General features: G+C 53.1%; 6 protein-coding genes and 1 non-coding gene across 19 annotated transcripts; 6 read left to right on the top strand and 1 right to left on the bottom strand.

Moving 5' to 3' along the window:
• Positions 1-5,476: 5,476 nt before the first annotated feature.
• On the bottom strand, positions 5,477-14,939 carry FGR (FGR proto-oncogene, Src family tyrosine kinase). Of its 3 annotated transcripts, none has more exons than XM_030964707.1 (13): positions 14,791-14,939; positions 11,107-11,167; positions 10,605-10,857; positions 10,410-10,512; positions 10,041-10,139; positions 9,781-9,884; positions 9,561-9,710; positions 8,964-9,128; positions 7,855-8,034; positions 7,693-7,769; positions 7,465-7,618; positions 6,776-6,907; positions 5,477-6,540 (listed from the first exon to the last, which is right to left on the bottom strand). In XM_030964707.1, exons 3-13 carry the CDS (start codon positions 10,843-10,845, stop codon positions 6,332-6,334), a joined length of 1,614 nt encoding a protein of 537 aa, XP_030820567.1. In that variant the 5' UTR covers positions 10,846-10,857; positions 11,107-11,167; positions 14,791-14,939; the 3' UTR covers positions 5,477-6,331. The 3 variants fall into 3 exon arrangements, with proteins under 3 accessions (XP_030820567.1, XP_030820570.1, XP_030820569.1); XM_030964710.1 differs by lacking the exon at positions 8,964-9,128 and adding an exon at positions 8,447-8,602; XM_030964709.1 differs by having other exon boundaries at positions 10,605-11,167.
• A 1,470-nt stretch (positions 14,940-16,409) lies between these two features.
• On the top strand, positions 16,410-21,908 carry LOC115912903 (digestive cysteine proteinase 1-like). Its single transcript, XM_030964695.1, has 11 exons — positions 16,410-16,476; positions 17,526-17,585; positions 17,854-17,946; positions 18,023-18,195; positions 18,897-19,140; positions 19,212-19,404; positions 19,487-19,680; positions 20,305-20,396; positions 20,480-20,641; positions 21,217-21,406; positions 21,721-21,908. Exons 1-11 carry the CDS (start codon positions 16,425-16,427, stop codon positions 21,906-21,908), a joined length of 1,641 nt encoding a protein of 546 aa, XP_030820555.1. The 5' UTR covers positions 16,410-16,424.
• A 5,655-nt stretch (positions 21,909-27,563) lies between these two features.
• FAM76A (family with sequence similarity 76 member A) lies at positions 27,564-41,900 on the top strand. Of its 2 annotated transcripts, XM_030964743.1 has the most exons (10): positions 27,564-27,681; positions 28,703-28,767; positions 29,565-29,619; positions 30,287-30,439; positions 31,296-31,453; positions 31,853-31,939; positions 32,746-32,877; positions 38,011-38,146; positions 38,602-38,703; positions 40,030-41,900. In XM_030964743.1, the coding sequence occupies exons 1-10, from the start codon at positions 27,601-27,603 to the stop codon at positions 40,114-40,116; spliced, it is 1,056 nt and encodes a 351-aa protein (XP_030820603.1). In that variant the 5' UTR covers positions 27,564-27,600; the 3' UTR covers positions 40,117-41,900. The 2 variants fall into 2 exon arrangements, with proteins under 2 accessions (XP_030820603.1, XP_030820604.1); XM_030964744.1 differs by lacking the exon at positions 32,746-32,877.
• Positions 41,901-45,028: 3,128 nt separating this feature from the next.
• Positions 45,029-51,417, top strand: SESN2 (sestrin 2). The gene is made up of 10 exons (XM_030964616.1): positions 45,029-45,155; positions 45,789-45,854; positions 46,634-46,828; positions 47,176-47,358; positions 47,619-47,828; positions 48,560-48,710; positions 48,875-48,990; positions 49,328-49,542; positions 50,220-50,364; positions 50,451-51,417. The coding sequence occupies exons 1-10, from the start codon at positions 45,078-45,080 to the stop codon at positions 50,535-50,537; spliced, it is 1,446 nt and encodes a 481-aa protein (XP_030820476.1). The 5' UTR covers positions 45,029-45,077; the 3' UTR covers positions 50,538-51,417.
• A 1,883-nt stretch (positions 51,418-53,300) lies between these two features.
• PHACTR4 (phosphatase and actin regulator 4) lies at positions 53,301-101,728 on the top strand. 5 transcript variants are annotated; one of them, XM_030964611.1, is made up of 14 exons: positions 53,442-53,553; positions 70,585-70,631; positions 89,356-89,532; positions 89,957-90,037; positions 91,620-91,784; positions 91,913-92,272; positions 95,142-95,724; positions 96,322-96,545; positions 96,989-97,139; positions 97,735-97,790; positions 98,635-98,696; positions 99,437-99,574; positions 100,474-100,550; positions 101,113-101,728. In XM_030964611.1, the coding sequence occupies exons 2-14, from the start codon at positions 70,616-70,618 to the stop codon at positions 101,126-101,128; spliced, it is 2,106 nt and encodes a 701-aa protein (XP_030820471.1). In that variant the 5' UTR covers positions 53,442-53,553; positions 70,585-70,615; the 3' UTR covers positions 101,129-101,728. The 5 variants fall into 5 exon arrangements, with proteins under 5 accessions (XP_030820475.1, XP_030820471.1, XP_030820472.1 ...); XM_030964615.1 differs by lacking the exon at positions 70,585-70,631 and having other exon boundaries at positions 53,301-53,553; XM_030964612.1 differs by lacking the exons at positions 53,442-53,553; positions 70,585-70,631 and adding an exon at positions 72,789-72,872.
• A 955-nt stretch (positions 101,729-102,683) lies between these two features.
• On the top strand, positions 102,684-113,222 carry RCC1 (regulator of chromosome condensation 1). Of its 6 annotated transcripts, XM_030964631.1 has the most exons (14): positions 102,684-102,708; positions 102,929-102,975; positions 103,366-103,407; positions 103,718-103,766; positions 106,200-106,277; positions 106,461-106,538; positions 106,641-106,828; positions 107,682-107,861; positions 107,945-108,041; positions 108,931-109,053; positions 109,246-109,401; positions 109,777-109,896; positions 110,300-110,452; positions 110,972-113,219. In XM_030964631.1, exons 5-14 carry the CDS (start codon positions 106,205-106,207, stop codon positions 111,145-111,147), a joined length of 1,344 nt encoding a protein of 447 aa, XP_030820491.1. In that variant the 5' UTR covers positions 102,684-102,708; positions 102,929-102,975; positions 103,366-103,407; positions 103,718-103,766; positions 106,200-106,204; the 3' UTR covers positions 111,148-113,219. The 6 variants fall into 6 exon arrangements, with proteins under 6 accessions (XP_030820491.1, XP_030820493.1, XP_030820492.1 ...); XM_030964633.1 differs by having other exon boundaries at positions 102,691-102,975; XM_030964632.1 differs by lacking the exons at positions 102,684-102,708; positions 102,929-102,975; positions 103,366-103,407; positions 103,718-103,766 and adding an exon at positions 104,683-105,268 and having other exon boundaries at positions 110,972-113,220.
• LOC115912956 lies at positions 103,058-103,262 on the top strand. The gene has a single exon (XR_004061358.1). It is a non-coding gene; the product is annotated as a small nucleolar RNA SNORA73 family (small nucleolar RNA).
• Positions 113,223-123,146: the final 9,924 nt, after the last annotated feature.

Raw genomic sequence — 123,146 nt, 5'->3', positions numbered from 1 at the left:
TGCCCACGGAGCCCAGTGTGCCAGTGGAGCTGAGTGTGCCCATGGAACCCAGTGTGCCCACGGAGCCCAGTGTGGCCGTGGAGCCCAGTGTGCACAGTGTGCCCACGGAGCTGAGTGTGCCCGTGGAACCCAGTGTGCTCAGTGTGCCCATGCTGCCCAGTGTGCCCATGGAGCCAACCACATCTGTTTTTCCTTTTCACCCCCACCCCCCAAATTTTGACTCTTTTTTTTTTTTTTTTTTAATCAAAAGCTCTCTCTGCGTCCTGGCAATATCCCTGCTGTTTGCTAAGACCCTGCTCCTCCAATTTTTTTGTGTGCCCTCTTGGCCATGTGATAAAGGGAGTGCCAGGTGGAAAGGTGGTGAACAAGGCCCCTCGGGACAGGGGTGGCAGAGCAGGGAGCTGCCTCCCAACTTCCTGAGCATCTCATAACCTCCCTCCCCCCAGCTCCACGGAGCATCTCCCCAGCACCAAGTCGCCGTCGCTGTTAATGTTTCCGGAGCTGGGTAGATACAATATAATTAAAGTAGATAATACCAGTGATGTTTGTTATGACATCGTGGTTTTGTGAGTGACGAGTGAAGGGTTAACTCCAGGGAATTGGGAATATTGCTTGGCTGCTAATAACACGTGAGTCATCGATGGAATAACACATGGGTGCAGGGAGAGACACAGCACCTGGCTTTACAGCAGCCCTTTGCCTCGCCTGTGTGGGGCATGTTGGGATTTCAAGCGTGTTTTTGGATCAACAGGCAGCGAGGAAGGAATCTGAGCTCCAGACACACTGCTCACCCCAGCTTCACTGCTAAACTGGGATGAACTGGCGAGCTTGAGAGCTGTCCTCCAGCTGGGACCTACTGCAAAGGTGCAGCTCCATCCCCTCCGTGCGCCCCAGCAGGATCAGCGGGGCCGGGTTTGGGGCTGGCTGGGCTCTGCACACCCTGGGCAGCGATGGGGAGCAGGCTGCACTGCTCCTGGGAGCCGAGCAGAGTGCAGGCCTGGGCTCCAGCCCGGTCAGCAGAGGAATCTGCACACGCAGACAGGATCGCTGCAATTGCTGGTGGCTGAGTGAGCAACTTTGCAGGCTTCCTCGTCCCCTCGCCCTGAATGTCAGCTTTGAATTTTCTTGCTATTTTTAGGGATGGTTCAAAAAGGAAAAAAAAACCACCGAGGAGTATCCCCTCCCTTCTGGCTTTGCAGGGCTCTGTGCCCCATGAATATTGCAAGGCTGTGGATTACTGTACCTGTGCAAGGACGGGGGGAGAGGGACAGAGGGACAGGGCAGGGAAGAGAGAGAGGTCGTGCAAAACCCATGACATTGCAAGCAGAATGGGTTAGAATGTAAAAGATTTATTAATTTAATCCAAAGCATTAAAAGGTCATGTATTAATCAAAGAGATGCTTAAAACTGTCAAAGTCCTTTGTCAGGTTTGAAGTGCATCTCTATAGTTATCATAAAATATATATATCAGTCTGGCATGGAGCCCCAGGCGGGGCTGGAGGAGGATGAGGAGTTGAGTGAGGGGCTTTGCAGTGGGAGGGACCCCCCCACCCGGCCCTGCCAGACTCCCGTGGGTGCCCAGCACCCCACACTGAGCTGGGTGCCTCATCCTGCTCGTGCCCAGGCCTGGCTTTGATCCCTCCCGTGTCAGGCTCGTGCCCTGAGTTTGGGGAGGAGGTGCGGTTGGGAGGGGGTCCCCCCCTCGTCCCCGTGGGCACAGGCGGCTCCAGCCGCGGCAGTGGGCACCGGGGCAGGGGAGCTGTGCCCGTGCCACTCGTGCCACCGCTCCGCGAGGGCTCAGCCCTGCCAGGATTTCACTTTAGCCGGGGAGGGGGTGGCGCAGGCGGGTCCCCGGGGCCGCCCGGGTCACCGGGCGCTCTCCCAGCCAAGTGCTGTGTCAGCAGCGTTGGCGTGGGCTAACGCTACCATCTAGCGGCTGCTCTGCCGCCGCTGTCCCGGCCCGGGCCGTGTCCCCGCCAGCCGGCCCCGAGCAGCCCCCCCGGGCCGGGTTCGGCCCCGCAGGGCTGAGCCAGGCCGGGCTGGAGGGGGCAGCTGGCAGCCCCAGAGCCACCAGCCCGGGGTGGGAGCAGGGGCAGGAGGCTCGAGGGTGCTGTGGGGAGATCACGGGGACAGAAGGCCAGGAGACAGAGGAAGGGCTTGATGCTGCGCTGGGATACAGCATTGCCCTTGTGGGGAGCACAGTCCAGAGACCCTGATGGGGTCTGGGGGGGGTCCTGACCTTCCAAGGTCTGTGGAGAGTTGTGGCCAGTCCATAAAGGTAACTGCGGCAGAAAAGCCCAATTCATGCCCGAATTCCAGCACCAGGCTGCCCTGGAGCAGCAGCAAAACCATTCCCAGTTTCTCCCAATAAAACCATTTCCGAGCAGCCCCGTGGCCAGCAGAGCAAGGCTCCCGCTGTGCCCCTCCCCATCTCCTGTGTTGGCTCTGTCACCCGACCATTCCCACGCCCAGAAAACCTCCCCAAATCCGGCTGCTCCCCCACAGACTGCCGTCACAGATGCTGCTGTTGTCAGTGCACAGCTCTTCCCAATTATCTGTTGTTTTTCCGTGGAAAAAGGTGTCCCCTCACAGTGACTGCTGCTGAGCTGCTGGGTGATTGCAGATAAATCCATCTGTGCCTCAGTTTCCCCTCTGAGGGGACAGTGCCTGCAGGCCTGGACCGGCAGGCTCAAGCCTGGTCAAGCCTAAACCCACATTTTTGGCCATTTTCCACTGTTGTCTGGCCACTGCTGCCGCGGAGACGTGGCTCTGCTCCATGACCCAGGGCTCTGCGGGCTCTGCCAGTCCCTGGGGGCCGGGGCAAGGGGCACAGGGCCGAGCCCCCGCCCTGCTGTGGGTGGGGATGGCTCCTTGGGGGTCCCGAGGGTCCCCAGCAGCACCTGGGGGCGGGGGGCAGGGGGAGGGTGGCACTGCTGCCCGTGCCAGGCTCTGCAGCGCCGGCCATCTGCAGCATCCCCACACTGTGCCCTGCCTCCGGGGGGCTCGCTGCCTCCAGAGCCCCCCGGGCTGGCAGAGCAGCCAGGCACAGCCGGGCCACCTGGGCCGGGCAGGTGTGCGGGCAGGAACGGGGCAAGGGGGCTCGGCACCGCGGGGAGGAGGGTCCCGCAGCATCGGGGGGACCTGGGGGCGCTGGAGGGACCCTCGGGCGCAGGGCAGGGCCGGGGAGGGGGGCTGGACCGCACTCTCTGCCCTCTGGAGCTGCTGCAGGGACCAGCCGGCCGGGAGGGGAAGGGGCCAGAGCGCAGCCCCAGCTCTGAGCTGCGCTCCTCCCCTCGAGCCCCCAGCAAGCTCTGAAGCAAAACCGAGCCTGCAGCACCTTAGGAGGGGTCCTAACCTCCTTGCCCACCTCCCCATCGCTGCTGGCCGCAGGGTGGGCCCTGCTGGGAGCTGCAGGAGCTCTGTGAAGGGTGACCCCGGGCTGTGCCCACCCACGGCTGCCCCTCCGCCCTGATCAATACTGCTCAGCATTAACATAAAATCGATGCCCCTCCCTGCCCAGCCTGTGGTCACCCCGCAGCAAAATCCGCTGAGCCCCTCATCCTCCTGCTGGGGGAGGAGGAGGAGGATGAGAGGATGGGGACCAGGACGGGTTCCCCCCTTCAGCCCCCTCACACAGGCACCGGCAATCTGGGGCCCCACATCCCCAGGGGCTTTCACAGCAAGGACAGCAAAATGGGGACACACTCTGGTGACACGGCTGTGGTGGCACAGGGGTTACTGTGGCAAATCCACTCGGGTCCTGACCCATTCCTGCCACTGGCACTGCTGGGGACAAGGGGCCTTGGCTGGGGACATGGGAGGGTGGCATCGCTTCAAGTTGGGGCTGGACAGAGAATGGTGGGATCAGCCCCTCTGAGGGCATGAGCAGGCAGGAATGGGCAGGAACAGGGATGGAGCTGGGGCTGGCATGGCTGCAGCTCGCACACCAGGGCCCATCCACAAGCACCTCTCAGCCCATTGCTCCCTGGATGGGGTTGGGGTCCCCATAGCCCCCCAGGCCAGCCCTGGCCTCTGAAACCTCCAGCTGTGGTTAAATAGGGACTTTAATTACTGGGGATGAATCAAATGGACCCTGCCCAGCACCAGTGGGTGCAGACTGGAGACTCCAACCCTGCCTTGTCCCAGTGTTGTGCCAGGGTTTGGACTGGGGTGCTCCCCTTGTCTGAAGGCTTTTGTCCCCCCCGGTGGTGGAGGGGGACAGCACACGTCCCCGTGGTTGTGGGGACAAGGGACGCGTTGGGTTGGTGAGACGTGTGCGCCCACCCAGAGGGAGAGGGGCTTTGGGGCTCTGGGTGGGTGCCAGAGCCTGTGTGTGCCACATAGCAGGGGATGGCAGTGCCAGGGCCGTGGCCATGGGGTGCCCTGGCTGTGTCCCCCAGGGCCAGCCCCACCCAGAGCCCTTGGCCACAACCAGGCACCAGGGCTGTGCCTGGGGCTCCTGGTGCCAGCCCCTGTCTCTCCTGTCCCTGCGGCACCATCTGGCCTGTCCCCCAGCCCCGGGCAGCCTGCCGCCCTCCTGGCCGGGGCCTGGCCCTTCCCCAGGGTGGGGCGGCAGGGGCGCTCCAGCCCTGCTCCACTCCACCACCATGCAGATCAAACGCCCTTGTAGGAGGTGTGAAGATGCCTGGTGGTACCCAGGGATGGTGGCATGTTCCCAAGCCCCTGCTATGTCCCCAAACCCCCCAGCATATCCCCACAGCCCCTGGTATGTCCCCAAACCCTGCCCCTCTCCCCATTTGCCCAGCATTTTCCCCATAGCCTGAGCCCCCCCAGCTGGGGTGGGGGCCAATCCCTCCTTCCCATCAGTGCTGAGGAATTCATTACCGGCACAGCTGGGCCCTGCTGGGGAGGCCAAGCTGCAAGGAAAATTAACCCCTTGCTCCCCAGCCTGCCGGCACAGGAGCCCTCCCTGTCACAGCTGGCAGGAGGGACAGTCCCCTCGTGGGGGGTGCTGGGGGGCTGCAGGGTACCCTGCATGGGGGCAGCTTTGCAAACCCAAATTCTTCCTAACCCAGCGTTTCCAGGCTTTTATTCACAAGGGAAGTTGGTGTGGCCTCTCCCTACATGGCCTTGGGGTCAGGGGGATTTCTCTGCTCCCCCCTTGGAGGAGCCCCCCAAACCTGTGCCCTGGGGCTGGAGGGGGTGAGGGGACATCCCTCAGTCCTGGCTTGGCTGAGCCTGGGAGCCCCCCTGCCCCTCGGGATGGGTGTTCCCACCCCAAATCCCAAACCCTGTAATTCAGGGCTGCCCCCCAGCTCTGAGCACCCCCAGTGCTTTTGCCCACCTGGGGCAGCTCGTCTCTCTTGGGGCAGGGCAGGGGCAGAAGGACCCGGGCTGCCCCCAGTTTGTTAGAAAGGTTTTATTTCTCTGTATTTACAGACTTCATTTAAAAAAATAAACAAATCCCTGCCCTGCCCTTCCCTCCCGCCCACGGCACTGCCCACCCACAGCCCTGCCCTGGGGGTGCGGGGGCGCTACTGGCCATGGGGAACAGGACTGAGACCCCACCCAGAACGGGGGTGCCTGGAGGGGCAGCAGGCAGGGGGGCGCCCTCCATTCACATTGACATCCCCCAGACCCCCCTTGATTCCTGCTGCAGAGGGCTGAGCCAAGCCGGGGCTGCCCCCATCCCGTACCCTCGTCCTGCCCCGCGGGGCAGGAGGGAACAGCCCCTGGGGCAGAGCTGCCCCAGCCTGCCTGGGGGCCCCCCAGCACTCCCTGTGTCCCCCCTGGCCCCCAGGGCAAGCACGGTGGGTGTTTGGCTTTCAGGACTTGGCTCTACCATAAAGCAGAGGAGATAAGGGGGGGGACAAGGGGATCCCCCGAGTACTGGGATCCCTTGGGAGGGTCGATGGCTGCTTGGGGGAGGCATACAAAATCTTATAAATTAAAGGAGACAACAGGGGAGGGAGGGTTGAGATGACCTCCCACAGGTCAGTGCCAAGACTTTGGGGGGCTGAACCCCCCCAGCTGTGCTCCCAGAAGAAATGGGGTGGGGGCTGGCATGGGGAGCTCCCCCCTTGCCCTCTGCTACTCTGTGGGTCTGGGGGTGTCCGGGGGGTTCACAGCGCTCCCCACAGTCCCCCCTGCAGCCAAAGCCCTTCTCAGGTTCAAAGCTGGGTGTGAAGGCAATAAAGGGACTGGGGGAATGGGGGGCTGGGGCACATAGTTGTCTTCTCTCTGAGTCCAGCATCCTTGTGCAAAGCCCTGTGCCCGCCCTGAGCACAGACAAAGGAAGCAACCCCCTCTAACGAAAAAAGAGATTCACCCCGAAGCCGCCCCAGAGCCTCCTGGCAGTGCCAGCCCTGGGTCACTGGTTGTCCCCGGGCTGGTACTGGGGCTCGGTGGCGGTGAAATAGTCCTCGAGGAAGGACTGGAGGTACTCGAAGGTGGGGCGCTCCTCGGGCTCCCTCTTCCAGCACTGCACCATCAGCTCGTGCAGGGAAGGGGGGCAGCTCCCCGGGCACTGCATGCGGTACCCCCGCTCCACCTGCTCCAGCACCTCGCGGTTGTTCATCCCTGCGGGACAAGGACCCTCCTGCTCAGTGACAGCACCCCTGGCACCAGCCAGAACTGAGTGGGGACACTGAGGCACAGAGTGGCACTGCCCTGGGGTTTGGGTAGGAGCCCAGTTCAGCACTGGTCCCTCTGAGGGGGAAACTGAGGCATGGGACAAGCCTTGCCAAGGAGGTCAGCCCCTGTCCGTGCCCTGCCCAGCCCACGCCAGGGGTGCACCTGCCCCAGTGGGCCATACCTGGGTAGGGCACGCGGCCTTTGGTCACCAGCTCTGTCAGGAGGATGCCAAAGGACCAGACATCTGACTTGATGGTGAACCTCCCAAAAAGCGCAGCCTCCGGAGCCGTCCACTTGATGGGGAACTTGGCACCTGCAGTGGGACACAGGTGAGCCATGGCTGAGCTGCACCTGAACCCAGCGCACCCTGCACCTGGTGTACCCACCTCTGGGGACAGCCCACACCTGGAACATCCAGTACCAGAGGCACCACCACCTGAACTGCCCTGCTGAGGCTGTCCTGCCCCCGGGGTACCCTGAACAGGGGGCACTGGGGGCACCCACCACCCGTGACACCCTCTGCCTGGGGCAGCTCACACATGGGACACCCAGCACCCAAGGCACTGGGGATACGCTGCCCTTGGGGGTACCCATCACTTGGGACATCCAGCAACCAAAATATCCATGCCCTGGGCACCTGTCCCTGGGGGCACCCATTCCCTGGGGCACCCATCCTCAGAGACACCCATTCCCTGGGTGATCCAAGGCATCCATCACCTCAAATACCCATAAATTTGGGGTGTCCATCCCCCAGGACACCCACTTCCTGGCACACCATAACTTGGGGCATCCAAGCCCAGGTCACCCAGCCCCGTGATGGCCATTTCCAGGCTAGGGAAGGCAGCAGGGGGACACTGTGGGCGCTCCCACCCTGCCGTGCCGTGTACTCATCATCCTCGATGAGGCGCGCGAGGCCGAAGTCAGCGATCTTGCAGACGAGGTTGTCTCCCACTAGGATGTTGGCAGCGCGCAGGTCCCGGTGGATGTAGTTCATGCGCTCGATGTACGCCATGCCTGCCGCAATCTGAGGGGGACGGAGCACTGGAGACCCCCAGCACAGCCCCGGGGTGCCCCCCACCCCGCACCAGCCCCCCGTACCTGGGCAGCCATGTCCACCAGCTGGGGCAGCTTCAGGTAGCGCCCATCCCCGTCCTTCAGGAAATCCAACAAGCTGCCTGCAGGCAGAAGGAGTCACCGTCAAAGACCACAAACCCCACGGGTGCCCTCCCTGTGAGCCCTCCAGGCAGTGCCCCTGCTCACCCTGGCTCATGAACTCGGTGACGATATAGATGGGCTCCTCCGACACCACGGCGTAGAGCTGCACCAGCTTGTCGTGCCGCAGCCGCTTCATGATCTGGGCCTCCTCCAGGAAGGCCTCGGGGGACATGGTCCCTGGCTTCAGTGTCTTCACTGCCACCTTTGTGGTGCCATTCCATGTCCCTGCATTGGGGACGCAGAGTCACCATGAGCCCAGGGGACAGCCAGCCCAGGACAGAGGGCTGTGTGATGGAGAGGTGTGTGCGTGCATGCTTGTGTGGATGGGTGGATGGGTGGATGGATGGATGGATGGATGGATGGATGGATGGATGGATGGATGGATGGATGGATGGATGAGGAATCAGGGCAGGGCAAGGAAGGGATCCCTGGGCAGGGACTGTGATCCCACTGCATCCCACCCAGGACAAGGAGTTCTCCTCACCCCATTCCCAAACCCTTTGTGGATTCTGTGCCAAGTTTCAATCTCCCCCACACAAGTGGGTAGCTCCTGGCACCCTGTGGTGCTCCCTGCCAGGACAGGAGGAACCTCTGCCTGCTGTGCTCCCCCAGCCCTGGCCGGCCAGGACAGCCTTACCCATCCACACGTCTCCGAAACATCCCATGCCAAGTTTCCTGTCCAGGGTGACGGATTCCCGAGCTATCTCCCAGGCGTCCTTAGCTAATCCCAGGGTCTGGGGCTTCACAGCAGGGCACGGGTGGGTGAGCAGATGGCACAACCCGTCATTGTACTCTGCAGGGGATGGGGGGCAGGCAGGGAAGAGGAGGGAGGGGATGTGATGGGATGAAGGCAGCATGCATGCGTGGAGGAAGCAGGTGATGCCAGAGGAAGAGGATGACAAAGGTGGGACCCCCTGACCTGGTGCTGTGGTCCCATCTGCAGTGGGGGTCTGCTTGCCCATGCAGAGGTGACATGGGGCATCCTGGGGGACCCATGTGAACCCAGAGCAGGACATGGGATAATTCCTCATGCCAGCAAATCGGTGTCTCTCAGCCTGTCCTGGCAGGCACGAGCTTTTCCCAGTGGGGCACCAGGCCTGGGGGTACCCCCATGTCCCCCCTGCCTCTTGCCTGGCTTGCCCACCAGGCCCTACCCATCCAGACTTCCCCGAACTGCCCATTCCCCAGCTTCTTGAGGAGCTGGAGGGACTCGCGGGGGATCTCCCACACGTCTTTGGTTTTGACTGAGAGGTCGGCCAGTTTGGGGGTTCCCTTGTGGCACGGCACAGCCAGGCGGCAGCACAGCCCAGCCGCCCGCTCTGCAGCACGGGAGCAGGGAGGGGACAGGAGTCAATGTGGGCATGGAGCCCCCAGCCCTCTGCTCCCCTCCCAGCCCTCCCCCTCCCCTCCACCGCCCCAGCATCACCAAGGCTCCTGGATCACCCATCACCCCCAGCACAGACATGCACCCCCTCCACCTGCCCCAGGGACAGCCCCACAGCCCCTCGGCTGGGCTGGAGCCCCAGGCCCCCCAGCTGCACCCGGGGTCATGCCCACCCACAGGAGACAACGGGACCTCCCTGCCCCCTGGGCATGGAAAAGGGGAGACTCAGGGAGCCCCCTAATGCCACCAACAGAACAGCCCCCTCCTTCCCCAGCTCAACCCCCCCAGCCCAGTCTCTTACCAAAGGGTCTCCTGAGCTTTCCCTACCCCTCCTATTGCCCCCCTTGCACCCCTCACCCCACCCTACCTATATAGTGCTGGACCAGCTGCTGGACAGTGCTGAACTGGGCACGGGTGGTGATGTAGTACCCCCCACTATCCAGTTTCCGAATCTTATAGTGCTTCACGTGGTCTCCCTTGGCCTCATCCCAGTCCCGGATGGACAGGGAGTAGGCACCTACATGGGGACACAGGTCAGGGAGGGAGGTGGGGCAGAGCCCCTGGTGTCCCCAGCCCTGTGCCTGTACCTTTGGTGGTCTCACTCTCCCGAATGAGGAAGGTGCCCCTGGAGTTACTGTGGCACAGGAGCTGCCGCTCCGCGTCCTTGCGCCCGATCTTCCCAAAGTACCACCTGCCACGGCGAGGGGCTCAGCGCCAGGATGGCGCAGGAGGGGACCATGGAACCCCCGTGCCAGCACTGCGGCACTGCCGGGGCTCACAAGGACACCTGGGCCCGAGGCAGGTGGGGTTGGGATGCGTCTCCACCCCCTTTTTTCCTGCTACTCACTCTTCTGCCTGGATGGAGTCCACAGGGGCCACGTAGTTGCTGGGGATGTAGCCCGTGGCTCCCGAGCTCAGTGACCTGGCCTCCCACCAGTCCCCCTCCCTGGGCAGAGAAACAGAGAACGTGGAGGAGGAGGGACAGACAGACAGATCCGCCACCCCACCTGCAGGCAGCACCCCGGACCCCGCTCTCTCCCACCCATCTCTGCTGAGAGCACTCAGCTCACGACCCTGGCCCTGGTACTGAGTGATGGAGCCCAGACGGAGCTTGGGTCCCCAGCGTGGCGCCTGCGGGGGCTACCCAAGGCACCAAGGCACCTGCCCGGGGTGGCATGGGGGTGCTGGGGGTGGCAGGAGGTCCGGGGGGGCTCACGTGTTGTTGATGATGTGGAATTTCTCCCCTTTCTGGAATGTCAAGTCATCCTCCGTCCTGGCCTCGTAGTCGTAGAGGGCGATGAAGAGTGTCACCCCCCCGCCTGTGGCACACGGAAAGGACCCCGGTGACCCCGGGGTGGCAGCCCAGGGGTGCGGCAGGACGCCCCTCCCCAGCACCGAGCCGCCCGCTGACCTGAGATGGCCCCGCTCCGCGTCTGCAGCACGCCGGAGGCGAAGCCCCCGGGCTCCGCAAAGGACGGGGCCGAGGGCAGCGCTGGCCCCTGGAAGTTGTTGAAGTCGGGGATGCGGGTGAAGATGGCCCCTGGCTGCGTGGGGTCGGGGTCGTACTGGGAGGCAGGGGGCTGCAGGGAGCCCCCCTCGCCCCCTGCCTGCCCCTTGCCAGCCCCCCTCTCTTTGCAGGGCACGCAGCCCATCCCGGGCACCGCCTGTGGGACAGAGGGTCCGTGAGCCCGCGCCCCGCTGGCAGGGGGCACACACGGGCGCCAGTGCACGCATGGGGAGAGGCCCTGCGGGCAGGCACCCTGCCACCCCCCAGCTCACACACTGGACAGCAGCGGGACACGGGGGTGCCCGTGGGCACGGCCAGTGGCACTGCTGCGGGAGGGCTGTGCTGCCCGGGGGACCCCACAATGTCCCCCTGGCACCCGTGGGTGCTCCACGGCAGCCCCACTCACTGCGACGGCTCCTCAGGTCACTCCAGCTGCTCCATGTCCCTCCAGGGAGGAGAAGAGTCGCCTGTGGACACCAGGGAGGGCGTCAGGTGGGGGGCAGCGCCCTTGCATGGGTTCAAACACCCTTGCCATGGGCTGTAACACCCCTTCATGGGATAAAATACCCCTGTACAGGCTGCAACACCTCTGCATGGACTGCAGCACCTCTTCCAGGGCTGCTGCGCCCCTGCACGTGCTGAAACACTTCTACCAAGGGCTAAAACACCCTGAATAGATTGAAACATCCCATGACAGGATGCAACACCCCTGCTATGGGCTACAACACCTCTACACAGGCTGCAACACCCACGACACGGGCTGCAACACCACTTGCATGGGCTGTAACACCCCTGCCTGAGTTACCACGCCCCTGCACAGACCAAAGCACCATGCACAGGCTGTGATACCCCTGCACGAGCCACAACACCCCTGCATGGGCTACAACATCCCTTCAAAGGCTGCAACCCCCCTGCATGAGCTAAAATGATCTGCATGATCTGCAACACCCCCACAAAGCTGCAGCATTCCTCCGAGGGCTGCAACACCCTGGTGTGGGCTGAAACCACATCCTCAAGTGAGTTTTTCTCTCACTGCGTCCTCACCACACTGCTCATGTGCTTTCAGGCCATGTGTGTCCCCGAGGGGAGCCAGACCCCAAAGCGTCCCCATCCCCACAGCCTCTGCTTGGTGGGGATGGGTGTTTTGGGGAGCGAGGTCCCCGCTCACATCGCTGTGGTCAGCACAGGCTCTTCCGGCCACATGTGCTGAGAGAGAAGGTGTCACAGAGGAGGAGGAGGAGAAAATCGGACCTCTCTTGTCATGGCTGTATGGACATGTCCATCCCCAGCCCTGTTATTGCCCTAGCTGCTGGACAACCACCCACACCAGTCTGCAGCATGGCTCTGTCTCCAGCGGAGAGCAGAGGGAAGGAGCAGGAAGGAGCAGGAGGAGACAAAGGTTTGGGGTGGATGAGATGTTTCAGGCAGGTTTTCCCAGTCACGGTTATTGATTCCCTTTCCTCTCTCTCAGTAGGGGTGGAAAGAGCCCAGCTCTCCCCTTCCATCTCTGCTTTCCACACTGGTGGTGTGGCAAGGCCGCAGCCGTTGCCAACAGGGCAGCATTGCCAAATCTGAGGGAACTCGGCTGGTTGGGGGCTTTATTCCTGATAATTAGTGGCTATTTAAACTGATGAACAACGCTGGCTCTCACAAACCTTGTCCCCCCTGGGTGGGAATCACCCCCCCACCACATTCAGAAACTTCCCATTTTGCTGAATTTCAGCGCTGACCAAGCAGTGGAGTTGCCACAGGTGCCAGCAGGGACAGGGATGGCAAGGAGCATCTTCCAGGCAAGAGGAACCCCCCTGCGCCACATCGAGGGTTCAGATGGTGTGCAGCAGCATGGCACCCAGGCTTCCCCTTCCCTGCACACCCGAGAGCCCCCTGAGCTCACCCCAGGGTGGCTCCATCCCCTCGCTGCCCACGGGAAGCGGACGCAGCTGGTGCCGTGTCCGATGGCTGCACGGGGGTGTCTGGCTCCAGCTCTCCCCAAAAGGAGCTGTTGGAGCCGGGGAGCAGATGGCAGCTGAGCCCTTCCCGTGCTGCCAGGTCCCGCCCGCGCTGAGCCCCGGCCAATTCATCACCCCTGTCCCGCCGGGCAGGGCTGGGCACGGAGCAGCCACATCCCCGGCTGCCCCTCCATCTGTTCCCCAGGCCCCTGGGACACGGGGCAGCTCAGCCCCGTCCCCAGCTGCTAGACAGGGCACAATATCCCTTGCACACCAATTGTCACCCCACATGTCACCTACAGTGCTGAGGTACCCCTGCCCTGCATCATGGGCTAAGTCAGGCTCTGGGGGATGCAGCCACATGGAGCCATGTGGGGTGCTGGGAATGTCACACCCCGTGCTGTGGGGACAAGCCATGGTGGCATTTGCCAGGCTGAGGGGGCCACGACGCCCTGGGCTGCCAGAGGAACTCACACAGAGCTAGGCAGTGGGAAGAGGAAGCAGCAGGAGCACGGTGTGGGCTGGGGGGGAGGAAGAGGATGGTGCTGTGGCCATCAAGGGGCCACAGGACTGGCCGGACCTCATGCCTGGGGATGGTGACAGCTGGGAGGGTCAGGCAGGGATGACGGCAGGGCTGCAGCCCCCTGGCTATCCTGGATCCCTCCATGCCTTGTCCCACACTGTCATCCTGCATTTCTCTGTGCAGACCCAGCTCCTGCTCCCTGGGAAGAGGAACTGAGAGGGCTGCACAGCCCAGCCTGGTGCCACCGAGGTTCCTCTGTCCCACTGTGGCTCTGGAGCTCCCTGGGCCCAGCAGGAAAACTTGGGCATGAGGCAGCTGCAGCGCAGAAGGGGAAGGTGGCTCATTAGGACACAGGACATGGAGCTGTGTCACCGTCCCATGCTCAGGACCCCACAGACCTGAGGAGGGGACAAGAGCCCACATCTGCTCCTTGTTCCAGCTCTGCGGCAGGTGGTGGCGTGTCCCTGCCCCTTCCCCACTGCCCCCAGCCCCAAGGCCACCCCGATGATACCTGGAGTGGAGCCTGCTGCAGCTCCAGCCCTCCCAGTTCACCCAGTGCCTGGTGAGTCCCCTGTTGCGCCCAGTGGGAGCAGCCTCCTCCAGAACAAGGGGTGCAAGGAGGGATGGCCCCCCATCCCCTGCATGCCCACAAGCAGGGCTATTCCCTGGGGTGAAATTTGAAGGACTTGACACCCCCCAAAATTGATCTTTGCAAGGCCACCTGTCAGCCACAGGACCCACGACAGAGGGGTCCCCTGCCCCTCTCCCTGGCACAAGGTGCTCAGTGGAGAGGGAGCCCCCCTTCCCCGGCCTTCCAGCCCCATCGCTGGCTGGGAAAGCAGGATTTCCACTGGAAGAAGAGCAATTCCCGGATCCAAGGGGCTGCAGGGGCGGAGGGAGGGGGCCGGCCAGGGCTCCAAATACAATGTCCCGGGAGGAGCGGGGTGGGGAGGGAATTGTGCAGGGCAGGAAGCAGCGAGTTCCTGTCCCTCCTTGGGACACACCAAGGATCAGGGACGAAGCAGAGCTGCAGGGACCGGGGGGGAGCATCCGCCCCGGCCAGGGCCTGAGCCCCTGCAGCTCCCCCAGCCTCAGCCACGGAGAGCTCAGCCTGCAACATCGCCCGGTGCGCTGGCTGGGCTGGGAGCCCCCGGGCACCTGCAGGGATTGAGGGCACAGGTGTGTGTATCCCAGGGTGTCCCGTCCCCTCCGCAGCCTGCGGGTCCCGCACGGTGAGGGCTTCATGTGCTCCGCAGGCTCCTCGACGTGGTGTTAATCCCATTTAGTGCCGGGATGGTGAGCTGGAGCTGGTGGGTGCCCCAGACCTTCACACACACCCTGCTGACCTGCTGCCCCCCGGGATGGCGAGGACGGGGGTCTCCTCCCACCCTCGGGCACTCCCAGGGCAGCAGTGAGGGCACAGTGGCAGCAGCCCCCAGCAGTCCCCGCCAGTGTCGCGGGACTCTCTGTCCCCCAGCGCAGTGGCCGCCTCCCGCGGGACCCGGAGCCACCCCGCACACAGAGGGGCCATCTCCCAGCAGCAGGGCAAGGGGATTGAGACCCCCCCACTGTCACAGGGCTGAGCCCGCACACCGTGCCCCTCGCAGCGCACACGTACCTGCTGCCGTCAGCGCTCCTGTCCGGCTGCCATGGACCCCCTCGCACGGGGCTCCCTCCGGGACCACCGGGCAGCCCCGCTCCGGCCCGCGCCGGGGCTGCGGGGGCGGCGGCCGTGGGAGAGCGGGAGCGCCCGGCCGTGAGCTTCCCCTGTCTCTGCTCGGCTCTGGCAGCCGAGCAAGAGCTTCCCCTCCCCTCGCCCCCCCTTCCTCCCCGCGCTCGCAGCAATGGTTCATTGTACCAGCCGGCCCCGCCGCTGCCGGATCGCCCTCCGGGTCACCCCCGGGCCACCGCGGGGACCGCAGCCTGCCCGCGGGGCTGCCACGGCGGGAACGGCGGCAGGGGCTCTCCGGTCCCCAGCAGCACCGGGAGACACCGGCCTGGATTGCCAGGCTCTGCCTGCGGGGATTCACGGGGGATGTGCGGGTCCAGCCCGTGCCGCGGCGGGGCTGCCCGCGCCCGTCCCCAGAGCCTGGCACGGCCCCCCCGAGACCCCCGCCTGTCCCCAGAGCCTGGCACAGCCCCCCCGAGACCCCCGCCTGTCCCCAGAGCCTGGCACAGCCTCCCCGAGACCCCTGCCCGTCCCCAGAGCCTGGCACAGCCTCCCCGAGACCCCCGAGGGAGCGACCCCGGCAGGGCACAACAAAGGGACATCAAACTGAGCACCGAGCGCTGTGGCCCAGCAAGGACAGGAGCAAGGGGCCTGTCTGGCGCCAGGACACGCACAGCAGCCACCTGTCCAGCTGGCGCAGGCTCCTGGGGGCAGTGAACAGCCCACCATGCCTGGGGAATGGCAGGTAGCTCTGAGTTGTGTTTCAGGGGTGTCCCACACGTCCCCGCAAGATGGGCTGCAGCTCCTATGTGGCTCAAGCCAGTCCTGTGTCCATGGATTGCCCACTAGATATCAAACCCCTTATTTACCCCTTGTCCTGATAAAGTTGCTGGTGGGATAACCCCAAGATTTGGCATCAGTCACACCAAGCCACAGACTTCAGTGAGTTCTGGGATTGGGGTAAACCATGCAGACCCCTGAGTGCCCCTGCACCCCCCCTGAGCCCCCTGCACCCTGTGTGATCCCCTTGGACCCTGTCAGATCCTCGCCAGCCCTATCTGAGCCCCCCACATCCTCTCCGAGCCCCCTGGAGCTGGTCCCGGTTCTGCCACACTGTCCTCCCACACAGCTGCGCTGGAGCGGGATCCTTCCATCTCTCCAGAGCCTTCCTCCTCCTCCTGCTCCTGGTCCTGTAGTTAGCCCTCAACTTGTCACCTCCTGACTCATCCTGAGATGGAAGGAAGCCGAGCTGACCCCGGCTTGGGGGTGCCCCACAGATCCCTCCCTGCACCCCCCCGAATGCGGCTCGGGGCGTTCTGGGGCTCATCCCGCACCCCCCGCGCCCGCAGGGCCCGCGTTGCTCCATCCCCGTCCGCGGGGCCCTGCCGGGACACGCCGAGCCCGGGGTGCCCGTCCCCCGCCAGGCACCACCCGGTGCCGGCTCCTTCCCTCCCCGGGGAGGGCCCGGCCGCCGCATTGGCTCCGCTGGGTTTCGCTTAAAGCCGCCGGGGAGCCGGGGAGCCGGGGCCGGGATGGGAGCGCTCCGCTGGATCGGGGTCTCTGCCGGACGAGCCGGGGCCGGGATGGGAGCGCTCCGCTGGCTCCTGCTCTCTGCTCTCTGCATCGCCGTCCGGGGTGAGTGCGACCCCCAGCCCGGCGCTGGGGACACCCCGGGCAGGGGAGGGAGGCAGGGGCACCCCACCAGATCTGCTCTGGAGTCTGGGGAAGTGGTTTTACTGCTCGTTGGGCCCCAAAATTTGCAGTTCCTCCAAGACACAGCTGAGATGGGCGGCAAAGAGGGCAGGTGCCTTGAGGGTTTGGTGGGGCTGGGGGAGGGAAAATAAAACTAAATTGAGGCTTTAACCCACGGGGTTTAACCCAAGCAGGCAGGACAGCCAGGTGTGAGGGGACAGGGGTGGCAGGGTGGCCGTGTCCCCGTGGGAGCCCCCCTTTCTGGGTGCTGATAAAGCCCAGCAGGGCTGGGAGGTGGCTGCAGCCGTTGCTGCCTGTTGGTGCCCCGGGATGGCGTGTGGTGGGCACCGTGGCACAGCCGGGACTGCAGCCGGGGGTCTGTCCATCCTCGCCTCCCCAGGGCCGGGGGCAGGGCTGCTCCCGGCCCTCCCGGGCGGGGCAGGCGCTGTCTGGGTCCGGGCAGGTGCTGCCTCGCTCCCGGCGAGGAGGGAGGGAGATGCTGAGGGAGGGAAGGGCTCGTTCCCAGCAGTTGTGTTGGCGTGGGGTTGCACAAGCCGGGAGCCTGGGGGGAGGCTAGGGAGCTCACTGGAAGATGCCAGGCAGAACCGGTAAGGTCCCTGGCACCCCTCAAACATGCCCTGTGTGTGGGGACAGCTTGGCCGGGTCCCACCTTGGAAATATGCCAGGCCAGGGCCACCAGTGCTGGGGGTGACACTGGGGCATCACCCCAATAGTCACCCAGGAGCAGGGGTTCCCTGGGGGTGCAAATGCAGGGCTTGCTGCAGTGTCATGGCAGGTTGTGTCATGGTGCTGACCCTGGAGGGCGTCAGTGCCTCAATGTCCCTTGGATGTGCCTTTGGATGAGCTCAGGAAGCTCTCTTGGCCAAGGAGGGAAGCCCCAGGCTGCAGAGGAGGGGGGCACTGGCTTCTCCCATCCCCATCTCAGCTGGGGGGACACACAGCGCCCTCACCCTGCCCTCTCTGCCTTTCAGGACAGGACTATGGGCTCTCCCGCCCACCCCCTCAGTTCGGCTCCATCTACCATGTCCGAGGTAAGGGGACCCCATTACCTCCCCATAAGGTGGGAAACCCCAGCACCCTGTGGGGGGGAGCAGAGGATGCTCAGCACGGGTCAGACCAGGCTGTCCCAGTGCCAAACTGGGGCAGGCTTCCACAGCTGGGCGCCCTTCCTGACCCATCACCCCTGGGGCACTGTCTTGGTCAGCTGTGGGTCTGCAGATGCTGTGGGGCTCAGGGAGGGATGCCGGGGTGCTGAGGCTTGGGGCTGAGCTGTGTCCTGTGCCGGGGGCTCCTGTGCAGGGGTCATTAAGCTGCCCTACGCCGAGATCGAGGAGCCCTTTGAAGCCTGGTACAACCTGACAGGGAACAAGAGCCGGATCCAGTACTACGGAGGTAAGAGGTGGCACCCAGCTGCGCCCACCCTGCACCAGCAGGACTCTGTGCCTCAGCTTCCCCTTCCCTGGCACAGGGCAGGTGATAACCTACCAGCTGGCAGCGGTGAAGCCCTATGGGATGAGGTACAAGATCACACCAGAGACGACTGAGAAGGAGGTGAACACCAGGAAGTGCTTCCAACTGCCCGGCTCCAAGGAGGACGTGGTCACGGCTCAGAGCGTCTTCCCCAGCATGAGGGGCTTTAAGGTGGGAATCCTCAGAGCCCAGACCTGCCCTGCCTCCCAAAGCATCTCTGGGCTGTGGGAGGAGGTGCTGGGAGACGCTCCTCTCTGTCCGAGGGCTGCAGGGTCCTGGGGCTGGCCAGGACTTGTCCCCACAGCCCAGGGTGCAGGGAGGGTCACTTCCCCACCCAGATCGGGGCCAGACTCCTGGCTCCTTTCCCAGCCCCAGCAGCCGTGTTGGGACGTGTCACATCCCACACAAACGCTGGCATTTCAGCATGGTTTGGGCAAGCCTCTGCACGGCAGCTCAGCTCCTGCCAGCCCCAGCCTGCGTCAGGGCTGGGCACAGCACGTGAGCAGTGGGGACAGCAGCTTGTCACTGAGCTGGACACATGCCTGCATGGCGAGAGCTTGGAAACATGCAGGAAAAACCTGAAATCTCTTCAGGGTTTTGGAGAAATGGTGCAGCCAGACTCCCTGCTATGGGTGCATAGATTGCTGTGCACAGTGGAGTGTCCCCAGGGCACCGCTGAGCCAGACACGGAGGTCTGCCCTGTGTTGCACCCCATATCCTCGCCCCAGTTTCCATCCCACGCATGGCTGTGTGCCAATGGCCATGGAGCCACTGGATCCAGCCGGAGATCACTGGGTTGTGCAAAGGGCTGGCTGGGCAGCAGGTGCCCTGGGGGATGTTGGGGTCCCCTCGCTGAGGCCATGTCCCCCCAGTTCCTGCGGGAGGAGTACTATGAGGGCCGGTACTGTGCCGTGTGGCAGAACGTCACCCGCTGGGCGCAGAAGAAGAACGTCTACACCCTGTGGGTGACCAACTCCAGCTGCGGGGTGGCCCCCGTGCACTATGAGATGCGGGGGTACAACAGCCTGCTGGGCTCCCACTACGACAAGTATGAAATCGCCTACACCGACTTCGACAACAGCTACCCGCCCTCCGTCTTCGACCTCCCCGTCAATGGTGAGCCAGGGAGGGGCCCCCCGTCCCGTCTGTGGGGCTCGGGCTGACAGGGCCCTCTCCTTGGTCCCCAGAGACCAAGTGTGGGGTGCTGCCGGGGACGGTGGCGGAGCACCGCGTGCTGGCAAACCCCATGGAGGACCTGGTGGGCCAGCACCAGCCCTGGGCTCACCGCGTGTTCCATGAGTACCGCCGGCAGCTGGGGCGGCGCTACGGCTCTGCGCGGGAGCTGGAGCACCGGCAGAGCATCTTTGTGCACAACATGAGGTACAGCTTGGGGGATGAGGGGCGCTGTCACTGCCAGGGGGCGGCGGCAGGCCCAGCTGGCGCTGTCCCCACCTCGGTGCAGGTTTGTGCACTCGCGGAACCGCGCCGCGCTCTCCTACACGCTGTCCCTGAACCACCTGGCCGACCGCACGCCGCAGGAGCTGGCAGCGCTGCGGGGCCGCCGCCGCAGCGGGACCCCCAACCACGGGCTGCCCTTCCCCACCGAGCTCTACGCCGGCATCATCCTGCCTGAGAGCCTGGACTGGCGCATGTACGGTACGTGTGGGTCAGGGGAACACCAAGGCGCTTCGGGAGCGAGTTCTCCTCAGCCAGGCCTGCGCTGAGTGCCACTGAGCCCCCTGCTCCCCATCACTGCACTGAGGAGCCTGTGGGACTGTGCCGTCCCTTGGGGTGCACCCTGTGAGGTTGGTGAGGCACTGGAACAGGCTGTATGGAGAAACCAGGGCTGTCCAAGGCCAGGGTGCACGGGGCTTGGAGCAGCCTGGAGCAGTGGAAGGTGTCCCTGCCCATGGCAGGGGTGGAACCAGATGGTGTTTGAGGTCCCTTCCAACCGAAACCATTCTGTGTTTCTATGACTAAAGGCAGCTGGGTCAGCACTTGGCCCTGAATTCACTCTGGTGCCCCAGGGACAGATGTGCCATCTGAAGCAACATCTGGCTTCACCCATGTCCCCACCAGCTGGGAGTGACACCCCCAGAGCTTGCCCCTAGCCAAGGTGTGGGGGTCCCAGGTTTGCTAGTGCATTTCCCCCCTTCTCAGTTAGCACTGAGATCTAGCTGTGCTGCCTCTGGACCTCAACTCCTGCCTCAGTTTCCCTTCCACCTGCCTCCATCCCTTGGTGTCAACCCAGTTTCTCCTGCCCTGGCCTGTTGTCCCCAGGCGCTGTCACCCCTGTGAAGGATCAGGCTGTCTGTGGGTCGTGCTGGAGCTTTGCCACAACGGGAGCCATGGAAGGTGCCCTCTTCCTCAAGGTGGGAGCAGGGCTGAGCCCCACGGTGTGGATGGGAGCCTGCAGGGTGCCTGTCCCCATCCCTGGGCTGTGTCCCCCCCACAGACCGGCGTGCTGACCCCCCTGTCCCAGCAAGTCCTCATTGACTGCTCCTGGGGCTTTGGGAACTTCGCCTGCGACGGGGGCGAGGAGTGGCGAGCCTACGAGTGGATCAAGAAGCACGGGGGCATTGCCAGCACCGAGTCCTACGGGACCTACAAGGGCCAGGTGAGGAGGCCCTTGTCCCTGGTGGCCTTCCCAGCATCTTGGGGCTTTAAAGCCATGGTGGGACCCATCTGCATGTGAGTCAGAGGCACTCACAGGCTCTTGAGATGAGGATGTCACCTCGTCCCCGAGGCACCAGGCTTCTGTGGTTCACAGTACTGTCAAAGCCAAGCCCCAGGGCTCATCCAGGCTGTTTTGTCACCGTGTTCCTCAGTTTCTCTTCTTGCAAAACAGGGACAAGGCTCCTCCACCTGTGCATGGTGCCATGAGTCACTCCATGCCCTGGGGTACCAGGGACGGAGCAAAGCTGCCTGGGGATGGAGATGTGGCAGCAAGATGCAGGCAACAGCTCTCCAGGGCTTTGGGTGCAGAGCCAGCTCCCCACCTTGTGTCCTTGAGCAACTGGGAAAACACCCCCAGCACCCTGGGCTTGGGAGGACAGCGGGGTCAGAGCCAGGGTGTTCTCACAGCCCAAATTCCAGACCACTGCCTGCATCCGCAGGGCCAGGCCAGGGGACAGGGTCCCAGCGAGGGATCCTGGGGGTCCTGGTCACACTGTGTGTCCCCTGGGTGTGCAGAATGGCCTGTGCCACTACAACCAGTCTGAGATGCTGGCCAAGATCACGGGTTACGTCAACGTCACCTCGGGCAACATCACAGCAGTCAAAGCTGCCATCTACAAGCACGGCCCCGTGGCCGTCAGCATCGACGCCTCGCACAAGAGCTTCTCCTTCTACTCCAACGGCATCTACTACGAGCCCAAGTGCGGTGAGACAGGCAGCACTCCGGGCATGGCAGGCCCTGGGTGCCCAGGGAGATGCCAGAGCACCTGGGAACCAGCTTTTTGGTCAAGGGAGGGGTGGAGGGGATGAGCCCTGAAGTCCTCTGTAGTGCTGGGGGTAGCCCTGATGCTGTCTGGACTGGGATATCCTCTGGGCAGAGATCTTCTCCGGGCAGGGATGGTCTCCAGAAAGGAGTGGTCTCTGTAAAGGGAGTCTCTCTGGACAAGGATGCTCCCCAGACAGACAGTCCCCAGACAGGGGTGCTCTTCAGTGAGCCCTGTCCTGTGTCCTTCCCTGCAGACAACACCCCAGGATCTCTGGACCACGCCGTGCTGGCCGTGGGCTACGGGGTCCTGCAGGGAGAGACCTACTGGCTCATCAAGAACTCCTGGTCCACATACTGGGGCAACGACGGCTACATCCTCATGGCCATGAAGGACAACAACTGCGGGGTGGCCACTGAGGCCACCTACCCCATCCTGGCCTGAGCCACCCCGGCATTCTCAGCACTCAGCCCTGGACCAGGCCCCTCAGTGGAACCATCAGGAAGGTGGGACACAGTGGGACAGCCCCATTCAGTGCTGGACACAGGGCAGGATGGGCACTCAGCACTGGGCTTGCCAATAAAGACGCTGGAAAAATACTGGATGGCTTCTACAGGGGGGATTCAATTGCTGCCCACAGCTGTGCCCCCTGTGCCCCAGGGACACAGATCCCTGTCCCCAGCCTGGTTTTCTTGGTCCTGTGGGACCCCAGGGGCCTCCTGGGGGGGGACAATCCCACCTGGCAGAGCCAGCTGGTTCTCACAGCCAGTCCCAGACACCCGGGGCGAGGGGAGCGGCTCTTCCAGCTCTGAGGTGGAGCACAAACAACCCCAGGGATTTCTGCTGAGATGGGGAATTCCTGGCGTGGGGGAAGGCCTCCACCCTGTGCCCCACTGCCTGAGTGCCTGCTGTGGCTGCGGGTGGGATCTTTGCCACCGGGGTTTGCCAGTGCCACCAGCCAGGCCCCTTCACTCCCGGGGCTGCTCCCCTTTGCACCCTGGCTGTGGCTCAGCTGGGCTCTTATTCTGGGCTCCAGCCATCCTGGAGAGCGGGATCAGAGCACAGGGATACTAAAACAGGCCGGGAAGTTCTCCCTGCCCTCATCCTGGTAGTCTCCCACCCTTTTTTGTGGGGTGCACAGGGGGTTTTGGGGTGTGGAGGGGTAGAATGTAAGAAAATAAAGATAGTGCAGAAGGTAATCTCGCCCCTGAGGACTTGCAGCTATCCTAACTACCAAAGATTAGGAGCAGGCCTGCCCTTGATAGGCCACAGCTCTGACTAGTAAGGATGAGTGCTATAAAAGAGTGGGTTAGCTGGTCCAGAGAGCTGGAGTTTGTTGGCTGTGCTGTGAAGAAGAAGAAGTCAGTGCTGCAAGGAGTTGCCCACGAGAAATCACCAAGAAGGTATGAGAGCTTTTGAAACATGATGGCAGCACTGGGGTGCTCCTGAGCTGGTCACACTCCTTCCATCTTTTCTTGCTCTACCCCAAAACCTCACAGCCATGGGGAAGCCTCACCCCAAGCCAAGGGTCTGGTGCTGTTCTTGGGGTGTCCAGGCCACAGGTCAGCACAGTTCTGACATTTTGGGGGTTCTGGCGCCATTCTGGTGATGTCCACCCTGGGCATGGAGCGGGGTTGGCAGCTGCAGTGGGCAGCCCAGTGAGAGCTGCTGGCACTGCCAGGCTCTGCTCCCCAATTCAAGAGCCCAGGTAGCAGCAGGCAGCTGGGAAGGGAACCTTGAAGAAGGAAAATGCCATCCCTGACTTGTAGCAGCATCTGCACAGGCTCTACCATCCCCCAAATGGGGTTTTGATAGTTGAAAAGTGACATCCCCCATGGCTACACCCCAATTTTGTACAGCAAACCACGGGCAGCACCCAGGGAGCTGCACTTCTCTCCAGGTGATACGACTGCTCTTATCACTGGTGGCAGGTCACCATATTCCCTTGTTTTCTTTCACTTGCTCACCTGCTTATTTGACAATTTGCTGATTGTTGAAGGGGTCTTTAATCATTCCCAGCAGGGAGGCTGGCTGGAATTCATGTCAGGGAGAGGAATGATCACTGCACAGGAATAATGTGGTTTATGCCGTGGGAGTCCAGGTCTCCAGATCTTTTTGATTCTCTTGACTGCAGTCAATAAAACATGCTTTGACTTTCAGGGAACTGTGACTTTCAGGCTCCCCTTGGATAGGTGGTGTCCTGAATTTGCTGCTGAACACAGAGCTGCAAGTTTTGTATCCCCAGGAAGCACTCACTGAAATTCTGCATTCATGGCATTAGGCGTATCACAGTCCTGAGCATGGGTAGTTCAGATGGCTGGGAACTTAGAAAACTATCTATTTATTATATTTGAAAAAGGAAAAAAATAAGAAAGGATATACCTGAAGGAAGGTTTGCTGTTTGCAGAGCCAGATGTAGGTTCTGGCTCCCAGCCCAGCTGAGCTGTGGCTTCCAGACTTCCCTGGACACCCAAACCTCAGAGTGGCTCCAAGTTTTGCAGAGTACAGTAAAGCACAGGCACTCTGAACCCTGATATTTATTGGAAGCAAAGCTCTGCATTTAAGGTTTCCTTTGGAAGAGGCACCTTGCAGGAAACTCCCCAGATCTGATAAATTGGTGGGGAAATATTAGCTGAGGTTGGTGTTTAATGGAGTGAGCACTGTTCAGAGTGGGAGCTGAGAGGATTTGGGACCCACCTTGAGAACCCCATCTCCTCCTTAGTCTGTGGGATGGTTTGGGAGCTGCTGAGATGAGCTGGCACAGGGATGCCAGCCCTGCAGATCCTCCTCCTGCCCTGCATCAACCCAACCCCGGGACGGGGACGGCAGCCTGGGGGTGATCTCAGCTCCATGCTGGGTCCAACCCAGGCCAGGCAGGACATGGGGAGTGAGGCAAGACAGAGGTCACCACCACAAGCAGCTCCTGGGAGGAGCTCTGTTTCCAGTGAAACAGCTCCTCTGTGAGTGAGAGCATCCAGATCTGTGGGATCAATCTGTCCACACATCCAGAAACCCAGGGTGGGCTGAGTTGGCCAAGCTGAATTATTCTCTGAGGAAGGGCGGCTGGGATTTCATCTGGGTTTGGTTTCTCGCCCTGCCCTCGGCTGTCCTGGATACAGCATTTCCCTCCGGAGGCAGCTGCAGACCTCTGTGCAGCAATGCCAGGTGGCCAGAAAATGTGCTCCAGCCCAAAATCTGGCTGCCTTTCCCTGCTGGATGAATTATCTGTGAAAACCTCTCACGGCTCGCACAAAACAAGGTAATTATTCAGCAGGCGGGGGATACACAGAGCCAGAGGATGAAATTATTATCTGTTAGTGATTTACAGAGAGCCACAGACGGTGTCAAGGAACAGCAGCTGAACCAAACTTGCTTTGGCAACCTCGTGGCTCCCAAATGCTCCAGGCAACCCAGAGGGGCTGATGGAGAGCTCACACAGTACTCAGCTCACACAGGGGAAGGGGTCCTGGGGGTCTCTGTCTGCCCAGGCGCTCCATAAAGGGGAAGGATGTGCTTTACGTAAAACCCTGACATCTCGGGATCACAAAGACCATGATTCAGGGGAGACTTTTGCTGTATCACACAATAATCAGAGATTTTTGGGGCACAAATAGATGTCCCTGCCCATGGCAGGGCATTAGAGAGAGATAATCTTTACAATTCCTTCCAGCCCAAACCATTCCATGGTGAAAGGGCGCATCCGATAGATCGGAGCTGCCTTCAAAACTCTGAAGGCTTGGAACTGCTTTGCTGCCAGTGTGGCTCTGCTGGAAAATCACCGAGGCAGAGCCTTTCCAAGCGTTTCTTCTCACACTTCCTTCAGTAGCAGCTTTACAAACTCTCTTCCTCAGCCAAATGCTTCTCCCTTGGCACCCGTGGCTGCTCTGGCAGGTTTGTTGTTCACATTCTCAAACCATTCCTTCTCCTTCAGCCCCAGCTATTCACCACTCCATACCCCCGCACCTGATCTTTAGGTTTTAATTGACAGGACAAGGGGGAATGGATTCAAACTAAAATGGGGAGGGTTAGATTTTATGTTAGGAAAAAATTGTTTGCTGTGAGGGTGGGCAGGCCCTGGCACAGGGTGCCCAGAGCAGCTGTGGCTGCCCCTGGATCCCTGGCAGTGCCCAAGGCCAGGCTGGATGGAGCTTGGAGCAGCCTGGGACAGTGGGAGCTGTCCCTGCCATGGCAGGGGTGGCACTGGGTGCTCTTTAAGGTCCCTTCCAACCCAAACCATTTCAGGACTCCGTGATTTACTGTAACAGAGCGCAGGCGGCGCTGCCCCTCTCCCGGTGCGCTGTCGAAGCCCCAAATCTGAGCATCCCCAGCCCTCCTCCTCCTCCTCCTCGCCCCGCAGAGCCCGCCCCCGGAGCAGCCCCGAGCAGCGAGGAGGGATTGTTCCCTGCATCCACAGCTCTGCCTCCCGCTTCCCACCGACGGACATTTCCCAATCACAGCTCGGCATCCAGCACAATGCAACTCCTGTCATGAAATTAAGTATTTCTCCTACACACAGCACATTTGCCCGGTGATTAAAACGAGTCCCCGAGGTAGCCAAGCACAGCAGAATTCCGGTTCATTATGCACACCCACGCAGCCAAGCTAAAAACCCAAGGCACTCCCCCAGTCCTTCTTGGGAAAGCCTGAGCAGCTCAGATTTCAGCTTCACCGCTTGCACCAGCCAGGACCGGGAATGCTCTGTCATCTGGTGTAGGAAAAAAGGTAAGGACCGAAGTTTCCCAAAGGTTTAAGGTATCCCTTAAGGTCTGAGAAAGAGGGAAGGCTGTAGGAGCACAGGAACATCCAGCAAATGGAGCAGATCGCACAACTGTGAGCAGTTGCTGCCTTTTGCTCATTCCATCTTGGGTTTAGAATGAACTTTTAACATCAAAATGCTTTAATTTCCCCCATTTCTCAAAGCACCTGTTCTGTGTCACGTTGTACAAAATGACAACTACTTGATTAAAAAAACCCCAGTTATTTCACATGTGCAGTGTATGATCTGTCCTTGCTGCAGCAGCTTGAGTCCAGCTTCATTCCCAGAATGAAACGGGGCCAAATCTCCTCCCTGTTCCCACCTGGAGCTCTCCCGAGCTGCGGGGCGAGCACAGGGAGCTGCAGCTTGCTCTGCCCTGCTGCCCACGAGGGCAGGTGCCGCTGTGGAGTCAGCCAGGCTGTGCCGAGGGTGAGCAGCTGCAGCTGCTGGAGGCACAGCACAGAGGAAGCACGTTCTCATGGAGGTTTTCCTTCCCTGCAGACACAACCTCCAGCCACAGTATTCCCACCGCCCCTGCCCTGCTGGTGTCTCCAGCCCTCCCTGGAGTGGTGCCTCTGCTCCTTTCACCTCCATCTCAAGACGCCTTCTCCTCCTCCTCCCCACATTCCTGGGCTCCCTTCCTTCCTTCCCGCAGTGCTGACCCTCCTTACCCACCTCGAGCCCTCCCTCCCTGCAGCAGCTCCTCTGCCCAGCCCAGCCTAAGCCAGCTCCCACGCTGCTCCCCAGCCCTAACCCAGCCATGGATCTCCCTTTCACCTCGTTCTGCTTTAGCCCTGCCAGCACCCCCTCACCCTGCCCTCAGCTCTTTCCTCAGCCCAGCCCGGCTCAGCCCCTTCTCAGCACTGTCCAGGCTCAGCTCGGTCCCACTGGACCCTGGCCTGGCCCAGCCCAGCTCAGCCTCTTTTCCCAGCCTTGGCCCACTTCAGCCTAGCCCAGCCCAGCCTGTTCCCCGGCCCTGTCCATCCCAGCCCAGTCCGGCCATGTCCACCGCAGGCTCTCTGTCCATGTCCACCCCTGTCCATCCCAGGCTCTCTGGCCCTGTCCATGTCCAGCCCGGTCCATCCCACCCAGTCCCCGCCCCTTCTCCCAGTCCCCGCCCCTTTTCCACTCGCGATCTCGCGCGACCTCCCCCGCGCATCGCGTCACGCGGGGCCGAGAGTCTGCGTCACGGCGCTCCCCGTGACGTTAACGCTTCCTCGGCGCGCCCCGCCCCGCGGCTGTGAGTGACGGCACGCTCACCAATGAGAAGCGGCTGAGGCGTGAATGATGCGGCGCGCGGCCAATGGGCGGCGGCCAGGGGCGGTGCCGCGCGACCGGGCGGGAGGGCGGGCGGGCCGCGCCTGTCAGCGGGGCGGCGGGATGGCGGCGCTGTACGCCTGCACCAAGTGCCACCAGCGCTTCCCCTTCGAGGCGCTCAGCCAGGGCCAGCAGCTCTGCAAGGTCCAGGAGAGGGGCTGGGGGCGGGCTGCGAGGGGGCTTATGGGGGCTAATGTGGGAGGAGGCTGATGGGAGAGGAGTCTGAGGAGGGCTCTGAGGGAAGTGGGGGGTGATCTGTGAGAGGCTTTGGGGGGGGTCTGAGGGGTAAAGGGCCTCCTGGAGCATTGTTTGTGAGGGATAGCAGCAAGGGAGTGTTTTTAAGGGTCCTGGAGGCTCTTAGAGGAACTGAGGATAACTGGGGGGCTGTTTGTGGGGAGATCCTGGGAGTATTTATGAAGAGTGAGGCCTTGAGGTGTCTGTTTGGGGTCTGTGGGGGAGCAGTGGGAGGTGTGGATGAGGGCCGGGGAGCTTTGGGGAGGTTTTGGGGGGCTGGAGCGTGGGGCTAAAGCCCTGAGGCTGTTAGGAGGATATGCTGAAGGGCTCTTTAGGGGAGCTGATTGTCAGGGGGGCCTGGGGGCACCGAAGGCAGTTTGGAGGTGCTGCAGTGGAAGTCATGGGGCTGTTGTGGGGAATAGAGGGGAGGTGGGAGCTGCTCCTGAGCAAAGGCCTGAGAGGATCTGGGACCTCTCTAGGAGGTCTGATGGTGTCCTGAAGGGAGTAAGGTGGGTTTTGGAGACAGCCTGACGGGGTGGAGAAGAACAAGATCGGGTGAAATAGTGAACACGAGGCAGGAACTGGAGTAGCCTGGGATCACTGAGGCTGGGACAAGGCAAGTGAACGTGGGGGAAGCTGGGGTGAGAGGAGAGCACGGCCAGATGTACAGGGAACTGGTGAATACCTGAGGCAGAGCTGTGTTCCTGCCCTGGGAGCTGGGCTGCCCCGTGACACCCTGCTCTGTGGGTGTGAGGCACTCCTGGCTCACCTGTGACACATGGCATTCTCAGCACCCTTCCTCTTCTCTCAGCATGACTGTACAGGGAGGGAATGCTTGCAAGTGTGTGGATGTGGTGGGAGTGGAGGGCAGCAGGAGATCTGGGGTTTGGGGAGCAGCACTGCACCTCATGAAACACCTCTGTTGTTGCAGGAGTGCCGGATTGCTCATCCCATTGTTAAATGCACTTACTGCAGGACTGAATTCCAGCAGGAAAGGTAAATGCTTGCTGAACTGGGGAGATCCAGGTTTCAGGTAGAATGATCACACCTCGGGAGCTGTAATGCTTCCGCACCTTCAGTGACTGAGCCTTAACCTGTAGATTGTTGCTGTGGAGGACTTGGGAGACCTTTGGCCACCTCCAAAGATCTGCTGGGCGAGTTGCAGTGTCTGTAGTGCACTTGGATCACACCTTTTGCTTGGGTTTTTTTTCAGTCAAAGCTCAGATGCATCTTCCCATGAGTTTTCCTCTTGCCTGATGTCTGGTATCCAACATTTGTTTCCTGCTGTGTGTCCTCTAGCTGGGCTCATGTCTTTTTGCATTTTGACAAGTTGTGTAGCTGTCAGAGGGAGGATTGGTAAACCCAGGGCTGTGTGTGGCCGTTGTGTGAGGTGTTCCTTCCTGTGTTTGTTGGACAAATATACCTCTGCCCTCTCCTGCCATGACCTCCAGAGTGGAGCCTGCCCTGATGCTGAATCACCCATGCTGCCAATTAGTCAGTGATCAAATCCCGTGTTTGTATGGACAAAAAATGGGTGTCATCTGGGGATGCCTTAATTAAAAGACACATCCTTTGTAGTTTTTGGCCATTTATCCTCAGCCAGATGGGGATGGGAAAAGCATTTTGGTATCTGAGTCGCGAGAGAGGTTGAATCCAGCCTCATCACCACAGGCAGAGCTGAGGGGAGGCTGGGAGCCTAAGCAGGGATCCTGGGATCTGAGCCAGGCATCCTAAACACAGAGGTTTCATTTCTGTTGGAATGTGTTAATAGAATGATCTGTCCTTCTTCACAGCAAAACCAACACGATATGCAAGAAGTGTGCTCAGAACGTGAAGCTCTATGGCACAGTAAGTGAGGGGGCTCAGCCTCCCCAGCCTCTCTTCCTTTCATCTCTCTTGTCTTTATCCTGCTGAAATCTCAGAGCAGTTTATGGACTGGCTCAGCTGTAAGAGCATGACTGATCAATAATATGGGTCACTCAAACATAAAGCTTTTACTTTTTCTATTCTTTTAGCACAAAAAAGAGCTTTGCATCGTTTGAGGCCAGGAAATTATCTGTTTGATACCCAGTAGAAACAAGACTGTGCTTACACAGACTGAGATTACTGCAGGAAGCAGTGATAAATCTTTATTTCCTGCTTGTCTGAAATCTGCAATAGAGATTTTGATTGGTTCTATTTTGTTGTTTTTTTCTAAAGATTTCACAGCACTTGATAAATGGTCTGAGTGCCATGGCTAAATACACTTAGCTGGAGGCCAGGGATCCAAATGGAGTGTTGTCTCCTGGATCAGCATTATACTCTATGTAGAATAAGGAAAGAAAAGTTTGAAATTTTTGAATTCGCCTCTCTAGGCCATCTCCTGCCAGAAGGTACCCCACCCCACTAATCCCAGCCCTCATCCTAATCGAAACAACAAGCCTACTCATCCGCCCATTAGCACTAGGGGAGAATAGGAATGAGCAGTGTACTATTGTAGCTAGAAGGCTACAGCAGTTGTTCTTATTTTTTAAAGCCAAAACCCTGCCAGTACTGCAACATCATAGCAGCATTTATTGGAAACAAGTGCCAGCGTTGCACCAACTCAGAGAAGAAGTATGGCCCTCCTCACTCATGTGAGCAGTGCAAACAGCAGTGCGCCTTCGACCGGAAGGATGACAGGAAGAAGGTCAGTATTTGTGTTAAAGAAGACTGAAAAGGTAAAAGGGCTGATCACACTGATCCTCTCTCCATCTTCTTTACATCTTGTGCAGCATTTCTGACAGGACATGGGGAAAGGCTTCCCACTGCCAGATGGCAGGGTTAGATGGAATACTGGGCGGAAATTCCTCCCTGTGAGGGTGGTGAGGGCCTGGCACAGGGTGCCCAGAGCAGCTGTGGCTGCCCCTGGATCCCTGGCAGTGCCCAAGGTCAGGTTGGACAGGGATTGGAGCAGCCTGGGACAGTGGAAGGTGTCCCTGCCATGGCAGGGGGTGGGACTGGGTGGGGTTTAAGGTTGCTTTCAACCCAAACCATTCCATGATCCATATCTCTTGATTATAAAGTGTTTTCTAGAGTTGAACTTTGCTCTGGTTTAGAGCTGTTTAATCTTTGAACCCCTGTGTGCCTCTGCCACATCTTCTAAGAAAGATCTCTTGAATTTGGCCCAAGAGCTGGCAGAGGAGCAGAGACCTCTGAATGAAGTGTGAGGTGCTATCTAGGGAGAGGGATGGAGAATGATATTTGTTCCATAGCCTGAGGAGCTACAAGTGTCATACCTCCACCAGGAAACCCCTTCCATGGGTTCTGTACACCCTGAGTGCTGTGTAGGAAGTGTGTCTTCTCGAGGCAAACTGTAAACATCTGTTGTTTGGAATGCTGCAGCCATAATCAGTGCCCTGCTGAGCCTCCTGGAGCAGACACCCTTGCTGTTTTGGTCTCCAGTGACTGCCATAACCCTAAGCTTGAAAGTGCTTCTTGTCTTTCCTGTATTTGCTTTGTGGGCAGGAAAAGAGACCAAAGCTTCTTTCTGTCTCCCGTTCCAGGTGGATGGAAAGCTGCTGTGCTGGTTGTGCACACTGTCCTATAAACGAGTCCTGCAGAAGACCAAAGAGCAGTGCAAACACCTGAGCAGTTCTTCCCGAGGCAGCCTGCAGGAGAAGGAGCAGTTCAGTAGGCTCAGCAGTGGCAGCCACTATAACAGGTAACCTTAGGAGGGGTTTGGGCATGGTCTGAGCTCATGACAGTCTGGCTAAGTCACGCTTTGCTTGTTTGCAAACCTCACTGTGCTGGTACAACCTTGTGCTTCTCAGTGATCCAACTTACTGAACTTGTACACTGTGAAAGCAAAGTTGCATTTGTAAAATTTAATGATTAAAATGCAGATTTTAAGCAGGAGTTCTTCACCTACATGCTGCTCTGACTCATTGTTTTCTGTTTATTTTTAGTCTCCAGTTACTCTTTGAGGAATGATTTTTTTATCATTTTAGCACTGGGAAATACTGTTTTAATAGGATCAAAGTGGGTGGGAATATTTATCTGCCTCTCTGTCTTAGACTGAAAGTCATTCAGGTTCTGACATACAATTTCCTCCTTTTTCTAGCCAGAAAACCTTATCCACGTCTTCCATTCAGAATGAAATCCCAAAGAAGAAAGCCAAGTTTGATGCCATATCTGCCAATGGTGACAGGTGAGCCTGTTACATGGGGAAATTGTGGGCAGGGAGTTTGTTTGCTGGGTTTATATAAGACAGAGCTGTGCGTGAATAACAGGAAGCTCTTACGCTAGAGCAGGGGCCTTGGGCTTTGAGACCTTGAGGGGCTGTCCTAGAACCTGGCAGGGTAGTGCTACCTGGAATCTAGACGTAGATTTGAAGAGGAAGAGAATACTGAGCACCTGTACCTGCTTGGATGGAGCAGGATCGAGGTGGTGTTGGCTGAGCTCCCCAACAGTCAGGAAAACTGCAGCCAAAGCAACTTTATCATCTCTCCTGCAGCCACAGGGAGAGAGGGGCTGGTGAGGTCTGCAGGTTTTGTGCTTTGAGGTCTGTCAGACTGATCTGCAAGGAGAGCCTCAGAGGACAGGAGAAGATCCAGACCCACTTCCCATTTCCCCTCCTGCTTTTGGGGGAGAGACAAGCAATCAAACAGCTTTGCTTGAAAGGTTGTGTACTCCCCATCCTGGAGGTGTTCCAGGCCAGGTTGGATGGGTCATGGAGCAGCTTGGTCTAGTGGAAGATGTCCCTTCCCATAGCAAGGGGATGGAACAAGATGCTCTTTAAGATTTGTTCCAGCCCAAACCATTCCATGGTTCACTGATTCTAGGAAAGCATTGACCCCATTCTGTTGTCACACTTGATGCTGGATCATGTTGATGCCAGCCACCTGTGCAGCAGAATGGGCGTCACTAGCAGAAACAGGAGATTGAGATGGGTTTGTATTTTTATGGTCTTGTGCATGCATATTTTCATTCCTGCCTTTCCTCTCTGATTCTCAGCGTTCCTTCCTCTCCCGAGATGCTTTGCCCCCTTATCCAGAGGGCCCCGTCCACGTTGGCGCAGTGGGCTGCTTCCCAACAGACTCTCGGGGCCCACCATTGTCCTGTTGCTCAAGGCATTGACATCCTGAAGTGAGATCACCTATTGTTTTCTCCCCTCCCTCCCTGGGAACTGCCTCCTACATGGGAACTGTCCCTCTCAACAGATCTCTTTCTAAACAGCAGGGATTTGGGAGCATGGACCAGAGCACAGTTAGTGCCAAAGGGTTTGTTATAGACACTGATAATTAATTAATCACTACCTGCCTTCAGTGTCTCTGAGATCACAGATCTCTCCTGTAGATACCGTTGACACCTTGTTACTGTAAAATGCTCCCATGGGAAATGCCCGTCCTGGAAGTGTTCATGGCCAGATTGGATGGGGCTTAGGGCAGCCTCATCTAGTGGAAGGTGACACTGCCCATGGCAGGGGGCAGAACGAGATGAGCTTTAAGGTCCCTTTGACCCAAACCATTCTGGGATTCTATGATTCTGTGAAATAGAACTTTAATAATTTTATAGGGCAGTGGCACCCACAGAGAGGTCTGAAAGACCTTTTATCATCTGAACAGCATTTTCAGTTAAAAGCTGGAAAAATTTAAGGACTAATTGTGACTTAGGAGCCGTGGCTGAGTGTGGAGGGGTTAGAATTCCATTGCCTTCAGTGCTGGTGGAGCCAGAGAAGAGAATGGAAACAGGGCCCTGGTAGAACTGGTGCAGCCCGTCAGAGAGGCTGCTGCTCTGGGCTGTAGGACAGCACCAGCTGTTTTTATCTCCTCATTAAATCCTGAGCTGAGATCTCACAACTCATTGTAACAGCCCTGCTGGCTTGAAAATACCCAAAAAGCAAAATGACCTGTGCTCTGGGTTGATCAGTGGTGTGTGTTTGGAAAGCAGGAGCATGTATTGAAGGAATCAACAGCCTTCCTTTTGCTCTCATGTCAGATATTGTCAGTCTGGCTCCTGCCAAGGCTGTAGGCCTTGCCACAGGCTTTTTTTGATGAGTTCCAGTAACAAACCAAGTGTAAATTTAGCAACTAAAGAGCTTCAGTGACATGCAGCAGAAAAGGCAAGCTTCAGCTGCCTTAAATAGACAAATGGCTGCACGTCTTGAGAGGAGTAATAATGGGGGTTCCTTAAGTGTGGGTTTGGAGTGGCTGAGGGTTCTTTTATGAGAGTGAGCCCCCAAGTCCCTCCCCTTTATAGAACTACCAGATTGTCCTTCCCAGAGTCACGCTGGTGTCTGGGGCACAGCCTGAGCATGGAGTTAAGGTCTGCTGCAGCACAAGGGTGTTTGCAGCAGCAGAGTCTGGAGTAAACTGACTCAACCAGCACCTCCTCCGTGCTGAGATCAGCCTCAGCATCCTGTACCCCAGCTCCAGGCAAACCTCTGGTGTAGCCCTCAACTGGGCAAAATTTGGGCATGTTTGAGCTCAGTTGACTTTGGCAACACCTTCAGTCGGGGTCCAGCTTCTCTGAAATTACTGCTTCTTCTTGGATATGGTAGAAATTCTTTTACTGTGTCGTACTGAATTCCCTCTGTTTACATATTTCAGGGTGGTTGTTGCTCACAATGGCTATGATATGTGGACAGGGTGATTTCCAGCAGTCATTTAAAAGGTATTGAATGGTTTGTTCTGGGTGAGTTCTGGGAGGAGCAAACAGCTCTGTTGCTGCTGCACTGGGAGTAGTTTTCTCTCCCAGTGACTTGCAGCACATCTTGCAGCAGACCTGGCCTTACTAATCCTTCTGTGCTGCCAGTGCCCCATGGTCTTGTGCTGCCCAGCACACCGGCTTCACCTCCAGCCCCTGCAGCTCTGCTGGTCCTAACTGGGGCAGTCTTGGTGTCCCCATCATCTTGTGCCAATGCTGGCAAAGTGTTTTTATGCTGCAGACTCTGCAGATGAGCACACTGCAGTCCCTTCTCCTGTCACTGCAGACAAGGTGCTAACTTGTGCTTGTAACACCAGGCAGTGACAGCACTGCTGGCAGGGGGAGGGCAGCAGTGCCTCAGGATGCTCAGCAGTGAAGTTCATTTGTAAAAGATTCTTATTTGCATAGGAAAGTCCTGGCATAGTTTAAAGCTCTGTGACTTGGGCTGTACTGCACTGAGCAGAGGATGTTTTTTCATAGAATCCCAGAATGGTTTGGGTTGGAAGGGACCTTAAAGCTCATCTCTATCTACCCCTTTCCATGGGCATCTTCCACCATCTCAGGTTGCTCCAAGGTCCCTCCAACCTGGCCTTGGACCCTTGCAGGGATCCAGGGGCAGCTACAGCTGCTCTGGGTAAATTCTGCCAGAGCTTCACTACCCTCACAGGGAAGAATTCCTTCCCAAGGAATCTATCCCTCCCTTCTGGCTGTGGGAAGCCATTCCCCCTTGTCCTGGCACTTCAGGCCCTTGTCCCCAGTCCCTCTCCAGCTCTCCTAGAGCCCCTTTAGGCTCTGGAATGGGCTCTCTAAGGTTTCCCCAGAGCTTTCTCTTCTCCAGGCTGAACACCTTCAGCTCTCCCAGCCTGGGTTCAGAGCAGGGGGGTTCCAGCTCTTGGAACATCTCTATGGCCTCCTCTGGGCTTTTTCCAGCAGCTCCACATCCTTTTGATGTTGGGGGCTCAGAGCTGGAGGCAGCTATGCAGGTAGTTTTTGTCTAAGGTGAAATCTGGATGCTGGTTTAGTGCCTGGTGTCTGCCTCTTCATGCCAGCCTGACTTGAATAGCAAAATCTTTAGTCTTGGTATTTGCCTTGCCTAATTTCTGCCATTTAACAGGTGTGGAGTTTAAGGCAGTCGATTTGGTTTCTGTTCCAATCAATAGAGAGAGGCAGGTGCCTTGGGAACAGCTCCATTTTTGTCTTCTGTCTCTGCTGAAAACAACAGGAGCTCATAATTTCCCTTTAATTAGTGGTGTGCCTTTTAGGCTGTTCAGACATGGAGAGCTCGTGTCCCCCTGACCTATCCCACGGGGCTGGATCTTGAGTTTATTTGTAGAGGAAATGGCTTTTTGTTTTTGGTTGGTTGTTTTAATTCTTGATCTGTTTGTTAAAGGAAAGGACTGACTTGTGTTTGGCAGTTTTCCTTCAAATTTTGGAGTCTCAGGCTGCTTCTGTAACATGGGGTTTAAGACAGAGGAACCTTTCATTACTATCTTGTCAGTCTTTAAAAAAATACAAAGGAAGAGGAAAAAAAAATCTTCTTCTTTATTTAACACCTTAACACATTTGAAGGGGCATTTTGCAGCAGCTGGACAGGAAAATACCAGTCTGGTATTTTATACCCATCCAGGAGGAGGTCTCAGGATGGCTCAAGTTCCCCTCTGGTGGATACAGAACCCTCGGAGCCCCAGGGATGGGTGCTCTGTGCAAGGCTGGTGGCCCTCCCGTCCCTTCCTTCTCCCCACTGGGTGGCAGGGCTGGCTCTCACCTTCCTGGCTTTGCTGAGCAGCAGCAGTTGCTGGGCAGGGAATTTTTCATGCTGGAGCTGCTCAGGGAATTGTGGGCATCCCCTGGCACTCTTTATCACCCCAGGGCATGGCAGGAGGGAAGCATGCCTGGGCAAAGGAATGGTGTGTCTAGGGATTGTTTTCAGCCAGAGGGAATTAGTGAGGAAGCCTTTCTTTTCTCTGTGCTGTTGGTTACTGTTGTTGTTGTTTTTTTAAATTTATTTCTCTCCTCCCCAGCATATTTGCCGTGAGTGGGAAATTAAAGATGCTGTTAATAATGTGCTTGCACACAGAAAGGTGCTGGAGCACACAGCATCATCTTGCATAGCCTCCACTTGGGAAAGCTATTGGGAAAGCTTTAAATTGGAGTTGTTCTGTGCTAGTGTGTGGGTATGAACTTCTCTGCCTAGCCCAGAGCTGGATCCAGTGTGCCCAGAGAGCTGTCACATCATAAGTGTGGACTCTGCTGTCAGCATGTTTTAGCCATGCAGGGCTCCTCTGCTCCGGGCTGTCTCCTGCAGACCCTCAGTTTTGAGTTTTCCTCTGCCAGGTTTTCTCTCCCAGTGCCTCAGGGCCATCCTCTGCCTCTGCTTTGTTTCCCTCTGTAGATCCCCAGCACAGTGGGGAGCGAGCCTTTTCCCCTGCCACATCCTTACTAACGAGTCCTGTCAAAGCAGACTGTAGTGCTTTTAATTAGAAAATGGATAATTTCCAGGTGCTAGAGGAGACCCCGTGTGATGTGAGCAGCAAGTACTCTCTGCCTTAGGATACAGGTTGGGGACTGGAAGCTCAGAGGTAGAAACATCCTGGAGAGAGGCAGAATTTTGGATTGAGACCATGCTTTCCCGACTCTGCTGCACCTTCCAACTTTAAAGCTGAGTGATGACCTACTCTGGAGACTTTTTAAAAAAAGTCAGGCTTTGGGTGACCCTGGTGACTTATTTCTATTTAGCTGATAACAGCCAGACTTGAAGTAATCTTCTAGGTGAAGCTTTGTTGTCTTATTACTGTTCAATTTTTATATAGCAGTTTTAGGTGCAAGCGGCTGGGAGTGTGCTGCCCACTTAGCATGAGGAGATAAAAATCAGCTTTAGGGATGGAACAGAACGCAGGGAAAAATCAGGTGGGCTCCCTGGGCCTTGTGGCTGCAGCTTGTTGTATCTTATGGTCCGGCATATTCCCATAGCACAGGACTGCATGTGCCTGCCTGGATCACTGGTGTCTCCTAGGAGGGTTTGTGATTTACCATTGCAGCAGTGACTCATGCACAGATAGCTCTGCTGATGGTTGCTTAGATTTAGAGTACCTGGTAGTGTACAGGTGATGTGCTCAGCTATTTCTCTGTTTTCCTGGAGAGTTTTTCCTACTCTGGAATAACGAATCTTTTCCCTAAATTGCTTTATCATGGCAGAATCATATTACAAGGTCCAGTATGCTTTTTACCCCTTTTCCTTGCTCAGAAAAATTTAGCTGTTTCCTTTTGCTCTGTTTGTTGAACTTGGAGGTTATTTGTTTCTCTTTCATGTCCCCTCCTTGCCAGAATGTTTGTTTATATTCAGTGGGAAGTTTTGCAGTGCATCCAAGGACTGCTTGTGAGCAAAGAGATTTCCAAAGGGATGCATAAAGTTTAATTACCTCTCTGATTGCTGTCTTCAGCTCTCTGGTTTGAAAAAGGATCACGAATGATCATGAAATGGTTCCCACTCTCCTTTGAGAGCATCCGTGGGAGTTTCCCTGCCTAGCGAAGAGGAGGGATTTGTTGAGGGCCTCTCTTTGTTCTTTGCTGCAGTTTTTCTCCGGACCTCGCCCTGGACTCCCCTGGCACTGACCACTTTGTCATCATTGCCCAGCTGAAGGAGGAAGTGGCTACTTTAAAAAAGATGCTTCACCAGAAGGATCAAATGATTTTGGAGAAGGAGAAGAAGGTACAGTCCTTGGCTTGCTTCTCCCCAGCAGGCTGACATGTTCTCACCGATCACACTCTGACACAGCCTGGCTTTTTATCTTGGAATTAACATGTCTGGCTGTTTCCAGGCTTCCTCCTTTCCAAAGCCAAAGAGGCCCTCTGGACCCACCCAGGGGATCTCATTTCATAAAGGGTCGTTTCCTGACCGCTTTCTTGGAGGCCTCTGTGTGTGGGCAAGACTGGGAATAAACATGCTGCTGCTTGGAGAAATGCAGTGCTGGCCCTTGCTGTTGCTCTGTGCTCTCAGTGACACAGTTCTGGTCTCATTGCAGTCCCTCAGCACCGCCAGCATGTCTGTGACCTGAGCCAGTCCCACACACCTTCTGTAGAGACACTTTCCATGGAAGGGGGGTCTGTGGGGAGGGCAGTTGTTGCCTCTTCCAGCTCACTTGCTCCTTCCTGGTTTCTGCACAGATCACAGAGCTGAAAGCCGACCTGCAGTACCAGGAATCACAGATGAGGGCAAAGATGAACCAAATGGAGAAGACACACAAGGAGGTCATGGAGCAGTTACAGGTGACAGCGTTGTCAGTTTAACTGCTGAGCTGTGTTGTATCCAGGAGTGACTGAGGACATTCCTGAGCTGTGTCCGGGAGGGACTGAGGACACTCCTGATCAGGACACCCTGTGAGCTACTGCACACAGAGCTCTGCTAATGTTTCTCAACCCTGTCCTACAGCCTCTGTGCTGCCAGGCAAGCCCCTCCTCAGCTCTGCATTGCATCCCAACCACCATTTACACCTACCTTGCTGCTCTCTACTCAGGCTCACACTTACTGTGTTTAAAGTGCTGTGTTGTGTCCCTTATGGACTAGACAGGAGCCATCAGACTCATTTTACTTATTGCCAAAATCAGGTTTGAACCTGTTTCTCCAGTCTGCAGAACCTTTGTCAGCTCCCTGAGCCTCTAAATCACCTCCCTGTGATTTGTGTGAGCAGTAACCAGAGAGAACAAAGGAACAATTGGCAGTTCTTTTCACCTTGTATCTCTAGTCCAAATAAAGAAGTCCCTGAGCTGATGGAAGCAGGGAGAGCAGGATTCTTGTCATGGCTGTGGAAACACAGCAGACTATCAGCATGAATAGCTTGAGCCACTGAAGGGATCGGGTCAAAGGGGAAGAAATCAGACACAGAAATGAACTTTGCACCGTTTAATTACTTTGGGTATACAAAGATCTAAAGCCCCAGCAATGAGAGCTGGGAGGGGATGAGACAAAAGGCTTCTGTTGCCCCTGAGGAAACAGCCCCTCCTCCATCCACACCCACTCTGGGGAAGTATCCCAGTGGAAGGCAGGCTGGAGGCCTCCAGCTGCTGTCAGAGTGCTGGTGCCTGCCAGAATCCCTTCACAGGGCATGTGGAATGCTGGGATGTGGTGTGGAGAGGGCTGGGTGTGCTGTTTCTGAAGGTGAAGGAGCATCAGATCCAGGAGCAGGTGTGCCCCAGCCACCTCCCACTCTTGGGGCTTTCCATGTCTGTGCTCAGCTCAGGCTGGGACTGCCCTGAACTCTCTGGTGTCCAGATGTTTTATTTCTGCTGCTATTGGTTGAGTCTCTGGAAATCTTTTTCAATGGCTGCAAAATCAAAGTTCAGATCCTCTCAGTGTATTGTAGGTACTTTGAACTGTTCATATGATTAATTTTTGAACGGTCTTGTGGGTTCCATCATTTTGTAGTTGTCTTTTCCTGTGGGGCTGGGATGGGAGAGCCCTCTCTAGGAGGTTAGAGGTGAGCTCAACATCTGCGCCCCTTTCCAGCTGTGTGCAGGATATCAGCAGTTTCTGCACAGGGATCCCAAGAGCTAATGATGATCCATGCCACTAAATACGCATTTCCCCATTTCCAGGCCAAGAACAGAGAACTCCTGAAGCAAGCAGCTGCCCTGTCAAAAGGCAAAAAGCCTGAGAAGTCAGGAGCAATAACCTCTCCTTAAAGCCAAGCCCCCAGCCTGGGAACTTTCCCCAGCACTAGCCGAGGAGTGTGGGAGGCCTGCAGGATCGCTGGAAGCCCAAACCTCTGTCTTGTGGACTCCATGGGTTTCCTGGTGCGTGTTACCTTCTGACAGCATGCTTGAGTGTGGCCAGTTTCAGTCCATGGGGAGAGGTCCCAGCCTTCCTAAATCCCCCCTGAAGTACCGTTTTCTGGAAGAAATCTTTTCCTAACCAGTTGCTACCACTGCCAGCCCTTTCCATGAGCAAACAGGAACCTGCTGCATTAGTGGCTCCTTGCTGGTTCCCAGCCTGCTGCTGTGAGGGAATTGCCATGGCCAGTTGTTCTGCAGATAAAATGGGAGCTGCATGTGGTGGGAGCTGGATTTTTTTTTCCCTTGAACTGTTCCTTCTTCAAAAGAGAGCTGAGAACTCACTAGCGCAACAGGTGTTCTTAGAAGGTTGTGCCACTGCTGACAACAGTTGATCCAGCTTTTTGAAGATGCTTCCAAAATGGGGGCCATGTATTTATCTTGGAAGATTTTTGTGGTTTGTTTTGGTTTTTTTCTTATTTTCTCTGTCAACTTGGCAACCAAACTGCCTGGTTTTGTGTTTCCTTGTTTTTCTGATCAGAGCTTTTGGGTTGGGAGCCAAAGTAGAATGATACAGCCCCCAACCCACCCAGAATTCCCCCCACCCCCCAGTGCCCTGGTTATGTGGTGACCTCTGGGATTTTGAGGATTTCTGCAGCTTGGTGCGATCAAGTGTCTCTTACTCCATTTCTTTACACAGAGAGTTCAAGGCTTGGATATTCCCTCTCTTCCCCCTTTCCCTGCCCCTTCCAGATGCAGGGGCCAGGTTGGCTCCAGGAAAGCACTTACTCAGGCAGCAACCCGAGCCAGGGAGTGTTTTTTGGGGCACTCCAGGGATTTTTCTCACTGCTGATTCCAAACCAGCAGGATCAAAGGGCTATGAGAGTTCCCTGTACCAGGGATGTGCTGCCCCAAAACAGCACGGCTGCCACTGACCCTTACAGCCAGACCAGCTGGGCTGGGTCCCCCCCCAGGCACCTCTTTTGGGGTGATGGTGGTGGATAAAAAGCACTTGGAGGGGGAGCACCACACAACTCCGGGCTGGCAGGAGCTCCTCGACGTCCCGACCGCCAGTCAGGGAGTGGAGAAACATCTCAGGGCTTGGAGACCCCCGGCAGGGGCTGGAGGTAGGTAAGAGAACTCATGCTTTTGCTGCAGGGCGGCTGCTCCGTCAGGGCTTTGATGAAGCTTTTAACTAGAGCTTGTGATTACTTTTTTTCATCCTTTTGTTTCTTATTTGTTACTAAAGTTGATTTTACTCGAAGGCACTTTTTTGGGATGATGTTAGCTTCTGGCATGGAAGGAGCACATTTCATCGGACACTGCCATGGGTTTGTTTTTGGTTTTTATAAGAGACTTTTGATGTGAAAACAAGCAAAACCAGAAATTGTTACACTTTGCCTGAGTGTGGCAAAAACTCACCCAGTTTTATACTTTTAGAAAATGAAGTGCATTGGTGGGAGTTTTTTAACTGTGGGCTTTGCTTTTTTCCTTCCCTCAACATAAAGAAATAAAAAAGAGGGAGAAAGGCCCTGTAAATACTGTTCAGTAGGGTTTTTAATCGTGGTAAATTGCTCCTGCCGTTGCATAGCTGATTTGTAGCACCAACATTGTTTCTTTGTATGTTTGTAATGATGAGATTTTCAAGGGATGCTTTGATTTGTACAAATGACACCTGTAAAAGTGGTTTAAAAAAATCCTCATCTGTGACTGATACTTTGTTTGCTTTGAAAAGGGAAAAAACCAAAACAACCAGAGTACCTCTCCCTGCCTGGAGCTGATTTATCTCTTCCTCGAGGGTTGGGAGTTTGGGGAATGAGACAATATTTTCCCATTGTTTGCTTTGCTCCTACTTTTTTTTCTATCTTTAAATCCTCCTATCAAGCCTGTTGCTAGGATCCTGGTTGCTTGGTTACATCCAGCTTCCCAGGGCCCATCCGGCTGTATCTGATGAGATGTATTCCTGATCTTGGCAAGGGGATACAACTGGCACAGGCAGAGGGACCTGCTTCTTTGCCACGGAGGTTTTCCCTTTTCCCATGAGATTTCCATGAAGAAAATTTGGCTGCCTCTCATCTTTTTCCAAGAAATTTCCAGAGGTCTGGGAGTCTGAAGGGGTTTTAGCTTTGACTGTTTTCCTTATTCATATCCAGTCTCCTGGAGCACATGGAGCATGCTGATCTTCGAGCAGAGCATGTAAGGAAAGGAGACACTGAAACAATCTTCCATGTCTTACCTGCCCCAGGTGTTCCCTCAGTGTCCCTGTATGGTCTCTGCTGCTTCCCTTCCTCCTCAGAATCTGGGCTGCCCAAAACCACCAGCTGCTGAAAAAAGCAGGAGTTGTCCCCAGCCAACCTCCCTCCAAGGTAATGCACCTTGAGCAATTGGCCTTCCCTTGCTGTTCAGCTTTCCTGGAGCACCAGCTTTGTCCAGTCAGCAGGATGGTAACCAGAGCACTGTCAGTCCCAAAATAATTACCCACGGTTTGTTGTTTTTATGTCCCTGGAGAGATTTAAAAGCCATGCAAATCTGGCACTTGAGGACATGGGTTAGTGGTGGCCTTGGCCATCCTGAGGTAATAGTTAAACTCTATGATCTTAGAGGGCTTTCTGAACAGAACAATTCCATGGTTCTATGGGGTGCTGAAGCTGTTTTGCACTGGCCAGCATGGCCTGCTCATGGCTCCCAGCCTGGGAGGCTGTGAGCTGCTCCCTGCAGCAGGCTGCTGTGGCAGGAGGGAGATGCTGCTGACAGCCCGAGCCAGCTGCTGTGTGAGCAGGAGCAGCGGGAGCCCCCTGGGGAAAGTGCTGCAGGTAACCTAGTGCTTGCCAGGTGGGCTGACCAGGGGTGAGGAACAGATGGGGGATCCCGTGCTGCCACAAAACCTAGAGCTCTGTGCCCACCCAGCAGTGCTTGGCCCCTCCTAGCCCTGCTTGACATGCAGGAGTTGTCTGTGCGACAAATGTCCTCCTGGCACAGCCCTTCGTGTCTTCTGATGGGATATTTTTATATTAAATATTTGGCAGCATCTCCAGCCCATCTCTCCAACTGGATCATTGCCTGATGCACACCCACAGCCCTGTCCCTCTAATATCCAGAGCTTTTTGGGGAGCAGAAAGGGGAGAACAGAGGCGGCCTCCCCATCTCTGCCACCCCCACTTTGCTTGCTCTGTGTTGCCTTTGCTGATGCAAAGGAAGAGATGTGTTTTCCCCTCCAGGCTGATGTGTTCAGCCAGAGCAAACACAGAGCTCATGGCCTCAGGTGGAACTCCAGAGTCATCATGGAGTGGTTTGGGTTAGAAGAGGCCTTAAAGCTCATCTTGTTCCACCCCCTGCCATGGGCAGGGACAGCTCCGACTGTCCCAGATTGCTCCAAGCCCTGTCCAGCCTGGCCTTGGGCACTTGCAGGCACAGCTTCTTTGGGCAGCCCCAGGGCTGGCTGGTGACCAGCAGCACCTCTGCTTGTGCCCTGTCCTGCAGCTCTGTGGGGTGTGACAGTGCTGAAGGAGCAGGTGACAGAGCTGGACTGGGGTGACAGAGGCTAAACCAGCACCTCTGACCCTGGTCAGTGAGGGGCCACGTTCCCTTGGATCATATGAAATGAATCCCCCAAATCGTGCCTCTGAAATTACACAAATGGAAATAGAGAAGTGGAAACCTTGAGGTGGCCAGAGGCACCCAGACTCCACAGCCTCAGCACAGAGCCATGTTTGCAAAACACCCTAAAAATAGCCCCAGGAGGGGACAAGGACAAGGAGCAATGCCCAGGGACGTTTCTAAGTGGCAGTGCCCTCCTGCATGCAGAGGCTGGGCCTGTGGGCTGTGCTGAGGGTGGCTGTTCCAGCCGTGGGCTGTGCGGCTGGCACTGCAGTGCCGAGCAGCTCTGCTGGCAGGAGCTCAGCCCGGAGCCAGAGGAGGCTGTTGCCAGGAGAATCCTGAGTTGCTTGTGCAGTGACTCCTGTTTGCTGGGCTGTCAGGCAGCACCAGTGCTGTGTCTGGGACAGCCCATGGTTGTGAGGGTGGGTTTTTATTCCTTCTTTTCACGTGTTTTTTTTCTTCTGTCCCTTTGGAGAAACACCAAACCCAGTAAAAGAGTCAGAGAATCCCAGACCATTTTGATTGGAAGAGATCTTAAAGCTCATCTCATTCTGCCCCCCTCTGATGGGCAAGGACACCTTCCACCATCCCAGGTTGCTCCAAGTCCTGTCCAGCCTGGCCTTGGACACTTCCAGGGATCCAGGGGCAGCCACAGCTGCTCTGGGCGCCCTGTGCCAGGGCCTGCCACCCTCACAGGGAAGGATTCCTTCCCAATATCCCATCTATCCCTCCCTTCTGGCTGTGGGAAGCCATTCCCCCTTGTCCTGGCACTTCAGGCCCTTTTCCAAGTCCCTCTCCAGCTCTCCTGGAGCCCTTTTAGGCTCTGGAATGGGCTCTAAGGTTTCCCCAGAGCCTTCTCCAGGCTGAACACTTTCAGCTCTCCCCGTCTTTCTCCAGCAGAGGGTCTCCAGCCCTCTTTGGAGCATTTTGGCCTCCTCTGGGCTCACTGCAGCAGTTCCGTATCCCTGTGATGCCCGTGCCCGGAGCTGGGGTGTTTGGCTCAGGCCGGTTTCTCTCTGGCACCGGGTGCGCGCTCGGGGAAGCGCGGCCGGCCCTGGGTAGACCTGATGGCTGCGTGTTGGCCACGCCCCGTGTTGTTATTGGTCTGATTTTTGCTGAGTGGTCACGCCCGCAAGCTCCCATTGGTCGAGACTGGCGGGGGCGTGTCCCAGCCCCGTGCTATGTAAGCGTGGCGGGCGCGGGGTCCCGGGGTCGCTGCGGGGACCGGGGGGGAACCGGGCTGTCCCGGGCTGTCCCCACCGCCCAGCCCCAACGGGATGCTGGTCGCCGGCTCGCCGTGCAGCCCCGCGGGGCCGGAGGAGCACCGGGGCTGCGGGGCCCGGCGGGGCGGCCAGGTAAGGGCTCCCGGGCTGTACCACCCCGTCCCCGGGCGCACACGGTGCAGCCCGCACGGGCGTCCCTCGGAGAGGCGCCGGGGCTGTGCCCCACTGCCCGCCCCGCCCGGCGGCAGGGAGGGGAGGAGCCGGGACATGTCCAGAAAGCGGCCGGGACAGGAGCAGCCCTTTGGCCGCGCACGGGCGCTCCAGCCCTGAGGAGTGTGGGGCAGAAAGGACCCGAACCCCGTGCTTGGAGCAGGGGCAGCCCCGAGAGTGTGCGGGGAAATCGTGATGTTCAGTGGCATTTTGTGCTCAGGGAGGGTTCGTGGGACCCCGGAGGAGGCCGCAGGCACGGTGCCGTGGCTGTGCGGCTCCCCATCCCCAGTGCCGTCCTGTGCCCCGTTTCTCGCTGCTGTCCCATGGCGGTGGTGCCCCACGCCCGGGAGCGGTGTCACAGCTGGCTGTCCCGCCGTGTCATACAGTGCAGCAACATCGCAGCCCGGTTTCATCAGGCGCGGCCAGCCTGACGCAGAGGGTGTGAGGACACGGCCCCGCGGCCCGTGCCGGTGTCCGCCTGAGTCACCCCTTCCGGTGACGCCGACGGGGATGTTCCCGGGCTCCGCTGACTCCCGGCCCTGCCTTCCTTCCTAGGAAAGAGGAATTGAGGCTGCCCGGGAGCTGGCGAGGGGCCCCAGCGCCTTCATTCCCGTGGGAGAGGTAAAGCGATGAGGATTGGCTTGGGTGGGGGTCTCCTCCCTGCTGGGGTCTCCTTCACCCTTCCCTGCTGCGGGAAGGATTCCCAACCCTCCGATTCCTAGTGCCTGGTGGGGATGGGATGCTGAGGATGGGGTGGAGAGGGGTCACCCACTCCAGGAGGATCCTTGTGGCATTGTTGGGGGGTCGTTCTGGAGATTAGGGGAACAGCTGTATTTCACCCTGGTGTTTACTTGCCCTGCCTGTGCCTCAGTTTCCCCACTCAGCCAGACACATCTGTGTTTCCCCGGTGATGCAAAGACCCACACCCTTGCCCTGCCCGACCCCAACATTCTGCCCTGCCATCCCCAGGGCACCCGAGCCCTATCTCAGCGCCCAGATTCACTGCTCCAGATGTTCCTCCTCAGGCAGCGATAGTGCCGTGGTTTCGTCACTGCGCTGGGGGCTGACCCCGGTCTCCTCCTCCCCTGCACTGCAGGGCCCAAACAAACAACCCAACCCACAGGCTGAGCAGGACGGGCTGTGTGGGTTCTGTCATGGAGACCCCTGAGCCCCCTGTGCCCCCCGGGGCTGGCAGGGGGGACACGGGCAGCGGGGGCCCCCGGCGGTGTCCGTTCCGGAGGCAGGGCGCTTCCAGTGGGGTGAGGATCCTGCCTTGGTGCTCTTGGGCTCCTGGGTGCTGTTTGTTGGGGGGTGGGTCTCCATTTAGGTTGGGGGAGGCTGGGAAGAGTGGGGGCCCACAGCTTGCAGCCCTTCACTTTCCTCCTCTCCTCCTCCTGCAGATCCCGCAGGAAGGCGGGGAGAGCAGCCTGCACCAGCTCCTCGAGGCCTTCGTCTCAGCAGGCAGGGTGGACCACGTCGCCATGGTCATGGGGCTGCACCCCCAGTACCTCAGCAGCTTCTGGAAGACCCAGTACCTCCTGCTGCGCATGGACGGGCCCCTGCCCTACCACAAGCGCCACTACATCGCCATCATGGTGAGCAGTGGGACCCTGGGGGTGCTGTGGGGACACAGGGGCTGCTTGGGGTCCCAGCACTGCTGCTCAGGAGGCATTTGGGACCCCAGAGATGGGCCCCTCTCTGATCTGACATCCCAAACCCCTTTGGGGCTGGTGCCCACCCAGGGTACCCCAACACCGTCCCTCCAGGCCCCTTGGGGACTGGCACTGATAGTGAGGGGGGAAATCCCCCTGTCTGGAACTCACATCCCCGGGGAAAATCCTCCAGGAGTGACGTGGGCTCCCTGCCCTGGCTTCTTTGGGGGCTTGTAGCAGGGTGAGGGCCCCCAGGCGGGGCTGGGGCTGACTGCTGGCTCTCCCCGCAGGCAGCAGCCCGCCACCGGTGCTCCTACCTGGTGGGGTTGCACATGAGGGAGTTCCTGCAGGTGGGGGGCAGCCCTGCATGGCTGCAGGGGCTGCACTGTGCCCCCCAAAAACTCCGGAACCTCAACGAGATCAACAAGCTGCTGGCGCACCGGCCCTGGCTCGTCACCAAGGAGCACATCGAGGTGAGAGCTGATGCTGCCAGCACAGATCCCCCCCCAGAACACACAGATTGATCCCAGGGGTCACCTCCTGTGTGCACAGCCCCCAGGGTTTAACCCTTTCAGGGCTGAGGGAGGCAGTGGGATGGGAAGGGGTGACTTGCCCCTGACGGGTCTATGGGTGAGGCACTTCCCAAACACTCCTGTATCCCTGCACTTGGCGTGCCCCAGCACTGGGCTGTGGTGGGCTGGGGAGTCTCTCCAACCCCTGCTGTGTGTCACAGGCTCTGCTGAGGCCGGGGCAGGACAGCTGGTCACTGGCAGAGCTGGTGCAGGCGCTGGTGCTGCTCACCCACTACCACTCGCTGGCATCCTTTGTCTTCGGCTGCGGCATCAGACCCGAGGGGGAGCAGGACTTGGGCAGCAGCTGCTGGCCCCCCTCACCCCACAGCAACAGGAGCCCTGCCTCTGGGGACAGCATGGGGGGCTCTGGGGTAAGAGGGGCTTTGCCTTGCAGGGTGTGAATGTACCCTGGGGTGCTTTATGGGGCTGCCCCTGGGAATCACAGATTGGCTTGGATTGGAGGGACCTTAAAGGCTGCCTTGTTCCACCCCCTGCCATGGGCAGGGACACCTTCCACTGCCCCAGCCTGCTCCAAGCCCTGTCCAGCCTGGCCCTTAACACTTTCAGGGATGGGGCAGCCACAGTTTCTCTGGGCAAACTCTGCCAGGGCCTGCCACCCTCACAGGGAAGGATTCCTTCCCAATATCCCATCTATCCCTGCCTTCTGGCAGTGGGAAGCCATTCCCCCTTGTCCTGTCCCTCCAGGCTCTTGTCCCCAGTCCCTCTCCAGCTCTCCCAGAGCCCCTTTAGGCACAGGAAGGGGCTCTAGGGTCTCCCTGAAGCCCTCTCTTCTCCAGGCTGGACACCCCCAGCTCTCCCAGTCTTGTCTCCAGAGTAGAGGGGCTCAGCTCTCAGAGAATCTCTGTGGCCTTCATTGGGAACAGCTGATGCTTTAGAGCCATGCAGTACTTCCCACATCCTCCACAGGGCTTCCCCTCCTCCCTTTGGGGGCCTCGGCATGGGTCATGGGAGATGCTGGAATCTGGGCAGGACCAACCCAGAGGGAGATGCCCAGGGGTTCCCCCAAGTGCCAGCAGACCTGGGGTTGGGAGCCCCTCTGGTCGACCAGGGGCAGGACTGACCCTGCCCTGTGCTTCCCCAGGGCACAGATGCCATGCAGGAGGTGGAGGTGCTGATGGAGAGGATGAAGCTGCTGCAGGAAAACCAGCTGGAGGAGGAAGGAGTCACACAGGAGGAGATGGCAACACGCTTCGAGCTGGAGAAGACAGAGAGTTTGCTGGTCCCTTCCTCAGGTGAGGAGGTGCAGGGGGCAACTCTGGGGGCAGGAGGTCCCCGTGGGCCAGGGGAGCCCGAGGGGGGAAAGGAACCACAATCTGCCTGAGGGAGAGCGGCATCAGCTCCTCGGTGCAGCGCTGACTCCATCTGGGCTCATGGCCACTGTGTTGATGCCTTGTAGATATTTTGGATCCCTCCCTGCAGTCCAACATCCGCTGCTTCCTGGAGGACCCTGAATTCGGATACAAGGACTTCACACGGAGGGGGGAGCAGGCCCCCCCCACTTTCCGTGCACAGGTGGGTGCTCAGCAGTGGCTCAGGTCTGGGGGTGCCTCCTGTTTATGTCAGGGTTGTTCCCAGGATTGTGGAGAGTTCAGGTCACCTGTTCTGGCTGTGCTCCCTCCAATTGGCAGAGCCTGAAACAAGAGGAATAAAGTCCTTGACTCAGGATAAACCAAATTTAGCAAAAAATCCAGACCATCAGTGTGTTATCAACACCCTTCTCACTCCAAATCCAAAACACAGCACTGGAACACCGACTGAGAAGAAATTAACTCCACCTTTCCTGAAACCAGGGCAGAGGGACCCCACTTTTCCCCACCAAACCTCTACCCTAGCGTCCTTTCTCCACCAGGATTACACCTGGGAGGACCACGGCTACTCGCTGATCAACCGCCTGTACCCAGACGTGGGGCAGCTCCTGGATGAGAAGTTCCAGGTGGTTTACAACCTGACCTACAACACCATTGCCATGCACTGCGGCGTGGACACCTCCGTGCTGCTAGGCCGGCAGTCCATCTGGTTTTTCCAACCAACGGTGCACTGCGGCTTGCTCCTTGGGGGCATCCGGTCCTCGTCCCCAGAGGGGCTGGGCTCTCTGCTGCCTTGGGAAGGGCCAGGAGCAGGTCCTGGGTTAACCTGGCTGGGCTCTCTGCTCCCTTGGGAAGGGCCAGGAGCAGGTCCTGGGTTAACCTGGCTGGGCTCTCTGCTCCCTTGGGAAGGGCCAGGAGCAGGTCCTGGGTTAACCTGGCTGGGCTCTCTCTGCTCCCTTGGGAAGGGCCAGGAGCAGGTCCTGGGTTAACCTGGCTGGGCTCTCTGCTCCCTTGGGAAGGGCCAGGAGCAGGTCCTGGGTTAACCTGGCTGGGCTCTCTCTGCTCCCTTGGGAAGGGCCCAGGAGCAGGTCCAGTGACTTGGTCCTGGTTAGAGCACTGCTGCTTCCCTAAGGAAAAGTGGAGCTGGTGGCGGGCTTGGCTGAGGTTCAGAACAACCCTGGGAAAGGAGAATTTAGTACAAAGTTACAGTAAGGGTGGTGAGGCTCTGGTAGATTTTGCCCACAGAGGTGGTGGAATCCTGGAAGTGTCCCAGGCCAGGCTGGACAGGGCTTGGAGCACCCTGGGACAGTGGAAGGTGTTGCTGCCCATGGCAGGGGGTGGGTCTGGATGGGCTGCAAGGTCCCTTCCCACCCAAACCATTCTGGATTCTATGTGTGCACAAGTGTCTGCAATAACACATCCTCCTCTCTCCAGCTATGATGACTACGACTACGGGGAGGTGAACCAGCTCCTGGAGCGCAACTTAAAGGTCTACATCAAGACAGTGGCCTGCTACCCAGAGAGGACAACCAAGCAGATCTATGCACAGTTCTGGAGGCACTTCAAGCACTCGGAGAAGGTGCTGCCCCGTCTCTCCCCCCTGCAGGGTGCTCGGGGTGCTGACCCCCCGTGCCTGACCCCGTGCCTGACCCTTCTGTCCTGTAGGTGCACATCAACCTGCTCCTGCTGGAGGCACGCATGCAGGCAGCTCTGCTCTACGCCCTCAGGGCCGTCACCCGCTACATGACCTGAGCTGAGCTGCTCTGCTCCTGCTCCTCTTCCTGCTCCTGCTCCTCTTCCTGCCCTGGCTGTGCAGGAATGGCCAGGGGGCAGCTGGAGCCCTGGAAATTCCACTGGAGTATTGTCTCCCTGCTTCACGGGCCTAGAGCTGTGGAAGTGGGAGCTTCCCTGCACTTTCTCCTGGGAGAGGGGAGCCCCCAGGAAGCTGTCGGTGCGGGGAAGACCCCAAAGCGCTGCCCTGGGCTTGACAGAGCTGCAAGGGCCCTGCTGCTCCGTGCCTTTTTGGGGTTGGCCTGAGTGAAGCCAGACTGGGATGTCTGTGGCTGCAGTGCTGGTGTCACACCCCTGTGACGTGTCCTGGCACCAAGGCTGCGGCCAAAGAGGACTGTACCCCTGCCAGAGGATGTCATGGGCTTCACCCCTGCTTTTTGGGTCCTGCTGTGCTGGGAGACATAGCTGCTGGTAGGGGTGCTGCCCAGGCACCCCCTCCCCACCTTTCTGCCTCATCCCCTGCAGTTTGGGACGTGAAGTGCCTTTAACCTCAGTGCCAGGGCAGGAGCAGGGAAAGGGTAAGAATACCTGAGTGTGTTTTACACCTTTTTGCATTGTTTTTCAACCACTGGCACATCTCCACTGCCTCAGCCTCAGGGGCTGAGGTGGGGAGTTGTGCTGGGGCATGAGGCTCCCTCAGCCCCTCTCCTGCTGTGAGGGGGTGGCAGGGTGGCATGGGCTGGCCATGGCTTCATCCAGATCTGCTAGAGCATTCCCAGCAGCACACAGAGGTGCCTGCTGGTGAACAGGATCCAGGGCCAGCAGCATCGCCACCCTTGGTTTGGCTGTTGAATGATAGCTCCAGTTAAGTTATTTCTTTTTTTTTTTTGATGTACTAACTTCTGACTAGGCATGGAAATGCCTCTGTAACTTTGCTATTGATCTTGTTTGAAAAAATAAAACAATTATTTTTTAATTCTTTTTCCTGTTTCACTTTCCCCTTGCTCAGCCCAGGGGCTGTTCCTGTATGGCAGGTGTGGAGTGCAGGGTCTTGCTGCTCTGGGAGTACCCAGGAGCATCCCTGAGCTGTCCAAGGGAGGATGTGGGAGGTCTGAGTCCTTCCCATTTGCCTGAGAGGGATGGGTTTGACTTTACTAAACTCTCCTTGTGGTGGCTGCTTCCAGTCTTTCCTGGCTGTACCACCTTCCTGGGAAGGCAGGATTGAGGCATGGCACTCACCCCACTGCGTGTGTCCCACGGGATGCTCTGACCCTCTGCAGTGGGGCTGGGGGGCAAAGCAGGACACCCCAAGGCCACGATGGGGAGCCCAGCTCTTATCAGGGTGTGGGCAGGAGCCCCTGGGAGCTGCTGATAAGATCCCTGGGGAGGGGCCAGCTCTACAGGGAAGGTGTGTGTGCCTTGCCTGTGTGCTGAGGAGCCAGGTCTGGCTCTGGGGCTGCTTGGGACCCCGCAGGGAGGGGGACCCACCGTGCTGCCCCTCTGAGCACGGGGAGGCCCGGGCAGAGTCTCTTTTTTGGGGGAAAGAGGTTTGAGGGCAGCTTTTTTGGGGAAACTGAGGCAGGGGGACAGGGCTCCCTGGGCTTTGGCGGTTGTGCCAGAGTTCCTGGTGGGGATAAGAGCAGAGCCCCCACAAAGTGCTGTTCTTTCAGGGTGTCACCCTAGAGCACCAGAGAGCACTGGGGGGACCTGGGGGGCTTGGGGAGCTGAGCCAGCCCTCAGGTCTCCTTTAGCCCCTACCCTGGCTCATTGCATCTCTTCAACCCCCTTTGTTTTTTTCAGTTCGTCACAATTATAAACCAATAAATTCTTCATCCAGTGCATAACTAAAGCCTGCAATTCGTGTACATATCTATAATTCATCCACAGCTTTCACTGTTCTCTTGCAGGGCAGGTGTGTTAATAATCTCCCTACCTGTAGCTGATAGTTATGATCCCAATAAATGCTTTTTTTTTTCTCACTGCAATTGCCCTCAATTTAAAAACATAATGTGTTAGTGGTGTTTAACAGACATCAAAGCAACAAGAAATAATAGTAGTGGTGGTAATAATAATAATAATAATAGTAGTAATAATAACAACAATAATGATAATCTTCAGTTGGAAGGAACATTTTACGACTGATGGAGCCCGAAGTGCTTTGCAAAGGCGGCATCCCTGGGGCTGAGCTGCCCTCGCTGGGCAGGGTTCAGGTGGGGCTGGAGATGAGAAACACCTGAGTGTGGGCAGCTCATTCCCGACAGGTGCAGGCAGACACCTGGATCCGCTGCATGGGCTGATATGAACAATCACAAAGCCCACTCGGGAGCCGGTGCCACAGCCCCACAGTCCCGCTCACGCCTTGACCCCAAAATCTCATCCTCCCACCCCAAACCCCCACCACCAGTCACTCCATGGCCTCAGAGCCCCCCTCCAACCTCTCCCAGCACCTCATCATCCCCCTGACCCCAACGCCTCGCTCCAAACGCCCCCGACCCCAAATCCCCGCGTGTCCGCCCGGTCCGGGGGGCGTGTCCTCCCGTCCAGGGCGTGTCCCCGCCGCCCGCACTACATCTCCCGGCATGCCTCGTATGCGGCTTCCGGCGGCGCGTCCCGGCAGCGGCGGCGGCGGCGGCGGCAGCAGGTGAGGGCGGGCGGGGGCCCGGGGGAGCGGCGGCACGGCCCGGGGAGCCGCGGGGAGCCCCGGGCCCGAGAACCGCGGGCCCGAGAACCGCGGCTCGGCCCGGCCTGCCCCCTGCCCGGGGGCAGCGCTGCGGGGCGGGGGCGGTCCCGGAGGGGAAGCGGGGGCGCCCCGGGGATGCCGCGGGAGGGCCGGGGCTCTGCGGGCACCGCGCCGGGGCCGTTCGGGCAGCGGCTGCAGGGAATCGGCTCGCGGGTCAAACGCAGCCGCTCGCTGGCTCCGAACGCGAGGAGAGGAGTTCGCCGCTGTCCTCCGAAGGGCAATTCGGGAACCCTGGGGCTGGGGCTGGCACTCCGGTAAAACCCGGGTTGAGTCCGCGCTGCCCTCCCGTGCCTTGCCGTGAGTGTTTCCAGCTTCCCCAAAGTTCCCTCTGAAGCAGCCCCGTTGGTATTTCTTTGTTTGATCTCTCCTGCCTTAATGTTGACTGAAATTTGAAACGTCCCCGTTGTGCTTTCTGGCTTAATTGTTCTTTCCCTCTGTTTGCACGCAGATGAATTATTTACCTCTGTGCCTTGCATTGGGTTGTGTTTGTCCAGGTGGAGGTAGGCGAGGGCTTGGTGCCCTTCTCTGGCACTGAAATGCTGCAAAAAAAAGTAAATGAAGTGAGACGGTGCTCAGCTGAGGCTGAAATAAACTGAACATTGAAGTTGAAGTTTCGTGGTGCTCCTGTTTTTCAAAAGCAAGTCCGGTGCAGGATAAGAGAGGGGGATTGATGAAGTTTCCCCAGCCCACTCTTGGTGGGTAAAGGATGTTCAGCTGAGTTAGTTTGATGTGCTGCAGAAGATGCAAGGGAGTGTAACCGGATTCCTCTCCTTGCTGCGATTTCCTCAGGAGTGCCTGGTGCTCTTCAAGCAGACCTCTTAAATGAATCCAACTGCTTTTAAGAGTAGACAATACCTAAAATCGGCAACTTACATGGTTTAAATTCCTTTTTGTGAAGGAAAGGGCAAAATCGAGCCAAAATGAGGTCGATTGTGAGGGACTGTCACAGTTACACTAGCTGAAGCTATCTGGACAGTGATGGTAACAAAACCCCTTTCTCATTCAGAGTAGGTTTATTAAACCTGCTCTTGCCAACAGTGCTGGGAATGACTGCACTGGTCTGTGCAAAGTCAAGGTGGTTTCGAACGTGCCCCTTCCCAGGCGATACTCTGTTATCTGATAATGTATCAAGAGTGTTTTTGCAAGGAGCGTTTTCCTTCTGGATTACCAAGGACTCAGCTGTGTCTGAGGCGCAGAGCGTCCTCAGCCCCTGGGAGATGGAGTGGGAGTCCTGTTGGGAGCATGGAGCAGTGCCACAAACAAGGGGATGTGCTTGCATCCTTGTTTTCATGCTGCTGGATCAGGGATTATACAGCCTTCTACTTCATTCAGTCACTGGTTAATTTCATTTCCAGTTCAATTTGATAACAGTTTTGAGAGCCAAATCATTTGTATTTAAACAAACGGCTTCTATTTTGATCAAATTTCATTGTGTTTGGCATGTGTTGCAGCATTCTATGTAATAAAAACTGCTGAGGCTGTGGTTCCTGCAGGTTTATTAGCTGGTGATGAATATTTAGTTACAAGCTGTCCAAAACCTGTGTCTGGGTACGTGGGGGGGGGGGCTTAAAACAGAACTGGGTTTTTCTGGTTGGTCTCAGTGACACCATGAGCGAAGAATGCTGCAAATATCATTGGGATCATATGGATTACCTCAAAACATGTCATTTTTCAGGCAAAACTAGAACTTTCGGCTGCAGGGAAGCTGGTAGGACTACTGGGGGCAAAGACATCACCTTGCTCCTGCATCCATTAAGGTGGGAGTGGAGATGCTCCAGGCCATTCATAATCAGTTCCCTAATTCTTTTTAGCAGTGATTTTCTGCATACAAATGCCAGGTGGGTTTATTTTTCTGAGTGTGAAGATGCTTTTTTTTTGCGGGCAAGTTTGGAGCCTGTGGAAAACTAATGGATGTGCAACTGTGGCAGCGTTGGGCCTGGGCTTTGTGTCGAGGGGAAAAAAGCCCTTTGAGAGATCTATTTTTATCAGTTAATTAGTCGCTGTTGCTGACGTGTCAGTGCTGTGGTGATAACTATTCCCAGTTCTTCCCTGCACAGTGGGGTCATGGTTAGGCAAGGAATGCAGCAGCCAGCCTGGCTGCTCATCCCCATGGCTGAGTTTAACTCCTTCCAAACTGTGCCCCTGAATCCAGGGGCAGACTCCGTGGGAGGAGCTGGCATACAGCTGAACAGAAGTTTGTCAGTCTTCAGCAGAGGTGCTTTCCCATTGCTGACTGCCCTTCATTTTTCCTCTTCCCAGAGGATTTACTGTATCTCAGTAGGAGCTGAGGTGTGGAGGTTGTTGTGGTTTTCCAGTGGCTGGCTGACAGGCCTGGAACCAGAGGTAAAAGGCTGCAGCTTTCCCAATTCTTGCTCTTATCTGCTGATTTTGAATGACTCAGGACGGTTTGTCTGGCTTGGAAGGTGACCAGGCAGAACATCTAGTGATTACACGTTGGTATTTTGCTTCTTGTATATGAGGAGCTGCTGTTTTCCTGATTTCAAAATTACGAAGCCCTTAATCTGAAACTTCTTGTGTTGTTCATTCTATTGCTTGTGGTGTCACTTGTTTTTGATCCTCAGCTGTGCTGAGATAGGGAGGCGAGAGGCAGCTTTGGTCTCAGCCATACCCTGCTTGTCACTGCCTGAATTTCTTTGTTTATTGGTGACTCTCTGCTCTTTCTGCTGGGGATGGGATGGGGGAGGGAGGACTAATTATCTCCAGAGAGAGGCTTTAAATGCTATTAGCCAAAAGAGCAGGCTTCATCTCCTAACTTGAATGTGTGGAGAGAAATAACACAAAGCACTGGTGGCAAAGATATGAAAATTGAGAGCAGTCCAAATGGTTTCTCTCTGCTGAACCCTGGAAATAGATTTATTATTTCTTTTCCCTGAGCCTTTGGCTGGTGGCAGCTTTGGAGGAGTGAGGGAAGGGGTAAACAGATTGTAAACTTTACTCTTTAGTGTTTGTGCTTTTTGCATACTGATTCCAAAGCACAGCTAGGAATCGCTCACCTACCAGCTTCGTGCAGTTGTGATGGGCAATTCATTATCGAGGAGTAATTAACCGCAGCTGCTGAGTGTCATGGGGCAAAACAAGGTGCATACTGATGAGGTCGATTTGTGCAAGCCTGGCACTTCCGTGCAGTCGGTGCCTTTTGAAACACTTTTAGGAAAGATCATTGGACTTCGGTAAAGTTTACTGCTGTTAGAGGTTTGAACCTTTTTGCTGTCAGCTCCAGAAAGCTGCTGCTAAAAGCAGGAAACTCTTGGCTGCCAGTACCTAAAGGTTTTCCTTTAGTTAACCAAGCCCCAAAAGTTAACCCCTTAATTACAGCTGTGTTGCCACAGACTCAGTTGTCTAAAATACATCAAGATTAATCCCCACCATTGATTCAAACTGTAGGCTGCCCCATATGGGCTTCCTTCATCACCTCACATTTGTCTGTGGGAAGGGTGAACCTCTCTTAATGTGCTTTTCTCTCCCTTAGCTTTTAAGGGTGTAATCAAGAAAAGTTTGGCCCTAATCATACAGGAAAGCCTTGGTTTGTAAACTCGGATCAAAGTTTGGGAGGCACTGACTTGTTTGGTGTCTGCACAGTGTTTAGTGGTGGGCCATGCTCAGACCTCTCGTGTAAACACTGTGTTGCAGAGGGTGACTTAGCAAAAAAAAGAGATTATTGCTGGATGTGGCCTTGAGGTTGGGATCACAGCTGTGTCTCAGGCTGTGCTCATGCACATGAAGCTTCCAGAGGTGTTTGTGGATGGGGGATAAAGCCAAAGGTTGTTGTCTTCAGAGGATTTGAGCTTTGAACAAAGCATGTCACTGTGTCAGTTTTCAGGGGACTTTGGCTGTAGTCACATGCCTTTGAAGGTTGTGTTCTCTTGACTAATCCTTCTGTCCTACTCAAAATCAAGTCTGGGATGTCTGTCACCAGCTGAGCTCGCTGCTGTAGGTCAGGGGCTCGGCCGTTCTCACTGTGCCTGCTGGAAAGGGGCTTTGGGCACTGCTATTGCTGTGTTGGCAAGAGCTCTCCTGCAGATGCATAGAAGTGCTGCTGCTGGTGGTGTGTTATCCATCCCTCTCCTCTCCAGAGCCACCTAAAAGTTTTTGCTGGTTTGCTGCAGTGCCAAGATCCACAGGAAGCAGGTTTGCAGGTACAGCTAACACCCGCCAGCCTTTGGATCCCAGTGCAGGGGAGACTTAAGTGGGTTTGAGCAGGGATGGAGGCAAGGTCAGGAGAATTTGAGCTGGTCTTTGCTGGCTGCCTCAGGTTCTGTGGGAATGCATTTTTAAAGCTGCTCTGCTGTAATGCTGACAGTGGAAATCTGGATGGATCCACAGAATATCTGCTCTGTGTTCCTGGATGGACGACCTTGTGCTGATGAGGTTATCTTTATCAGCTGGGACTAAGAAAGAGGAGGGTAATTACTGAAATAGTGATGTCAGATTTGTGCTAGTAAATTTTGGCTTTTATTTTTGGCAATATTAAGTTTAGTGTCTGTTGCAAACCAGGTGAAACAGAAGAAGAGCTGTTACAGAATCATGGGATATGCTGAGTAGGAAGGGAACCCATCAGGGTCATGGAGTCCAGCTCCTGCTAGATTTGTTCCCTTGTAAAGGGTGTTTGTGTGATGCCAGAGGAGAACAAATAATTGTGGGATGAAGGATTGTTGTAAGGCTGCTGGATCCCCAGAATCAATGTGACACTAGTGATTACACTAACCAGTATTATTCCACATCTGTTTCTAGCATCCAAATGAAGCCTTCAATCTGTATTTTGATGACTGTGTTCTCTCTACTTATCAACTGTGAGTCCAGGGAAAATAAGGATGCTCAGGTGGACAGGAGGCCTGGTTTAGCTCCCAGCTATGTTGCTGTTGTGGTGTTTGATGTCAGGCAAGTCACTTTTTCCTTGTTTCATCCTTCTGTCTATCCTCTCCAAAATTACCTGTGGTTAGTGAGGATGTCATCCTCCTGTTTATAGCTAGAGGGACAAATTAATTCATCTCAGCCTTAAGGGCCGTAATTAGCAGCCAGGTTCTACTGGTCTAGTCCCATCCTGCTCTGTGTCATATGGTGTGTAGGTGGGCCCTTTAGTAAATAGAGTACGAATAACAGGAGGAAGTGTTTGGGTATGTTGGGTAAGTCCAGCATCAGCTGTGTTCAAGGAATTGTTTCTTGATTTTCACCTTGTCCTGTATTTTGTGAATGTGTAATTTAAAGTCTTAACTCTGCAATGTTTTTATTTGAATGCTTATTCAGGGTTCACACTGGGCTTTCCTGTCTGTGGATCTTGCTTTTTGTATTAAGTTCTTTTGCAAGGGGAGATTTTGGAGAGCTTTTTCAGTGAAATAGAAAAAAAAAGTTTGCCTTGATTCTGCAGTAAATTCCTGCTGCTCTTGGGAAGTGGGATTTATAAAGCTGCTGGGCTACGTTTCAGCATGGAAAGGGAGGTGGGGGAGAAGCTACCAGAAATCCATTTCTCCTTTAATATGGAATTGTATAGGTGATACTCTTGCATGGAGAGCAGCAGTCCTTGCATAAGCACTGGATACATTAACATTTCTAACTAGTAAATTTATGGATAATCTCTTCTTTTGGTGGATTTATTTAGATTTGAGAGCATTAGCTTCTGGGAAAATTAAACCTCTTTTAAATCCACTTTGTTCAGGGACTAGAGAGAGGAACTGCTGGTAAGCCCTGCCATCTTCCTCCCGCGTTTCTCTGGGCTTGATTGGAATTGCAGTACAGGGACACAGCTGGTCCAGATGCAGCAGGGCTTCGGTTTTAGCTGCTTTATCCAGTTGTGGCAAAATGGATTTGGAGCCTGTTTGCTGTTCCTATAAGGGGCATGTGCAGCTTTAAGCACTGCCAAACCAAGAGAGCCCCTAAAACAACCAGCCCCAAAGGTAAGAAAGATGAAATGTTTGTGGGAGCTGAAATGTCTGGATAAAGCTGTTTTTCTGCATAATGTCACAGTTTTGGGGGGCTGGTGGTGACTGAGCTGTCAGTGTGCTGGGTGCTGCTGTGCCTGCTGAGGTGTACCTTCGTTTCAGGTGGCTGATTCATGGCTCTGTGTATTTAATCATAGTTTCTATAGCAGTGAAATCTTTAACAAGCAGGTGGAGTTTGCTCTTAGTCCATTGTGGGTTCGCATGAATGTCATGGCCAGTTCATTCCTGTGTTCTTGCTGAGCAGAGTCATTTCACAGGGGATAACATTGAAGGCTATTCTGTGTTTCTGGTGCATGTAATGAGTACTGAAACAGCTCTTTCATTTTAATAGTATTACTGTTTTTAATATTATGTTGTGAGCATTGCTTTGTCCTGTCATGTGTGGCTGTGCTGCTGAGTAGGATTCCTTATGCTGATGTGAATGTTTATCTTACTACCTTTTGATTATCATTTAAGATAATTGAACTTGTGATTGTAGACTTCAGTCTTCCTGTGTTCTCCACAAATGCATCCCTCAGGGTTTGATATTACCTGTTGTCTCATAATGTGACTGTGGTTTGGTCCTGTTGTACTGAAAACTCAAATTCTTTAATTCTTCAGTATTTCCAAGGCGGCTTTGGTGCAGGAAGCGGTTTTCATTCTTAATGCCAGCAGCAAGGGGTTTGATTTGCATCCTCAAGATAATGTGGGTAGTAGTTTTGTGTGGATTTAGAGCCACATGTTGCTTTGCTCTGGTGTCCTACAAAATATGTTGTGTTCTTGAACTTGGAGCAGAATGTTGATCTGGAGAAGGGCACTGTTGGGTCCCTCAGTGGGATGAGAATTCTCTGGGATGGCTGACAGTGCTGCTGATGAGTTTGGCTTCAACAAAACTTCATTTGGAGCTGGTGTTGAGGTTGCTTTTGGAGAAGTGTGACAGTTTAACATTTGCCTGCATTGATCATACCCTCTTCATCCTTGCCCTCTTTTGAACACTTCAGAAGCAAATAAAGCTTCCTCGTCAAAATTTCCCGTTCTGATGTGGAATGTCACTTGCTTGTGACAACTATTTCAGTTGAAATAGCAGTGTGTTGGGAATGGATTTGTATCTCCATTAAACAGGAGGGGAACGTGTCCTTTGCCAAGAGTCTGTCGGAGATGTTGAAATGCTGAAAATTGTTGTGTTGAACTTGCCACGTGCGGGGATCAGCAGCAACAGGCTGACTTTTGCCCAAGTGAATGTGTGGGATTAACCTGCTGTCCAAAATGCAGCACTAAAGCGCTTGGGAATGCAGTGCATGGGGAGCTGGGGTGGTGGATGCCAGCACTGCTCAGCTCTGGGGGTGCAATTCCTGTCTCCTCCTTCGTGGTGAATGGCTCTTGGTTTATTGTGGGTGTCCCTTGGAGCTGGAAATCGGAGAGGCTTTGCCTGTTAGGCACGCTGTGTGCAGGTGAAGTGGAGGTCCTGGTTTATTTGCCATTTCTGTTAGTGTTGAAGGCCGGAACACTTTGTTCCCTGCTTTTGATTGTAGTAGTTTGGAGTGCGAGATCTTCCAAGCTTAATTTTGTGAAGCTTTCTCACAGTTGCAGGCTTGATCCTGGAATTTAGTGTCCCTGCAAGCTCAGTCTTCAAAAGGAATTCTTTCTTGGGAGGCTGTGTTTGTGCTGGCTGATAAGAACCTAGCTCAGCTACCTGTAGTCACTGTCTAGGTTTAAAGTAGCCATTGTGGGGTGAAATGTTTGCTGCCTTGCACCCAGATTTTTAACAGATGGGACAGATTTCTGTGAGCCTGGGCAACCACTACGATTGCTTTGCAAGGTGAGACATTTCTGTTTTGATGGGTGGGAGAATTAATAACACTGTGATTCATTCCAGTGATGTGTCTAGTTTTGGATCAGATTTGGATTTTTTGTAAAGGATATTAGCATTTGTCTTCAAAGAAAGCTAAATTGAAAGGCAAAAGATAACAGAAGCAGTTCCTGAGCTCTTCTGATAGGATGAATGAATCTTGTGGTTAGAGATCCCTCTACCTTTGAGGAGACTGGGAAAATTGGTCTTGGGCAATGTGATCACTGTGCTCAGAAACTCTTCTGCTTGTGCTTGGGGTGCCAATAGGGAGAGAGTGGCACCGGGGCAGTGCAGTGTGGAGAGGAGGGCTGTGGGACACCAGCTCTGCCTTAGGTCTACAGGGACAGTGATTAAGCCCTGCAGGAATGTGTCCTGTGGGTAGCCAGGTCCTAATGGAAGCGTTCTGCAGATGGCCAGACTTGCTGAGCAGCACAGGAACCACAAGCTCAGGAGCAGGGAAGGAGAGGTCAGTGTCTGGTGCTTTTGGAGCTCGGTGTGCACTGCAGAACAGCCTCTGTGCTGATTCTGTCTTTGCAAAGGCAGCAGTGTCTGAGTGAGTATTCAGCAGTCTCTGGTGGCCTCCATTTGCCTAGCTCTGTTCCTGCTGTGAATCCGAGGCTGCCCTAAAGGCCACCATACTCGAGGGATTACAGGGCAGGTCCAGCAGGACTGAGCAAGGCAGAATTCAGGCTGCATTTTAGTGTTTTATTGCCTGCTCTTGGGGCTATCACTTCCTTTGCAAAGGAAGCAATTTACTTCCTGCAGAATCGCCCTGGACAGAAGTAGGGTGTGCAAGAATCGCCCTGGACAGAAGTAGGGTGTGCAAGAAAGTGAAAATCTCTGGTGATGACTGAGCTGTTCCGTGTTAAATTTAATCATCTGGGGACATGTGAGGCAGGTGATGCATTAGTCAGATCTCAGGATGTGATCTGCCAGTGGAGGGATGTGGTCCCCAAAAGCCAGAGAGTGCCTGTGTGTTTTAGCAGATTGCAATTTAAATGTGCTAGGAGTGAGTCTGAACTGTTTTTGTGGCTGGAGGATTGCTGGTTTATGTCGTGATCCCTTAACAAAACAGCTCTGATGGAGGCCGCCTCTGCCATCGGGCTCTGTGTCTCAGCAGGACAAAGGCTGTGCTGGAAGCAAAGCGGGTGTCTGTGCCTCGTGTGTCCATCTGTGCTGGCTGGGAGAGAGCTGGAATTTGGAAATGCTTTTAACTGTGTGGGGGGAGCAGGTGGCTTTTCATCCCAATGAACTGTTTATTCCGGTGCAGACTGGGGCAGGGTTCTGCTGCCGCCCATTGTTCCAAGAAAGTGGGAGGAATGAGGGGTAGAAAGCCTGGAACTGGTTAAACTGGAATTCCTGGGTAGTGCCTGCCCTTGAGTTATGATCAGCAAGGTTCTGCTTATTTCAAAACATAGGGCTGAGAAATCCTGCTGCTTTGGGATCAGTTGGTGCTTTAGGGTTTTGCTTCTAGGTGTACTGGAGGAGTTTAAGAATAGTTTTGTAGCAGATAACTCAAATAATCTTGTAAATATGAGTAAACAATCTTGGTTTGTCACAGATGCTCTGAGATTATGCAGAATGGCTTGGTGATCAAACAGCATGGGGAGGTAAGGGTGGCACCTTCCCTGTGGTGTTTGCAGTGGGACAAGGGACAGATGAGTGGGCAGAATCTGTGATTCTGTCAGGTTTTCAAGGCTGTTTGGTGCTGGGAAGGCTGACTCAATGTCCCCCTAGCCCGTGGCTGTGAGGACTGACACTGCAGCCCTGTGTGGGGCTGCAGCTGTGTAAACTTCCAAAAGTGCTGTGGCTGCCGAGCAGCTCCTGCGTATTCGCTCCCTTCCCTTATTCTCCAGCAACTGCTCGTGGCCCACGTGACAAAAAATAGAGGAACTGAACTGCATTCAAGCCAGCCGCTTCTGCAACAGGCTGGTTTTGGCTGGGGTCAGCTGCTCTGTGAGATCTCTGGTTCCTGTGCAGGGAAGGGCTGGGAGCTCCTGGATGTACCTGGAGTGCTCCTCAGGCATGTCTTGTGGAGCATCCTCTGCTCGTGAATCCTCATGCTGCGTATGCAGAGCCATGTCCAGCACCCTTCCTGTTAATGCAGCCCATCCCACGGCATTTCCTCAGCTCCTGTGCCTCGAGAATGTTGAGACGTCGACGTTGTCTCTGATTTTAAAGTCCTCTCTGCTCCTTGGTGTTATAATGATTCCCTTGCTTTAATTTGTGCAGTTGGAGAAGAGCATTTTTTCCTGGTTACCTTCCTGGCCCAGGTCGGCTAACCTGCCTGAGGGCATGAGGAGAGATTTGGCGCTTCAGTTGGGTGTTTTTTCAACCATTGTTACTGTGGAAGGTCCTTTTGTGGCTGGAAAGAAGCCCTGATAGTTTTGTTGAGCTCTTAATGCAGCTAAATGTGTTGGCTGGAAAATGTCATTTCTAATGGAAAGTTAGAGTGGTGATGAGAGAAGAGAGCTGAAACATTCCTGTTCTTGGGGGAGTTCCAGGAGATTACTGTCTTTAAGATTATCCCATTTAAGATTTAATTAAAGATTATTTGGAGGAGTATATCAGTCCAAAACCTAAAAGATGAGTGACCATGTGCTAAGCAGCGTAGTCTAGTGGAAGATGTCTCTGCCTATGGCAGAAGGTTGGAATTAGATGATCCTTAAAGGCCCTTTCAACCCAAACCATTCCACGATTGTGTTCCTGCCTGAAAGCATTTGTAAGAGCAGTAGGAAAGGCACAACTTCCACCTGAGATTAAAATCAACTTTGGCCCAGTAGGTCAGGTGGCTGCACTAAGCACCATCCCCAGGCAATCAGTATTGCTGCTTCATAAACTTTGTGCACAACCATGAGACCTACAAAAGATTTTTTTTGTTGTTTTTAAGAAAATGTTCTCATTCAGAAGCTTTATAAGCTTATTTTCACAATGGGATGCCTTGCTGCCTACACTTATGTTATAAAGACTGCCTGATCAGTAGTGGGAATTAATTTCTCTACTGTCCTAGTTAAAGCCTGGGCACCTTTTTATTAAAGCTGGAGCTTTGCAAGAAAATAATTGCCTGAGGAGGGCTTCTTCAAGGAAATTTGATATCTTAATCAGAAATAATTAGAAATTATGCTAGTGAGTCTGTGAAAGAAAAAGTAAGGCTACAACTGAATTTCAAACTACCTGAACTGCTTGGCAAAATCTGCTTCAAAAGGTGAAATGTAATGCTCCTATAGATTCAGTGATGTAATTCCAGAATGTTGATTCAGAAAGAGCTTTAATTTCAAACAGGTGAGTTGTTCCCAGTTAAAAGCATTGCTCTGTGAGTTGACAACACAGCATAGGTTTCCTGTATCTCATATTTTTTCAAGTGGGAACGTTGCATTCATTGCCTTTGTGAAATTTGATTAAAGATGCCTGGTTTATGTGCTGGAACGTGCAGCAGGGAAGGCATGGAGTTTAATCTGATTGCACAAACCCTGTGGGCTGTTTATCCCAGGAAGCAGTTGGGCATTCAGGGTGCTTTGGAAAGACCCTTATGGCAGGATTGCAAATTCAGCTCTGCTGCTGCAGGATTTTTGGGAGTTCAGGTGAGCTTTCTAACAAATTCATTTTAGTGCTTTGATGGTGGTTAAGCTCATTCCTCTCACTTTTTAAATAGAGGCAAAAAGAAACACTTTTCAAATGGGCTCTGCAGTGGCAGAGAGGAAAAGTGGCCTCGTTCTGGGGAGGAAATGGTGGTTGCAAATGAAATTGTCTATCGAGTCATAATTACAGGGACATGACCACAGCACCAAGTGAGTACTCTGCTGCTAAGTTTTTATTCAAAGTTTGATGAAAATAGAAACCACAAAATGAAGGCAGAGGTAGTTTGAATTTTACCCCAGAAGCCAGAGGTAAATAAGTAACCCTGTTATTTTGTGCCTTTTGGGGGTGTGCTACAGAACTGACACAGATTATTATAGCTCAGCTGATGCGTGCAGCCCGCAGTGCTCAGCTGCTCTCCGGAACAGTGGGTCCAGGATGGGAGGTTTGCTCGCTATCCCTGGAGGTGCTCGAGGAACAGCTGCATGTGCCACTCTGCTCTGCTTGACAAGGTGGTGAGTGGTCACAGTGCACCCAATGATCCTGGAGATCTTTTCCAGCCTCAGAGATTCTTTGCTAGAGCAGTAAGGATGCGGGGTCAGTAGTCCCACTCCGGTGTTCTGCACAGCATGGCCGTGAGTACTTTTAAGGCTTACTTTTGCCCAGGTGTTGGAAAAAGCCACTCACCTTCCCCGTGGTGCTGCCCTAGAGGATGCAGCTCCCTTCCCTTTCCAGTTCCTCTCTGGTAACCTTATATTACTGTGCCACCCACAGGCAGCTACTGAGCTGCTGGAAAACATTTGCTGTTTGCATGGGGAGCCACTTATCAAATGTTCAATCTGCGACAAAAAGCCACCGGTTTCATTGACTGTAATATGAACTGTATTGGAGGTTTTCAGTCCTGGTTATTCTAATTTTCTATTTAAATTGCACATAGAGCTGTTATGCTAATGTCTGATTTTTCCACTTCTTCCACAAAACCCATTCCTTGTGCTGACCAACTGCTGTGCTCCTGCTCAAAGCCATTGCTTCCCAACAAGTGCAGAAGTGCTTGTAGTGTTGGGATCCTTGGAAAGAGAGGGAAACTGCTGGGCTGCTAATTAGTGGTGCACCCCGTTAACTGGCATGTTGCCACATGAGGCTGCAGAACAACTGGGTTTAATCTGTGTGGTTTTACTGAGGAGGAGTATTCTGATTTCCCTCCAACTGACCTCTCCACTGCTCAGTGTGTGATTAGTGCAGAACAAACTGGGTCAGCCGAGGCTGCTCAGAGGATTTTGAAACCAGCATTTGTAGTTCCAGCAATTTGCAGAAGCCATCAAATGATGCTCAAACCATATGAGCAAAGGACATGAGCAAACCAGGACTTTTAGGTGGAGCTGGTTTGTTTTAGATGGAGTCAGAAAAATACATGAGCTTTTCGTCATCCACTGAATTGAAAAGGGGCTTGTGCATCTCTTTCCCTTTGTACCACTCTATCCAACAAGAGGTTAATTATACCTTTACACCTTGTCTTGTAATCTGTACTAGGGCATTTGGCATGGTTGATCTATTTAGTCTTTTTAAGAATTTCCCTTGTAATACTTAAACTCCAGTTGTGCACCCGTGCTATAATCTCTCCTTTGGGAGAATACTTTGGTGCTGTTGAGGTATTTTGCTTTGTAGAACAGAATTTTAATATTGTTTACCATACCATGCTCTTAATCTCACTGCTGGCAGATGAAATGAGTTTCTTTAGCCCTCCCCCTGAGGACCTGATGGAGTTTCATTGCCAACAGACCCATGGCATTAGGTGGAGTTATCTCAGCTTTGCAAAAATCTGCTCATCTGTCTTCCTGGAAGGAGTAATTATTGGTGAGAGAATAAAATGTTGATTTTATTTTTGAAATTGGATTTATAAAAAGGAACGGGCAGCCAGATCCATGGGCTAGTTGAGGAGGGTTTGTGAGTCTGGCCCTGGAGAAGCATTTGCAGCTGGGGAGAGCCCTGATGGCTTGGATCAACCATTCAAGTGGAGTTTGGCAAATCCGGGAGGAAGACTCCCGATGTTCTCTGAGTGATGAAGCAGAGGCTGCTCCATGCCTGGCTGCTATCTCCCAGCTGGCCTTATTCCTGGTGTCTGCTTTGTCTTGTTATGCTGGTGAGCTGTTGTGGGCAGCATCAGCCCTTTGCTGGGCTCTCATCATCTGCCCCACTGGGAGCCTTCTGGGTGCTGCTGCAGTAATGTAGTTTTTTAAGGAGTGTAAAGCAAAGGGCTGAAGTGGCAATAATATAATATTTGTTTATTGGCTGTTACTAGCACCATATTGGGTCAAAATGAATAATCATCTGGGAGTTGTCAGGTGAGCTTGTTTAATTTCATGGATCATGGTCTATATTAATGCAGGAGCATGTTCCTCAAGCTATGGGTACGTGTTAACCCTTCCTTTCCCTCCAGCTGGTGGATATAGTTCCAAACAGTTACAAGAGCATCCTTTCTCTCCCCCACATGCGTTTTTTAACAAGACAGCCTTGGGTTTTGTGTCTCATTACAGTAAAAGCCCTGTAGTAGCTGCCCAGCTGCTGTCGTGTCCCTCTCTGGGATGGTGATTTAGAGCTGAGCCAGCATGGAAACGTTTCCATGCCTTAAGGCAAGCCTGTTGGCAGCCACTGTGGAGAAGTAATGTGCCACTTCTGCTTGGAAGAGTTGTCAGTTTTCTAGTTTAGTTGGGGAAAACAACCAACATTGGCTTAGGTTTTAGCTGGACTTTTGGAAATGTGCTGTAGTCTTTTGAAGGAAGCTGTTCATGTTACTGGAGGAGATGAACAGTGAGGACAGAGGGGTCCAGCTAATGAGCTTCATTCTGAAGGAAACTGAGTGCTTAATATTCCAGAGGTCTGGATAAGGATTGCTGAAAATGAGATGATGAGGAAGGAGGGAAGCTGTAAAAGGGCATTCAGTAAAGCTCATGGATGTGGATTGCCCAAGGCTGGAGCAAACAGTGGCATCTTGGTGTGCAGCTTCGTGGTCCTGTTGAGGTCTTGTCATCCCCAGCCCACTCCTCTGGATGTGCTTGGTGTGCATCAGGTCAGCTTTGAGTGTTCCCAGAGCAGCTGCATTGGTGCTGGTGCAATGAGTGGGTGGGAGGGCATGGGAGGAGATCCAAAATCCGGAATTGGGCTGGTTTGTGTTGCTGGGAGAGAATGTGACAGAGCTGAGCTGGGAAAGACAAAATTCCCTGTGCACAGGGAGTGTGTTAAGACTGAAGAAACAAGGTACAAAACACTCCAGCACTGCTGTGAAACAGTCCTTTTCTATTGTGTGTGGATTAGCTGCCTAGCTGGAAAGAAGCCATCGCCTTTCTGCAGGAGTTCAGAGCCGGGTCAATGGAACAGGAATATATTCTTAGAGTGGTACAAAGAGCTGGGGAAAAAGCTGTAAAGTGTTTGAAGTCTCGAGGCAGACAAAGACATGGTTCTGCTGCTGTGGTGGCCTGAGTACTAGAGGGGCAGGGGAGAGTCCAGAGCTGTGCCGCAACAGGGCTCTCAGGAGCAGGAATTTCACATAGCTGTCAGGCCCAGGGAATGTAGGGCACTCAGAGCACATGAATATTCAGAGAGCTGTGGCATGTCATGCTAGAGGAAATGAAAAAGCCGAGTTTTCTCAGAAGTAGGTATCTGGGAAACCTGTGACAGTAGGGGATAAAAGCAAATTTCTGTTCTGTGGTGTGGGTTATCTCAAATATTATTCCAGAATACAGCTTTCCAGTTAGCCACTCGTAGTTAATGCTGGCAGCAGGATCTACACTGCTTAATCCATTCTTTGGTGGAAGTGTCTGTTCCTTAGTGCAGGCAATGCTGAGGGAATGCAGACTTTGCTCCTTCTTCCTCTACCCTGGCATTGCTTTTTTTCCTCCAGTGTGCCTTTTATGCTGGTTCTGTTGATTACCAGATATTGTGGATTTAGTGTTCTGCTCAGAAAGAGCCTCCCAGCGCAGGCTGAGGTGCTCCCAGCTGTGCCATTGGGCAGTGACAGATGTCTGGGCTGTGCACAGCGAGTGTCCAGCACTGGCTGCTGCCAGGATCAGTATTCCAGGCACAAATGTGCCCCTTGCAGTGCAGAGCTCAGCACACAGCAATGCCCTTGAAAGGCAAATTAAACCCAGCTCCTGGGGAGCAGTGGGAGCACTGCTGTCATTTGTGCTGAGGTTCAAGCAGGCCTTGAGGTGACGGTTTCAGTTTCCCTTCTGCTTTCCTTTCCCACAAGGGCGTGCTTGAAAGGGCAGGCAGGGATGGTGGTGGCTCTTCTGCCTTCAGTGGGGGAGCATTCCCTGGCAGGAGACTGGAGCTGATGAGCGCCAGGCTCTGCACCTAGGCAGTAAGGGGCAGGATAAGAGAAAACAGCCTCAGGTTGTGTCAGGGAGTTGTAGGTTGGATATCAGGGAAAATTTCTTCACCAAAAGGATGGTCAAGCCATGGCACAGGCTGCTCAGAGCAGTGTTGGAGTCAGAATTCCTGGAAGCGGTCAAAAACATGTGGTTGTGGCACTTGAGGACATGGGTTAGTGGTTGGACTTAATCATCTTAGAGGGCTCTTCCAGCTTGAATGATTCTATCGTTCATTCATTCCAGTTCTTGCAAGTGGTGTCCTTGATGCAACATGTGGATGCACCAAACCATGCATACAAATGCGTGTGAAAGCTGTATTTTAGCAGTGCTAATGGATTAGACTGGAGGGATTGAAGGTGTTTCCTGAGCAACTTGTGGCTGTCTGCCTCTGAAATCAAAACCTTCTGATGTTCTTGATCTACTCGTTTGCTGCCCAGAAGCCTGTACAGATACTTGTTCCTTTTTCTAAGCTGTTTAAAGCTGTGATCCCCAGTTGTGTTTTGAGGGTTTAATGGCTCTGTTGAGGTGTGATGGAATTTGAGCTACATCAGAGAGAAGTAGCCTGGAGCATGGTTGTCTGATCCAAAGAAGCATTTTCCCCCACACAGCAGAGCAAAGCTGAAAAGCCCCACTGGCAGAGCTTCCATGGATGGTGTGCTGTTGTTGTCCCCACTGACATTGCAGCCCAGGGATGCTCTTGAACAAGCTGAGCACGTGCTGCACACTCAGCACGTTGTCACATGAAGATGAGGAGCTGATGTGATGTTAAACTAAAGCCACCAAACTGTGCTTTGTGCTGGGGCCAAAGGGGATGAGTTGGCCTGGGCTTCGTGAGGAGATTAGGCTGAAGTGGGCTATGGATAAAGGCTGGCTTCGACTCCTCAGCACTGGAACAACATGATTTTGTAGTTCTTCCCTAGTCACCCCATGCTGTTCCTGCTGACATGTCCAGTTGTGGTTGTCTGAGTTTGAACTGCAAGATTTTGAGGACAGAACCCCCCTTTTTCTAAAATACTGAGCCTGTTTTTACTATGGTGCAGAATCTGTCAAAATCAAGACACATTGTGATTTCCCCAAACTTAGTTCCCCTGGCATCTCATTTCAGAACTTTCTCCAGAAAAAAAATGTCTTTTCTACTAAAGTCCTGGTTCCTTTTTTTTTGTGTTCCCCCACCCCAGTATGTTCAGAAGTGCCTTGATGCTGTTTGACATCTGAAATACTTCCTGTGCACTTGCTGTGCTGCCTTTGCTAGATAAGCAGTAGGCTGTTCCCTTTTACAGCAGGCACATCCCTTCCTGAAGAGGCAGATATGGAATGTTTTCCCTGGGAACAAATATTGCTGCCTTGTAATTGTCACCTTAATTTTGTTTCTCTTTTCTTTCCATCCCAGCATGTGTGTGATTAGAAGCTTCTTATGCCTTCAATGAGGGGTGACAATGTCACACTCTTCCTAGTTTGGGGCAGGATTTCTGCTCTAGGTTCCCTCCACACTGGTTTTGTGTAGGCTGAGCAGAGCTGACAGAGAAATAAAACTAAATCTGAGCTTTGTTCACACTTGGAATTTTAATTTGTGTGTTGACTTTGTTTCCTGTTTTTGTAGGAATTTCTCTGGACACTAGTGTACAAGAGGAATGGAGGAGAACGCCGGTGAGTACAGTCTTAGGTATCTCACCACAGATTATGGACCTGACCTGTCCTCCTTGGCTACGCATCATAAAGAACCTGAGTACTTTAAACTTGGTGTCTTCATTTCAAGTGTAGAAGGTGATTAGGAAATAATGTAGTTTGGCAGATGCATCAGCTGCATTTGTACTATGGTGTGGACCAGATCTGACTGAAGCTCTGTACATATGGAAGATCTTTTTTGGAATCACCCATCTGTGAAACCTGGAATACTGGTCTCTTGGCAATCCCGAGTTCTTGAAAACAGGTAACATCCCCTTTCTTAATAAGGAAGAGGCCAGAAGCAGTGAGCTGGTTTGAACAAGGCCCATGGCAAGGCATAAGGGAGGATCAGCTTCTGGTTGTTCCTGTTGTTCTTTATTTATTCCTTTAGGCAGCTCTGTGTTGCAGAAAATACAGGATTTTTTTAAAATTAAAATTTAAATCTCTTGCTTTAAGCAGTATGTAGTGCTTGCCCTGAAGCAATCAAATTCATTGCTGGTAGGTTTAACTGATGCAAGGATATGGTTGTAACTAAAACTCACAGATTTTTTGCTTAGAGATTGCCTTGAAGACCCTTCCATCTGTTTGCCTAAAATGGCTACAAGAAAGGAGTTAAATGCCCATTTTTTCCCTGCCATTGACATGAGGTTTGCATGAAAGCTCTTGCCTGCACCATGGGAAGCCAGTATCCACACAGCATATTGGCCTCACAGCTTCTGGACTGTGACACTGCAGTTGGTGATGCTAACTCGTAAATAATATTTCTAGGTTATTCTGTGCAGTCAGTGATGCCATCCTGAAAGCTTTGGGAATGGTTGTACTTGTCAGCAGGGCAGTATGCTTGGTGAGGCACATGAAGGCCAGTTTTTGGCTTCATACAGAGCTGGTGTGTTGGGGCCCAGTGGCCTGGTTAGATCATCTGCCAGCCAAGAGCTCCTGCATAAATGTGCTTGTAGTCCTGGTGGCAAGAACTGCTGTGCCCCCTCTTTGTCAGGCTGTAAGGTGCACATTTAATCTGTGGTGATTGCTTTCCCTTCTGGTTTGCTTGTGGCAAACTAATTCCAAAAGATGACTTGTGGAGGGGGTGGCAGTGCATGTGGCACTGGCAGCTGAGGCTGGAGCAGTGCCTGTGGAGGTGGCAGCTCCTACTCAGCCCTGAGACACAGCACAGCAGGGCCATTTCTCAGTCTCTAGAGCTTCAGTTACTGGGATGGCTTTGAGCAACATCAAGGCCAGGTTGGATGAGGTTCTCAGCAACCTGCTCTAGTGGAAGGTGTCCCTGCCACAGCAGGGGCTGGAACAAGATATTCAAGAGGTATTCAAGGTCCCTCCCATCCCCAGCTATTCTGTGGTCAGTGAGCTCTCCTCATTCACCAGGGCTGGGACTGTCACCAGCCACCTCTGTTCCCATCACAAAGCTTTGTGTCCCTTTTCACGGGCAGTTGAACCCCATTTTTTGGCTAGATCAGTGAGACACAGAGCTGGAGCCTTTTGAGGTTTCTGAGAGTGCATGTTTTGATGAGTGCTGGGATGTGAAAAGCTGTATGTTCTGTTTGTATTTTGCCACCTTTACTGAAGTTACTTCCCCATTCCCTCTGAGCAACTTGGGCAGTGCCAGTTCAGGATGGAGGATCTGTCCTGGATCTTTGCATGCACAGACAATCCCCATGGCTGGTCACGAAGCTTTGCGTCCTTAGTGCTGGAAGCCAAGAGCCCTGTATTAAAGACAGAATAAAAAGATGGATATTTTATTATAATTTCCTTGAAATTCCTCTGCTTTTATGGCTATTTGTTCTCCAAGTGCTAAGCTCAGGACTACTGGGTTGATCCCGGAGCTGAGGTAAGATGGAGCTGAGCTGAAGTCCAAGTTGGTGCCCTTTGTTCCCTTCAAGCCTGGTGCTTTGTGTGCATTGCTGCCCTTCCCTGGTTGGATATTAACTGCACTCACAGTGCTGCATGGCTGGCGCTTGTTTGAGCTGGTGTGCTTGGAATGGCCACTGGGAATGCACAGGGAAACGTAAATCCTTTTGAGCTGTCAGCCTCCACCAGCCATGGGTGGGTGGGGGAGCCTTCCTTGGCTCACTGCCCTGGCTAATTAAAAATGAAATTTGCTGTTGTCTTCAGATTTTAATTCATGCTCATCCCTGAGGACGAGTGGAAGCCAGGTCTCCAGGCAGCTGCAGTGAAGTTTCAGAGCTGTCCCTACATGGTATTCTAGAACAGGTACGCAGCTTAAAATTTGCTCACAGCCCTGCCTTGATGTGCGCTAACTTGCAAGCAGGTAGAAAGGCAAATTCCTGCTGTTCCTTAGGCAGGTTACCAGAGTCTGGAACTGATCTCAGTGGAAAGCATTTGTCTTTTATACAAGGTGCAGCACAGAGCGTTTCCTTACCTACCTGAAAGCATTACTGGAAATAAGTCGAGTGCACTTGACAGGTAGCAAAATACTTTGGGACATTATCCTGACAGGCTTTTGTTCTTAAATTTGTTCTAGTTCTTAGTGTAATTAATGTACTGAGTGCTGTCAGGGTGCTTGGGGCACTCGATGGCATGTTGGTGCTGTTTTTCTGGCTGCTGTATTTGCAAGTAGTTCAACTCAGCCATCCATCTAGTTAGCGTGGCATTTCTGAAAATTAATACCCAATAATTCCTCCCTGAACAGGTTGAGGAGGTGTCTGAACTCTTGCTGCCTTTCCCTCCTGAGCTACGAGCCAAATGTTTTACAGAGATTATTTGCTGACCTGCCAGAGACCTCGTAATGCTGTGACACCCCATTTTGAGTGACTTTTGAAGGTGGTGTGCTAAGTGGTCTTGTAGTTTGTACCCATATCTCTGGCTGGGGGAAAGCAGAGGTTAATTCTGCTGGGTTTGTGGTTTCCTGGCTCAGCTGTGGATGTGCTGGGATGGAGATGTCTCGGCCTCCAGGCTGGTTGGAGCAAGAAAGTGGCAAACGTTGATGTTGAGTGAGAAATGTCTTTGCTGAAATGCTTCATGACAGAATTGAACCATCTTATTCCTTGTGTGATAAGACCTTGTAGGACATGCACTTGATCCTCTGGGCAATTCAGGGTGATTTGCTGTGAAACAGTGAGTGTAGAGTTCCTGTGGCTCAGTAAGTAGGGCATGGAGCAGGGCAGTAAGTTTCCAGAGCTTCTAGTTTTCCTTTCAACTTGTTGGACCTTAAATTCACCTTGCTCCCGGAACATTGCCTGTAAATTCTGTCCAGGGATTTTAGTAGCTGATTTTATTGGATTTGGGAATAGAAGAGGAGCCTGCCTGGAACCAGGGACAAGCAGGTTTAGTATAAATGTGATTTTTGTTATTACTGTTTCTTCACACAGGAGCAATGTGTCCAGGTTGAGTGGTAAATCTGGTCTTTTAAAAACAAAATACCGAATGTTCTCATTATCTTGCTGCCTTTGTGAGCTGTGGCTGCCAGTGTTAGCTGAGCTGTTGGCTGGACAAAGCTACTCCCAGGCCCGCAGGCTGGTCCTGAGATGCAGTCCCAGTGTGAACATTTGGATGCTGTCACTGCTGACATCACCACTTTATCTGCCTGGCTCTCCCTTGTCTTGGAAAGGAGTCCTGGCTCCGGCTGCTGAAGGTGTCTTTTGTATCCTGAAACAAACAAGAAACCAGAGATACCAGGTGGCTTTTTTACAGGTTGGGCCCATCCAGCTGTGTGGAATGAGTGGATAACCATGACTTGCTTAGGGAGAACATGGCTCTTCAACCCAGCCTGAGTTTGTCTCGCTTTGTGAAGCAGAGATTTTAAGATTTCAAAAGGATCACTGTCTTGGTTGTGATAAATTTGTCTGATAAATTTGCCCCGCAGGCTCCGAGGTTCGGCTCCGGGGGCCGCAGAGCTGCGCTGTGGCCGCCAGAGGGCGCGTGGGGCCCGGGCCAAGGCGGGCCGGGCTGGAGGGGCTCGAGAGGGGCTGGGGGACGCTGGGGACGATGGGGACAGGACAGGGGTTCAGTGGGGACGGGACAGGGGAGCGGCTTCCCGCTGCCAGGGGCAGGCTTGGGTGCGATGTTGGGTAGGAATCCTTCCCTGTGAGCGAGGGGAGGCCCTGGCACGGGTTGTCCAGAGAAGCTGTGGCTGCCCCATCCCTGCAAGTGTTCAAGGCCAGGTTGAACAGGGCTTGGAGCACCCTGGGATAGTGCACTGTGGCAGGGAGTGGAACGAGATGAGTTTGAAGGTCCCTTTCAATTCAAACCATTCTAGACTTTTGTGAATTGAATTTCTGCAGGAGATTTTCCTCCTCCCTCTCCTTTTTTGGGGAGTAGGAGAGTCAAACCATGATGGTGCAGCCAGGCAGTGGCTGTGGACACTGACTTTCATAGGCAGTGCAGTGGGGTCTGATTTGTATCCATGTTAGGCTCAGTGCCATCATAGCAACACTGGCCTAATTGGTATAGCACAGCCTCCCACTGCATTTGAAAGGTAGAATTTAATAGTGTTCTGCACTCCATGAGAAAATCCCCTATAAAAACATGTCCCGGTTCCTGTGCTCTGTTCCCCCATACGGTTGGAAGCAGCTCTATGTGCTGTTTGCTTTGTGTGCTTTCCCTTTCCTTCCCCAGCCCCACTGCTCTAAGGACTCGTTTCCAAGGTGAGGTGAGCAGCAAGTCATGGCTTGGCAAGGAGAATGCTCCTGGAGGCTCTGTGGTGATCCTGCCTGGCTGATCAACCCCCTCTCCCCAGGAAGGCAGAGTTAGGCAGGGATCTGGGGCTGAACCTTGATCTTTGAGAGGACTATAACCAGCCTTTGTCATGTTTTTTGTTGAAATTCAACCAAAATTATGAAAAAACCTGCCCGTCTCCCCCCCAGTTCTTTGGTCTTAACATTAACTCTTGGAAACTGAAGTGGTGATTAGGAAAATAAACAGGGTCCCTTCCTGCAGGGAAGGCAGGGGTTTGTTCTGCCCAAGCATTGTAGGTTGCAGGAGTTAAGTTACATTTTGCTGTGGGAGAGGAAAGGAAAATCTCTCCAAGTAATTAACTTAAGATGCTGACACTAATGAAGGGGCTTTCAAGGCTGGAACTTGTGGGGGGGTGATGGGAATCCCCTGCTGAATCAATGACATTAGGGCTGTAGGAGCGATTCCGCAATTATTAGGCTGAAATTATGTTGAACATGAAGTTAATCCTGTTATCTCTCAGATACTGAGCAAACTGAGTGCTCTGGATAACTCTAATGGGATTATGTGTGTCAGTCTGTCACCCTTGCCCTGTTCAGAGTTTTTTCTTATGCTCCTTCTCAGGGTAAAGTATTGATCAGGCTTCCTAGAGTTAATGTTGGGAGGTGGTGTCTGGGGCAGTGTGTTGCAGCAGTGCTGGGTTATTTTTTTTTAATGAGTTTGACAATGAACACCCTGTTGCCTCCTGAAGCCATTCACTCCTCCACAGCAAGGATCCCTTAAGCCCATCCCTGAACAGATGTTTAGGAAAAGAACTGAAGAACAAGGACAAGTTTAAAAGGAGACTTCCCTGTGTCACGCCTTCCTGGCATCAAGGATCTGCCATTGAGTGAGATGTCATTCTGTGATGGAGACTACTCTGGGCCATCGTATTTGCAGAGAATGATTAGTTCTGGCTTGAAAATCACATTTTGCACCCGTGATAGCCTGTGGTGATTGTTCTAAACACAAGTAGGGTGAGGTGCTTAAAAGGGATTATCTGTAGCTTGGTTTTAAGCAGTGGGATAAATTGCAAGGTAACTCTTGTCAGGAAAACCAGGAACCAAAATGATCCTGCAAGGAGGACAGAAGAGCCTTAGTTCAGGCGCTGACTGTGGCCATTACAGCCAGGTTGTTTCCCTGCTGGGCACAGACCTCCAGGCTGTGCTGGCCTGCCTTCTGTGCAGGGTTGGAATGAGCTGGAATGGTGTTGGTGCTGTCGCTGCCAGGGCAAGCTCCAGCAGCGGCTGCAGCAGCTCAGAACACAGTGACTGGAGATGACCACGTACAGTGGAGAGGTGAAGCCCTACACCCCATTGAGAACTAGAATTTGGGTTTCAAAGTCATGGAAAATGTTTTTCTCTGCTCATTTACCACTAAACCAGGCCTCTTGGTTTCAGCATCACTAGAATATAGAAGTGACACTTAAAACAACCACTAAATGAGCAGATGTTTTTGTGCCAAACCAGAAATCTCCATAAATACAGGAAAGTTCTGTTATTAAAGGATAAGTCAGCTTTTCGTTTCCAAGCTTTGATTCTCTCTTTTTTTGTTGTTTAAGGGCTGATCTTGTTAAGAACTGCAGATTTTTTGGTGACGTTTTATTTTTATTCTTTTCTGTTCCCTTGAGGAAGGTGAGAATTGTTTTGGAAGATCCAAGGAGCTCATTTACTGCGGAAACAGCCCTCAGGGTTGCTAATGACAAAGTGTCTGGGCTGTCTCAAAGAAGGCACCCAGAGGATGTGGGGACTGGTATAGCCACGGGGCCACCTGGGATTTTGGACCAGTTTAAGTGCCCAGAGGCCAGCCAGCCCTGCTGTTGATAAGGTGACAGATTTAGATGGCATTGCAGTAGCCTGTAATTCCAGGGACCTCAGGGGATAATTCTCACTGCAAAGGAGTCAGCACCTTCCACAAGCTTTTTGAGATGGGAATTCAGCACAAGAGAAAATCCCTGATTTCAAACCCAAAGTGCACAGAGAAACAGTTTAATATCTGTTTATACATCATAATTTTTGTGTACCACACTGCTGCTGGTTCTCTAGAGACACAGGATGAAGGGAATGAGGTGAAATGAGGAATCTGGGAATGTGTGAAGGGTTGCTCCTGCAAGAGAGGGGAGCAGCTCAGGGAGAAATAGCTTCCTACAAGGTTAGGATTCTGTACCTTCAGAACTGTTAGTGTTATCTCATCTCTTGACGTTTCCTTTAATTCTATGAAAGGACCTTGACACTGTAAACAATTCCCATGGCATTGTCCCTGTACTCCTGTGAGTGGTGTGATGCATAAACAGCGTTGGGTTTGGGGGGCTCAAGGTCTGTATGGTTTGGGACACAATCAACCTGTCTGATTTTTGTGCCTTCTTCCTGGATAGCTCTTGGTGGCTATGGCTGCCACCACCTTGTTTTCCCAAGTTCTCTTGGTACTGGCAGAAAATAGGAGCATCTGGGATTGGAATTTCAGGATAAGGCTGAGGGGGCAGGTGGAGTGCTCTCGTTTTGTTTTCAGCTCCTTTGGGCCTCCATAATTATCTCCCCAGTTCCAAAGGGGAAGAACGGGATGTTGCACAGCACAACCCCAGCACTGCTTTATTCACATTAGCAGCAGTGTTTTACTCATGTTTGTCTTCAGCCTGGCTGCTGCTCAGAGATACCTTGGTGGTTGAGCAAGGGTCAATATTTGGAGTGGAAGTTCACTCCCTGCCTTGCTGATGGCTCTTGTCTGGGTGTGACCTGAGGTCTGGCTGTGCCACTGTTTAGGGTGGCCCATGGCAGATCTATGAAACATAATTTGGGCAGATGCACTTCCTAAGCGTTATCTTGTTCCTTAAATAGAGAATAAAGCTTGTATCAACATGAATCACAGAGTTGATAAACTGGAATGGTTCCTCTTGGAGTTGTCTTCTTGTATTGGGCAAATATTTATCCACGTTGTTTCCAAAGGCATATTTGTGCAATAGAAGGAGGTCAGACCTGTAATTACCTGTTAGGTTTACTCTGGCAGAAATGGCTTGTAAAAACACAGTGCAATTGAAAGGAAGCTTTTAAACCTTCTCTCTGTGCGTGAACCTAAAACTCTGGTTTAAAATTTCAAATGTTGTGAGAGTTTTCAGTTGCAAGGGTACAAAAAGTATTTTCCTTGCTGAATTTAAGTGCCCCAAGTGAAACTGATCCACCCTTTCTTTTAATTCCTGAGCTGTGGCAGGGAATTTGGGTTTCTGTTCCAACTGTATCTGCGGGCGATGATCAGAAGCTGAGGTTGTGTGCCAGACTTGCCTTGCATTTTAATCAGGAGCTCCTCGCCTAGTCAATAATTAAAGCAGAGCAGGTGCAGAAAATTGGGTGTTCCCCAAAAACTAAACCAAGGCGCTTTTGTAAGCTTCCCTGCGCAGAGCCAGGCGAGTGAGGGGTGGTAGGATGCCCTGGCACTGCCTGGCTTGTGCAGTAATTTGGAAAAAATGTAACTTCAGAATGGAGAGCTGGAGGTGTTGAGGGATAATTTGGATTATTGGTGCGGTGGGGCTGCTGCAAGCCCGTTGGGTTGGCAGAGCAAAGGTGTTTGCTGCAGTTTCAGCTTTGGGTATGAAGAGCAAATCCATTTTCTGAGATTCTTGTGAAATGTTTAAAAGAGGAAACAACTTTTACAGAGGAATCTTGCTGCCTTTCTTTCCAGTTACTGTGTGAGCAGAGAGGCTTGCAGCTGAAGTTTGACATCTTGAAGGATTAGAGGTAGGAAGAGAAATTTGGGATCATGAGTCTGTGGACCTTGACCTATACACTGAAGACTAACTTAGAGTTAAATATACTCCTACCTCTTAGGGTTAATTGCAATTTAATCTGAATTTAGAGGTTTCATATTTACTGATATTTTTGCTGTTAGCTTTTGTTGTTAACTTGCAATGTTGTGCAAAACAGAGTTTGTCCCATGGGTTTTATAAGTGGCATAGATGTACTTACTCTGCTGGAGGACTTGTTTATGTTGGATAATGTCTGCACAGAGCTGTAAAGTCTTAAGAGTTGGGTTTGTCCTGTAAGGCTGTTTGTGATGGATGTGACTGTGCAGCAGCCACTCTCTTGGGAAGAGCACTCTGTGCTGTGCTGGGCCAACTCTAAAAACTCGTGCTGGGCAATGCTTTGGAAGGAGAGGAATATATTTTGATTTCCTTCATCCTCATGTTTTGAAATGGGGGGCCTCAGGTGATGTCAATTTATACATTTTTCTCTGAGTATCTTGAGTTTTTGCTGCAGGAGAGGGTTAAACAAGAGTTAGGCTAAATGCCATTCCTGTTTCTTCTCTAAACAATGCAATAATTAATGTAATTTTCTTCTCCGTGTTTTTGCCTAATGCGTTCCTAATAATGTAGTTGGAAGTGGCAGATGGGTATCCTGCCTCTTAATGCTTCCCTGTTGGGAACATGCTGATGCTTTGCTAATACCTGATGCTTTGCTGGAATGTATCCTATATGTGTGCTTCCTTTGGCTTCTGACCAGACTTTCTTTTAATGCTGCTTCAAGGTGCTCCAAAAAGTTGTTCATCAGCTTTGGAGTTTCCCTTGCCTTGAGATGGCAAAGCCATGAATCACCATAGTGATCAAATTAGGGTTAGTCAAGTTAGCCAAGATGTGACTGAATCTTTAATTTTGTCAAGATGACATTCCTCAGCATTCCCTCACTAGTAAACAAGAAAATACTTGGCCTGTGTTGTAATTGCAGGGAGTGGTGAGGAGATGTTGATGGTAAGGCTTTTCCAGTACTGGCTAAAGCTTACTTCCAGTGGAAGTTGTATTTTCCCTGGAAAACGAGGCTGGGGGTATTTTTGCCTTAAGCTCCTCTGGGCTCAAAGCCCAGTTTAGCTACAACTTTTTGAGCCCATTCCTTGTGCTCCAGCCGCGTGCTGTGACCACAGGGCTCTCCAGGAGCACGGCCTCACCTTCCCAAAGGTGGGGCTGGAAGTGCTGTCAGTCAGCTTCTTGGCACAGCAATGTCTTCCTCCAGCTGTGCTCCATCGTGGTCAGCATCTGGACTGCTGTGGGACACGGCATGCTCACCTTCCCAGCACAGGGGTGGTGGCACCAAGCCCCTGGCATGCTGGACCTGCTGCCCTCCGCTGTCTGAGGTGGAGCACCATGCTGACTAACTGGAATGCTCTGGGAAATAGGAGTTTCCCTCTTGGAAAAGTCACAGGAAGCATGAAGGAAGTCATGTGGTGTAGGAGCAGTCCAGCTCCCATTTGTCTCATCAGAACCATCAAAGTCTGCAGGATGCAAACAATGTGATGCCAGCTGCCTTATAAATAACCCATTTTCCACTTCCACACTGGCCTTTCATTCCATGTAAGGGGAAAGGAAGAGTGTCACGTTGTGCTCATTTGTTCAGAGTGACTCCCTGCCTGCTGCCCCTGCTCTGCTGCCCTCAGTGATGGCTGCACTGCTCAGAAGGGCTCATCTCTCTGGGCAGACACAGCTGTTACGTGATCCTGTAAGATTTTTTCATTTTCTTCTTCCAAAGCTGAAAACAAAAACTGTGGTGAAACCAAACTGATTAGAGGGCTGAAGCACCTCTCCTGAGAGGAAAGGCTGAGGGAGCTGGGGTTGCTCAGCCTGGAGGAGAGAAGCTCTGGGGTGACCTAATTGTGGCTTTTCAGTACCTGAAAGGAGCCTGCAGGAAAGGTGGAGAGAGACCATTCACAAGGGCCTGGAGTGACAGGACAAGGGGGGATGGCTTCAAACTTGACAGAGAGTTGGGTTAGATGGGAGAAATTCTTCCCCGTGAGAGTGGTGAGGGAGTGGAATGGATTTCTCAGAGAAGCTGTGGCTGCCTCCCCCTGGAAGTGTTCCAGGCCAGGTTGGATGGGGCTTGGAGTAACCTGGTATAGTGAAAGGTGTCCCTGCTCATGGCAGGGGTGAAGTGAGGTAGACTTCAAGGTCCCTTCCAACCCAAACCATTCCATAATTCCATTAAACACATCCAGAGTCATGGTGCTGCCTTTTTCTCCTCCCTGCCAGCTCTCCTGGTGAGGTGGTCCCTGCATGAGGATTTTAGTGGGTGCATCTCCCACAGTGAAAGAGCCCTAAAGGCCCTGTAGCTCCTGCTGACTCTCTGCTGATGAGCTCTGAAGGAAAACGCCCAGTATCACTGGTTTTAAACAGCTCCATTGGCAGGGATGGGATAATGCTGGAGTCCTTTTTAATGTTCCTGTGGCTGAATCATGGAACACAAATGTCTGAGTCACCCTGGGTGAATGTAGCATTTCATGTCGGTGTGAACTGAAATGTGAACAGCACTGCCTTTATTAGCGGAGCTGATATTGGGCTCATGGCTTTCATTAGATTTTAAAATGAAACAATACAGAAGAGTTCCTTTTACAATGTATAGAAACAGATTATTAACATGGAAATGCCAGGGGTTTAATGGGATGCTGGGCTGGATGGAGAGGAAATGAAACTTGAGAAGAAGGCCATGTACCCCATGTTTGAGTGTTTGCTGCCTGTTTTTTTTATTTCAGCCATCTGCCTCTCCTTAAATCACATAAAATTTTCATGTAACTGGTGTTTCTTCGTTACTGTATTTTAAAAGAAAATGCTGAAGGGACAGTCAGCTGCTTCCCATTTTGCTCTCCTTTAGAAAGCTTTTTGCTATTCCAACTTTTTCATCTTTAAGAAAGTCATCACCTGTCCCTGAGGAGTAAAACAGTTGCTCTGGTTTCTTCTGGTTGCTGTGCAGCAAAGTCAGATGGTCTTTCTCATTATTATGGGAATTTTTGCCTTTTATTGCTCTTCCTTGCTTGAAGTGTTGGTTTTCCTTTGTCCTGGATGTCCAGTGGGACAAGGGCAGGTTGCTTTGTCCTGTATTTTTCCCCAGTGGTGAAACAAAGCCCTCTGAAAACAGAGGGTTTCTTAGGAGCTGCTCTCATGCTCTGACCTCAGGCTGCAGCTGAGGCAGGAACATTTTTTGATGTTTTGTTTTCTGGGACAGAATTTGCACCTTTCCTTTCAGATGTGGAGCTGAAGGATGGACTGATGGATTTTTCTGGCCATGAGTTCCCTTGAAAATAATGATGTGGGTGTTACTTTTGGATTTGTGGTGCTTTGTGCATGTTGTCAGCTGTTTTCTGGTAGGGTTTTGCTTTCTCCCCTAAAAGAAGAGAGAGTGGCTGGTACTCCTGAATGATGCTTAAGGCCAGAGCCAGCTGCAATTTGAAACACAGATTTGTATCTCTTTGCTCCTTGAGCACCACAGCCCTACTTTAAATGAATAAATAAAGATTTTCCTGCTTCTCTGTTGTAGGGTGTATAGGGTAAACAAGCTGTTAGGTTCACAGAAGTCCTAACCCAAATTATAATGATAAATGAAGGAATCCAAATGGACATATTTAAACTTTGGAGATCTTTTATTGTGAGGCAGATGGCTGAGGGGGATGTTTGTTACCTTAACCATCAAGTTGTGACACATGAATAGAAATGAAACTTTTACTTTCCTTGTTAAATTTAAATTTTCCATTGTTAAATTTAAATTACACAAGAAGACATGCTTCCTGGTAACTTTAGTGGAGAGGGGAATCACATGAAATTGTATTTTTACATTTGGCTAGATGCATATCAGCTCAGGCTGTCTTTGAAATTCCCTTTGCTCGGGGGTAATGCAGCTCCCACAGCACTTAGAGAACGGCTGTCTCATCCCTGACTGCCTTAGTTTGTGTTTAGCTGGCACAGGTAGGCTGGAAATTCCTTCATCCCATTTTGGGAGGTGAAACCCCTTGGTGTGTTGGTGTGCATGCATTCTCCAAGCCCATCCCTGAGAAGAACACTCTGCTCTCCTTCTCCTCGCTGCCAGCTTTCCTCTCTTCTTGCTGAACTGGATGCGAGGAAGGAGCAAGGGGTGTTGATAATTTGGATTGTGCAGCTCAGTGGCTGGATCCTGGCTGCCTGTCTCCTCCCCTTCCTGAGCTTCGCCCTAGCCAGCTCGGCTCTGGAATGACAGGCATTCCTGCGTGAAGGGAGCTGGCACGGACACTTATTTATGAGAATCAAGTGCCCAGCCATGGGGCACAGGGTGAGCGGGACCTGTGCCGGACCATCGGACACCGTGGCCTGAGAGCTGGGAGTGCCTCCCTGGCCAGCCTCCTTCCTCATCCGGAGTGTGGATTTACCGTTTAAAGGGTGAAGTGTTCTCCGCGTAGACTTTTCCTCTGTTCTCCTCCCACCTCTTCCCGGAGAGCGCTCTGAACAGAATCCCATGGGGCAGCCGCACTTCTCGAGACCGGTAAATCCAGGTGCTTTTGGTGAGTAATGCAGGGCAGGGGAGACCAGGGAGCTGTGGGGCTGCAGCAGGCCAGCACTGCAGGTGAAACTGCAGGAGGAGTTGGGAGGAGTGGAATGTGGAACTTGTGTAACCTGCGCCCAGCTGGGGAGAGAAACTAAAGAAATAATTCCATTTCCTTCCATTCTCTTACTGATTTCACATGCAGTCACTGTGCAACACGTTCTCTGGTCTTCAGACAGGCTCCAAGCTGCTGTTCTAAGGGACAGCCTCTGGCTGGCGTGGATTCAGGGATACTACCTTTGCAAAGCACTTGGACAGTGGGGGAATGTTCATCTGCATGGGGCAGGAGTCAGCCCTGAGAGTGAGCTGGGACCAAAGCCACCAAGAATTGCCTCCCTGTGATTGATGTCACCCATCTTCTGGGGCAGCTGCAGCAGTTTTGGGGGCAGAAGGGCTTGACAATCATCTCCCTGCTTGTTTTCCCTCTCCATTGTGAAGTATCTCAGTAACAGGCTGGAGAAAACACAACTGTGTAAGCTCTAGGAGCACCCCCACTTCCTGAGCACTGTGTGGGGTCGGTGTTGCTCCGGGTCTGTTATGGGTGCTGTTCCCAGCACTGGCTGTGAGGAGACTTTCCACATCCCGCTGCTGCCTTTCTCTCATTCCCATTTGCTGTTAGCTGGCTGGCCTCAGTTGTTCACCCTCATCTGTAAAGTGGAATTTTCTGATTTTCAGAGAAGAAATGAACATTGAAAAAGATCACCCTCAAGATACAGACTATTATCTTCATTATTTTTCACTTCTGTAACTTTGACTCTATCAAGCATTTCTAGGGCTCAGATGAAACCAGTGATTCTCTTCCCCACCACCAGTTCACTCCAGCTAGTCTGGTTCAAGAATTGCTAAAAATAATGTGATAGAGTGGAAGGGAAGTAAAACTTCAGTCATCTTTGTACGGTGGAGATTAACAGCATCTTCTGCTTGGATCTACTCACTGTTAGAAGCTGACCTGGTCAGTCTGGGGCTCTTTCTCTCATCAAATGCCAAGAACAGTGGTAATTTCCAGGGAAGTGGGCTTGGTGTAATGATACTGTGCTTTCTGGAGATTGGGGCCAGCAGACCTGGTGTTTCCTCAACTGCTCATTTGCTCCCTGAAGTCTTGTTTCGTGGCACAGCTCTCAGGGTTCCTACTGATTAAATCTGGAACTTGAAGAGATGGTTCTTGCATTAACTGTGTCAGGATGCTGTTAAGGAGAGTCCTGTGAAGATTATGGTGATTAGAAACATACAAAACACAGGGAAGCTGAGGGCTGGGACTGTTTGAGGCTGTTTTGTGACCACAACCTTTCATTCCTTTAAGGGCAGGATTCACGTCTTCCCTGGACGATTCAGGAAAACACACACAAGTTTTTAAAGCTGTTTTAGGGAAGCTTAGAAACATTTGCCCAAAGTGCTTTTTTGGATACTTTTAACAGCATTTCACTCAAAGAGTGTTTGCTTTTTGAGTTGTTGCTGTTTGCTTGGAAGCTTCTTGGATTCTTGACTGCCCTGCTGGACAGGGCAGGGTGGGAAAGGAGGGAGTTGGGTCCTCTCCAGCCTGTGCATCCACAGCATGGTGGCAACAAGAAGGCTTGTGGCAGGTGCCGTGGTGCTGGCTGGGAGCTGTGGTGGTCCTGCTGGAGCCACAGGCAGTGGTGTGTTCCAGGTACCTAAGGGGCGTGAGGAGCAGCCACATTCCCTGCAAAACTTCCCCTGCACCTTGTGGGCCTGCTCAGTGGAGAACTTCACACATATGTGTTCCTTAGGGAAGGAAATAAAGGTGATTAAGAAGAGTTGCTGCACTGAAGTACCTCATTTGCCCAAAGACAGAAATGCCCAGCAAGCTCCTTACGAACAGCAACTGCTGGCATTTGTGGGGATCCTGTAGTAGCTCCTACAAGAAGGGATAGATCAGGTTCTGAGTGAACTCTGGTTTGTGGATGGAAGAAATCTGGCCCAAGCTCCAAGTTTTGGAGCAGGTGACACAACACCGCAGCCACTTGCTGAGGATGAGAGAGACCAACTGTGGGTCTCCAGCTCCTTCCACTGAAATGGTTTCTCTGTTTTGGAAAAAACAAAAGACTGGGGTCACTCAACACCATAAGATGCAGTGGAAAATGAGCTTTTCTCTGCATGAAATTTGACTGCAAGATTTGAGCAAAAACATGTCTGCAGGGGAGAGTTGGAAGGACCAGGTGGCCAGGCAAAGCAATAGGGAATTGCATTCCAAGTTGCTTGGCACTGCTGGAGCTTCCTGCCTTCTTGTCTGTTCGGGCTGTGCCAGTTTTGTGACGTTTCCCCAGATTATTTCAGTCTAAACATTTTGAGTTAACATAAATCTGCTGTTTTAAACAGCTCAAATTCACCTGCTTGTTTGGATGGAATGAGATCAGAACAGCTCAAGTGTTTGGGACAGGGGATCTGAAATGGCAGGAGGCTCTGGCTGGGAAGCAGCTGGGGCATCACGCTGTCCCTGGACCAGCTGGGTTCTGAGCTCCAAGTGTCCCAGACCATCTCCTCTGGGAGCATCACACAATGTGCTGAAGTTGCACCACGTATTTTATTCCTGATTTTTCCTCAACCAGGGCTCTGTTGGAACACTAGGCACAGCATCCAGCTGTCATGGTGGGCTCTGTGGGGCTCTCCCAGCTCCAGAATAATTTTTCCAAAACGTGGACTTACTGCTTCCAGAAGGCTTGAACAAGGTCCTGCTTTGGCGTGGGGTCACTTTAGGGACCTGCCAGCTGGGAATCTCTTGACCTTCTCATGAGGACTCTGCTGGCTTCACCCAGGGCTGTGTGACCTCATTTAGCCTTTTCCATGTATTTAAAATAGGTTTTCCAGCCTGGCACCATGGTGAGGGTGAGGCTGATGTCTTAGACACAGCCTTGCTGCTGGGCCAGGTCAGGTGAAGGCATCATATTCCTGATGCTTCCCACCCTTCCCTCCAAGTCTGGGTCCTTTTTTTTTTTGCCCTATTTTGTTCCCCTAGCATGGCACTGTGGTTCTTTCCCGGTTTTCCAGTGCATGACTCGGATAAGGAAGGGTTTCCCCCTTGCATTGCAAAGGAGCTTAAGGACCCTCCTTGTAGAGCAGAGCAGGAGGAGGCACAGCCTCAGCAAGGTGGATTCTCTGCCCTCACAGGGAAGAGATGTCCTCTCTGCACCATTTCATGGAGATTTCAGCTGAAAATGGGCTGTGAATGGAAGGGAAGGTCCATTTTGGAGGGAGTGTGAGCACTATCCAACGTGAACAATCGCTGAACAATAAGGTTATTTGAATGCAGATCTGTGGATCTCACCTCCAGCTGCTGATCCACCCGCTCATTAGTCCTCAGTGTCATAATTGCTTCACAACAGACTGCTTTAGATGTCTATGTCCCTGTGGTAATTGGGGATGGGAAAAGGAAGAGTGCTGTGGAAGGGTAGGACAGGCTCTCCTGTCATCTGCACAACAGGACAGAACGAATCCCAGTGAGGATCCGGGAAGGAGTTGCTTCCCTGACTTCGGTGTGAGCAGTGGGCTGGAATGGTCTCAGAATGTTTAGTAGCAAGTCAAGTTTTAGTCTACACAGAGCAAAAGGGGGTGGAAATTATGTGGACAGTGTTGTGTTCTAGTGTGCATGTCTCCCGCTCTTGCCTGGCTGCTTTTGGGCATGGAAGTGATTATAAATGAACAAAACCAAGTGTTTCCGTGTTGGACAACACCTGACTCTCAGCAGGAGCCTGTGAGCAGCTGTACCACGGCCGAGGGAGCAGTGAGGCAGAGAAGCAGGACCGGGTGATTTGCTCTTGATGTGAAGTCTTGTGAAACCTCCTGTGTTCACCTGCGTGGTTGCAGCTCTGGCAGTGAAACTCCACCCTGGGAAGGTATTTGCTTTGACAGCTGGACCTGGGCTGCAGGAACTGCTGGAAGAGGTTCTGGCAGGAGTAGTCACATGTGGGTTCTCCCCACCCTCTCTGCTCTTAGCTGCTCTTCCTTTGGAGGTACTGTGTGTCTCCTGCAGTTCTGGCTCGTCCTTTCATGTCCTGCGCTCCTCCCTGGCTGTTACGAGGGGACTGTGGCAGGGGAATGCTTGTCATTCTCCTTCTAACTGGAAATGGAGACATTCCAGGGTGCTGAGGGCTCTTCATTAATCCCTGGAGCTGATGGTTGAGTTTTCTTTTAATAACTTACTTTGCTTAGTGCAGCATTCTGACATCTTGGGTGGTAGGCAGCACATAAGTGACATTCCTCAGAGCAACTCAGGGAAGGGGTAAATATAAGGCAAGCTTGGTACTGCTGCTTTCAGCACTGTTCTCCTTGGAAAGGTGAGGGAAATGCCTTTGATGACACTTGGGCTTCAAATTCCACCTACAGCCTGTGCTTGGCAAGCGCTCGTGCCTGCCTGGTGAAGTTTGGGAATGCTCTGTTGAGCATAGTGAATACTGCTTGTTAAAATTGCATGTACAACTCCAGGGCTGCAGTTGCTCCTGTCTCTAGTGCTGAAGCTGAGGGATTCTGGCTCTGGAAATCCTGCCATGGAGTGGGCACCAGATGGCTTCACTTTTAGCTTGTGCACACTGATTTTTTTTTTTTCAGGCAGTGCTAGATTCTGCTCATTGTAAGTGCTTCTCTGTGTTCCATCAAATACCCCAAAACAGCAACATCAGGCAAGGCAGGATCAATAGTCCCCAAATTAGTGTTTTCTGCTTCAGAAGTGGGGGTTTTTTTGAGTTGGGGATGGTTTTTTTTTTTTGCTTGGATTTTTCACATGTCCCTTCCCGCCTCCGTGTCCTTCTTGTGCTGCTCTCCAGAGACTCCTGTGCAGTAGGTGGAGCACAGGCCTGTATTGTGTCGCTTTCCTGTGGAGTTGTTGCTCTTGGCCAGCTTTGCTGCCCTTATTTATAGAAGGAAAATCAGAGAGGGGAAAATCTAGCACATCCAGCTGCTGGAATGGGTCTGGTGATTTCGGGGTGCGGACAGTTGTGAATGTCAGGTCAGTGGGCAGGAAGGTATTTGTGGTCATGAACTTGTGTCCAGCACCAGTTGCTTCCAAATGAAGATGAGAAAATGTAGGGAAGTGGTTTGTGTTCATGGGCAAACTGTGACACTGCAAAATTAAATTAATGTGTGGCTGAGAGAGCTGGGGGGACTCAGCCTGGAGAAAAGGAGGCTCAGGGAGCACCTTCTCGCTCCCTTCAACTCCCTGACAGGCAGGTGCAGACAGGTGGGGGTCAGGCTCTGCCCCTGGAGAACAAGGAACAGAACAGGAGGAAACAGCATCAAGTTGTGCCAGGGAAGGTTCGGGTTAGCCATCAGGAGGAATTTATTCTTTTAAAGAGTTATCAGTCCCTGGCACAGTTTGCCCCATCCCTGAAGGGTGTCCAAGGAACAAATGGACATACCACTCAGTGCTCTGGGCTGGTGACAAGGTGGAGGTTGTTCACAGATTGGATTCAACAATCTGGGCATCTTTTCCAACCTTAATGATTCTGGTGTTCTTTAATCTTTGTCTCATCAGGAAGGCCCTTACCAGTTTCCCTTTGCCCTGTTTATGTTGATGAGAAGCCCACTTGTGTCTCCCCAAGCTGATGTGAGGGCTCAGTGAAGCCACAGAGAGAGTCTTGTTCCCTTTTCTGCATGAATGTGTGCCACCATTCCCAGTGTGGGGTGGGTTGGTGGGACATGGGAGCTTGCAGCACAGAAGTAATTCTTTATTCTTTTCCTTCTTTTCTGTGCAGCTGAAGATGTGGATCACGCCCCAGGTGATGCCAGCATGGGGGTAGATGTTTTGGAGTCAGGTGACACAACACCTCCTACAAAGAGGAAAAGCAAGTTCTCAAGCTTTGGCAAGATTTTCAAACCCTGGAAGTGGAGGAAAAAGAAAAGCAGTGACAAATTCAAGGAGACTTCAGAAGGTAAAATGACAGGGGCTGGGTGGGTGTCCCTGCCTCCATCCGTCCGAGAAGGGCTTGTTGTCACAAGCCTGAGTTGCTGACATGTGCAAGAACCAAAATGGGACTTTGGTGATGGGCTGGCACCTGCAATCTCTCCAGAAACACCTTGCCATGGAGCTGTAGTTTCAGACAGATTAATTCCTTTCTTTAAAGGAAGTTCCCCAAGCAGCTATGGGGAGGGAGGGTTTGCTCCACAGTCAGCAGTGCAGTGTGAAATGCAGGTCTGAACATGCAGTTCCTTCTCTCTCCTCTTAATCCATGCAAAACCAGTGAAATTTGAGGCCCTTTTATTTCCTCTAGAGAACCTCTTTAAAAGAAAAAAAAAACCTTCTTGAACTTCAAGCTTGCCCTGTTTTCTGAGTGCTTTTTTTCAATTTAATATCAGTTTTAGAACGAAAGATTTCTATGCGAAAGCCAAGAGAGGAGCTGGTAAAAAGAGGGGTTCTGTTGGAAGAGCCTGAGCAGGGTGAGTCTGCAAACAAACTTCTGTCTGTGTCTGTGTGGCTGATCTTCCTCTGGCCAAACCTCACCCTTGGGAGACAAATCTAAGGGCTTTCTGCTGAAGTGATTCCTGCCTGCCTTACCCTTTTCAATGCTCTCTCTTGTCTGTTTTCCCACCTGGGAGGAAGGCAGCCTGCTCAGGGAGGAAGATGGTGCTGAGGAAGTGCAGTGCCTGTCTGGAACACCTTCCTGTAGGGAGGGAGGGCTGTGCTGTGGTCACTTCCCATCCTGTCCTTCTCTGTGCTATCCTGCCAGCCTCTGCTGTCACACTGTCACTCACCATCTCCTGCTGTTCCAAATGGGAGAGGTTCTGCCCCCGGGGCTCAGGCTGGGAGAACAATCATAAATGGGTGAATTCTGAGCTGCTTGGGTAGGGGCATATCTTCCAAGAGATGCTTCATGGTATGGTGTCATAGTCACCACTAGGCTTATTAAAGTTTGCACTGCCGTCTAGGAAGTCTTATCCCCTTTTCTTTCATCTTTGATGCCTCCAAGTTGGGATCATGCTGCCAAAATAAGTTGTCAGATCACCATCCACTCACCTGGCTGGGATTTGTGTGATGTGGAAAAGTGGTGAGGAAAGCTGGATCATACTGTTCCTATCTCCAGTTCCTTCAGAGATGGCAGATGAATTGAAAAAGATTTTTAATCAAGTGGATAATGTATTTATTTAAGTTTTCTTGAGTTGAAATTCAGTCCAAATAGGCAATTTCCCCTTAGAGGTGGATGCTGAGTCTTTTTTTGAGAGTAATACTGTCAAAAATTTGTCCTGTCAGGGCAATTACTGAGAATGGTGGAGTATTTCCTCATGGGGATTAGGAGTTTCAGGACCCTCAAAAGCATGGGTTGGATTGGATGGGGTTTTTTCCAAAAAGAGGTCTTGCTTTAACACTGGGAGCCTACATGCTAGAATTTGTAAAAGCAGAAATATTTAAAGTGAGCTACATAAAATTCTAGAGCTGTGTCATTACATCTTATTGAAACAAAGGTAAAGTGAGGAAATCTGCCTTGCTGATGTTTTGGATTGAGCGGTCATTTTTGTGCCAAATTCAGGGTAGAAATGAGGAAAACAAAGGTGCTTCTGCTAATCTGAAGACTTTATGAAAGTCCATTATTGCCCGTGCAGTAGATGACTCGGCTCGTGCTGGAATCTGCATTGCAGCAGGGAATTGGTGACTGCTCCGTGATGGAGGGTGGATACAAAAGCTGCTGGAGATTTATGACTTCAGTTACAGCTTCCTTGTGCTGCAGCACAGCACTGGGCACACTAATCTGTAACAAAAGAGCAAGGGCAGGACAGGGAGAAGAAAAGCCCTTGACAGCATACAGTGCTGTGTGATTTACTCATTGATAATGAAATCAAGGGCTCTCAGCTTCAGCTGGTTGAGTTGCTGTGCTGTCCTGTGCAGAAGGGGGCTGAAGCTCCTTAAGAAGCCAGAAGGAAGTTGGTGTGCTTCCATGGTGGTTGAGTCGGCTCAGCCACCTCTCCTCTCCCCTGCCTTCTAAGTGTTTTCTCTTTGCTTCTCTGTCCTCCCATCCCCTTGCAGATGCTGAAGAGCCAGAGAAGCTGAACCCACCTGCACTGAAGAATGGCCACACTGTCCCCATTGGGGGCCCCGGGCTCTGTAACCTGCCCAGCCAGGAGGAAGAGGCCACAAAGCCACCCAGCCTTAGGAAGCCTGTTCCAGTGGAGGAACCAAAGAAGAGGCAGGGTAAGAAACCAGACGTGTGCAAAATCAGGGCTTTACATTCTCCTGTAACCAGTTCTAAATTCTCATATGATCCTTCCCACCCTCAGTGGGCCCTCTGGTGCCTTAAACTGAGCTGCCTCCCTTTGCAGGCTCCTCCAGCAGCCACCCTGGGCCTGAACTGGAACCACCTCAGGAGCCACATGTTCCCAGACAACCTCTTCTTCCTCCAAAAAGACCTCCCTCCACTTCCCAGGAGGCAAACGAAGTACAGGCAAAGGATCCAATACCTGCCAGCAGTACTGCAAGAACTGCCCCCTTCAGCACAGCCCCCACGGCAGCAAAGACAGTCAATTCCACAGCTGCCCCTTCCCCAGCCCCCAGGACTCTGCTCCCTGCTCCTGCCAGTGCCAACACTACTGCTCCCACCAGTACAACCAGCACAGCTCCTGCCAAACAGCCTCCCGTTCCTCCTCCCAAACCTGTCAACAGAAACAGCAACTCACTAATAGGTAAGTGACCCCATAAACTGGTTTTTGTACCCTGAGATGTTCTGGAGCCACTGCTCCAAGACTCTCTTCCCTTCATAGGGAAGATTTTTAGTTGCATCTGAATGTCTGACCATCTTTCCTGAAAACAGTTGAGTTTGGACTCAAATCTGCCAGTGTTTAGCCAGGACACATGTGTTCTGGGAACAGTGTAATTACTGGAGTCTTCTGCCATGAGCTATCCCTGTTCCTGCAGGAAGGAATCCCTGCCTGCCTCTTCTCCGTCACCTCTGAGAGACAGTGTCTGAATGTTGATGCTTCACTGGGGGCTGGGATTGGGGAATGGTGGATGAGGTTTTGTGGTTATTCCTTCTTTCAGCTCCTTTTGGAAAAAAAACCCAAACCAAGAAACAAATCCAAAGAATCCACATCCCACCAAACAATGTCTGGTGTGGCTGTTACTGCCAGGCCATGTGGTTTCCACTTAGGGCATGAGCTGTTTGGGATAATTCAGACTTCCCTGGTTATACTCAGGCACCTCCTCTAAGGTCTGTGGCTGGGCTATTGACATACGAGTCTTGTCCCTATGTCTTGTCCCATGGATAAATCAGCTCAACTGTAATTTGAACAGAATCTTCCCATTTAGAGAATTAAATGTTTTTATCTTTGTAATTTTTCTAAGCAGAAGATTTGGTGAGAGTTTCTTAAAGCCCATTTAATCTCTGTTCTCTGTGGGCGTTCTGGGGATCTTAAAGATGCAATTTTGAGAGTTGGTATGACTTCCATGCAGCGATGGCCTGTTGGCATTTCTGGTAGTTCTTTCACAGACATCTCCTTATCTTTGGACGGGGTTAGCAGAGGTTAGCACAGATCGGGAGGGAGGCTCCTGGGAAGATCAATCTGACAGGTTTGCACTGTTATCGCAGAAACTGGAGGTGTTACCCAGGTGTGGTTTGAGAGGCAGTGCTGGATGTGCAAGTTGCCATCTGAAATAGCCTGGGCCACTGCTTTCAGTGTGGACAGATTGCTCTGCTCTGCTTGGGGCTCACCTTGCTCTGGCAGGTTTTGCAAGTGACCTTGGTATGGCATTAACAACCCCTGTGTGCCAGACCAACTTGATTAGCCTGACCATGCTTGAGCACTCCATGAAATACCTTCTTGTTTTCTTTAAGCTGCTTGCACACACTGCAGGTGGCATTTGAAATGCCCCAGCTCCAATTGGAGGAGGTACTTGTGGAATAAAAATAGTGGCTGGAAACAGCAGTATATCCAAGGTGTTTGGAGCCATCCTGCCTTGTCCCAGCAGCATGGGCTGGGCTGGGAGCAGCTGCGGGGTGTGCAGGGGAGGAGAGAACCAGCAGTTCTCTTTGGTTCCCTGGGTATGAACACAGATGTAGAGGAGGCTCCGCAGCCCTCTTGTCTGGCACAGTGGAGCTGGAGCTGTGGTGTTGCTGTGTGAGCCTTGTGTTGTCACTGTTGTTGAACAGCAGGAGTGGAATTGGCTTTGTGAGCTCTCCAGGGCTCTTTGGTGCCTGCTCTGACTGCAGGGGTGTCCTTCTGTGCCACTGTCACAGCCTGAGGATTGGGAGGGAGTTACTGTGCAGGTCACCCCTTTGTCCCCAAGATGCTCATTCCCTGAGCAGTTCTGGTGTCTCAAGCAGCAGCTTCCTTCTGCCAGCTCCTTGCTCCCTTTCAAATTTTGCTCTTACCCAGAGGTGCCTCAGGCCTGGTCCTGCTAGGCTTGAAGCACTGCTCAGGAAACACTGGAGTCCCTTGGGCAGGAGCTGAGGACACTCTGTTTTGCACAGTCTGGCCCTTAATCTACAAGGGGAAAGTCTGAAAATGCTAAACATCTCATAAATGTGCCCACTTCTCACCAGTTATGTGGCCTTATCTTGGGAAACTCTCCCACTTGCAGCACCCTCTCGTGGTGTCTGCACCTCACATTTCCCCAGCTCTAGTCTGGGGGCATCCACGTGTCACTGTCACCCCCTCCAGCGAAATGTGTAGCAAGTCTCAGCTGCTTTAGGCAAAGCCTCTACAAGCCCCAGAAGCCATGGATACATGGGTGTTAAAAACCGCATCACTCCTAAAGCAACAGCAGTCCTTACTGCTGCAATTTCCCTAGAAAGAGAGGGGGGTTTGGGGATCCTGTGACTGCTCATGGAGGCATTTTTCACGTCTCTATTTCTTTCTCTCTTCTCCATCAATCGGCAAGTATTTAAGACTAAAGGCTTTAGGTATCTTTCGAAGTTTTTCTAGTAGTGGCAGATGAGTTTATATGGGGCTTAAAACAGAGATCAGAGGGAGTAAAGCAGACCTTATCCTGAGGATTGCTGGCAGTGGGGTGTTCTTGGGCTGGGTCTGATGGATGAACACAGAGGGGGATGCACACTGCTGCCTGCAGCTGTGCTGATTTTTGCCTCAGAGCAAAAAATAAGACTTTAAGACTTTTTGAGTCTTCCTGAGAAGTTCTTTAATGTGCAGGGGAGCTGTTAACACAACTGAAGTCTGGGGGGTCCTGGATGTCTTGGATTCCTTTTATGCTGTAAATACAGCCATAAAGTGCCCACATAACTGCATTCCTGGGCAGGCTCCTGTGCTGTCTTTGAAGGGGCTGGTGCCATTTCTCTCTCTCTCTGAAGCAGCAGGATGCACAAACCTGTCTCAGCCTGCTTGGTTTTGGCTGCTCTCCCAAGTCTTACCTTTGCTGATAGAAGGACAAACTGGGGCCTTGTAACCTGGCTGTTTCTGGTATGATACTCCAATAAAAGGTAGCAGAGAACGCTTAGTCCAAGGCTCTGAGTGCATTGCCATGCTTCTTCCACACTGGTGAAGGTTATCTGGAAAATACACTGTTAAACATTGTGGCTTTTGTGGTTTTTATTTTCAGCTGAACTTTCCCAAGTAATGACCAGTGGTACAGCCTTGTCCAAGCCTTCTCCTCCTCTCCCTCCAAAGAGAGGCCTCCTGCCTAACAACACGTCAGAGGCTGTCACCTCTAAGCCCCCAAATGACAGGACAGTGACAGGGAGTCGCCCTGCACCGATTCCAGTGCATGTGACCTCAGCTTATCCACCACCTTCGCCCTCGCCGCCGCTGCCCACCCATGTGCCCCCCGAACCTCCAGGTGTGGCCCTGCCCACCTCCACCCCTGTCCTAGACCCACCATGCTCCCTGGACCTGCCCAAGGAGATTCCTCCTCCTCCTCTTCCTGAAGACTTCAGGTCCATGGAGGTGTTGAAAAGGACAGCAGAACAAGGCTTTGGTGAACCCCACGTGCTGCCTCGCCTGCCCCAAATCCCACTGCACATTCGTATCCAGCAGGCTCTGGCCAGCCCTCTGCCTGTCACCCCACCTCCCGAGGGGTCCCACAGGGCTCACTCATTGCTCTTTGAGAACGATGGTTTTGGAGAAGACAATGGCACCCTGGGCAGGACAAGATCCCTGCCTGTCACCATTGAGATGCTCAAAGTGTGAGTACTTCCTTGTTTGTGTGCCAGCTCTCCCAGCTCCTGCAGTGCTGGGCAGGGCTTAGGTCTCTGCTGAAACCATTTTCCCTGTTGTCCAAATCTGTGTTTCAGGCTCTTAAGAACCAGAACATCTTCCCCATGAAATTATCCCTGGCTGTGGGATTTTATTGCTCACAAAGGGAAATGGGTTCCAGACTACAAACACAGGCTGATGCCAGGAATCCAGGCCTGGACCATCTCTAACTGCACCAAGATCAAACAAGGTCCCAGATTCCATCCATCTGTGGCCTTCCTTAGCCATTCATTTTGCTAAACATAAGTGGGAAAAGAACCGTCTTGTGTTATAGCAGGGCTGAATCTCCAAGTCACAAAGCAGTGGGGTCAGAGGGCAGTTTGGTTCTGCAGAACCTGCCTCTGTCATTTCCTCAGCCAGAGCTCCCTGTGCTTTGAAGAGAGAGGACGGTGCAGGACCTTGCAGTGGCTCTTGCACCTCTGGTTTCTGGGCTTCCCTGAGGGGAGAGCTAAGGGCTATTGATTCTAGGGATATTCTGCAGGCCCTGTGCCAAGTGTTCAGAGGTGTAATAACGTGCTTTTTGTTAGTCCAGACGATGAGGAAGGGGAAGATGATGACCAGGAAGAGGAACAGAATTCAGATCCTCGTGTGTATATTGGAGATGTGCCATCTGTCACAGTCATCCCCAAACTGGTACCCCAGGTCCTTCCGGAGGAGCAGGAAGGAGACGAAGGGATGAGCGACTCTGACTCGGAGGGGCCCATCCTGTACAAAGATGATGAGGATGAGGAAGAAGATGAAAGCCATAACAGTAAGGCTTTGACATTGCAGGTGTCATTTTTATTGCTCTGCTGAACTCGTGCCTGGCTGCACTGAGATCTGGATCAAAGCACTGGTTCCCACAGCGCCTCAAAGCAGCTGGTTCTTGGTTGCATGATGTAGTACATGTCCTCTGCCTTGCTTTTTCCAAGGCTCTGCAGCCAAACCTGTGCAATCACCTGCTGAGTGCACTCCTTCAGTTCCTGATGGCTCCTGTGACAGCCTGTGCTGTCCCAGTCCCTCAGGTGGGACAGCATTCAGTGAGCATGTGGTGTCACACAAAAAATGCCATCTGCTGCTGCTGTGCAGTGAGTGCAGAGCTTGGGAAGAGCAAGGAGAGAGGACTGCTCTTGCTCAGGGAGGGGCACAGGGCTGGGATTGCTGGGGCAGGCTCGGTAGCCTTGAGCTGCATCCTGTTGCTCTCCCTCTCCACAGGCACGCTGGCCAACAAAGTGAAGAGGAAAGATACGCTTGCTATAAAGCTGGGGAACACAACTGCACCACAGGAGGAGAAGAGCATCTTCCCTCGGAAGAGCAAGGAGGAGTGGAACGAAATCCGTCACCAGATTGGGACAACGCTGATCAGGTACAGATGATGATGATGATGATCAGTGTGTGTGGAGTGGGATTGCACAAAGTTGGTGCCTTGTCCAAGCAGCTTGTGCTGGAATAGGGTGGGTGGTTGGGCATGGCAGCTGGAGCAGGGCTGGCAGGTTGTGTTGCTGTTCCTCCTTCACTGGAAAAGTTGGGAGTTCCTCCTGGAGTTAACAATATCCCCCTGACAGGCCCCTGTTTCAGAGGTTAAATGGACTGAGAGGGGAAAACCTGAAGGATTACAGACATGTAAAACACAGGTGTGGATAAAAAGGTGTGGATGGATGCAGGGGGGGTGCTGGTGGTGGATGAAGCGGGGACTGGTGGCAGTCCAGGCTCTGCTGTCTGAGCTCCTTGCAAAGCTGCTTCTGAGCTGGAGAGCCCATAGCCCTTCCCAAAGCTGTGCCAGTGGCTGAGCAGCTGTTTGACAAGAGCATAGTGTAAAACAGGGCAGCAGTGATCCTCAGTGGTGAGTGAGGAGTGTGGAGAAGGCTGTCTAGTGCACTGAAACCAGGCAGTTTCATCCATCATCTGCTATTGATGAGTGACCAGATACAACATTCTATACTTGTCATACTTCTCTTCAGGCGACTGAGTCAGAGACCAACTGCAGAAGAACTGGAACAGAGGAACATTCTTCAGCGTGAGTAGCATTTCTCTGGTGGTCCAGAGAAATACCATAAGTTTGCTTTTAACATCTTTATGTATCAGGTGGCGTGGTTTTAAATTGAAAGAGATTTAGAGTAGATGTTAGGAACAAATTCTGCCCTGTGAGGGTGGTGAGGCCCTTGGCACAGGTTGCCCAGAGAAGCTGTGGCTGCCCCATCCCTGGAAGTGTCCAAGGCCAGGTTGGACAGGGCTTGGAGTGACCTGGGAGAGTGGAAGGTGTCCTTGCCCATGGCAGGGGGTGGGACTGGGTCCCTTCCAACCAAACCCATTCTGTGATCATATGATTATGGATGAAATAGCTGTTTCACGCCTGCCACCTCAGAGAAGAGTGTGTGGGCTGGTTCAGACTCTGCTGTTACACAGCAAGGACTGTGAAAGGTATTTTTGTTTGGGCTGGTCAGGACTGTTTCTCTTGGCCATATCTTGTTCTGCAAAAGTATTAAATAAACATCTTGAGGAAATGGGAATGTCAGTTCAGGAAGTTTCCATTTTAAAATATTTATCTGTGCTGTTATTTTCTTTTAAACTATAATAGCTTTGTGAAGGAGCAGGCTGCACAGTGGCTTGGATGTATTTTGGCGATATGGCCCTAAATCGTTGAGGTGAATGACTCATTGGTGCTGTGTAAGGGGCATATTTGCCCTGCCAGTTCAGGAGGTGACACAGGGTATTGAGTTGTACTGCACTCTCTGCCTGCCCTAAGCCTTTAGATCTGTAGATAATCGGATCCAGCTCAATACTGTCCTTTGTTCAAGCCTAGAAAGCACTTTTCAAAGTGTGATGCTTACATGAAAAATGTTTTCTTTCCCCCTTGGCAGCGAAAAATGAAGCTGACCGTCAAGCTGAGAAGCGGGAGATCAAGCGCCGGCTCACCAGAAAGGTACTGCTGGCTCCTGTGGTGACAGCCACCTGGCCAGGCTGCCGGGCATGGGGGCCCTGAGCACGCTGCAGGTGCCGTGCTGTGGGCCAAGAACGGGGCTCTTGTGTAAGTGTCCCCAGTGCCCTTGCACTGCAGTGACTTTGGAATGTGGACTGTCACCCACGGTGAGCCATTGGCACCAGGGCCGTGTTTTTGTCAGTGAACAGATCTGAGCTGGCAGGGAGTGTAACAAGTGAGATGAGAACTAAATTTGGCACCTGATACTTTAAAGGTTTGCTGGCCTGGCTGCTTTAACACAGCGCTTCAGCAGCCACCACTTCACATCAGGCTCCCTGAAATCCGCTTCTAAAATAACAGCTGCTTTTATCTCTTACATCCAAGTTACTTGTGATTGTTGCTCATGGCTGGGAAAAGCTTCCCCAAGGCCTGTGGGTGTGAAGCGTGAGTGCTGCCGTTGCTGAAGCTGTGTTTAGGGCTGTCATGCAGGGCTCACCCTTGTAGCGGCTGTTCCCACAACATGACAGTGTGGCCCAGGTTCTGCCCTAGCCTGGCTTTGTGATCTCAGTGTGAGTATCCAGTCTGTAAGAGGTTTACCTATTCCCTTGCAGGCAGGCTCTGGTAGTGTCTGTGCTTAAGGCACAGTGAGGGAGCTAGTTTTAGTTTTGCTTGGGGTGCCTAGTCCTGGATCTGCTTTGTGGACAAGGCTCAGACTAACCTCCTTTGTTTTTCCTGGTGTTCAGCTTAGCCAAAGGCCTACAGTGGCAGAGCTGCAGGCCAGGAAGATCCTGAGGTTTAATGAATATGTGGAAGTAACAGATGCTCAAGACTATGACCGGCGGGCAGATAAGCCATGGACAAAGCTGACTCCAGCTGACAAGGTAACTGAGAGTCTCCTGTCCCCACATGGGAAGAGGAGCCAGCCAGGGTGGCCCACACAAACAGGTGTGAGCCAAGGAGATTTGCTCTGTTCCTCTGGCTTCACCTCTTCACCTTTCCCTCTGCCAACCCTCCTGTGTGCCTTCACTTGCATGTGCTACCCCAGCTCTGCTTCCTGCTGCCTCATGGCAAGGTGGAGCCCAGGTGGGCACAGTCTGAAAGCCTTGCATGGCTTCTGCCTCAGTTTCTGAGTGATGTAAGAATCATAAAATCATGGAATCGTTAAGGTTGGAAGAGCCCTTGAAGATGATGGAGTCCAACTGTTTACCCAGCACTACCATGTTCACCAGTAAACCATGTCCCCAGGCGCCCCATCTGCACCTTTTTGAACAGTTCCTAGGATGGTGGTTCTACTACAGCCCTTTCTATGAAGAAATTTTTCCTTGTATCTCATCTAAACTTCCTCTGCCTCAGCCTGAGGCAGTTTCCCCTTGTTCTGTCACTTGTTACCTGGAGAAGCGACCAACCCCCAGCTCTCTTGCCCTCCTGTCAGGGAGTTGTAGAGAGTGAGAAGATCCCCCTGAGCCTTCTTTTCTCCATGCTTAGCCCCCCACCCCGCCCAGCTGCTCTTGGTGCTCCAGACCCTTCCCCAGTCCCACTCTCTTTTCCTGACCCAGCAAGGATACTGAGTATTGATCATGGCAGTGCTGTTCCCTGCAGGCTCAATAAACTGGCAGGGAACTACCTGTCCTTGTCCTCCCAGGCCACCTCTGGGCATTGCCCAGCCCTCATCAGGGAGGGCAGATTAAATTCAGCTTGGCATTAATGGACTGTGAAAACTGGGGTGGCTGCTCCAATCTTTCTCTGAGCCCTTCCCAAAAAAATCTCCCTCTCTGTGCAGGCAGCCATCAGGAAGGAGCTGAATGAGTTTAAGAGCTGTGAAATGGAAGTGCACGAGGAGAGCAAGCAGTTCACGAGGTGAGAATGTGTTAGCAAGAGTTTTCCACCTTTTAGAGCTGTCAGAGCTGTGCTGCAAGGACAGTACTCAGTGGCAAAACACTAAAACCTTAGAAGAATTATTTGTGCAGCTGTTGGAGATTGAATGTCCCTTTCTGTCTGAGTCCTGGGGGGTGACTGGAGCAGCAGCAGACACAAAGTGGGTTGGTTTTCCTTAAACTGGGGCTTCCATCCTGGAGGCTCAGTGACCATCTGTAACTAGTGTGAAGCTGCAGCTGGAGTGAGCTTTTCTGGGTCTAGAGATGTGCAGCCATAGCCAGAAAACAACTTGCTAATGAGCTACCTTGGATGTCATCTGTGTAGTCAGGTCTGGATCGTGGCCCAAGTGATTCCTTCCAGCTCTGTGTGGCAAAGTTGAGCGCAGAGCACAGGAAGTGAAATTATTTGATGTTCACAGCTTCCCTGAGGGCTGAGAGTTCTGAGATAATAATTCAATTTACTCTCTTTGGCCATCTGTAGTGCCCAAGTAACCGTTTAACCTGAGTTCCAAGGATAACACTCAGATTTTTCACTTGGCTTTCAGATACCATCGACCATAATATTCCAAGGAGGGAGCAAGAAACCCACGAGGGCTGGAAGTTCTCTGCATCCCTCTTCCAGGCAATACAGTGAGGGTGGAAACTCAGCTCTTGCAAGATTTGCCTTCCAAACATATCCAGAAAAGGGCTTTCAGCCAGGGAAGGGGAATCCTGTCTGAATGTAGCATTTCACTGGAACAAACACATCTCTCATGCTATCAGGCTGGAACTGACACTATACCTCGTGTGGCTCAGCAATACGACTCTGCCAGGAGACCGCGCCCAGGGGAGCGACCCCTTCCTCCCCAAGCTGTACAGACTTGTCGTGGGGAGTGCAATTCCTCATTTCCTTCTCCTTTCCGTCAGGAGGGGAGATTAAAAACAAAGGCAGCTCTGATGCTGGGAAGCTGAGGAGAGCATGTGCTCAGAAGTGAATGTGTGTGTATTAGCTGTGTACAGAGAACCCTGGCAGACAACTGACATGGCACTCGCTATGTTTTGGGTGTTTTGCTTTTTTGTCATGTCCTTAATGCCCTGAATCACTACTGACCAACGGTTTGTTGTCCTGGAAGGGAATTGTGTAGATATTAACATATGCTGCATCTTTTTGTTAAAAAAAAAGAAAAAAACCCCTACCCCAACATATGTATAAATGCTCTGCACTCTCTCACATTTGCTGTGATCTTAATAACAGATCTTGAGATATTTAGGCTTGTTTAACAAATTACAGAACCAGGAAAAATTACTGTTGCCTTTTTAAAACTTTTTAATTTGGGGAAACTGTGAGAGTAGTCAGTCCTTTTTATTGTGGCTTTCTCTCAAATGTTTTTTACTCTCCCAAATCAGGGTTGAAGCTTGCCTTTTTCTCATTTTTACAGCTAAACCTACTGGAAACTTGATCGTTTCACTGTGTGGGTCAAAAGGAGGGGAAGAATAGGTTTAAAAAGTGACCTTAAAAAGATGGTATTTCTCTTCTGAGAGAAAAATTCTTCCTCAGTGCGGGTTTCAAAAAAAATCTGGTAGGGCCACTGCTGTATTATGCACAAAACTAAACTATCTGTGAGATGCCACCTTGTGCGGGGGTTTGGGGTGGGGAGGGGGAGAAGAGCTTTGTCTTGTTCACAGACCACATGGCCCAGCATCTGCTGGGGGCTCTTCCCTCAGGCATCCCCTGTACAGCCGCCATTACATTGTATATCAGTCTCCGCAACAACAGATTTTAATTATTAAATAAAAGTATTTTAGAATTTTTTTTTCTTAAACCCTGCTTGTGTGGTCGTCTTTTCCCCTGCTCTCAGCAGGAGCCTGACCGGCGGCTCCTGAGGGGATGGGTGGAGCGCGGTGGCGGCTCCCCTGAAGCCGCAGCTTTTCGCGCCCTTCCGACTGCGCATGTACCAACCACCCTTCCAGCCATTGCGCAGGCGCGGCAGGCCCCGCCCTTTCCGCTGGGTGTTGGCCCCGTCCCCTATGCCCATATACGGCCTGTCCCCGCCCCCGCACGGCACGCATGCGCGCATTTTAGCCCCGCCTCCCTGTACTATAAAAAGCGCCGCGCGGTTTCACTCGGCCTCTTTCGCCATGCGGAGCGGTTGGTTGTGCAGGTAGGCGCTTTTACCCTTTTAACCGTTTTTACCCTTTAAACCCTTTTTCTTGCGGTGGCGCGGGGTCGTGCTGGCCGCGCAGCGCTGCGGGGTCAGCGGGTGCCCGCGCCATTCCCGTTTTACCTCTGAACTACGCTGTGAGTTGCACATGGCTGTGGGTGCTGCGGAGTCAGCCCGCGCCACTTCAGCCGTCCCTCAGAGCCATTTCCTTTTCCTACAGGTTCCACCAAAGCCTGTTTAAGCTTGGTTTGCCCAGTTCGCTCGAACGTGAGTATCTTTCACGTGGCCCCGCCGCGTGGTCGGCGGAACTGGGACGGGCAAGGTGGTTATAAATGTTTAAAGTGAAGGTCCAACGTGGATATCCGGAGAAGTCGCTCTCTCTCGGCTCTGTCCATGTGGCGCATGGGAGCGCAGGCCCTCGGGCCCGTGACGTATAGTCCCTTTCCACGACGTTGGAGAGCAAGCCGGGCCCCGAGCCTGCAGCCTGCATATTCCTACTGCTTCTCTGAGCCCTTGGGCCATGACAGAGGAGACAAACCATGCAGGAAACACTGCCACACGGGGTGGGACGGGGGAGACGTGCCGAGCTGGGAGGGAGAAACAAAAAAAACACAACCTCCTGAGCAAATCCTTAAAGTATATTTTTTTCATTTCCAGTGCCAAAATTGAAAAAGTTGGAGTGAAACGCGATTTTTAAAGGTAATCGCGTTAAAAATGTAATATTCTGTGTATTTCAAAGATGTTTCTAGAATAATGGGTTGGTTTAGTGATAAAATTTCATTCCGGACGACGTGGGTTGGAGGCTCCTAGATCTGACGATTACGTTCCATTTTGAATAGATGGGGTAAAGAAATTCCTGAGTCTTAAGGGGAAACAAAAAAGATCATTAGTCTGAGACAGAAAAAAACACTGCAGATAAGTGTGTGCTGAACTTAAAGCTCTACTGGTATATTGTTGGACACGAGAAAAAAGCAGGAAAAATACTTTTCTCTTTCCTAAAATATTGCAGAATCTGCTGGGGTGAAGTGTCAAAGAAAATCCGCCTTTAGTGGGAGACGGTGAGTATATTAAAGAGTTTGCCTAAGTTAGGTGGTTACCTAGTTCCTGTTAGCGCACTATGTGTAATAAAAATGTAGCCGCAGAAATCAAAACGCTGTGGAAGCAGGGGTGCGTGAATTTAGTGGTCTTTTAAAGCACATGCTTAGAGTACAAAAAATAACCGGTGGCCTGGTCCCTTGATGGGACGTGCACTTGCTGGATTTTGTGGAGCTGGAGTTACACACGTTATGGGTGGGCTGCACGGGAAGGAAAGGCAGTCCGCGGGCTGCGGGGTTGGCTGGTCTGGCTGGCAAAGGGCTGCTTTGGGGATGCTTCAAACTAAGGAAGGGGGGTTGAGGGAAGTATAAGGGGTAAGAAAATAAGGCGTGTGCTGTCCTGTGGAATACACTAAAGAAGCTTCCAGTCGATTTGACCTTGTGGGGCCAGGATATTACAGGGAAGGTGATACTGAAAATGGGTGGATTATATTACAGGATGTGGGGTGGTAGCCGCAGTTTGTGTGTTTAGGCCCTGAAATACAGCTCTTGCTTTCGTGTTGATGTCCAAATCTGTACCTATCTACAGTAGACAACTCAATAAACTGAATTTGGCTATGGCTTGGTGTGTGTTTTTGGTGAGCTGAATATTAAGGGAAACTTCATGCCCTGGGTGGTGCTTCTCCTGTGTGGAAGTATAATTCTTGTTTGTTGCTAAACCATTTCGAAAAAGTGTAGAAATGCTGTGTGGCACTCTATTGGTGCTGGATTAGGAAGAGATCCTACTTTCAGTCCGGGTTTGGGCACAAAACCTTCATATTAAGGGCTAAGTCGAGCAGGGTTGATGGGCTCGTTACCCCGGGGTGGGGGGAAGCAGGGAGGGGGATCACACGTTTTTCCCTTGCCCTTCTAAAGGGGAGTGCTGCTGATGGGGGCTTTAGGGGAGGTGCTGCTGTGGGTCCAGTGAAATAGGTGTCAGCAGTTTCCCAGATGTCCTGTCCTTGGCCATGACGTGGCCCGGGAAAACATCAGGGAGTGGCTGTGTATCAAGTCCCAGCATGAGCCTGGGATAAATAATGGTGGTGCATCTCCAAGGTTTTCCAATCTCATGCGCTGTGGGTGACCCCTGGGGATCGCGGTCTGTAGATAAGCAGACAAAGGCCGCCGTACCAGCCAAGATGTTAATTAGCAACATGATTTTATTAGTAAAGGCTAATATGGCCAAATGCAGGCCTTCGGACTGGAACAGCAGAGTTAATCACTGGAATAAGGGTAGTCGCATTGGATGAAGGGGAAACTCTAAAGTTTGCTGCCCTCCCATCAACCGAAGAAGTTTGGTCTAGTTCCTGTTTCAAGAGTTAAAAGTGTTTCCACTTTGCAGCAGTAGGTTGCTGGAGAAGGTGGTGTCGCAGACTTGCCGCATTTCCATACTCCGTTATCATTGTTCAGCGTATTTACCATTCTTTGCAGCAGCTCTGTTCCATCACGGCTGGCTGCGGCCTGGGAGGCTGGAGGCATCTCTGCAGGTTAGAAGCAGGATGAGTTAGTGACACGGATTTATTGTCTGTGGGCCAGCGTATTGCCAGCCGCCTTGTGCTGCCTGCCCTTCTGTGTCTTTCTGTCCCCTTGTCCTGCCCCACCTGTGCCCCTTCCGTCCTTCTGTCGGCCTGTCCTGCCCCACCTGCCCTCGTTCCGTCCCTCTGTCCCCTTATCCTGTCCCAGCTGTCCTCGTTCCGTCCTTCTGTCCCCTTGTCCGGCGGGAGCAGTGCCGTGGCCGCGCGGGACCGCCGGCCACCAGGGGGCGCAGCGCCGCGAGGAGCCGGCGCGCGCATGCGCAGAGCGGAGAGCGGCGGCGCCGGCGGGCGGTGAGGGAGCGCGGTGGGGTCGAGCCGGGAGAGCGGCGGGAGGCACCGGCGGGGCGGGCATGGGGACACGGGGGCGATCGCGGGGGTCCCGGCGGGCCCGGGGCCGTCCTCGGCGCAGCCTACCGGCCAGCGGGAGAAGCTGCAGGCGGCGGGAGGAGCCGCCGGTCCGGGCTGTGGCCTCCGCGGCCCCACGTGGGGCGGCGCCGCGGGGAATTCGAACGGCGGGAAGGGGCGGGGGCCGTGCTCGGGCCATGCGGAACGGGGCAGGGGGTGAGGACGCAGGTACGGCTTGGCTCCGATTCTTCCCTTTTCCCCCTTTCCCGTTTTCATTCTCCTTTCTTTTCCCCTTCCCTCTCTCCTCGCCTGCCTGGACCTGAAATCTGGAGACGTTCACATAAAATAGAGAGTATGGATAAAACGTACAAGGGAAAACTTTATATTTTCCCAGAGTAGGAGAAGGGATCAGTGTTCAAATCCCAACTCAGACACCAGTCCCTAAGGTGGTTTTTTAGGGTGTGAGGAGGCACCCCAGACAGTAAACAGCCTGGTTCACCAGGTGGGTGACTCCTTACAGGCTCTTTTTGGCATTTAGATTCCATGATGCCAGGAAAACGCAGAGTGCAGATCCTGGTCCCAGAAGAAGTGTCTACTGAGATGAAAAAGGTTAAAGGTAAGAAAAATCCCTTGGAATTTCCCTTCTACTTTCCCAGGGGTGATTTTCACCAGGAAACTTGTACCCCTACATGCTCTTTCTCCCCTTCCCTCCCTGCAGTCACCCACCCATCGCATCGCTCACAGCCTGGGCTGGTGCTGATGCTGGGCCAGGGTAACATTGGCTCTTTCTGGCATTTAGATTCCAAAATGCCAGCAAAACGCAGAATGAAGATCTTGGTGCCAGAAGAAGAATCTACTGAGACAAAAAAGGTTAAAGGTAAGAAAAATCCCTTGGAATTTTCCTTCCACTTTCCCAGGGGTGATTTTTACCAGGAAACTTGTACCCTGACATGTTCTTTCTCCCTCTCCCACCCTGCAGTCAGCCACCCATCACATTGCTCACAGCCTGGGCTGGTGCTGACACTGGGCCAGGGTAATGTCGGGCAGCTGGGTCTGGGTGAAGACATCATGGAGAGGAAGAAGCCAGCTCTGGTCACACTGCCGGAGATGGTGGTGCAGGTGGAAGCTGGAGGGATGCACACGGTGTGCCTCAGCCAGACTGGAAAGGTAAGTGCAGTGGGTTCTGGGATGTGTTCTGGAGCAGGGGGTAGGAATCAGCCACTGTTCTGCCCACATCTTGTTCCAGCTCTAGGGGTGAGCATGGACCATTTTTGTGGTCTCGTGGACCACAAAATTTAGGGGGTCAAAAGGAGCACCTGAAAGGGGCCTACGAGAGAATTGGAGAGGGGCTTAGGATAAGAGCATGGACTGATAGGTCAAGGGCAAATGGCGTCACACTGACAGAGAGTAGATGGGTGACACTGCCATTTTAGATACAATGTTGGGAAGTTCTTCCCTGTGAAGGTGGTGAGCCTTTGGTACAGAGAAGCTGTGGCTGCCTCATTGTGGGGGGAATAGAATGTAAGAAAATAAAGATAGTGCAGAAGGCAATCTCACCCCTGAGGAGTTGCAGCTGTACTAATTACCAAAGATTAGGAACAGGCCTGCCCTTAACAGGCCACAGCTGTGTCTAATAAGGATGAGTGCTATAAAAGAGTGGGTTAGCTGGGTGAGGAGAGACTTGGAGTTTGGCTGTGCTGTGAGGAAGAAGGAGTCAGTGCTGCAAGGAGCTACCTCTGAGAAATCATCGAGAAGGTATGAGAGCTTCGCAATGAGATGACAATACCTCATCCCTGGAAGTATTCCAGGCCAGACTGGACAGGATTTAAAGCAACCTGATCTAGTGGAAGGTGTTCTTGCCTATTGCGTGGGGTGGACTGAAATGAGCTTTAAGGTCCCTTCCATCCCAGACCATTCTGTGATTCTGTAATAATTCAGCCTCGCGACTCTGTCCCCTGACTTCATACTCAGCCTGTTGCCCCTCTGTGCTCCATCCTGACCACTTGCACCCGATCTGCAGATCTACACCTTTGGCTGCAATGATGAAGGTGCCCTGGGACGCGACACCTCGGCTGAAGGGTCTGAGAGCTCTCCAGGGCTGGTGGAGCTGCAGGAGAAGGTGGTGCAGGTGTCGGCGGGGGACAGCCACACGGCCGCGCTGACTGAGGATGGCAGGGTCTTTGTCTGGGGCTCCTTCCGGGTACGCTGAGTCCTCAGATGCTGGAAGCTCCACTGGTGGCTGCTGCTCCTGTGGCTGATCCCTGTGTCTCTCTCTTCCCTCAGGATAACAATGGAGTGATTGGCTTGCTGGAGCCCATGAAGACGAGCTCCGTTCCTGTGCTGCTCCAGCTCAATACGCCTGTTGTTAAAATAGTTTCAGGTGAGCAGGTGTCGTTGTTGAGATGGTCCTAACAAACAGAAGAACACCGTGTATTTAAGAAAGCTTCTCTCTTTTATTTTAACAGCATGCTGTCTTTTTATATCCTCTCACAAAGTTTATACATTCATTGGCCACAATAAATCAACATAATGTTCATTGGTGCAAGGCGGTCAACACCACTGTTTTCTGTCAAGATCTAACTGCAGGACCCCTTGTTTATCTTTTCTTCTCCATTTCCATGATGACAGCCTTGGTAGGACTCCTTTCAGGGGCAAAGGTGACTCTTATCAGCTTCTCTTCTTCATCTAACTCTCTCTGACTCACAGACCAGCTGTGACCCCCTTCCACAAGCAGGGCCCTGGGATGTGCAGGGTCAGGCAGGTACACAAGGTTGTCACAACCCTTGAGGAACGTCCATGAACTTTTCCTCCCTCTTGGCTTGTTCCAAGCCTGATACAAGGGTGTACTTGCTGATCTCTGACTCTTCCAGAGAACAGACCTCTTAGCCCCAACAGATTCACATATTGAGTTAATATTTGACCAGTCTGATGTAGAATGCCTTCCAAGAGTGGCCTGAACTGTGACCCAGTGGGGCCAGAGCACTTGCTCTGTAATGAGGCCAGGGGAAGCTGAGCACAGGGTGCTTGTCCGGGGCCCAGGGGAGGTTGGGGCACACCTGTGTCCTTACTGCCTTCCCAGAAAAACTGCTTTGAATTCCTGGGATCAGGAAGATGGAGATCCTGGAGTTTTATGTGGTGGCACAATTGGTGTTGAGGTATCAAGTGCAGTAAACCCCATAAGTTGGGACAACTGGGGTTTACCTGTGGGATCTCAGTCCTGAGGACTTGTTGAAGACTTCTCCATAACTTCTTTTTCCTTCCTGTCCCAGGAAATGACCACTTGGTGATGCTGACAGTGGACGGCGACCTGTTCACGTGTGGCTGTGGTGAGCAGGGCCAGCTGGGCAGAGTGCCAGCACTCTTTGCCACCCGAGGAGGACGGCGAGGACTGGGTGAGTGGATTTAGTTCTCAGAGGTGCATCCTTTGGCTTTGGTCTGCCCTTTGCAGTGGAACAAAGAGCCCCAGTCCCTGATGCTGAAGGGCTTATGTGTAGTCAGTGACGTACATGCAGTGAGCCAGATCCTTAGATGCAGGGAGGGTGTAAATCCTTAGTCCTTGCATAACGCCCTGTCTCCTATCCCAGAACGGATGCTGGTCCCCCAGCTTGTCCCTGCCAGAGGCAGAGGGAGAAGAAGCAAAATGCGCTTCCAGGATGCTTTCTGTGGGGCATATTTCACCTTCGCCGTCACGCGTGAGGGACACATCTATGGATTTGGCCTCTCCAACTACCACCAGCTGGGTGAGCTTCACCTATGTCTCTCCAGATCTCCTTCCAGTCCACTGCTGCCCTGGCCTGGTGGGGGAAGCTGCTGGGTGCCCCAGAATCTAAACACTGGATGCACCAGAGCTGGAAATGGGGGTGGGGCTCACTCTGGGTTTAGGGCCCAGCCCTCGTGCCCACTGGGGTTGAGCAGAAATTAGATTTTGGGACTGGGCTCGCTCTGGGTTTAGGGCCCAGCCCTTGTGCCCACTGGGGTTGAGCAGAAATTAGATTTTGGGGCTGGGCACCTGTATTGGTCTCTGGTAGGGTGAGCCCCAGGGTGCATGGCTCAGTGCCAGAGCTGTCCATGCCCATGGACCTGATCCGCCTGGGTTTGTGCGTCCCACTCTGCAGGGACCCAGGACACCGAGCCCTGCTTCTCCCCGCAGAACCTCACATCCTTCAAGAACTCCACCAAGTCTTGGGTTGGGTTCTCTGGCGGGCAGCACCACACGGTCTGCGTCGACTCTGAGGGTGAGTGACTCTGTGACAGGTGGGCTGGGAGTCACACAGCTGGGTGGGGGAATCCCATGGCCCTCAACCTGGCCAAGGAGCTGTTGGGATGAGGGTGATGTGCTGGAGCCCTCTCAGTGTTCAAGGAAACAATGTTGGTGTGAGATTGCAGTGAAGGGATGCTGACAACAGAAACCTGGACTCAGTTGTGAACTCTGCTCTTGCACCTATCCAGCTTACTGATTTTGGGGAGCTGAAGGGTCTCTATCCCACCCTGCCCCTTCTGGATGGGTCTCAGGGTGTGGTGTGGAGGAGCAATGCTCCTTCAGGAGTCAGGCCTGGGAAGAGGTCCTGGTCTGCTTTGGCCTTGCTGCAACTTCTGCCCCGCTCAGGTCTCCCGTCTTGTGTGTCCGCTGTGCTCCAGGTAAAGCCTACAGCCTGGGCAGGGCAGAGTATGGCCGGCTGGGCCTTGGGACAGGGGCAGAGGAGAAGAGTACACCCACCGTTATCCCGGAGCTCCCCAGTATTGTCTCGGTGGCCTGCGGAGCGTCAGTTGGTTATGCTGTCAGCAGTGATGGTGAGTACCAGGGCTTGGGAACCCTGCCTTCTGCACTTGCTTCATTCCTCCATCCAGCCCTGCACACTGTCACCACACATTGCCAGCTGGGTTGGGACTGGAGCCAGGTCCTGCTGCCTATCTCCTGGGGGCAGCTGGGCAGTGGCTGCTCAGATGTGTTTGTGGGCCTGTTTGTGGGCAGCAGGGTTGGTCATGCAGTGTTTACCAGGACGGGGTTGTTGGCCTGGCAGTCTCTTCTCTGACTCTGCCAATGCCAGACCTCCGTGCTCAGATGCTGCATCTGCCTGTGTGCAGTGTCCGCAGGAAGGAAGGTTTGGAGTGGGCTGTGGGTTTATTTTTCTCCCGCAAAGGGATGAAAGTTCCTTGGCTCTATGATGGAACACCTGTTGAGTTGCAAGTGCTCGTTCTCTTCCTCCTGCTTGTGTTGTGGACTCATAGAAATGCACTGTCTGGGTGCGAGGTCGCCTTCCCATTGTGCAACAACTGGGAGCTCAAAGCTTGCTTTCACCTCTGTTGCAGGACGAGCGTTTGCGTGGGGAATGGGCACTAACTACCAGCTGGGCACCGGAGAGGAGGATGATGTCTGGAGCCCCGTGGAGATGACAGGGAAGCAGCTGGAGAACCGGCGGGTGCTGGCCGTGTCCAGCGGTGGGCAGCACACTGTGCTGCTGGTCAGTGACAAGGAGCAGAGCTGATGAAGCGACACTGCAGCTGGACCCAGCGGAATCACAGCACCCCCAGACCCCCCACAACTTCTGCCTGGGTTGGGGAGCCGATTACTTGGGGAGGGCAGGAGGCTCATGGAGCTTGGCCCAGCAGCACCTGCGTGGCTGGAACAGGGTGCCCGTGGGTTCTCTCTGCAAGCGTTTGTCTGTTTTCCTGTGGTGCCCAGTGCTCTGTCAGCTCCCCGGGTCAGCTTGGTCCTAAACTGATCCCAGTTCTGTGCCTGGATGGATTTCCACTTCTTCTCATCTGTTTTTTTTTTAACATTTCCTGGCCCAGCAAAGCTGAGGGTTTTGTTCTTCACTCTGCAATCAGGTTTGGGTAATAGTCTCCCTGAGGTCCCCATGTTCCCTACATCTGGATGCTCTTCCACCCCCTTCAACTAAATCACCTCTGGATTTGTCTGCTGCCACCCCCCAAACCCCTCTGAGCCTGTTTCCAGGTGGATCTGAGGCCAGCAGGAATGTGCCCAGGAAGCTCTATCCTCTAATCCAGAGCTTGTGACTGCTGTGGGGAAATTCTGCCTGGTGAGGGAGAATGTTGCTGGATGATGCCTAGCACAGTGTGACCGCTGGAGGCTCCTGCCTCCCATCCCCTCAAGCTGAGCCCTGCCTGGCAGTGAGGCCAGGAGCAGGTTCCCCACTCCCCATGGCCTGGAGCAGCCACCTCATGGTACTTTTCACAGTCCTGGCCACCCCCTCTTGGCCATTGCCTTTGGAAACCCAACCACGAGTGGGAACATTGTTACTTTAATTTTTTTCTCTTTCACTTGCTGAGAAAGGAGGTTCATTTGCTGTTAGGGCCTTGATGAGCAGACACCCAGACCCCAAGCTGTGCATGGAGTTGCTGGAAACAACAGGACTCCTCCTCCCCATTGCCTCCCTGGTCTAACTGGTCTTGATTCCTGTGCCCAGCCTGCTCTTTCCTCTCCTTATAGGAGGTACCTTCCAGGTACCTGGAGTGAGGAGGCCTCTGCAAAAAGTTAAATTATAGCAATAGGAGAGGGATGGGTTGTGGCTGGGGAGGGGGTTCTGGGGTGTCTGGGGTTATACAATGGTTCCAAAGGGGTTGGATTTTTTTAAAAAAGAAAATGTATTTTGGTTGATTAATCAAGGCAGAAAGGAAAAAAAAATCTTTTAACATTTGGAATAAACTGAGTTTTGATAAACCCAGGCTTTTCCTGCGCTTTGGAGGGCTGGGCAGTTCTCCCATAGGGACAGTCGGGACAGGTGGCTGCGTTTTGGGGCGCTGTCCTGGTCCCAGCTGTGTCCGAATGTTCTGTGGCCGCCAGGTGGCAGCAGGAGGATGCGCTGGCAGCTGTGGGGCCACGGGACTGGGAGAACTGGGACGGAGAGAGGGCATGGTCCCTGTCATCTGTCACCCCCTCTTCAGTTCCCAGCCTGTCTGACGGGTCACCCCAGGTATCTTTGGGTCTCCAGGAACACAGCCAAGCCCATGGCACGCCTGGAAGAATCCTGGCATGTCTGGAGCTGAGCCAGATGTGTGTGGAGACTGGAAGCCGTGGGGCAAATTCCCACATCCTGGTGTGACTGGAGCCCCAGGTTGCTGTTTACATTTAATGCATTTGGGCAGGAGCAGGCTCCTTAGTGAGCCTGGGCACTGAGAGGAGCTCTGCTGCTCCCATGTGGGATGAACTTGGATTTACAATCAGGGATGGCCTCAGTGGGTCCAGCTCTGGGGGGCTCGGGGCCCCCACATCCCGTCAGGTGGGTTTGTTCTGGTGGTTGCAGTCCTGGGCTTGCAAAGGACTTTACCTCTAAGCAAAAGGTTGGGATGTGGGCCCACAGGGAATGTTGTATTGTGAGGGATCAAGCCCATGTTTTGCCATCACTGCAGGCTGAGCCATGGGCAAGTGCTCTCTAATCCTGTGGCTAATTTTGCTCCCTGGGGACCATCACCATTTGATACTGTTGAATGTCTTTGTCAGTCTTCCATGCTCACTTAAGCTGGCTGTGGGTGATTTGTAGTATTTTTTAAAATAAAACCCAAACGCTTTCCCTTTATAAGTAAATATGCTATGAAGAGGGCTTCAAAGGAAAGATGATTAGTTACTATCCAACTGTTGCTAAATTCATTGGTTGATGGTCCATATGCTGCATTTTTTAATGTTACTGATACCTGATCCAGACCATTCCCAAGCTGTTTGATAATTATTTATCAGCCATCTGCACCAGCATCATCTGCATGAGCAGTGATGGCCGAAAAGCAGGAAAGAGAGAAAGGGGTTAAGCTGTAGGCAGGAAAGGGAAGGCAGAAACCAAGCAGCAAACAACTGGCACCTGGGCTCCATTGAAGACTAAAAGTGGGAAAAAATGGCTTAATTGAAAAATCTGCCTATTGTGTGTGCAGTCTCCAAGGGGAAACAAACAAACCCATTCAAAAGAAGGGAAAAAAAGGCAAAGAATTAAAAAATCCTTGTGCTGTTGTGCAGAACTGGGGGGGTTTAACTCTTCCCAGTCTCAGGCAGAAATATTTTTATAACCAAACCATCTCCCTTTTTAAAGCATTTAGTTGGATTGAGTAATTTCTTAAGTCCTCCATCATCAGGACCAGTTTGGGTTTGGCAGCTCAAACACCAAAGCTCTTGGCAAGGCCAGGACAAGTTCAGTGGTTCTCCCTGTCCTGAAAGAGAAGAGAAAAGGGAAGTTAAGCTCACTGCAGAATCAAAGACTCCTGCATTTCATCTTTTGGCTTGGATTGCTCACCATGGAGTTTTAGCCATAAAAAAAGGGGAGGTGGCACCAAATCGAATTAAAAAGTGCCTTTTCCCAGTGTTTTTATTCCAGACATTCAAAGGAAGCTCACTTTTCTTCTAGCATTCTTTCCCCAATTTTAGCAGAACCATTCTCATCCCAGACCCCACTCATCAGTTGTTCAATCCTTTGGCACTCGATCTGGATCTGGACAAAGGAAGGGACACATCTGGGTCACAGGAAAGCACGGAGAGAAACCCTCCAAAACTGGACAGAAAAAAATGAAATGCAGGAAGACAGAGCCTGCAGACAGAGAAAAATGAAATGCAGGAAGACTTACCTTGCAGCTGGATGCTCTTTGCACTGGGCTTCCTTCAAAGGAATGGATTTGCTGCTAAACACATCTCAGGCTCAGATGCGACCAGGAGAAGGTGGGATGGAGATGAGGAGTCAGACAGGGAATAGCCAGGGAGATGCAGGGCCCGGGAACATCAAGGATGGAGAAGAGAAGGAACAGGGATTGCTCTCCTTGTTTAGATCCATCAGTGCTGGGAGCTCGGGAAGCACACGAGGGTACCAGAGGGATGCTGGGCAGGAGCAGGATAACTCCAGGATAAGGGCAAGCTGCTCCCACTCCAGGGCTGGGCCAGGGAAGGAGGGGAATTATTTCTCTCCCCTTTCCAGTGGGATGCAGGTGCCACCCCGTGCAGAGGCAGGAAAACTGCCTTGCAATCAAGTACAAAACCTGCCTGGCAAGCCCAGGATGCCATCAGCCATTTCTCCTGGATTTCCTGCTTACAGGCATTTTAGGCTTGCTTTGTCTCCTTTTTTGCCAAGGGCATTCCCATTTCTTCTGGATCCTGAGCAGAGGTTTGGAAAGCTGACTTTGATGAGGGAACTGTTTCCTATTTTGATCCATGTTAACTTGGAGTTTCCCTTGGCACCAAAATCAGGGGGTGAACCCAGCCCTTGAAGGGCCATAAGATCCTAACTATCCAATCCCCAATCCCCTCAGCATTGGCTTGTAGAACCTTCTCAGGGTTAATTTAGCAAACTTAAGGGTTTGGCAAGTTCAGGATCAAAACAACCAAAAAAATCGTGAAAAAGAAACTGAACTGAAGCTGGCTAAAAGCTGATGACTCATTACAACAATTCAGTGAAAAGGAGGCAGGATTGATCCTGTGAAAAACGCCAATCACTTGTTTTTAAAATTTTAAACATTTAACAGTAATTAAATGGTTATAAAAATAGCGATACAATTAGAGTAATAATAATTTGGACAAATTAAGTTAGGACAATATGAGACAATAGAGACAAAGAGTTATGGACGTCCAGGTACCTTTTTCTGGGCAGCATAAGCCCGAAAAAAGACCCCCGTTAACAAAGAACTAACTCTTAAAAACAACAGCCTGTTGCATATTCATACATCTTATACATGATGCATAAATTCCATTCAAATACAGGATTCTGTCTGGTCATCATCAGCTTCTTCCTCTGAATCCTGACAGTGCCTTCGAGGCGGGAAGAAGTTCATTTCTTTGAAGAGAGCAATAAATTCTTTTTCTCTGGAAGATTCAGGTGTCCTGTGGCTGCTATATCGCTGTGAGTCCTTTCTTTAAAAAAAGTCTCCTACATAGCATAGTTTCTATTTTAACATTTTGTTATAACCTAAAACTCTATTTAACACACTACTTAAGAGAATTAATACAGCATTACTTTCTAACACAACACATATAATATTCATTCTAATATTTGCGAAAAGCCAATCACAAAATACGCATTTTTCACATTTTCAATACTCACCAAGCCATCTGGCCAGAGTTCTGTGCCCACCGAGGACACAGCAACCAGCAGGGACCTTCCTCCCATTCTCCAGCACAGACTTCTTCCCTCCACACGCAGGGAGCCGCAGCCACTCAGGGAACACCGACTTAGTCACAACAGGAGAGGCACAAGGATAATTTGGAACTCGTTGTGACCTCAATGCCGCCCAGACCCAGGAGAAAGCACTTCCCCGATCAGACGGAGCCGGTATTTCCTGTACCGCCCCCTCTTCTCCCTACCCAAAGCGCATGCGCGCACTGCCGCCATCATTGGGAGGGCAAATGAGTGCCGCCCTGAGCCGCCATCTTGGGTGTGGCGTAAAAGTGACCTTTTTTGGTCCCTCCTTTCCAGTTTTCGCCCCCTGCAGAGGCAGGAAAACTGCCTTGCAATCAAATACAAAACCTGCCTGGCAAGCCCAGGATGCCAGTAGCCATTTCTCCTGGATTTCCTCTCCGCAATCTTTGGTACTGGCAGAAGCCACGCCCGGCCGAGCCGCCATCTTTGTTGTGGTACCCTTAAGCATCCCCCGCTCCTCACACAGGCGTTTCTCTTGCCGGCTGCCTCAACCCGGTCCCGACGCCCATCCCGCGCTCTCAGCGCCATTTTCTGCTGCTTTTCCTGGCGGGAGAAAACGGTTGGCGGGGTCAGCGGGACCGGACCCCCGCGAACCGCGGCAGGGAGCGGCGGCGACGCCTCTGCCGGAGTCCTGCCGCGGCCGCCATCTTGAGTGTGGCTGCAGCCCGACCCGGCTCATGCAGGGTCCTGGTACGCGGGCGCTTCGCCAGCTTGAAATGGCAGCTGTGTCCCGTCCGCGCCTCCGCCGCCTGCCGAAACCGGCCCCGCCGCTGTCGTTCTTCCCAGCCACCGCCCCGCACGGCGGCCGCTCAAGCCCGGCCACGTCCCTTTGCCCCCCTAACTGTGCTTCACCGCTCCCCTCTGTGCCCACAAGGTGGCAGCACCGCCCCCCTGCCCGGGCCGGGCTGGACGCGCTTTGGGGCAGGCAGGGAAGCAGAGGCCGAAGCTGGTGGAGAGCCTTTTGTATTTATTCCCTTCAGCCCCAGCAGCTGTTCTTACGGTTTAAGGGCACTTGATTGGTTCGTTCGTAGGTTAAAATGTTATAACATTGGTTTCAAAACGACTACGCATCTCTTGTCAGAGTTTCCTACATTCCTGTATACAATAGAATCTATAGATTCTTTCCAAATCATTCTTTCCGAATGGTTTTAGAGATAAATTCCAATTCTTTGCCAATACCTATAAAAACGAAAAACTTGACAGGTTTTGGTGTTCTACACCCACCCCTCCGTGTGAATTTTCTGGCAGCTTTTGGTCCCTCTGGGGGAGGGTAACCCAGCATGACCCCCTCTCATTCCCCCCTCACCTGCTCCTCCATCACAGCCTGGTGTGACGGTGTTCACAGGAGCCTTAGGATGAGGGAAGAGACGAGGATCTGACTCCATGTTTCAGAAGGCTTGATTTTTTATGATATATATTATATTAAAACTATACTAAAAGAATAGAAGAAAGGATTTCATCAGAAGGCTAGCTAAGAATAGAAAAAGAAAGAATGATAACAAAGGCTTGTTGGTCCACCATCCACAAACTACCGCACTGACACCATCCCTGTCTCAGTTTCCCTACTCAGAGTCTGAAGAGCGGCTTCTCATCATGCACTGGGGCTGGAAAGGCACAATCCAGGACAGGAATTATTTGGTCCAGTCTGAACTTTAACCAGCATCCCAGCTCCATGAGGAGGCTTGGACCCCATTCCAAGATATCAGCATGTCAGGGGCCAGATGAATGGAGAGGTTAGAGAGGGGAGGTTGGGCAGGGGATGCTGGCAAGATATTTATACTGAGGATACAGAGGGAGTGATCTGTGTCACTCTTTGCCGAGCAAAGAAAATAACAATTTGGGCAGGTTTGAAAAGCGCCGAAACCACAACAGGAAACCCAAATTGTACAAATGCAGATGTGAGTGGAAAAAGCTCTTGAGCTGGTGGCTCTGACTTTCACCTCCACTAAAAATAAACCTGCCTTATTAGGGGCAGATGGAGGCCAATATAAAACATCTCTCCCCCACCCCCACCATGTTTTTCCATGGAGGGGCTCTTTTGTGTGATGCTGGGTGATGTGGCTTTCTGGGGGTAGTGGGGATGGATGGCTTGGCCAGGGGCTTGTGTTGGGTTTTGGAGAGGATCTGGGAGGTTTAAGGGTTTTGGGGATGTGTGTCAGGTTTTCTGGAGGAGGGTTGCTGGGGTTGGTGTGATTTAGGGCTAAGCAATGTAGGGTGGGGGGTGTGACGAGTTGTAACAGCCTCTGATTATAGTAAGGGCAGCCTGGCAAAGCCACATCCTCCAGCACAGCAGGAACTGGGGGGAGGAATTTGGGGTGCTGAGAAAGGGAGGGATTGGGAGCTGGGATTACAGGGAGCAGCAGAACTCCTCCTGGGACCCCCACGTAATACAGGCTGGGCTCCTCTTCCCCATGCCTGTTTCCCCACTTTGGACCATGCCAGGGCTGCAGCATCCCATGTCTGGGGGGAGGCTGTGGCAGACAGTGCCAGGTTTGGGTGCCCATTGCCCCCCTGCTGCTGCACCCCAGCCCCCCGAAGATATTGTGGGAGTTGCTTCACTGTCACCCTGGCAGTGGCAGCGGGGCCCAGGCTCCTCTGAGTGAGCCCAGGGTCTCCACACCCGCAGCAGCCAGGGTTGTTCACACTTGCAGCCTTTGCACCCCCAGCCCCATCCTCCTCCTCCTTTTGCAGGGATGCAATTTGGATGGATGCAATTTGGGAAGGCAGGAATCAAAAAGATTTTGGAGAGAGAAGGGAGCAGAGCAAGGGGTGGGCTGAGCACCAAATTGTGAGTGCATCTCCAGTAGTGGCACAGCAGCACCTACCCTGCTGGGGACACCCTCACGGACCCCCTCAACAGGCCCTGGGTTATGGGGTCACATGGCATGAGGTGATTGGTCTTGGGCCCCTTAGGGTAACATGGGGGTGTGATGCTCATTGGGGTAACATTGGGGGTGCCCCAAAAGGGTCCCAGGAGGGAAAAGACCCCTCAGCGTGCAGATGGACTCAGAGGGGCTGCTACCGTGTCAGGGGTGGGGAGGGGAAGGGTGGGGTCTGTCCAGCCATGGGGGGAGGTGATGAGGACGGTGGCTGGGGCAGGGGGTTGGCACAGGAAGCAGTGGCAGTGGAAGCACTGCTCCCAGCTCCCCAGATGCGCCCGTCAGATAGGGCAGCAGGAAGCAGCTGTGGGGAGTCCGGTGCTGGGAACAGCCACTGCTGCCTGCCCAACACCGCCCGAGCCCAACCCCACTGTCTCTCCCCACTCTGGGTACTACCCAGGGATGTTCCAAATGTCCCAGCCTCTCCTCTGCAGGGAACAGAGATGTCCAGGGCTTGCCCTGAAGAAGCAGCTGTGACTCCTCATGGGAATATATGGTTCTCTCTGGCTCTGAGGGTGATGGAGACATGGCTCTGCTCTTGACAGGGCTTTGGATGAGAGGAAGTGTGGGGAAACTGAGACATGGACAGTGACTGAGCAGCCTGGCCACAGTTCATGTCACAGTTCCTGGTTCCCTTCCAGAGAGATGAGAGTGTTCCTCTCCCTCCCCTGAGTACTCTGGAATAAGGTAATGCCTCATGGTGTTCACTTGGTCCCCAGTGATCACCAGCAGGGACTGTCCTGGGTGCTGCCTCCAGGCTACCTTGGGCTCAGGCTGAGGGGAGGTTCCTGGGGCTAATCCCCTGCACAAACAGCCACACATTCCCTAGGGCTGGATCAGGTCTCCTGGTGACATGGCTTGTGGGGCAGGGCACCTCACAGCTGCTTTGTGGGTGTGGGTGCCACTCCTTTTTCCCCCCTAATTCTCTGCTGTTTGTCTGCTCATCCAACTCCATTCATGGCCCATTATGGAGCCTCTGGCATTGTCTGGCTCTGGCAGAGGGTCCGTGTGGTGGGTGATGGGAGTAAACTGAGGCACAGATCCTCAGAAAGGAGCAAGTCTCCTTTCTGCATGGGCTGTGGACTAACATCCATCCATCCATCCATCCATCCATCCATCCATCCATCCATCCATCCATCCATCCATCCATCCATCCATCCATCCATCCAATCTGCCAGCTCCAATTTATAATCTCCATTGATCCTGAAACACCCCAAATCTGGGACATCATAGCTCAATATAGGGGCGTCACTGTGGCTACAGGGACCCCAGGGAGGGTTTGCCAAACTACACAGGGACCTTCCAGCACATTCTCTGCGTGACTAACGGCCAGAGCAGGGCCACAATGCCTGTCCCTGCCTGTCCTTGCCTATCTTGGACTCACTGTCCACCCAGGAGCACTTGGCCCCAGCACGAATTGAAATGTCAAGAGAGCTGCCACACAGTGTTCAGCAGGATCACCAAATGGTGCTGGACTGCCTCCCCATGGCCTTTGGGATAAGGTGGAAAAGAGATCTCAGAGCCCTTTTAAGAAGCCAGAATCCCTTTTTTCCTTTGAGTTTCCATCTAGATTGCTTCTCCAGTACCAAAACTCCCTCGAATTGCTGCTGTGCTGTGCCATGTGGGTGCCCAAAATGGGGATGGGAGGAGGGGGGGGGAGGGGGAGGTGGCTTGAAGCATCTCCAAAAATCAGTGAATTAATCTCTGAGCTTTTGTTCCCATGTTGTGCTGAGCCAGAGCAAGTCAGCCAGGTCCCTCAGCTTCCCTTGCTCCTGAAGGATCCTGAACGTCTCTGAAGATCCCTGGTAAATGGGATTTATACCTCAGCCCCATCTGAAAAAGAATCCAGATGACCCCTGGGGAAGAGCCCTTCTTCCCTTTGTAGCTGCCTAGGGCACCCTGCCACATCTCCATTCCTCTCCTCTCCCATCAAATCCCTGCCCTGCAGCCAGGGCTTCCAGACAGCCCACAGCTTCCAAAACACAAGAAATTCCTCCCAGAATGCTGGCGGTGTTCCCCCAGGACACAGAGACCCCCACACTCGCCCTTCCCTGTCCTGCAGCAGCCAGGCCAAATCTGGCCATTTCCACGCCATGTTACATCCCTCACATCCTGTCACCTGTACTGGCTTATTTCAGGGGGGAAAAATATCAAACCAAACCCAAGCCCAAGGGGTAGATTATTTTGGGGTGAGGGGAAGCATCTACTTGTGAGGCTTCCCCCCAAGTTTTGAGGACCTTTGCAGGTATTTGCAGCACGGGCAAATCCCCTGGGATTAAAAATCTGTTCCCAGGAAAAGGAGAAAGGTGGGTAGGGAGCAATAGCTGAGCTGTAGTGAGGTACATGGTCACCCCTCCCACAAGGGGCTTTTTGGTATTATTTTGGGGGGCTTGCTAAGGTGGAAAATCCCAGCTCCTCCTTCTTCTGCTGCTTCTTTTCTTTTCATTTTAATAAAACACCCAGTGTGGGCCCTTTCACCATGAAATCATCGTGCTCCCGAGCATGCCCACTCCCTTCCTCCCCCATTTTCTGTCCTCCACACCAAGAAATCCACTCCTCCTGCAGCCACTGCATAAGGACACCCCAAACCCAGAGCCGACACCGCAAGGGCACCCTAAAAGCGCCGCTTTGTCCCCGGTCAAAAGTGAAGTGACCCATCCGGGGGAATGAGGGGTTGTGACACAAACTTGGGGTGATCAGATAAAAGCATTCTTGTGCTCCCAGCCCTCTCACACTCGGGGTATCCCAGGATTGGAATGAATCCCCCTGGAATACGGCGGCAGCGTGGCCGTGGCGGTGGCGGTGCGGGGGGAGGCGCGGGGGGGAGGTTGCCTTGGCCACGCATCCCTCTGTGAATGCATGACGTGCGCAGGGCTGGCGCCAGGCTGTCTGGGGCCGGGAGTTAGATCAACACAGCTGGAGGGCCCGGGCCACAGCTGGGCAAAGGCAGCGGGTCCCGCCGCCCAGGCAGGGCCTGTGGGAACCGCCGCCAACAAAACCCCCCTGCAAACAAAAGCTCCCCTCCCAGTCCCTCTGAAGCCTTTCAGCGCCCCCCCTCGCACCCCCCCCCCGCCATCCCTTGGGAAATGAGAGGGGGTGTATGGGAATAAGCAGAGGCTGTACGCTGCTGTTTTGTATTGAGGGGAAGTCATAAGAAGGATTCAGGTGGTGGTCTGAAAAGAGTTTCTAAATGTTTTGTAAACGTTTTAAAAATCTGTGTTAATTTCATGAAGTTTTACACTAATAATTTATTTTTAAAAGATGTTTAATTCTTTTTTAACTTTATTTTGTTCGGGTTTTTTTGGGGGGAGGGGGCAAGCTGGTTAATGAGGGTAATTATGCATCTTCCCAAGCTGCTATCCTTAACACAGAGGTGATTTCCCAGGAAACTCATAACAAGTGAGGTGGGGGGTTCGGGGGAATGGGGTGGGGGGGTAGTGGAGGGAAAAATAAAAGGTACAAAAATAACCCAACCACACAGAGTGTTGGACGCTGCTTTCAAGGTTTTTTTGTTGAGCAGCTCATGGCTTGGGTGAGATGTGGGGAGGAGGGGTGCCCTCCAGCCTGCAGTCCCCAGACCCCTTTGGAGGGTGGAAATAAACCCCAGCACTACCAAACTGCGATCTGGGCAGATCTAGAATAAATCGCTGCCGTGGGCAGGAGTAATTTGGTCCAGGTGCCTGTACCCTCACCCCCCTGCCCCCGTCATTAGCAGGGAGCCCTGGGCCAAGCAGGGTCCCAGAGTGCCTCCCTCCAACCCTCTTGGCTGTAACATTCCCTTCCTGCACTTTCATAACCAAGCCCCCACAACACCCCCCATAACTAAATCCCACCAAAGTCAATATTTGGGGGAGAGAGGATTTTCCCCTTGGGCTCATCCTGACTCACTGTCGGGGTGTTGCGGAGATGTCGCTACTGCGGGACCCCTCCACGTGCCACCCGCTGCAGTGACACCCACTGGGGACCCCAGATCGCTCCAGCTTTAGGCTTTTTCTACGGACATTCTCTGATTCTGTAAGCTTTAAGGCAGCGACGGTAGAAGGGCAGTTTCCTTCATATCCCGCCTGCCCCCCGCCAATCACTTCTGCTAGGGATAACCCCTTTGCCTATAAATCTCCTCTCCCACCTCCAAAATAAAAAACCTTCCAGGCCTCTCGCAGGCGCTGACCTAAATCTGGTTTCTCCATCGTAACCTCAGTTTTACCGCAATTAATTTTTTTCTGCTGGTCACAAGATAATTCCTGACGCCAGAAAGTCTGGAGGTCAGATGAGAAGCGGATTGAGGAAAAGGGCGGCACTAATTTCCTTAAAACAGGGAGGTTGGGAGGTGGGAAACCCCATCGTCCTGTCTAAAAATAGGGGGAATTCACTGGGAAGGGGAGTGGGACATTCACTGGGAAGTTTCAGGGTGCTAGGGTGTTGAAGGGGTTAGGGGGGGATAATCCCCAAGAGGTTCGGCGGGTCTGGCCATGGGGAGGG

This window comes from Camarhynchus parvulus, chromosome 23, assembly GCF_901933205.1.
Source record: "Camarhynchus parvulus chromosome 23, STF_HiC, whole genome shotgun sequence".
Taxonomy (NCBI): Eukaryota; Metazoa; Chordata; class Aves; order Passeriformes; family Thraupidae; genus Camarhynchus; species Camarhynchus parvulus.
This window is presented reverse-complemented; position numbering and strand designations above follow the sequence as displayed.

Bases quoted from the DNA above. Each gene is read 5' to 3' on its own strand.
- FGR (XM_030964709.1), bottom strand. From the start codon at position 10,845: ATGGGCTGCGTGCCCTGCAAAGAGAGGGGGGCTGGCAAGGGGCAGGCA. The intron at 10,513-10,604 runs GTCAGCGGGCGG...CGTGTGCCACAG, and splicing joins GCGGAGCGGGGCCATCTCAG to GCGGGGGGGTGACACTCTTC. The intron at 9,711-9,780 runs GTACAGGCACAG...GTCCCCATGTAG, and splicing joins GGAGAGTGAGACCACCAAAG to GTGCCTACTCCCTGTCCATC.
- LOC115912903 (XM_030964695.1), top strand. From the start codon at position 16,425: ATGGGAGCGCTCCGCTGGCTCCTGCTCTCTGCTCTCTGCATCGCCGTC. The intron at 17,586-17,853 runs GTAAGGGGACCC...GCTCCTGTGCAG, and splicing joins CTCCATCTACCATGTCCGAG to GGGTCATTAAGCTGCCCTAC. The intron at 18,196-18,896 runs GTGGGAATCCTC...ATGTCCCCCCAG, and splicing joins CCAGCATGAGGGGCTTTAAG to TTCCTGCGGGAGGAGTACTA.
- FAM76A (XM_030964743.1), top strand. From the start codon at position 27,601: ATGGCGGCGCTGTACGCCTGCACCAAGTGCCACCAGCGCTTCCCCTTC. The intron at 29,620-30,286 runs GTAAGTGAGGGG...TATTTTTTAAAG, and splicing joins ACGTGAAGCTCTATGGCACA to CCAAAACCCTGCCAGTACTG. The intron at 31,454-31,852 runs GTAACCTTAGGA...TCCTTTTTCTAG, and splicing joins AGTGGCAGCCACTATAACAG to CCAGAAAACCTTATCCACGT.
- SESN2 (XM_030964616.1), top strand. From the start codon at position 45,078: ATGCTGGTCGCCGGCTCGCCGTGCAGCCCCGCGGGGCCGGAGGAGCAC. The intron at 47,359-47,618 runs GTGAGAGCTGAT...TGTGTGTCACAG, and splicing joins TCACCAAGGAGCACATCGAG to GCTCTGCTGAGGCCGGGGCA. The intron at 48,991-49,327 runs GTGGGTGCTCAG...TTTCTCCACCAG, and splicing joins CCCCCACTTTCCGTGCACAG to GATTACACCTGGGAGGACCA.
- PHACTR4 (XM_030964610.1), top strand. From the start codon at position 83,567: ATGGGGCAGCCGCACTTCTCGAGACCGGTAAATCCAGGTGCTTTTG. The intron at 91,785-91,912 runs GTAAGAAACCAG...CTCCCTTTGCAG, and splicing joins GGAACCAAAGAAGAGGCAGG to GCTCCTCCAGCAGCCACCCT. The intron at 96,546-96,988 runs GTAAGGCTTTGA...CCCTCTCCACAG, and splicing joins AGAAGATGAAAGCCATAACA to GCACGCTGGCCAACAAAGTG.
- RCC1 (XM_030964628.1), top strand. From the start codon at position 105,859: ATGCGGAACGGGGCAGGGGGTGAGGACGCAG. The intron at 108,042-108,930 runs GTGAGCAGGTGT...TTCCTGTCCCAG, and splicing joins TGTTGTTAAAATAGTTTCAG to GAAATGACCACTTGGTGATG. The intron at 109,054-109,245 runs GTGAGTGGATTT...CTCCTATCCCAG, and splicing joins AGGAGGACGGCGAGGACTGG to AACGGATGCTGGTCCCCCAG.